The sequence below is a fragment of the Oryza sativa genome, chromosome 6, assembly GCF_034140825.1.
Source record: "Oryza sativa Japonica Group chromosome 6, ASM3414082v1".
NCBI classification, from domain to species: Eukaryota; Viridiplantae; Streptophyta; class Magnoliopsida; order Poales; family Poaceae; genus Oryza; species Oryza sativa.
In genome coordinates, this window is record NC_089040.1 from 23899368 (window position 1) to 24040122 (window position 140755).

A 140755-nucleotide genomic window follows, 5' to 3' on the forward strand; every position below is an offset into this window, starting at 1 on the left:
GCAGAGCTAACGGCACTGGATACTGCTACTGTTGAGGCAGAATGGCTGCGTGATCTATTAATGGATCTGCCTGTTGTTGAAAAACCGGTGCCGGCTATCCTTATGAACTGTGACAATCAAACGGTAATTGTCAAAGTGAATAGTTCTAAGGATAATATGAAATCGTCTAGACATGTGAAAAGACGATTGAAGTCTGTCAGGAAATTAAGAAACTCCGGAGTTATAACGTTGGATTACATCCAAACAGCGAGAAACCTGGCAGATCCCTTCACGAAGGGACTATCACGAAATGTGATAGACAATGCATCGAAGGAGATGGGTTTGAGACCCATGTGAGTTATACTATGGTGGTAACCCAGTCTATGTGATCGAAGATCCCGTGAATTAGATCCTGGGAAGAACAAACCATTAATAAACTAGAGGAGAGTACCAATATATATACCCTCTCCAAGTGAAGATGCATATACTCTCGTGAGCTGCAAGGCAGGTTGGCTATGCCTTAATGAGTTCTGTTGGCTTTAATTAGCGAAGATGTTGTCCTTCAGAGCATTCTTGAAAGAACTCACCTTTGTGAGCTTGACTGTTGGTCGCAGTCTATGAAGATTTTGGGTGAATCTTCTAGGAAGCTTACTAAAGACCTAGGAGTATGACTTATACGCTCCACCCGAGGGGTAGTCTACAGACGGTCTAGTACCAGATAAGACTTTAAGTGAAACTTGCTTGCACAAGACTTGCAATTCAAGGCGTAGTCCATTGTTCAAGTTGTGAGTAAGTGTAGCTTGGAGTTCTAGGTGGATGTTCAACCTTAATTGGTCTCCATCGAACCGCTGGTATATAAACAGTATATTGGAAAAGGCAAATCTCAGTGGGATTTTGAGATTTGGTGGGGGATTGTTGGAATTAATGAATGGGCCTTAGCCCACTCGAAGATTAATTCTTTGGAAAATCACAAAAGCCCACCTCATGGGATGGCATGCATGTGGAGTTTAGTACCACCTTGCTTATTCTAGGAGAGGGGGACCTCCTTAAAAGGGAGGATGTCCTCCTAGCCACTTGAAGCATGTGTGGTGGAGAGAAGAGGGGAAACACACGAGCGCTCGCTCGCCTCGCCTGGCCGGGCTGGGCCGGGCAGGGCAGGCGGCGCGCGTGCACGACGTACGCGTCGAATGGTCCGAAAAATTGGCTCCTCACCCTTGCGCAGATGCAGCCTCCTTTTGCAGTTTTGTTTTGCTGCAAATTCGGATTTGTTTTTGTTTTGGAAACGTTCCGAAAAATCCGGTGCGTGCAAACGGCGTGGAGTCCGGATAAGTTACGCGCGACTTATCCGGTTCGGTTACGCGCAGTAGAGATCGTGCGGGCGCCCTGATCAAGCGACCCTTCTCTATATAAACCGACCTGCCGTCTTCACGCAACGATTGCGAAATCAATCTAGGGTTTGCCTCCTACTCTGTACTGCGCCGTCGCTCGTAGACTACTCCATCCCGCTCGCCGGCGTGCACCGGCGATCGGGAGAGCAGGTCTCCGGAACCTCTGCCTTCGACGTCCTGCACCGGGAGAAGGCGGCAATAAGGTTTTTTGGGAAGCGCTTCGCGCGACTACTCCCTGTTTGTTCGCGACGGCTCGCCTTCCTCTTCGCTCGCGTGTTTCATGTCTTCGTAGACACCTGCGAAAAGTTTCGACCAAGCAACCGGTCTTTCCGTCACCTCGGTACGTGTTCAATATGTTGCGCATATTTGATCTGTTCATGTTATACTGTGTAGTTTACATGTATAGATCTAATGATGCGTTCATGCTAGTTTTCATCTGTAATGTCATGATTTATTTATGGAATAGATTAAATCATTATATATCTATAATCTCAACATTTGGTTTGTCTCAAACACGAAGAGCTGAAAATGCTTCTTTGATTGCGATGACTTCAGCGTAAACATCTTGCATTGCTGGGCGATCTTTTGGTGTCTCCATGGAGCATGAGATACCAAGTTTAGCAAGTTGCATGACGCAGCTCAACATTCCAGTCATGACATGATTTTCAGGGTCACAATTATTCTCGGTATCTTCTTCAATGTTGAATATGTAAACGTCTTCAACTCCTTACAGGAAGGATCAGATGCTTGCTTGACTTTATTCCTCTTCTTCAGTAGAATGAGCGCTAAACATGATGTTAGAGCCAGACAAATAGCTATAGGTCCTACTATCTTAAGTATTTTATTGGTGTGCTTTCCCTTTGATGGCTTTACATTGCAGAGTGGTAACTGTAGCAATGGATATGTACCACATAACTTCTTGTTCCCTTGGATAAAAACCTCACTTGCATTCTGAAATATCCCTTCAGTTGGTACCTGTCCTTCAAAATCATTGAAGGACAAATTGAGAAGCTTCATGGACCCAAAGGATTCCATGAATTCAGGTATTTTACCAGATAGATTGTTCTGAGAAAGATCTAACTCAACAATGCCTCTTAAATTTATGAAAGAATCAGGAATTCGTCCATCAAGAAGGTTCCCTTCCATACGGAGAGAGCTTAAGTGGACACAGTCGCCAAGAGCAGAGGGAATTTGTCCTGACAGTCGGTTATTGGAAATATTTAGAATATCAAGATTGATCGAGCCACCAATCTCTGATGGTATTTCTCCATCGAGTTGGTTGTGAGACAAGTCCAACCATTCAGAAAGAGAGGAAAGAGTAACGAGTTCCTCTGGTATGCTACTATCAAAGCTGTTACAAGACAGGTTTAAAGCTTCTAGATTCTTGCAACTCCCTAAGGAGCTAGGAATCGGTCCACTCAAATTATTTTCCTGTAAGTAGAGCTCACTTAGATGACTTAGATTACCAAATGAAGTTGGAATTTGTCCTGAAATTTTGTTTTGGGATAAGCTTAGGATAAACAAGTTTAGCAGATTTCCAAGTGAATCTGGAAGATTTCCAGTAAGTAGATTTTTTTCCATATAAAGAAGCGTAAGGCTTGTGAGTTTCTCTATCTCTTGAGGTATGGTACCGGATATTTCATTTCCTGTTAGCAGCAACACCTGTAAGCTTGTTGAAAGTTTTGCGATGGAACTTGGTAGGGTTCCTTTGAGGATGTTTTTGTCCAGGCATAATTGAACCAACTGTCTACTAGTTATCAATGAGGATAAGAAAGACCAGTCTCCAGCTTCTAGTCGATTCATCCCGAGATTCAATTCCATCAAGTCAGGCAGGTTCCCAAAAGAAGGAATAATACCATGGAATGCATTGTCACGAAGATTAATCACTTGGAGATTTTTTGCAATGCCTAGTGAAGTGGGGATCTGCCCTTGGAATTGATTTCCTTGCAAGATCAGTGTTTTGATATTTGGAAGGGTATATCCTATGTTATCTGGAATTTCTCCAATGAGTTTATTAGTGCCCATGCCAAGGTATACGAGATTAGACATGTTGTACAGAGAAGCCGGAACTGTCCCTGACAAGTTGTTATATGTCAAGTCCAGTTCTTGCAAGTTTGGTATTCTGCTTAAACTAGATGGAATGGTTCCCTGGAAGTTGTTCTGTGAAAGGTAGAGTATTTCAAGGGAGGAGAGGTTTTCTATAGAGGAAGGTATGCTACCTGAGAGATTGTTTTGGGATAAGCTGAGATACCACAGTGGTGAGGAGATATTTGAGATTGGTGGGATAGACCCAACAAAGTTATTAACTGCAAGGCTTATGAGATTAAGTGACGAGCTATTAAAAAGAGCAAAAGGAATCTCGCCGCCAAGACGATTATTAGTTAAATCAAGCAATATGAGTGATGAACTATTAGCTAGGAGAGGTGGGATGCCTCCAGTGAGGCTGTTATTTGTGAGAATGACCACATTCAGAAAAGAGTTACTTCCAAGTGAGAAAGGAATATTGCCGCTTAGGTTGTTATTTGAAAGATATAAAACTGAAAGGTTGGAGAGTGTACCTAATCCTTCTGGGATTACTCCTTGAAGTTTATTGTCAAACAAGCAGATAGCTTGAAGATTTGAGCATTTGTTCATGCTTGAGGGGATCTCACCATCAATCGAGTTATTTGAGATATCAATGATCTGAAGGTTAGAGCATGAAGACAGAGCCTCTGGTATCGTGCCAGTGAGGCCATTAGAGGTGAGGTTCAGGTAGGTGAGGCGACGCAAATGACCAATTTCAGGTGGAATGTTGCCAGTCAACTGATTAAATGGAAGGTGGATTATTGTCAAGAAAGTAAGATTACCAATGCAAGGTGGTATTTGGCCATGGAGGTTGGATGACTCTAGGTTCAATTCAGTGACTCGAGATGTGTGGCTCTTGCTACAAGTGACACCGGGCCATTGACAGTATTGCGAAGAATCATTTCTCCAGGAAGCCATGACTCCGGCATTGTCATTGAGATGGAGCTTGAGGCAAAGCAGAGCCTGAAAATCGGTAGTATCTGATGCATCATGGAGTGGTGCAGTGGGAACTAGGGAGAATGCAGTGATGAGAAAGAATGAGAAGCATGCCAATAAGATTGTGACCAGAACAGGGATGCTGTGGGAGCCCAAAGGCGCCATCAGTTTTGCTAATGAGAATTACAATGTGAGCAACAGGTGTTTCTTACTTGGGTACGTTGCAAACTGAAGCTGTCTGGTGTAGTGGTTGTTGTGCTAATGTACATGAATTTATAGACCAGCAGCAACACCATAAGCAAGGCAATTGTAATGGCCAAGTGGTGGAGATTGGCCGTACTCCGGCATATACGGCAGGACCTAGACTTAGACGCTCATGGCTTTGGCCCAGCTTAAGATTTGTGCTTGAACTTTGCTTCGGCACTTTGTAGCTCAATTGGGAGCTGAGATTAACAGTTGCCACTTAAAATATGCAACTCATATGTCATGTTGTAGTGATGTTATCAAGTGCATCGATCCATGTATCTGTCTGTTACTGCAGTCTACATTGCTAACTTAGCGTATACTCTGGGGTTTCACTGTTCTCTCGTCGAGACAAGCAAATTAATTGGACAAAGTAACTAAGATAACTGCCTAACTAGAGCATTAGAATTGTCCTGATCTTGCATGAGAAAGCAACTTTTACAAGTGTAAGATGTTTTTACTCTATATTCTAAAGGTTTGGTTGCAGGGAGTTAGCAATAATGTCAGTTTTTTCCCAAACACAACCAGGCTAGCAAGCTAGTTAGAGTGTCTATTCTATTGCTAATCCAAACTGATATTCGGACGAAGTAGTCGTCAGCGTTTCCCTTAATGAAACAAGCACAGTGACAGTAGTGTTCACCGTTCACTGTCTGACTCTGAAAGTCTAATTGTAAACTCAGCTCGTCAATTTTTCAGTCGAATTGCACTGAAAAATATCATCTTCTTCAGTCAGCAGTCAAATGACCCGAACTAATACGGCAATGTATATGCGTAGTACATAGAATAGTTCCTTTAAATCTGTTCACAGATGTCTCATCGAAAAAACTGAAATCTGTTCACATATTCAAAGACTTCAAACTTGACTCTGACTTCAATTACTCTCCATGCTTTGCTTGGTTGCCAGAAATCTACAGTTCGGGTGGATCATCTAAGTGAAATTAAAACGGGATAGAGAACAGGGTTAGAAATTCTGGAACGAAATTTTAGAAATTTCGGTCATTTTGGATACGATATTATTTCGACCGAATTTTTTATTTTTTTTAATTTTTTCATGAATTTTGGTAATATTTGTTCAAATTCAACTAAATGTTGTTTAAAATTTCAGAAATTTCGGACCGAAATTTCCGAATCGGTGAGCACCGATCCAATCGGCTAAACCGATGGGTTTAACCCTGATAGAGAAAGGATTATGGCCTTCCGGTGATCTGTGAGTCGACTAGCTAATTCGTAGTGACAGCATGACAAATTGACAATAGCGTGCCACCGTGGTAGACTCGTCCCATACATGTTTGGATGGGAGCGGCCGGCCGGCGGGCGGCGACGCCGTGCAAGACTCGGCAGTAACAAGTATGCTCTGCTGACGAATGTAGTCCCACCAAATCAGGAGTCCTCCACTGCACGCCATGCACACTAGTGGAGAAACCGTCTTTGGTCGGTCGCCCGAAATCCACAATAGTCTCGGTTCCACTAAAAACCGGGACTAAAGACGGTTGGTGGCTACAGCGGGCATATTTGATCGGTTGGTGTTACCAATCGGGACTAAAAATGATTTTTAGTTCCGGTTCTAAATCTGTCAGGCCTTGTCAGGCCCCCTGAGATCACCAACCGGGACTAAAGATAAGGGATCTTTAATCCCGGTTGATAACATCAACCGGGAATAAAGCGTATGCACCAGCCCACGCAGAAGCGCATGCGTAGCCCCTCTCTCTCTATCTTCCATCCTTATCTCTTTTTCTTCTCCTTCCTTATCTCCATCCTCTCCATCCTTCTCCTTCCATCCTCTCCCCTTGCTCTTCTCTCACCCCCTCTCCTCCTCCCCTCCCCCTCTTCCTCTTACAGAGGCAGCCAACGGCGGCGGGATGGAGGCCGGGCGTGGGCTGGCGGCGGCCGGCCGGCGGCGGCGGGATGAGGGATGGGCACGGGCTGGCGGCGGCCGGCCGGCGGTGGCGGGATGGAGGCGGCAGGGCGCGGGCTGGCGGCGGCCAGGCACGGGCTGGGGCTAGCGGCGGCCCGCCGGCGACGTCAGGATGGCGGCCGGGCGCGGGCCAGCGGGATGGAGGACGGCCGGCGGCGGCCCGGCGTGGGCCGGCGGGATGGAGGCCGGTCGCCGGCGGCCTCGCCCTCCCCTCCTCCAGATCCGGCCAGAGGGGGAGCGGCGGGATGGAGGACGGCCGGCGGCGGCCCGGCGCAGGCCGGCGGGATTGAGGCCGGTCACCGGTGGCCTCGCCCTCCCCTCCCCCAGATCCGGCTGGAGGGGAAGCGGCGAGATGGGTGGCCGGCCGGCGGCGGGATGGGAGGTCGGCCGGTGAGTCGAGTTTTTTTTTTATTTTTTTTAATTTGTGGTTTGGATGTTTTGATCTGTGAATGAATCTATGAATCGATATTGTGAATGAATCTATGATGTTGTGAGTGAGTATGTGACTCGATGTTGTCAATGAACCTGTGAATCAATATTGTGAATATATTTGTGATGTTGTGAATAAATATGTGAATGGATATTGTGAATGAATTTGTGGTGAATCCGTGAATCGTGCTATGGAGTTGTGATGTGGATTTGGGGTTTGATTTGATGATATGCATACCACTCGATTCGGGAGAAAATAAAAAAGAAAAAAGGACCAGCTGATGGACTGCCGCTACCCTCTCTTTAGTCCCGGTTGGTAAGATCCCTATCTTTAGTCCCGGTTGATGTCATCAACCGGGACTAAAGATCGATCTTTAGTCCCGGTTTTTTCACCCGGGACTAAAGATAGCGATCTTTAGTCCCGGATTGGTAGTCCCGGTTTGAAAACCGGGACTACAGGGGGTTACGAACCGGGACTAAAAAGCACTTCTCCACCAGTGATGGTTTCACCAAGCATACATAAATCCATATACTCAGCCAATGCCCTATGATAGAATTGTTAGAGATGCCGATCGAACACATTACATGTCTAACAAACTCAACGTACAGTATAGGATAGTTACTCGGCACACGTCGTAAGTATAGGATGCCGGCGATCACCGGCCGACGGCCGGTGGCTCGATTACGCGCGATAATCCAGCTCGTGCTGTTGGTTCTTGTGATCGGCAGTGGCATCCTCGTCGTGCCGGCGGCTGGGGGCACGGGAAGCAGTGGCCATGGTACTCTCCCTTCGTTATGCAATTTTTAGCATTTAAAATATGTCTAAAAATATAACAATTTTCTAGCCTACATTATTTTCTCAACCAATCATGACTCTCTGCCGTTTAATTTTTTTTACCTATATTGTTTTTTCGATCAATAACAACCCTTCACAACTAATTTAATTTCACAAACTTCTTAATACCCGTTTTTAAGCATAAAACTTTTTATATTTCTTAATATTGTATTCAAGCCTAAAAACTTTACAGAGGTAGCATACCATTTTCTTTGCATGTTAATGTACTCCCTCCGTATCTTAATATATGACGCCGTTAACTTTTTTTTATCAACATTTGACCATTCGCCTTATTCAAATTTTTTGTGTAAATATAAAAATATTTACGTCATACTTAAAAAACATTTGATGATAAATCAAGTCACAATAAAATAAATGATAATTACATAAATTTGTTAAATTAAAACGAATGGTCAAAGTTAGATAAAAAATCAATGGCATCATACATTAAAATACGGAGGTAGTACTTTTTTTTGGTAGCATTTGTTTGGTTTGGGGACCAAGTGGGATGGGTTAGATCTATTCTAATTTTTTGGGATGGTATGGTTCTAGTTGATTTATGGTATGGGATGGTTATAGTTTTTTGTTTGGTAGGAAGGGATCGAAGTGGGATGGGATGGACAACTTTGCACGGACCATTAGTGTCGTCTGGCTCCCAATGGCTGGGGTGCAGCAGCGAACATGGGGACGGTGGAGCTCGTCGGCGCGAGCGGCACACAGGTGAAAGAGTGGCGGCTAGAGGGAGGGGAGTCGACGGCGTTCGTGGAGGTGGTGGCCAGTCACAAAGGCGAGGCGGCGGCGGGTCACGGAGGTGGCGTCCAGTCGCGGAGGCTAGGCGGCATCCGGATCTAAGAGGAGCAGTGACCGCTCATGGAGGAGAGGCGGCGGTGGGTCGCGGACGAATGGCGGCGGTCACGGAGGTGGAGGCAGGCGCGGACGAGCGGCGGTGGTCGCGGAGGTGGGGCGATCGCGGACGAGGCGGCGGCGGGTCACAGACTAGCGGCTGCAGTCACGGATGTGGCAGCGGTAGCACATTATTCACATTACCAATTCACAGCAATAGTTACATTGACAGAACATTTACATAGACAGAGAGTTCTAATTAGTCATATAAATTGTCCACACTCACACTTGGATGCAGAATAAATATTGACATACACATAATTTTTAGTCAATACAAATTAAATCTTCATGGCTTGCATGAGATACAAATTAAATCTCCATGACCAACACACGGTGTCTCCGGCACGAGGAAAGCAGGGCAGCGCGCGGTGAAAGGCGACGGAGAACTGGTGGCCACGGCGGCGCACGCCTAGTGAGCAAGGCTAGGGATCCAATATGGCTGTGGCCGAATCTGGTGCCTCCGCGCCGGATTTGGCCTAGGTCAAGTGGCCGACACGGTAAGATATGGTCAGGAGGGCAGCCGTACGTGGGCTTGGCGCGGCTGACCGGCAACAGGCACAGCAACTCCCATGGCCGGCCAGTGGTGGTAGAAGGGCAGCTGTGGGCATAGCGCGGCGGAGGGTGCAGCACGAGCGGTGATGGAAGGAGGCCTGTCGTGTGCGTGGAGGCCGGCGATGAGAACTGGCCACCCGCACCAACAATATGGGTTGGTACCAATGTTATGTCGAGCATGAGAGCTATTGGGGTCGATTCGTCCAAGCTAGCTAGCTAGCCATACCCCCCTTCTTCTCCATGGACCTCGTCCACTATTATGGTTGATTCCCTTCCGGTCATGGGGAGCTCTTTTGGTGAGACGCCAGCGGTGGCGGTAATGGAAGAAGATGTTCCAGTGACAAAGCTCCGTGGGAGTTGCGACATGGTGGCTGTGGGAGGTGACGATAAGGCCGCGTTGGAGACTGGCGGGTCTGGACTGGCCGACAATGGGGCACTGGTACGGAGGAACCGCATTCTAGCAAAGGTTGTTCAGTTGGTGATGCACTGGTGTGGCGACGATAGGTGTGGGAAGGGTGTTGCAGGAAAAAGCTTAGCCCAGGTTTCCCTGAGCTGACAACGATGATGTCTCCGAGCGCCATGATCACCCCTTGGGTCATCATCGAGCTGCCACCCTGCCACTCCTTAATAGGACTCTCTAGGTGAAAACCTAGTCCAAATGGACGGACAATGATGGCATCTAAGATGTCATGACCTCCCTGGAGGTGTTGCCTAGGAGGTCTTTGTTCCTCGCCTTTGTAGTCTTTTCTCAACTTGTCCTATGTGGCTTATTGGTTGTCGTTATCTGGTTGGTGCGAGGGATGAGTTGGTATTCTTCTCTCTTGCTCTCTCCCTCATCAACCACTCTACTTAGGGATGATCGGGAACTCATCTATTATTTTTTTGGTGGAATCTATGTCGGTGGGGTGTTTGAGACCCCCTTGCAGGTCTAGCCCTGATTCTAGGGGTGGCCGGCTTGGTGCAACTGCCTTATCTTGGATTTTGTAGGGAGCTCTTAGCACGCGGTTGCGATGTGTTTGTTTTGTTTCCTGATTATAATCTTTTAAGATTGTAATTTTGTACTTATTTTTATGCTACATAAATATGAAATTTTGTTCTATCTAGCGTAGATCGTTCCAAAAAAGTTCAAAAAAAAAGAGATTTGAAATCTGGGGGTGGGACAAGCTACTGTAGCATAGCTGAATTTTGTGCAGTAATCCTTGAATGGTGAAGCGTTCATTCAAGAACATCAACTTCTCAATATGTGGCTAAACCTAAATTAAGGAGCTCGGAACTACCTGGACAAGAGTCAAGAAAGACAATGAAATTAAAGATTTATATCTCTTTTATCTGTTTTGAAAAGAAAACAAAAAGAATAACTAGTTAACTACATTAGTTTTAAAATATAATCTGTTTTTGCACGTTTTTCCAAAATAAAAATCTGAAAAATATACGGGAATGTGCGCTTCTAGGCACAGTCGCACAGATTACTGTACGTGTGGCACCCTGCCGGCCGGTATCAGCTGAGTAATTATGGCGTGCTCAGTGACCCTCGAGTCACCCACGCGCACGGCGGCTCAGGGGCGAACCCTAGCCGCCGCCGCCGCCACCCACCCTCCTCCTCTCTTTGCCTCGCCACCGCCGGAGTTTGCCGCCGGTCAACCGGTGTCATATCCAGATTTTTTTGTTTCAGGATTTATAAATTATCTAATAAATTATTAATAGAATTTAAATTAAATGTTCTTTAATTTACAAGTGAAGTTAAATGTGGGAAATAAAATTTCCTAAATATAAAGCATGGATGGATTTAATTTTTATTAAATTCTCCATGTTTAAGTCAACTCTCTGAAATTTTCTCGGATTTTTCAGAGCTCAATTCCTAAATGATACGAAGAACAGTTCAGTAATTATTTGATCAATAATGATCTAATTATAATTGTTAAGAGCTTTTCTTGTTTAAAAATCCTTAAATTATAAATTGTTGTTTAAAAGGAATTATTAGAAATGATTTTAAAAGCTTAAAAGAGAAGATCTAATTTTAATTTGTTAAATCTCAATATAAAATGGGGCCAGATAAAATTTCATTAAATACTTTGCTTAATTCTATAATTCCTAGATTTTTCTGGGATTTATTTGAGCTAAGGAAGTATTTTTAATAAATGGAATTGCATTTCATGAATAATTTAAATTGAAAAAGGTTTTAAAAGTCTGTTTTGGCTTTGGGCCGAAAGCCGGCCCAAAACCTCTCTCTTTCTCTCTCCCTCCCCGGCCCAGTCGGCCCAGTCCGCGCCGCCGCTCTCTTCTCTCTCTCAGTCGCTGACAAGTGGGGCCCGTCTGTCGGGGTCGTCGTCCTCCTCGCGTCGGCCGCCGCCCGAAACCCTAGCCGAGCCGCTCCGCCGCCGCTTTCCAATCCGGTCGCCCCTTTCCTTCTCCGGCCGAATTGATAGAGGGGAAACAATCTTCGGGATCTCCTCTACCTTTCCTCCTTTGGAATCTTCGCCTATTTCGGTTTGGAAACTCGTGGATTCGAGGTCGAATCGGATCGGTCTCTTTCCTCCGAACCCCGATCTTTCCTTCGCCGTCTCAGCCGCCGTGGGCCTTCGCCGTCGCCTCCGAGCCCCTTTAAAAGGATCCCCGGTGTCTCCTCTACCCGCCGCCACCCTCGCCTTTGTCTCTCGCCGTCGGAAGCGCCCTAGCGCCGTGAGACCTTGTGCCGCCGCCGTCGCCGCCGCTCCAGCCGTGCGCCGCCGTCGCTCCAGCCGTCGCCGTCGCTCGGGGAGGTCGTCATCGTGGTCGCCAAGTCGCCGCCGTCCTCGTCCGCCCCTTCGCCGCCGCCGAAGACCGCCGGAGCACCGCCGTCACCGTCGACCCGAAGACCGCCGCCGTTTCTTCCTCGTCGCCGGCGCTGTCCGTTGCTCTTCCGCCGCTTCTTTGGTCACCGGTGAGTTCGCCGCGTCGCCCTCTACCCGTTGGTGCCCTCCGTTCGCGTCGCCGCGCCGTCGTTCGCCGGCGAGCATGCAAGCCCGAGCCGCCGAGCCGCCGCCGCCGGTGGTGACGTCATCGCTGACGTCATCGTCGCCCTCTCCCGTGAGCCGGTCGTGGACCGTTGGATCTCGGCCGTCCGTTTTGGATAGGGTTGATCTCGGCCGTTCGTTCCCGTGAACTGCCTCCGTGCGCCCGGTCCACCGCAAACCCTAGCCGCTGACGCAATAATCCTCCTTTTCCTTTTCAAAAATAATTCATTATTGCGTCATAATTCAATTAAAATTCATATAAGTGTTTTAATCCGATTTAATCTTTAAAAATTCATAACTAATTCATTGTAACTCAGTTTAATGTGGTTCAAGTTGCAAAAGTTGTATAAAATAAAGATCTACATATTAAAATTGTCCATAAATTGAATTAAATTTATTTAATTCTTTTTAAATGGGCTTTAATTATATTTAATCTTGTAAAATTCATAATAAATTCATTTGAAGTCAGAATGAGGCCGTTCAAGTCTCATAATTCATCTAAAATTATGATCTACATGTTTGTTTACTTTTTATGTATTGTTTATTTGGTTTTTATTAGTCTTTTTTCGTTTTGCGTGTTAGCTTGTCGTTTCCGTCGTTGCGAAGGTTCGCGAGTGCGCCGGAAGTATTCAAGAAGATTAATTGAAGACCGATTATTGCAAGGCAAGTCACACAGATCCTAAACACAATCCTTTGAGCATGTTGATCCTATATTTAAATTCTCTATTTATTTCAACTGTGCATTTATTTTCGAATGTCACCGGGTGGTGTGAACTTATTCCTTTGTTATGGCCAATTTGCATTGATTACTTTATTCCTTGATACCCTGGGTTATTATAACTTGACTAGTTGGGCTTTATATATTGGTTCAGCTAGATATTAGATATGATTGCTTAGCCATGCTTAGAAACATTAGCACACTATTGGGATAACTTATGACTCACTATTATTTAATGATGGCTTAATGATAGTTCACGATGGTCAATCGTGATTGGTTAAATAATTACTTGCCAACTAAAATATGGTAAAGGTGGGTTGTGAGCACATGGTTTTGAGAGTCGTGCTCATGACAATTAAGGACCGGTTCGCGAGCTACTATTGTGAAACATTAACCATGCCAACCACAAGCCAGCGTGGGCAACGGCTTTACCTTTTGTATAACATGGTTCATTGCGGGGCACCAGACTGAGAAGTGGCGGAGATAAGCCCACGGGGGTCGCTGGGGAGTCCATGCCTTGTTTATAAGGGGGTGACTATGATCCGGGAATGGTGCGCTGCGGTGGATTGTGTTATGCAAGGGGTAATGTCACAGCCCCTTTCCGAGGTACCATGGTGGTAATGAGGCACATGGTGACATGATGTGGGGCTGTGTCTTGTGGGTACAGTGGTACACCTCTGGCCAGAGTAAAACTATTCGAATAGCCGTGCCTGCGGTTATGGGCGGGTTGAGCAATGTTTTTTGTGATTAGTCTCACACCTCTCACAATAATTATAGATGTTATACCTGGTAATAATTTGCTTAGCTCCTGGTTTGGAGATTAGATCTGTACAGCCGGGTATGGTTGTTCAGGATGGTTGGGCCTGTACAGCATGGGTGTGCTGTTCAGTGTTGATTAAAATTTCTGATTAATTACTCTACTGTTTTAGTACTCTTAACTCCTTGCTAAATGCTGCTTTCGCAAATGAGCCTATATTATGCCATCCTTTGGTATCCTTGTGCACTTGCATATTTGCTGTGTGGCTTGCTGAGTATGTCATATGCTCACCTTGCAATAATCAATCAACCTCAGTTGAAGAAAAAGGATCCAGAAGGCGAAGACGTTTGGCTTATACCCCAGTTGAGCTGCCTGTGGGAGTGGAGCCGGAGCTTCGCTAGATTTTATTTTCCGCTGCAGTTTTCTTCATGGTGAGGACTAAGTGCCTCTTAAGTAAGTATATATCGTTTTAGTTAATTTGATGAATCTGTATATTAAATTGTCAGTTTGTGTACCTCGGCTGATTCCTGGACGAGGATTTTATGCACAAATAAGTTCGGAAATTACTAGTGAATTTCCGGGCGTGACAACCGGGCGGGGAGCCGAGATGGCGGTGGCGGGGCCATACCGCGGCGACGCGCCGTCTCCGGCGCGAGGGAGGCGGGGCAGAGCGCGGCGAGGAAGGTGGGGCAGAGCCGGGCGGAGTGTGGCGCGCCGGTGGGCGAGGGAGGCCGGGGATCCGGCACCGCGGTGGCCGGATCTGGCCGCACGGCGCAGGGCTGCGGCTGCAGTGGCGCGAGGGCTGCGCGGCGGTGGACGGGGCGGTGGCGCGAGGGCCGCGCGGCGGCGGAGGAGGCGGCGTTGCGAGGGCCACGCGGCGGCAGAGGCGGCGGCACGAGGGCCACGCGGCAGCGGAGGCGGCGTCAGCGCGAGGGCCACGCGGCGGCGGCGGCGGCGGTGACAGCGCCGGCTCCAGTGCAAGAACGAGAATGACGCCGATGCCGATGCCTCGCGGGGTTGTGACGACGCCGGTGACGTCCTGCTCGCCGCTCCGGCAGAGGCAGCGCAGGGAACGCCCGCTTGGCGGTGTGTCCTTGCCTCTCTCCGGCCTGTTGTGTGCGGGAAGGAGCCGTGGAATGGTGGACTGGGCTAGCTGGTTGCCGAGGAGATGACAGGGTGGTTCGGCAACGACTGTTGTGTGGGGCGGTGGTGGCAATGGATGAAATCGCTGGCAAAAGCCTTGCTTAGCCCTTGGCTGGCGTGACGACGACGATGTCTTTGGCGTCGTTCCCTTGTTAGAGGCGTCGTTATGGCGTCTTTCTCCGTCGCCATCAATCTCCAGGTGAAAACTGTGTTCCGGTTTCCGAACAGGCGGTGGCGGCGTTTCACGTCGTATCCTTCATGGGGGCATCGTCTTGGAGAACACTACCCTTGCATCGATTGTTGTTGGTGTACTCCTGCGTCAGCTCGAAGCACTAGATACCTTGGTTTGGCGAGGCCTTCTCCTTGGCTCCTTTCTTGTATTGGTGGCATCCAGCTTCTTTGTTTGTCTCTGTCAGGTGGAGTCGGAGCTGCTACGTCGTTGGGGTGCGACGATGCTTGGCAACGATAACATTTGCAGTTTCTCTCTAGGAATGTTGGTGTTGCCAGTACAAGTTTTGGCGTCTCAGGGGCTTTGGCTGATGTCCAAAGTGTGAGCTCGGTGTTGTTTTGCTCGTTTGGTGGTGCCTCCAATGATATTACGATCACCGTGAAGTCGAAGCTGCTTGGTCGTTGGACGGCAAGCTCGGCAACGATGACATGCGCTTTGTGATGTCAAAGTCGTGTGCCACTTCTTCAGCATCTCGATGTCGATGTTCGTCTTTGGATTCCGCCGTGGTAGTTTGGCTAGAAGTTGTGTAGTGCTCCGTGTGCTGTGTGGTTTGTACCGGCCACGGTTGAGGGACTTGGCGAGTTTCTACTCGCCAAGTGGTTGTATTTTTCTTTTTCTGTAACCCTGTCTGGGTTTTTACTCCTGCTTAATTGAAATATAATTGGCAGTTCTCTTGCCGGTTTAGTTTAAAAAAAAAAATTATGGCGTGCTCAACTCTTCACGTACATGTTCTGCCGATTACAGCAGAACAGCAGCCAGCAGGTGTTCTCCTGGTCTGATCTCCAGCAGTAGTAGTAAGAGAGTATAGCAAACTGCAAACACACTGATAATCAATAGGCGATGATCGATCGACTGATCGAGCGCTGGCCGTGCGTGCGATGACAGTAGTGCGGTTCTGCTCCCCGCGTCTCCTTCTGCTGTCGCTACTTGTTGTAACTACTGTCATAAAGACCAACAAATAGACACAGTCCAATTTTGAAATGTTAAATTGAATTAAATATCCAATAATTAATTCGTTAGATCTCACTAGCCGGAAACGTTCAAGTCGCGCGTTTCGCATAATCTCCAGCGCGTTTACACCTTGGTATCTATACTACTTAAGAAAAACAGTGACGGTGACAATGAATCTATCACCCCACATAGCCTCATTGGAAATTTTCAAAATTATCCTTTGACTTCCAAATATTAAGGTGAATGTTCCCTATAGTAAAACGAGGATGGATAATACATCTCATAGAAAACATATTTTTTATTTGTTTCAAACAATATCTATATCTATACTATCTATATTATTTTAAAAGAAGGTAGGTGTTGTAGCAGTCAATCTGCCACCCCACCTACCCACATTGTAAATTTTGCAAATTACTCTTTGAACCTCTTAATATCAAGATGAATGTTTCCTATAGCAAAACAAGGATAAATGTGTACAACATTTCATGAAAATATATTTTTATTAATTTCAGACAATATTATAATTTATTTTTCTTCTATCCGTGGCGGACCCAAGATTGGTTCAAGGCCCGAGCCAGCCCATATGGAGATTTAGGCCTTATTTGTTGTTTACATGGTGAAAAAATTATCATCTTAATGGACCTTCACACCTAGACCTTGGATCACGGCCCAGGTGGCCCAAGGCCTAGGTCCATCCCAGTCTTCTTCCGGTTCCAATAGCAACAAGCTTCACTATATACAAAATACAAGTCACAAGTTGCTGGTTGGCATCTATAAGGATCTCATCGGTGTCTATTCTAAAACCTCATCACTGTTGACTAACTGTTACTGGTTGGAAAATCCGATCTTTATGTGGGTTTTTCAACCATTGCCTATTATACTTTAGTGGCATAAATCATAATCTCCCCCCCCCCCCTAAATATGTACAAACCCTAGCCTATGTCTAGTTTGAAGATATAGTCATACAGACATAATCCATATGTAGGAGTAATTATCTAGAGCCCGTCACCGATAATAACTATTGGTGGCGGGCTTATGTTTAGGTCCGATTGAGATTATCTTTGTAATCTTTGTTGGCCCTTAAACATAAGCATTTAATTTTCAGTGATATGTGGGCCGTCTATCTAAAACTCGTAGTAACTGCATGACAATAGCGTTCCACCGTGGTAGACTCGTCCCGTGCATGTTTGGACGGGAGCGGCCGGCCGGCGGCGACGCCGTGCAAGACTCGGCAGTAACAAGTATGCTCTGCTGACGAATGTAGTCCACCAAATCTTAGTCGTCCACTGCACGCCATGGTTTCACGAGGCATGCATAAATCTATCCACCGATCAGCCAATGGCTGAATACATTACATGTCTAACAAGCTCAACAATCAGTAAGCATTTATAAAGATAGTTTTTCTAGACTGAATTATACTTTATTCCATCTTTTATTACTAAAATTTCACTGTGGATTATCCTTTAGTTAATATTTTTATTTTAGAGTAAGTAAGGTTATCTTTGCACTTTGCACCATATTAAATCACTTCTCTATATCTATGCTCTCATCTAGCAAAGAATAGCCTAAGGAGTAAGATTACGGTGTATAGGTGCCAACGTGTTCAAGATCTTTGATGTGTGTTGTTGCAAGAACTCAACAAGTGTATGTCTAGTGCTCCTGTATCCAATGTGCCCAAACAAGAGCGGTTTTTACATATTTATACGCGAGTATATAAGAGAAAATTCCTTCGGTGCCCCTAGCCCTACAAAGGATCTTGAGTGGCTGGCCAGTGGGCCAGCCCTTGGCCTTTTGGCAACTTCACAGGTGGTAGGAAGGAGACACCCATTAAGGAAGCAGTGCTGATTTCCGAGGGAGCCCGCTATTACCCGGGTAAAGACATGCTCTGGGTAATAGCAGACTCTTCGTCTGGTCATCATCAACAGTGTCAGAGGTAGTTGGGACGCATGGTGCGCATTTATTCCAACCCACTAGCGTCTGATTCCTGACTTGAGCCGCTGGGGGCATATTGAGACTTTATTCGCCCCCGGCAGCGCGGCAAGCTCCAGAAGCCTCCGGACTCCGAAGTCTCTAGCCACCTCCGGAGTACCTTTGCCGGGCTCCAGAAGCCCTCCGGGTTCCAAAGCTCGAGATGCCTTTCGAAGCCCCGTAACCCTTGGATACTACGGCCTCCCGGATCACCCCTGGAACCCTCCTGGCGGTCTCCGAGCCTTGCCAGGCTCCGGAGCTCTTGGCCTCCGCGGGAGCTGTTTCTCCTCTCCGGGACCCCTCCGTAGCCTCCGGAGCCGGGGGCTAAAGTGGCATCGACCCACGGTCATCTCCCCGGGGAGGATGATTCTCCGGAGTGCTGTAGCCCTTCGGAGGCTGACCCCTCAATCCGGAGCCATTCCCCAACAATGTGCTTAAGGAAAGTTTTTCGGATGGTAGTCTAGAGTAAAACAAAGAAAAAACATAATTCAAACTGAAAAGATTAGCTTAAAATGTTTGTTTGAAGCGAAACTCTGATAATAAAATGTGACATTATATTAAAGGCAATTCAATTTTCTAAAAGTAAAAACCGGCTATATTTCTCGAAATAAATGCAGGGTCGTGGAGCCACGAGGACACCCTTCCTCGTCCCCGATAAGACGACGAAGAGACACGATTGTGGTACTCCTACTCGCCTCCGTGAGTTCTATATATATATATGCTGCTCGCCTGAACATCTGGCTTGTTAGTTTGTAAACCATCAGTAATATATATAGCAGCAGATAGTTATACCATCACCAGCTCGGCACACGTCGTACAGGATGCCGGCGATCACCGGCCGACGGCCGGTGGCTCGATTACGCGCGATAATCCAGCTCGTGCTGCTGGTTCTTGTGATCGGCAGTGGCATCCTCGTCGTGCCGGCGGCTGGGAGCACCGGCAAAACCGGCGGCACGGGAAGCAGTGGCAATGGTACGTACAGTACTTGCTACATCTTAAAATATAAAAACATTTAGCATTCAAAACTTATATTAAAATATGACAACTTTTCGATCTATGTTGTTTTCTCAACCGATCAAAACACTCCCTCAATTATTTTCTTTACCTATATCGTTTCCTTAATCACTAACAACCCTTCGTCATTAATTTAAGAGCAAATTTCACTTTGGGCCACCTTTTGTTACCGATATTTCACTTTGGACCACCATTTAAGTAATATTTTCACTTTGGACTAGATAAACCTGCCTTTGTTTCACTTTGGACCACCCGACTCTCTTCTCAAGCATATGAACCATCTCGATTACATCGTCTCTCTACTCGTTAATGAACTACCACAGCTATATGTAAGACTATTTCTTCGACATATTACAAGTTGGATGTAGATTGATAAAAAAGTAAGGGTGGTCCAAAGTGAAATAAAGATAAAAATACCCGGTCTAAAGTGAAAACATTAGTCCTAAGGTGGTCCAAAGCGAAACATCAGTAATAAAAGGTAGCCCAAAGTAAAATTAACTCTTAATTTAATTTCACATATATACTCTTTTTAGGGAGAATTTGAACCATGCTACACAAATTTTGCATGCCACCCTGACCCATATGTCATTGACTCATATGGGTCTTACATATCATTGAGATATGGGTGGCATATCTCAAATTTTGCAAATATAGGGTGGCATGGTTCCAACAAAACCCATATTGAAGCCTAAAACTTCTTATATTTCTTAATACCTAATACCTTATTCAAGCATAAAAACTTCTTATATTTTAGTTTAGAACAGAGGTAGTGTACCATTTTCTTTACCTGTTAGCCATGTATACTTTATTTAATTTGGTTTCTCCTAGTTTATATATGGCTTGCTTACTTTTTTTTTTTTTGTGTGTGCAGGTCGACCAACTGGTACGGGTGGTCCGTCTACCGCATCACCGTACAGGACATATGGCAGACGGGTTAGTGCGGTTAGTGGTTTCAGCGTAGGCTAGCCATGACAGGTCTCGGAGGGCAATGGCCGCAGGCGGCGGTGACGAATGCTCGTGTCTTAATTAGCACAGAAGGGCACACGAGAGCAGCAGGCGCGTATGTCGCATGTCTGGTTCATTCGTTATATGAAAACTATCTGAATTCACCGTCGAAAATTGTGCCGTCATATATACCGATACGTAGCTCAGTTTGTTGACTAGTTTCTGTAATAAGATGAATTTACTATTCACGGTGTGTAGAACTGTAGATTAACTATATATATGTGACTGCAGGCTGAAATTTATTTTGATTTCAGCCGAATTTCTCACCGGACGATGCTACCATGGGTTGGAAATTTCGGACTGAAATTTCCGAAATTTCGGTCATTTCGGACCACTCTGATATGATATTATTTCGGCCAAAATTTTTAATATTTGTTAAAATTTAACAAAATTTTATTCAAAATTTCAAAAATTTCAAGCTGAAATTTTGGTATTTCGGTGATGTCCAATCAAATCGGCTAAACCAATAGGTTTAACCCTGCTACCTTGTGCTCATTCCGAGCAGCCTCCTGTTCGCTACACGCACTTCATCTGTTGTTTTGTCATGTTAATGGGTTGAAAATCCATTAAGCTGTTTTGTCATGTTTAACAAAAGCCCAGAACACTGTTATGTTTTCCTACCACTTGTGTTTTATCAATGAGGACATAAAATTCAGAGGGCAAAATGACGACATAATTTTGCAAATCTGAACTAGAAAGAACCCAAAACTTCTGAATTCACGAGTACAAATTATACTACCAATACAACAGAAACTTGGATAATATGGCTTGACAGGGGTCTGCGTGCTGCTCCAATTGATCCCCGCAACACCGATCAGCCGTATCATCTCCCAACGATCTTCTTCAGCCATCAGTGTCATGTTGTTCAGAGCATAATTAAGTAATGGTGAACTCTTACTCAGCCACTATGCATTCTTGTAGACAATAATTAGCAGCTCAATGCGTGAAAACAATGTTATGAATAATTGTCAAAGATAAGTGTTTGTTAAAAATACGGTTATGTGTTTCTAAACAGTGAACAACGTGGTGGCTAGCATTGTGAGGCCGGTCAGACCGGGTGGCTGCCACCAGTCAGACCGGTGGTGTTGGTGCGATCTGACCGAGTAGCCCGATGGTCAGACCAGTAGATTCCAAGAGGGAGTAGGTTTTCGGTTGTTTTCATGGAATTTCTATAAAGATTTCTTCATGTTTATGACTTCTAGATGGTTTCTATTCGTATGTGATACTATTCTATGCTAATGTGAGTCAATTTGGTATGAACTTGTACTTGGACATGGAATTTCTTTGTTATTCATGTATAGGTGTTGCTTGAGGCTACGGGAGTATAGCCGATGATAGATCGGGACTAGATTTTGGAGAAGTTGAGATCCAGACGGTCAAGGATATCACATGGGATGCTCATGCTAGAGAGCAATGCACACGGAGGTAAATGTTTCCATATATATGTCATACACGTGTGCATTGTGCGCTTATGGAAAGAGGAGTTAAATTTGGAAAGATTGGAGTGTGGATGTTGTTTTCCTGATTTGGTAGGTTTCCTATATGATTGGGAGTCCTAGTTATAGTTGGATTCTTGGCCAGGGGCATCTACATTGTGGATATAAATAGAAGATGGGTTGATGCTAGAAGATATTAACTCTTTGGGAGAAAAAAATTAGGGTTTGCTTCGAGGTTTCAATTCTAGTTCGTGAATTGAGAGATGGGTACTTTAGATGCACCTTGTAAACACATATTGATGCAATAAAGTTGATTTATCTTCAAAAGCATCTTCGGTGTGTTTTTCTCTGGACCCCGACAGTCTAACCGACGGCATAGGAGTGGTCAGACCGGTGGCGGTGATAATATGGGCTGGTAGCAACGTTGTGTCGAGCATGCGTGTTAGTGGGGCCGGTTCATCCAAACTAGCTAGCTAGCCATACCCCACTTCTTCTACAGGGAGCTCTCTACTACTATTGTTGATTCCTTCACGGTCATGGGGAGCTCTTTCGGTGAGACGGTAGTGGTGGGGGTTGGGGAATAAGACGTTCCAATGACAAAGCTATGTGGGAGTTGCGGATGGTGGGCTATGGGAGGTCACGATGATGGCCATGTTGGAGACCGGTGGGTTTGGACTGGACGACAGTGTGGCACCATTGTGGCAGAACCGCAGTCTAGCAAAGGTTGTTCGGTTGGTGGAGAACCGAGGTGGCGAAGATAGGTGCGGGAAGGGTGCTGCAGGAAAAAGCTTAGCTCAGGGTTTCCCTGAGCTGGCAACAATGACATCTTTGAGCGCCATGATCGCCCCTTGGGGCGTTGTTGAGCTACCACCCTCCCACTCCTTGGCAGGACTCTCCAGGTGAAAATCTAGTCCAGATGGATAGTCAACGGTGGTGCCTAAGGTGTCATGACCTCCCCGAAGACGTTGCCTAGGAGGTCTTTCACTACTACAAAAAAGACAACAGGTGAAACTTGGGAACCTCACAAAGGTACCGGTTTTCCCAACAGGTACCTTTGAGATTCCACGAAAAAAAAAGTTGGCTCGATGCATCAGCTCGATTCGAGCCAAGAAGCTCCCTTCACCCCGACCAATGAAAGAACATTCAAGAACACAAAGAACACTAAGTCACTAATCACATACTAATTCCTTCTTGGAATCGAATCAACCACACTTTACCCCCCCAAAATTAACCACAATCATCATCATTGAATCACAAAAGGAATAATAGAATCACAACAACAACAACATCTAAAAACATCACAGAACTTCCAAGAACCTTACTCCCGTCGCCGTTGGATCCACCCTCGGCTGTCGCCACCACCATCGGATCCTCAGACGAGGGAGGGAGGCGAGAGGGGTCAGAGGGAGCCACTACCACCGCCGCCGCCCGATCTGCCCTGGGAGGGAGGCAAGAGGGGGCGGAGAGAGTTGCCGCCCCTGACGCCCCCACCACCACCAGATCCACCCGCGGCCGCCGGAGACATCGCCGGATCCGCTATGGGAGGGAGGCGAGAGGGAGAGGAGGAGGGGGCAGTGAAGAGAGAGAGAGAGAGAGAGTGAGAGCGAGAGAGATGGGGAGGGGTGTCAGTTTTTCTTTAGGATCGACAACTATGGTTCGTGAAAGGTGTTGGTTCTTTGTTTTTTCCACCGCGCAAGGTGAGCAAAAGTCTATAGGTGTCGGTTTTAACTGTTCCGGCACCTATAGTGCCGACCTCTATGTGTCTTTCTGTAGTAGTGTTTGTTCCTCATCTTTTGTCTTCTTCTCTCAACTTGCCTATGTGGCTTCTTGATTGTCATCATCTTGTTGGTGCGAGGGATTAGCGGATATTAATTCATCTTTGAATGGTGAAGCATTCATTTAAGAACATCAACCTCTCATATGAGGCTAAACCTAAATTAAGGAGCTGGGAAATATACCTGGACAAGGGTCAAGAAAGACAATGATACTAAAGATTTATATCTATTTCATCTCTTTTGAAAATAAAAAAAAAGAATAACTACATCTATTTTAAAATATAATCTGTTCTTGCACGTTTTTTCCAAAATAAAAATCTGAAAAATATACGGCAAGTGCGAGTCCAGACAGTCTCACAGATTACAGATTACTGTGTGGCACCCTGCCGGTATCATCTGCAAACGGCGTGCTCAACTCATTACGTACATGTTCTGCCGATCGATTACCGCGTGATGACTGTCAGCTAGCGCCGAGTGCCGCCAACCCGTGCAAGACCCGGCGGATCATGTCGTATCTACAGCTCCCAGAGATGCCAACTGGACCAGTCTATAATTTCTTCTAGACTCGGCACAATCAAACGAGTCAAGCCAGGCCACTAGTTGCATTCAGCAAGAAACCAAGAGATTTTTGCGCCGTCGTACGTTACGGGCGGGCGGAGAGTCCGCGCGCCGGGTGAGATCGACATTCTGCCCATTTTAAGCGACTGCCGTTTTCCTATTGTCGCCGTGCGTCTCGGCTGGTACCTGGCTGCAGCCTGCTCTGCTCCCCCCTGGCCTCATCTCCAGCAGAAGTAAGAGCGTATAGCAAACACACTGAGAATCAATAGGCGACGATCGATCGAGCGCTGGACGTGCGATGACAGTAGTGCGGTTCTGCTCCCCGCATCTCCTTCTGCTGTTGCTACTGGTTGTTACTGCTAGTAGTCCTGAAATTTTTACATTTTGATCCTTTTTGAAAACTTAGTTTACAAATAGACCCCTGAAAAAACTTAAACCGGAAATGGTCCTTTTTGGGACGCCAGAGTGGTTGGCGCCGTACCCCAACATGGCGGCGCCAGCCACACTGGCGCCGTGCCCGTGCCACCGTGGCAATAGGGCTGTCGTGGAGGTGCTGACTAGGCCGAAGGGGGCTCCAGCCAGAGTGGCGCCGCCCCTCATACCACGGCGCCAGCATGGCTGGCGCGCCCCTCCTCTGCGGGCCCCACCAACTTTCTCCCTCCCCTCAAAATTTTCACCCTGTTCTGCCTCCGGGCAACGGCTGGCGCCCCCCCTCCCCTCCTAGACCGCGGCGACCCCGATGCGGACAACCCCGACGACGACGACTGGGCGGCGACGACGAATGGACGCCCGAATCTGGCGGGCAAAGGTAGCGGAGAGCGGCGCAACGATGACGCTGACCCCGCGACAACGACGACGACCCCGACGACGAGTGGGCTCCCGGATCCGGCGGGCGGAGGTGGCCGAGAGCGGTGCGACGACGACCCCAACGACGATCCCGACGACCACGACAACTGGGCGGCGATGGGGCGGCGACGTGGGCCTCGTCCCTCCCGGATCCGACGGCGGCGGGCCTCGTCCCGTCCAGATCCGGCGGTGGCGGGCCTCGTCCCACTCGGATCCGGCGAGAGCGAGGGTGGCCGGCGGTGGGAGAGGGAGCGGGAGCGGGCGGCGGCGGAACCGGGGCGGGCGGCGGTGGGAGCGGGGGCAGGTGGCACGGGAGCGGTCGGCGAGCTCGGGCAGCGGCACCGCCGCCTGCGGGCTAGGGTTTTTTTTTTGGAATTTTATTTTTTTCTGGCGATTTTTTCTCTTTGCATGCGGTCGGCTTAAGCGCCCGGATTTTCGCATGAGGGTGCCCTGGCCGCATGCAAAGTTGGCGATTTTCACAGACGATTTCCCGCATGCGGTTGCACCAACCGCATGCGAAAATCTCTCCCGCCCGTATGCAAAGACCTCTTTTGTAGTAGTGCTTGGCTTCAAGCCAAATTACCTTGGCGACTGGCGAGTTGTCTTTTGTGTTGTGCATGGCCAGCCAATATTGAGGCAAGGAAGAGACCGGGCCACTGAGCGTGCGATATTTGTGGTGGCATCGAACGTAAGATCGATGGGAACAGATGTAGCGTGGACGTGGATGGAGTATTCAGTACTGTCTCGTCATGCAGCGAGTCCTGGGAAGGATCAGCCTACCTGTCAAGCAAATACACGAATGAGCCTTCATTTTACTGATGGGCCTTTGCAGAGATTAGAAGAATGGATTTCCTTGGCAAAATTTATCTATGCAATCCATAGTGAGAAATGGCACACGTACAATTTTTTTTTTCACAAACTCTTACTAACAATGATAACAAGCGTTTGATTTATATCTATATAAAAGTTATAAAAAAATCGAGATATACTTAGAATGACATATCACAGTTAGTAAGATCCACTAAGAAAAATTTAGCACCTATAGACTTTTCCACGGTGAGCTAACCTAAATTTTAACATTGTTAACTATTACAAATGAGTAAATGGCACATTATGATACTGACTTTCAATGGCTAGTTGTTCTGTCAGTGTCCTAAGAAGGCAGTTATGAAGACGGCTATACAAGTCACTTATCGAAGTCTAGGTGATCATGCAATTCATTGTTTCATACTATCTATTCCTCTCCTAAAGTGCCGGTGGACGATGGCTGAAATTGAGTTGATATGACAATTATTGAGGGCAGAAATGAATCAATTAAATGTTAGAAACTTAAAAGGTTATTTTAGAGAAGTTCTCTAATAAATCCAGATGGTTTTTTTCCCCTCAAAATCTTACCATCAATGAACTTGGAAAGCGTGATAATCCGTCGTTGGTTCAAAACAACGGTCCTAGCCTTCCGCTGAATAGTCTTGACAGAGCAGCATATACCACACACAGTTACAGGTAGGCTTCAATAAAACGCAACCTAAAGCCCCGTTAAAAGCGGAGCATGAGGGATCCATCTGGTCAGCCAGCAAGGCCAGTAGAAAAAAAAAAACAGAGAGAAAACTGTGCTTTAAGCAGGAAACTAGGAAGGTTTGTGGATGGGAACCATGGGAGCTACCCGTTCCGGCCTTCTGGCACTAGCCATCCTCTGCGCATCTCTTTGCCTTGCACTGGTGGACAGCTCTGACGCAAGGGAAGCTCCGCACAACAGTCCTGAAATTTTTACATTTTGATCCTTTTTGAAAACTTATTTTACAAATAGACCCCAAAAAAACTTAAACCGGAAATGGTCCTTTTTGGGACGCCAGAGTGGCTGGCGCCGTACCCCAACATGGCGGCGCCAGCCACACTGGCGCCGTGCCAGTGCCACCGTGGCAATAGGGCTGTCGTGGAGGTGCTGACTAGGCCGAAAGGGGCGCTAGCCAGAGTGGCGCCGCCCCTCATACCACGGCGCCAGCATGGCTGGCGCGCCCCTCCTCTGCGGGCCCCACCAACTTTCTCCCCCCTCAAAATTTTCGCCCTGTTCTGCCTCCGGGCAACGGCTGGCGCCCCCCCAGACCGCGGCGCCAGGGTGGCTGGCGCCCCCCTCCTCCCCCCATTGAAGCCCTTCTGCCTCCGGGCCTCGGCTGGCGCCGCCCTCATGGACCACGGCGCCAGGGTAGCTGGCGCCGCCCTCCCCCCAGCTCGAAACCCTTCTGCCTCGCGGCACTGGCTGGCGCCGCCCTCCCCAACCGCGACGCCAGGGTGGTTGGCGCCGCCCTCTGCCTCCCTGCAAATTGAAGATCCATATTACACAAATGTACCAATTCACAGTTCGCAATTCAAATCATAATTCACAGATTCGTACAGACTAAAACAAGTTCCAATTGCACAAATCACAATGCCAAAAGTCCATCACATAGTCCATCACATATTCCACACATCAAACAATGCCAAAAGTCCATCACATATTCCACACATCAAACAATGCCAAAAGTCCATCACATATCCCACACATCAAACAATGCCAAAAGTCCATCCTATATTCCACACATGAAACAATGTCAAAAGTCCATCACATAGTCCTCACATAGTCCATCACATTTTATATCACATAGTGCACCACATATGTCATACTACCAACCAATAGATTAACTTCATACAAATCACTTCTTCCGTTGGCGCCGAATTGCTTGCGAGCCCGGAGTGTACCTACATTTGAAAATCCAATGTTTAAAACATTTTAAAAACAAAATAAGGGAAATCAAATAACATTTGAGAATGGTAAGCTCATTTTACCTCTTTTTCGCTGCCCGAGTGGATCGCAAGTTGTATTGCGTGGGTTGCGTCCCTTGAGGCGCGTCGGGAAGCTGCGACATGTCTATATGCGACATGTCTATCTCCTCGGCGTCTGGTGCGACGTAGTCCTCATCCTCCTCGTCCTCATCGTCATCGTCGTCGCTAGGTGGAGCCGGCGCCTTCCCCTTTCTCCTCCCTTGCTTAATGCGTGACGAGGACGAGCCACCAACTCCTTCACGCTCTTCTATCCTGATGGAGTGTCGAGCGGTACTTGGACGCGCGGATAGAGGTAGTGGTGGTGGTAGTCTCCGCGGTTGGTACACGTCGTCCAATCCAACCGACCTGCAACCTAATCTTGCTGCAAGTTTCTGGCACCTTTGACGAACTTTCTGCATTTCAAAAAAAAACAAGAAGTTTGTTAGGCATAACTCAAGTAATGCAAAGTGCTAAATAAATTTTACCTCTAAAACATTGCGGAGTGTGTTCTCCGTGTCCTCACCACCCCTCGGAGCTTGGAGGGCATGCCCCATTTCATTCACACTCCTGAGGAGCTCTCTCGACTGAAAGCGTGAGAAGATATATGTTAGGGTCTAGGGTGCAAATGGAAATAACTTTGACAAATGCAAGAAAACTTACGCCTCTGTCTCTAAGTGGGGCGTGCTCCATTTGATATCCAACTCTAGTCTGGACATCATAGGGATTCCGCCCCTCATCGGAGTCGCGGTCATCCTCTATGTCGGCTTCCGTTCAAGTAGGGCGGAGGAACAGTCTATATGTCCTATGCAGCCAACGAAGGTACTCTGAGAAAATATGATTTTGGTGTATAGTCTCGATGTACCTGTCATTCCTTCCGGCTGTCCTCCATTCATCAATGTATCTATTATGCTCTAGCCCCCAGTCTTTCACCTTCTTTGTTCTCACCCTGTCATACCTAGACAAGTAGAAGGTGATGAAACAATAGTGAGCATCGACAAGGGTTAAATGGTACAAAATTGAACATTGACAATGAAAGCAAACAAAGATAAGAAATATTTACTTGGGTAATTCAACTCCAGTTGAGATGTCCTCTACCGGCCAATCTTGTTTCTTCCCGAACTGTCGCATGACACGGTGCGGAAGGTGGTACTCAACTGCCCAGAAACAAATCAATGGGCACTGGTACATGAAATAGTCAGAGTTTCGATTGCACATCGAGTTCAGGGTCAGGCTTGAAGCCTCATTTGTGTGGTATGGTAACCACTCAATCTGCAAAAGTTGAAGAGATGTCGTTGGTTAGTATCTCAATTAAAGAAGTAAATGTCTAACTAGAAGTGATATTGGAAGTACTTACATGTTGAGGCTGTAAGCAGTCCATCTCATTGACATAATGCTTATATGCCACATCCCGGTGAGCATGTGCAGTGGCAGTACTCTCAAAAAGGTAGGCCACTGTCTTCTCCATATCTGGCTCATTGTAGGGCCAAGGAGTGAAGCTTTGCCTCCACTTAGGCCTTCCAACCGGTAGTCTTAACCACATCCACAGCTGAATCAATAGCACACAACCACTCATGTTGGATGATGGTGCCTGACGACAACAGGCCTCACAGAGCTCTCTATATGTCCACGCCAACACTGTTGAGCCCCAACGGAAACGGCCTAGATCACCAAGGTTGGCGACCAAAGGAATCCATATCGCCGAAGCAATGTCACCCCCAGCATCAGGAAACAGAACCCCTCCCAACAAGTGCAAGATGTATGCACGGGCATAACACTCAACACGCCATGGCTCAGCGTCGTCGTCAAGATGTGAGAAGTTCTGACTCAGCCAAGACAGGGGTATTCCATTCTGCTTCTTCTTCCCCCCTTGCCCCTGCTCAATGTTCAGTGGAATGCCAAACAGCTGCTCCACTTGTGCACGCCATCCAGGAGTCTCTGTCCTGCCCGTCACGGCATGCCCCCGTAATGGGAGGGCCAAGATCATAGCCACATCCTGTAGAGTGATGGTCATCTCACCACTGGGGAGGTGGAAGCTGTGTGTCTCAGGCCTCCATCTGTCCACAAGTGCTGTCAACGCAGGAGCGTTGAACACTGGCATTCCTCTGCTCACGACCAAGGCCACCCCGAGCAACCCGGCCGCCCTTAGGTACGGGATGTACCTATCGTCGAACACTGGAGGGGCATGAGCTCTGACTCAGAGCGGTTGAAGTACCTGCATTAGCAATTGTAAATCAATTAGTTAATATAATGTCAAATACACGCTACCGATACATATGCACAAGTGAATCAATGCCGATTCATACCCTCCCCGCCTCGATCGCAGCCTCGCGATGACGGGCCTCATAGTACGCCTCCAAGGCTGGGTAAGTCGGCGGTTGTCCCTCCTCGGCCATCCTACATGAAAAAGTAATAAATTCACCGTTAGTTACCAATGTGACATACATTAAAAGAAAATGAATGCGAGAACATGAGTAGGAAAACAAAATATTTACCTCCCTAACACTTATATTTTTTTTGGACTTCTTCTTTTTTGGACGCTTAGGACACTTAGTTTTCTTGTGACCCTCCTGGTGACACAACGAGCATCTATTTTGCACCGGCGCAGCATCAAGTTGAACGCATGAAGGTGGTTTCCTTCCAGAACCACCCAGACCCGAGTCCATTTCATTCTTGAATCGTTTCGATCTCCTCTTCCCTCTTGTTTTAATCTTCAAATTTGGGTCAGCAACAAATTCTTCACCATCGTACGGTGGCCACTGTGTGGGGTCGAGGTATGGCTCAAAGCGACTTGCCCATGTGTTCACAACGTGTAACGCCCCGATTTTCGTTCGGGATTAAAAATCATTAAATAATGCATTTTCTAGAAATTAAATAAAATTTAAATCAATTTAATCAAGTGAAAATATGGAGGAAATTAAATTTTCCTTTAAAAATTATTGGCCGGGAATATTTTGTAATATTCTTTGCGCCCTAACATACTCTCCAGAATTTTCCGTGAGTTTTCGGAGCTCAAGAAGTATTTTTAAAGTCACAAAGATCATTTAACTCAATTTAAATAAAAAAAGAAAACAAATAAAATCCCCTCCCCTCCCTTTTGGGCTTGGCCCAAGCCTTCCCCTCCTCTCCCGTGGGCCGCGCGCCTCCTCCCTCTCTCGGCCGGCCCGCGCCTTGTGAAAGTCTACTTTACGTCCCCTGGTTTCCCTCCTCTCTCTCCATCCGGCCGACAGGTGGGACCGTGGGCCCCACCCGTCAGCTCCTCCTCCTACCTCTCGCCGGCCAACCCCAACTGCCATTGCCGCCCACGTCGCCGCAAAATCCGGCGCCCACCCGCACCAGAGCTCGCATCCAACGACGTGGGCACGATCACCTCCACGTCTTCCACCATTTCCCCCACTCGTCCCACAAAAACCAGTGCTGGCCGAGCCGCCACCACCCCACGTCGGCGCCCCACTTCCCCGCCAACGCCGCCCCACTCCCCCTCGAAATCCGCCGCTCCCCGGCCCTCTCCTCGTCCCCTTGAGCTATAAAATCAATCCCCGTGGCCTCCTCTTCCTTTTTCCCCATTTTCCCGAGTCCCCCCGCCCTCTACCGTGCTCTCCACACCGATCCCCATCGCCGCCGCTCGCCGGCGATCTCCAGCCGCGCGCCACCGCTGCTCCACCCACCGCCGCGCCAATCCGCCACCACCGTCGGCTTCGCGTCGCCGTGCCGCAGCCCGGCCTCTACTCCATTTCCCCTCTCCGCCTCCGGAACACCGCCGCCTCGTGCACCACCTCTCTCCCCCTCCGCCGCCGACTTCAGCCGCCCACCATCGTCGCTCTCGTCGTCGCCGCACCTCGCCATTCGCACCATCGGCATCGCCGTGCCGAGCTCCACCCCGGCATCCACTCCGTTCTCCCTTCCACCCCCGCAGCGCCATTTCCACCGTCGACCCGAGCTTTACCACCGCCTACCGCCTATGGCTGCCTCTAGCCGCCATCCTCAACCACCTCAAGCCGCGCCACTGCCTCTGTTAGATCCACCACCGCGAGGGCAAGCCCGGCCGCCCATCCCTTTTTCCCTTCCACCACCAGAACCACCTCCCCACCACGCCACCCTACCGGCCACCTTTTTCCGCCTCCGGTCGCCATTCGCCATCACCCCGGCTGCCGCCGCGACGCGCCAGCCGCATCGCCTCCCTCGCCGCGTCACGCTCTTCCCCGGCCGCCGCTCGACCGACACCTTCCACCGCCGGGAGCCCCTCCGTGTTGTCGACCCGAGGAGCACCGCCGCCTCCCTCCGCCGGCTGCTCTCGCCGTCGCCGTGCCCCTCGATGAGCTCCGCCACCTCCCTCTCCCTCTCTGCCTCCGCTTCCTCTTGCCGCTTCCCACGCTGCGCGCCGCCGCCCTCTGTGGTCGATCGGGCCAGCCCCGGCTGTGCCCGTGCTCGGCCATCGCTCTCCTCAGCCGCCCGATCGGCTTGGCCGACCTGGGCCATCCAACCCGTGGACCGGCGGTGGACCGTCCTTGTGGTCCCGGTCCACGGTGGACCGCCTCCTCGTCTCGCTGACGTGTGGGGCCCGCCTATCGGCGCCGGCCTCACTTGATGACGTCAGCGGCAGCCTTTTTCCTTTGTAAAAATATTTAATAATTGCGCAATAATTCGTAATAATTCTAGAAATTCATATAAATGGCTCAAAACTTCTAAAATTCATATCTAATTCATTCGAACTCCGAATTGAGCCATTCAACTTGCAAAATTCATCTAAAATTGAGCTCTACATGTTTGTTTACTTTTTATGTACTGTTTCCTTGGTTTTTATTAAAGTTTTTCCTCGTTTTGCGTGCCAGCGTGTAGAATCCGTCGTTTCGGAAGTCCGCGGTCGCGAGGAAAAGAGTCTGGAAGATTGTTTCGAAGAAGCAAGGCAAGTCACACATTCCCCTTGTGCATTTTGATCCTAATTTACAAATGTTTTATCGTTTGCAAATAAAATTGCATGTCTTGCTAATTACATGGGATCCGGGTATTACCTATCTGCTCGCTTGTGCTATGTTTACTTGATATCTGTTCTTTGTCAACCTTGGGTAATAAATCGACTAGCTCATGTTACTTATGTGACCTAGCTAGAACTTTATGCTTAGCCATGCTTAATTACCACTAGCTCAGTTGATGGGATAATTACAGTATTAGACCTTTTTAGTATCAGAATGAGCTGCGTGCTCAAGACATCTGGCCATGTTTCATGGTCGTAATTATCCAACTAAAATGCGACTGAATGGTGGGTTGTGGGTGCATGGTTTTGATGGTCGCGCCCATGGCAGTTAAGGACCGGTTCGCGGGAAACCCTGGAAGAATTCCTCGTACTTTCCACAAGCCAGCGTGGGCAACGGCTGGGCTTGTAGTGTAGCTTTCCTCTAGCTGACGCATCCAGGCAAGGGTGGGCGTGATGTAGCGGGGCGGGCCCTGCGACGGCCTCTGTCGCTTCCGGATTCACCTAGGCACGAGAGGGGACTGCCCGTTGCCCGCTGGGGACAGGGGTGAAACCTGAGGTGTGGTGTGCTTGGCTAGAGGGGGTTATGCGAAGGGTCCTGTCACGGCCTCTTTCCGGTATGTCGTGGTGGCATGTCGGCGCACGGTAACGTGTCGTGAGGCTGTGTCTTGTGGGTACAGTTGTACACCTCTGATCAGAGTAAAACTATTCGAATAGCCGTACCCGCGGTTATGGGCGGTTCACCAGATTCACCGTGATTAGTCCCACCCTAATAAATCGACCCAATGCACTGTAGTTCAGGTGGGTTGGTTGAGCCTGTTCAACGTGGTGTAGCGTTGATCAGTGGATATTTAATGCTACTTTAATTACTCAATAGTTTTACTGCTTTGCTCAATAAAATGTTTTACAACCGCCTTTATGCAAATAGCCACAAACCGTCCTTGTATCCCCTTGCACGTCTGCATCATTGGTGTGGCTTGCTGAGTATGGTGGTTGTACTCAGCCTTGCTATTATTTCCCCTTTTCAGAAGTGTAGTGCTTCTGAGCTGAAGACGAAGTTAGAAGACCAAAACTCAGACCCCAGTTGAGTTTTGCCTGTGGAGTGGAGCTGAAGCCCCGCTAGGATCGTCTTTTTCCGCTGCTGCTGCGTTTGTTTCGGTATAAGGACTAAGTGCCTCTTCTGTAAGTATTTTACGCTTTATTTACGTTTGGAACTATATATTACTTGTCGTTTTGTGTACCCTGGCTGGTCCTGGACAGGGATTTAATACACAAAATAGTCTGGAAATTTGGGCTAAATTTTTGGGCGTGACACAACGGCTCTTGAAGAGAACTGATATGGCATTCGGTTGGGAGATTCCTCATCAATTGTATGAATCAGATAAACGTGTATAAGATGTGAGCAAGGCATATGGTAGAGCAATGGCCTTTGGCAAGAACATGAGTTCCCCTCACCTTCAACTTTGAAGGCTCTTGCGCTGAATCTAACACCACCACGCGTTATACCACCCCTCTCTGTGACCTCGTATGTCTTTTTCTGCTTATCGAAACACCTTGCAGTGTGTTTGTTCGCCTTACTTTTTTGCACCTTCATCTTACTATCAACCTTGGTGGACCAACGCTGCCCTAACTGGACTTGCTTCAAAGCTTCATCATGTTTGTTCACAAAGTAGTCATTGCACTTCATGAACGTAAATGATACTATGGCCATCACTGGAAGCTTATGAACACCAACTAGCACGCTATTGAACTGTTCGGCCATGTTGGTTGTCATGTAACCCCACCGGCGGCCATTTCTATCGTATGCACGAGACCACTTATCTTTATCCAACAACTTATCTTCAAACCATTTACGAGGACCTTCGGGAATACGCTGCCTTAGTGCCTCAACATCCCTCTCAAATATCCACTTCTCGTCAATCTGACATATTCTTAGGAGCTCTTTTGTCTGATGCTTGTCCGCACCGGCCTTGTGGAAATTAGCACTGAAGTCCCTCATGCACCACCGGTGGTGAACCGGTGGCAATCCTGGAACAGGAGTCGTCATGGCATTCATTATACCAGCATGTCGATCTGAGATAATACAAACCTCCCTATGCGGCCCAACCACAACCCGTCGGACAAGATCGATAAACCAGCACCAGTCTCGTGAATTCTCTTTCTCCACCAAGGCAAAAGCTAAAGGTACAAGTTGGTCCTCCGCATCAGCTGATAATGCAGTCATCAAGGCACCACCGTATTTCCCAGTTAGGAAGGTTGCATCTATAGCTAGTATTGGCCTACAATGCTTAAAAACCTCAATGAAGGACCAAAGCACCAGAATGCACGCATAAAAATTTTCTTGGTCACTCCATCAATGTTGACAACCCTATCAGGATGAGTATCGATGTGGTAGACCATACTGGGATTCCTCTGCTTAATGGCTTGCAGCAAAGTGGGCAAACGGACATACGCTTCACCCCATTCACCGTAAATGAGCTTCATAGCCTCCTCTCGTGCCCTCCAAGCCTTGCCATACTTCACCCTATACTGGAAAACCTCAAATATATACAAAGCTAACACAGAAGCAGAGAGTGTAGGTTGCAGTTTTATGGCATTGCATAACCTATTTGCTATGAACTTTGATGTCAGCTGCCGGTGGCTCCCTGAACCTTCGGCAGTAGCACAACTATGTTCCTTACCTACCCGTGATATCCTCCACGTGCCACTAGACCTCTTAGTTGCATGGACCTTCTATTTGCACCGTGGGTTTTCACATTTAACAGTGTACCTCCTATTTGCGGCAGAATTGACAACACGGTATGGACGATGGTGCACGATGGCGTACTCCTGGAGCCATAGCTTCATTGCGACCATGGATGGGAACTCTAAACCCTTTCTGAGACCATCCACCTGAAATGGTTCTGACAACTGATCTAGGTTGATGCCGCCATCTAGTAGTGCACCATGGGCATGTGTTAGGTCCCTAAACTCAGGAATGTCCGGCTTCCTCCCAAACACCTTCTCAAACGCACAACATTCCTCTAATGCTAACTTGGCATTATTAGTAAGTGGAGGAAATGGACGGTCATCATCAGAGTCTTCAGCAAATTCAACATCATATTGCTCAACACTTGCCTCCTCGTCAACATCATCTCTATTGACTTCTACTGAGACAGAATCGTGACCACCACTTAATTCGACATCAAAGTAATCATCTGGATTCACATATTGGCCTGCTACTTCTGTCGGGTATTCAGGGTTGACTCCATACGACGACCAATGAACACTCGCCGACAAATGTTCACTTAGATCAAGCCCCTCTGGTACTAACTCCCTTTTCATCTCCCTCGCTGCATCCACATCATCAGTACCGCAATGTCTCTTTGATGGTCCTGCCTCCCATAAATTATTTCCAAGCAAAGGTCTCTTCTTCTCTCCTTCCCCCTCCAAGTCTTCTCGTACCAACTCAGTCTTACTTGCACCCCCTCCACGACGAGAATAATATGTCACAAAATTCTTCTCAACGTAATGATAAGAAGGAGATTTGTTTAGATCCAAATTTTCTACGGTACGAACTAACTTTGATGCAAACACCTCTAGAGATCTAAACTGAGACTCTTTTACCAAATCAAAGTAAACTTCCCATTCCAACTGACCTATCACATTTAATATATACTTATGCCCTTGACCAATATCGTATCTCCCATAAAAACGAATCTCCACATTATCCTCGGTCCATCCAAGAACTTCTTTCACTCGTGACCTTAGTTCATCTAGAGTTGGGTAGGTGGGAAACAAAATGGTCTTCAATGACATATCCTCAAACTCAACATGTGCACCAACATAAGGTTCCACCACTCTATCACCGTAGTAAACACGAATAAGTCTATCCATCTACACCAAAACATCAAATGTAACTTTGCAACGAAAATTAAATCTTCATTCCTAAACGTAGTCCAAACCGACATATTATAACCAATGCATAACTTAAATTGTCCTAAAGCTACTACTCCAAAAAAATATTTAATCCACCTACAACTATCAACAAGTTTACTAGTGCATTACACATCGAAATATTACAAATACTCCGTCATACAACCCAACCTAGTTCTAGTTAACTATAATCAATTTATATAATGCAACCAAAATTTTCACCTTCATATAATTAATGGTTAAAAGTTTAACCTATAGACTATAGCATCAAGTCCATCAAATTAAAATTACTTTCATGCCTCAACCATAATTTTTCATCCATCCATCCAACCAAACCATCCAAAAATTAACATTACCACATATATGGTTAAAAAAATCGTGACACCAATGAGTACATTGCAAACATGTAGCACTACAACAAGCCAATCCTAAGAACAAATGCTAAAAATCACAAATTTGGGTAAAAAAGGGGTTCTAGGGTTACCCACCGATCTACAAATTCAACCAATAAAAACGAAAAAAAAGAGGGGTGAATGAAGGAGTCTACCTTTCTCTTCGATTTCCAAAAAAAAATCCCGCGAAAAACGAGTTCAAATGGAGTGAATTTGAGGTGGGGAGGTGAGGAGGAGAGAGAGGGGGAGAGCTGCTGCTGCTCAGCTCGGGCTGGTGCTTGGGCGAAAATGGGAGTGGGGAGGAGATAGGTGGTGGGGCCCATGGGGTTTAAGGGGTCGGCCCACATAGGAGGGGCGCGCCAGCCATGCTGGCGCCGTGGTATGAGGGGCGGCGCCAGTGTGGCTGGCGCCCCCATTCTGCTCAGTCAGCACCTCCACGACAGCCCTAGTGCCACGGTGGCACGAGCACGGCGCCAGTGTGGCTGGCACCGCCATGTTGGGGTACGGCGCCAACCACTCTGGCGCCCCAAAAAGGACCATTTCCGATTTAAGTTTTCCCAGGGGTCTATTTGTAAAATAAGTTTTCAAAAAGGACCAAAATGTAAAAATTTCAGGGATTCCATCAGGACGGGACGGGATCCCTTTCACCCCCTTGCCTATCAAAGAGGAGAGAGAGCTAAGCGCCTTAGCCGTGAGGAGGAGGTGGCTGCCGGCGAGGGCCGGGGAAGAGGACCCGCTCGGCGAGATGTGGACACGGCCATCGGCGATGAGCCCTGCGCATTAAGCTCCCGCGGCATCGAGGACCTCGTCTGCGTCGTGTCGAGGCAGCGGCGCATCGCGGCCAAGCCGGCGGCAGGGGAGACATCGACGAAGAGAGGAGGGGCAGCGGTGGCCGGAGCCAGGGGACGGAGGGGCGGCGATAGCGGTGGCCGGACCCCGGGGAGGGAGAGACGGCGATGGCTGGAGCCAGGAAAGGGAGCGATGGTGGTGGCTGGAGCCAAGGGAGGGAGGGCGGTAGTGGTCGTCGGCTTCTAATACCCAGTAGAAATCACCTGATATCTGGTAGGTATCGCCTGATACCTCGCAAGTATCACCTTCTACATGATAAGAATCGCATGATACCTGGCAAGTATCACCTGATACTTCGCAAGTATCACATGATACATGATAGAAATCGTCTGATATCTTGTAGATATCACCTGATACCTCGCAAGTATCGCCTGATACCGGTTAGATATCATCCCGTCCCAACAGGATTCCATTATATAGCAGCCCCCTTGGTTGCTCCGTTTTTACATGCTAGGAGGGTGTCAACGCCAAAAGTTGGTATGCCCCGAAAATTATCATCAGCCTAGAGTCAATATTCGCTTCAGAGTTCTGGAATAGGTCGATGGAAACATCAGTCACCAACAGTTAGATTCTCGATGGATTCGGTTCAGAAAATTAATCAATTAAAAGAAACTTATCTAAAAGAGACTGAGTTCAAGGACGATGCGACATGACAGTTTATCTATTAATTAGGTAGAGTTACTTATTTCCTTTTATTTTCAGGAAAGATTATTTAGAGCCCGATCATGACTTGTATCTTTTATTTTATCTATAGGAATGTTTGTGTCTTGTCCAATAAGGACTAATATCTACCGATGGGTATAAATATGTAGATTCGGGGTCCCTGTAATCTATCTCCACATATCAATATATATACTAGGTGACAACTGTAGCAGCATATAACTGTTGCAGTTTTGTAATAATTTCCCACGCTATTATTACAGCAAACTGAAACATGTCGCTAATGTTGCAGCAAACTGATAGTTTTGTCACTAGAGTTGTAGTTTTCCAAAATTTACTCTTATATTATCATTGGTTGATTGGTTGATTGCTCAAGTTTTTCCATTATATTTATATCGTCATTTATCCAAGTGTCAGAATCAATATCTCAGACCCCTATCGATATCTGCTAGCATCATTACATCAGTTTGTTAGCTGGTCGGCTATTTGATCATCAATTTATATATCTTGTCAGTTACAGGATCAAACTAACTGGCATGCCCGCATCTCATCAAAATTTAGGACCTGCACTAGAGCTAAGCAAATCTCTCAGGCCTTCATGTGTTTCCACATAGTTCACGTAAACGCAGATTTGGCACCATCAGCCGGATGCGAATTTTTCATCAGCAGGGGAAAGGTATCCAATCGTAGCTACCGAACACAACCTTATTTGTCTTAGTCAAAACATTTATATCTTTATCATTTATCATATGCTTCAATAACTTATATAGTTTATCATGTGTTTCTTTAGATTCACCATGAGAAATACTAAATCTATTTTACTCCTTCTGAACTGTTTCATTTTATCACTTAATTAAGCGCTCTAAACTACTATGTTCTCATTTTAACAACACCACCCTCCCCAAAAAAAAAAAAAAAATCCCCACCACACATCACTCTTCTTTATTTCTCTTTACATGAGTCGTATTTTAAGTTGAGCTTTTTTTAAAAGCCATACATGATACCATTATCAAACTTTTAAAATATTTAAAAAAAATTCATGATTTTTTGCTTGAAATTTAAAACCTTGATATTTAAATAAATCTTAAAACCTATGCAAATAGTGATAAAAAATTAAAAATATTTAAGTGTAGGTCTTTTCGAATGAAATTAATGGATAAAGATAAAAAAAAGTTTACTTACGACATTAAATGAGAAGTAACGAATTGGTTGGAGTACTAGAAACCACGCGTTTAGATCGTGAGAACAACATTAGTACGGTCAGTCAAAGTCTTCTTTTCGGGAGAAAAATCAATCAGGTTAAATGTGATTGGCATCTCGTTATCAATGTTTGAAGCCCTGGAGGCCTGGACGATGGCTGCAAAATAATTTGGCGCATGCTCCATCGAGTGGCATTAGCATTGACTAACAGATTTCGCCAAGTCAATCCTAGATTAGTTTGTTATTCAGTAATCCCTCCATCCCAAAATTGGCGGACCCAGAATTTGAATCTAGGGTAGACCTAGAAAAAAAAATCCAAATACAATACAATATGATTCGACATAAAATCTGGTAAACGATACGGTATATAACTTTAAATGGTTCAATACAAATAAAAAATAACAAATAAGTTTAAATCTTACCTAAATGACAATGTAAATTGTGTCTTCATCAATTGGAGCATCAACTACAGCAGGAACAGACGACCCTTCATCCACTGGTGGGATTGGTAGATCACAAGATGCAACTTTTTTTGCTTCATGCTTCTGGAAAAGTAACGCAATGCTTTCTTATCCATATGCCTCAATCTCCTGACAACCATCAAACCATGTAAAAATGTCATATGATTTTTATTGTTGCACACAATTTTGTGGTAATCTATTGATATGGCATACGACTAGAAATCTAAAACTTGATTATTGAAGGGGATAGTACTGGTCGTCTACTACTACTAGAACTCTAGAATGGGGGGAGGGGCTGAGGAAGTGCTCACTGCTCATCGAAGAGGGAGTGACGCCGGGCGCTGGCGGCGCCACGGCGGGCACGCGCGTCGGGCGGAAGGCCGCCAGTTGGACACGGTCATGCGGGACACAGCGCGGCGGCGCGAGTCGCGACGGGAAGGCGCTAAGGTGGGCAGGCCCAGCCGCCAAGGCTAGGGCGCGCCGGCGAGGGGCGGAGAGGGCGCGAGCGCGCGAAGCCAGCGGCGCCATGGCGGGGCGCGCACATCGGGTGGGAGGTCGCCGGCTAGACGCGGCGCCACGGCGCGAGTCACGATGGAAGGCGAGCAGGCCCAGGCCAGGGCGCGCCGGTGAGAGGCGGAGTGCCACTGCACCGTCGTAGCCTCGCGGGACGTGACCACACGGGAGCGCCGGAGCGATGGCGTTGCTGCCGACTGCCGTGCTAGCGCAGTGGTGCCGTCGGGAGTGGACTAGGAGACAGGGAGAGACGGAGAATGAGAGGCCAGGACTGGAGAGTTAGGGGCTGTTTGGCAGGACTCCTCTCCAAGAAAATAGCTCCATCTCCAAGTTTTTTTTGCCAAACACGAGTAGTGGAGTAGCTCTGGCTCTTAAATCGCAGCTCCATCTCTAGGAATATTCTGGAGCTCCTCAAGGGGTACTCCACCAAAACCTGGAGTCATATGTCCTCATGGAGATGGTAAAAAATTACCCACCATTGCCATTGGTTAAAAAAAACGATTCGCTTCTATTCCACAGTACCGCCCCGTTCCCGTTCCTCATTCGTGAAAAAAATGATTCCACCAGAGCGCCGCCGAGTCTGCAGGCAGATCGCCGCCGCCGCCAACCCTAGAGCCGCCGCCACCGAGATGGCTGGATCCGCCTCTGTCCAAGATGGATCCGGCCTAGAGGAGGAAGTCCCGGCCGCCGAGATGACCATGGGCGCCGGACTGGAGCATGGCCACGGGCGCGGCTTCCCTCCTCCCGCAACCGGCCAGGGGCGCGGCTGCCCGCCTCCTGCTGCCGGCCAGTGGCGCGGCCAGGGGCGCGGCTGCCCGCCTCCCGCTGCCGGAGCCGCCCTGCACCCGCCTCCTGCTGCCGGAGCAGCCCTGGGGCGCGGCTGCCCGCCTCCCGCTGTCGGAGCCATCCTGGGGCACGGCAGCCCTGCCGCCGGAGCCGCCGTGGGGCGCGGCTGCTCACCCGCCGGCGTCGCACTGGGGCGCGGGTCCCAGCCGACCGGCGCTGCCCAGCAGCAAGCTCGTCCCCCGCGTACTGGAGCGACGAACCAGGTAATTACTTGTCTGATATTTGGATGACATCCAATGGTATAACCTCATGTGCTTCGTGTATGATATGAAGAAGCTAGCTAATTTGGGTTGTAGTCAAAACCATAAGCATATGGATGAAGTATTACCTTCTGTTATGTGATATATTTTTTATTTCAGAAAGCTAAAATCGTCCATTTATTTGCATCTTGAAAACTATAAAATCTCTAATTTGACTGGACAGGGTGATTCAATGGAATGGATTGATGAGCATACTACCATTGTTTGTCAATTGTTTGCCCAACAAGTGGTGAAAGGAAATAGGCCAAATACCCATTTGAACTCCGTAGGCTATGACGAAGTGATCCAGTTGTTTCGCCAAATAACTGGAATTGAGTTGAGTAAGCGACAGCTCAGGAATAAGTGGGATAAGATGAAGCCTGATTTTGTGGCATGGCAAAAATTAATGAGGCAGCAAACTGGAACAGGATGGGATCACTCAAGAGGTGTGATTGTAATGGATGATGAGTGGTGGAGAAAGGCAAAAAAGGTGAATTAGCTTTATACCTGCCCCTTAATTATTAACTAGAATTAGCTTGCTTCTAACACATTGTTTCATGGTTGAAATTGAATAGGATATTCCTGGATGCGGCAAGTTTAGGAAGAAACCCTTGCAGAATGTAGATGACCTTAACATTATGTTTTCTGACATTATTAATGATGCATCCGATCATTGGAATCCTATGAGTGAGAACCCCATCATACCTGAGCACATGACTGAGGAGGTCCAGGAAGATAATCTTGTAGTTGATGATGAAGAGGTCCAAGAGACCCCCATGGAGGAAATGAATGACGAGGCCCAGGAGTGCCATGAGGTTTCTCCTTCCATTGGTATTGGAAAGAGAAGATCTCGGGCTGTTCTTGACAAAGGCAAGAAATCAAAGATAGGGACAGCACTTGTTATTCAAGAACAAATCACCAAGATTGCTGAGTCAGCCTCCTCTTTCACATCAAAAAAGTCAAATGAAGTAACCGTGCAACAAATCATGGATCTAGTTTTGGATTGTGGGGCAGATTATGGTAGTGATGAGCATTTTATTGCTATAGAGTTATTTGTCAAAAAGGACCAAAGGGACATGTTTATGACCCTACCAAATAAAGAGTTTAGGTTTAATTGGCTTAGGAGAAAGTACAATGCCAAGTATGGAGCATGATCCATACTTGCTGTTATGCAGGCCTTCTTGTTATTTCATAATTTCTCCCATTTGAAATATTTGTAATGGATTTGGTGTAATAATAGTACTGTTAGACTCATGCTTGTTTGTCTGATTGAATGGATTTGGATGAAGGCTGGGAAAAGAAATGGCATCTACAGATTGATGTCACTTGGATGAAGTTTTTTTTTTTCTGTGATTGTGTTAAGTTAATTAGTATAATTTAACAAGTGCTGTGATGGCGTCTACAGATATAATATATGTTAAGTTTATTTTTTATACTATTTGTAACAAGTGCTGTGATCTAACAAGTGTTGTTCTCTTTTTTTTTGGCCTGCAGGTGACTGACAGTGAAAGTGAGAGTGAGTCAGGGGACTCTACTGATGGTGACCTTGTTCTGGAAACTTGTTTTAGGTGGTGCCCAAATAGCTCAAGTTTATGCTGATATGTACCTTCACAAAAATCCACCAAGGACATCAATTCTTAGTGGCATGGGATGGTTGCTAGAGACATTGCGGACTCCTGGTGAATGTCATTCACAGCTTCGTATGAACACAGATCTTTTTTTGGACCTAAATGATTTGTTGGTGCAAAGGTATGGACTCGAACCATCCCTGCATATGAGTACTCATGAGATGCTTGCAATGTTTCTGTTTACATGTGGTGGAAATGAGTCCAATAGGAGAGCTCAAAATAGGTTCAAACATTCTGGTGAAACCATTAGTAGAAAATTTGATGAGGTTTTAAATTCTTTGATGGCCATGGCAAAAGATTACATTCGACCAAAAGATCCCAATTTTCGTTCGGTTCATAAGAGGATAAGAGATGATAGAAGAACTTTTCCCCATTTCAAAGATTGTATTGGTGCTCTTGATGGAACTCATATCCGTGTGTCATTGTCACCTGATGAGCAAGTTAGATATATTGGAAAAACTGGAATTCCCACTCAAAATGTGCTTGCCGTTTGTGACTTTGACATGCGTTTTACTTATGTTGCAACGGGTCAACCGGGAGCTATGCATGACACAAGTGTTTTATACAATGCATTAAGAGTGGATGAAAAATTCTTCCCTCATCCTCCACAAGGTACCACACTTGTATTATGCTCTCTATTTGTGCTAACTGTGCATGTGTTACTAAAATGTATCAATAATCATACTATGCTATCTTTTGTAGGCAAATACTATGTTGTTGACGCAGGATATCCTAATCGTCCCGGTTATCTTGCTCCATACAAAGGTGAGAGATACCATTTACCAGAGTGGCACAGAGGTATGGAACCCAATACTCCAATGGAAAAATTCAATCGTGTGCACTCTTCCATCCGCAATGTTATTGAGCGATCATTTGGATTACTAAAAATGAAGTGGCAAATTCTGTACAAGATGCCGTGCTACCCCATGTACAAGCAAAAAATGATTGTTGTGGCTGCTATGGTCCTTCATAATTACATTCGTGAGCATGGAGGTGAGGATCCTGATTTTGCTAGGTTTGATCGTGACCCTAATTTTATTCCAACAATACCAGAACGGTACAACAAATACGCAGTTCCTCGAACGGCATCTGATGAGTCAACTCCCGAAAGAAGTGCAGGAACTATGGATCTCTTCCGTGATGAACTAGCCACCGCTTTATCAATTTCTTGGCGCTAGATTTGTAAGACATAAGATGATAATGTATCTTTGTTGGACTTCAATTATGAACCTTTGATTAAAATGTGGTACCTTGTGCGGATTTTGCTCCCAACTCGTTTCTCAATTGCGGCAGATTTGCATGTGTTCCATTAAGATGTAAAATAAATATTACGATAAAAAAATTAGCTACTCGGAGGTGCAATTCCCTAGTACAGTAGCAGCATTGCCATGCGTGTTGCTTTGCACTGTGACTGTGCGCTCTCCAGTCTACTGTGTAGCTCGATCGTGGCCGTTTTCGCGTTTTGCTGCAACATTACCTCTCGCAGCAGGATTGAAATAGGTGCTTGCATCGTCTTGAAAAAAGTCTATTTTATAATTTTTTTATTTTTTATTATAAAAAAATTAGCTATTCGAGCTAATTTTGTACCGTTCTTGAAATAGCTACTTGTATCGTCTTGCAACAAGTCTATTTTGTAATATATTTTATTTTTTATTATTGTTATGGCTGTGAGAAATATTAAACATCACTATATATTAGTAATCAACATCCATACAAGATCCATGGGCAAAACAGTCCTTTCACTCCTCCTACCAAATCTGGAGCTGGACCATATGTATTATTACCCAAACAGGTGCTAGCTCCAGGAGCTCCCGGTGGAGAAGATTTCCTGGAGAGGAGCTCATTTTTTTTGTAGAGGAGCTCTCCCAAACAGCCCCTTAGGGTTTTTTTTGTTAGGCCATACTTTTTTGATGGGCCAAGAAAAATGAATATCTAGTCTTTTCTAGGCCAAATTCTAGGGTAGTCCTGGGCCTACATGGACTACCCTTTGGGTTCGCCACTGCCAAAATATAAAGAGTTTTGGTTAGGACATATCCTACTATTACGAATCTGGACAAACTGATGTATCTCATCCAACCAAAACTCTTTCAGCCCCATTGTTTCGTTTATTTGTGGAATAAGCCAAACGGCATATTTGCAGACTAAAAAGTAAATTGTGAATAAACTTTTAATATGTGTTCTTAGCGATCTAAAAGCAAAGGCTGAAAAATAAACTTCGATGAAAACCAAATTTAAGGTTGAAAATTCAAATTTTGGCTGATAAACATAAGCATAAGCGAAAAGATGAGGCCCTTTATATTTTTTAAATGGAGGGAGTACTAACAGTACTTAGTATACTGAGTAGTACTCCTACTCCACTTCAGTAAGGATCATAGGACCAAAAGGAAAAGACTAGTGGCTCAGTTTGAAATAAATTATTGGATAGATTGTTGTCACGGATTATCTATTTAAGTATAGTGATAAAGTAAATATTTTAATAAATAAACTTAACAACTAACTTAAAGTGATCTAGACAAAACAGTAAAAGATATTATTTTTAAAATAATGTACTTTTAAAGTATGGGACAAATAATCTGGTTCAACGATCCAATACGTAATATGAACAATTTGTGCTTCCTTCGTTTCAACTTCGAGTACTGATAGCTCTTAAATAGTTATAATAATATAAAGTAGAGTTTAATGAATATGTTTAGAATTTAATATGCTTTATTAATAATATGGTAATTTTAATTAAGTATTTAGAAAACCTTTAAAGAAAATGAGTTGTCAAAAGTTTGAAGATTAATGGTGTACAATAACAATTATTTGGAAAGATGAGTTACAGTAAATTTCAACTCACACGTATTGGTGTGCCGAATCGTCGATGGATCACGGATGTGGAAGTGATTATCGACCCTTTTTTGTTAACCTTCCAAATAATTTAGCTCAGACTTTGTACCCTCACAGTGACTTGTACAAGCGTTTACTCCAATTACTCCCAAACAATTCAAGCCACTTTTTAGACTTCCTTAAAAAAAGTAACTTTTTTTACTGGGATAATTGAAGCATGTTCAGTTCCAACTTCTACAAAAGCATGCATCATGCCATCCTCCAAGTTCCCACCATTCTCTCAAAAACGAACAGCAATGGCTGCTTTGAGAGTCTTCTCTACAGGCGTCATTTGCCATCTTATATTTCATTTCCTTTTCTTCCAGCCATTAGCCATCAGTGATGAAACTGAGACTGATCGAGACGCTCTCCTTTGCTTCAAGTCGCAGCTCTCAGGTCCAACTGGAGTTCTAGCCTCATGGAACAATGCATCCTTGTTACCCTGCAACTGGCATGGAGTCACATGCAGCAGGAGAGCTCCTCGCCGTGTTATCGCCATTGATCTCCCATCCGAAGGCATCATAGGCTCAATATCACCTTGTATTGCCAACATCACCTCTCTTACAAGGCTGCAACTATCAAACAATAGCTTCCATGGCGGCATACCGTCTGAGCTTGGCTTCCTGAACGAACTCCAGAACCTCGACCTCAGCATGAACTCTCTGGAAGGTAACATACCATCAGAACTCTCTTCATGTTCACAACTTCAGATCCTAGATCTGCAGAACAATTCCCTGCAAGGTGAGATTCCACCTAGTCTAAGTCAATGTGTGCATCTTCAACAAATTCTCCTTGGCAACAACAAGCTCCAAGGGAGCATCCCCTCTGCTTTTGGGGACCTTCCTAAACTGAGTGTACTTTTCCTGGCAAACAACAGACTTTCAGGTGACATACCACCCTCTTTGGGCAGTAGCCTTACACTCACATATGTCAATCTTGGGAAGAATGCTCTTACCGGAGGGATCCCAAAGCCCATGTTGAATAGTTCATCTCTCCAACAACTCATTCTCAATAGCAATAGTCTCAGTGGAGAACTCCCAAAGGCTCTACTCAACACGTTGTCACTTAACGGCATTTACCTCAACCAGAACAATTTTTCCGGTTCTATACCACCTGTTAAAACCGTCTCTCCACAAGTTCAATATCTTGATTTAGGAGAAAACTGTCTCACAGGAACAATACCTTCCTCTCTGGGGAACCTTTCCTCCCTACTTTATCTTCGCCTTTCACAGAATTGTTTAGATGGGAGCATACCAGAGAGCTTAGGACATATTCCAACGCTACAGACATTGATGTTGACTTTGAACAATTTCTCTGGGACAATTCCACCACCCCTCTTCAATATGTCATCCCTGACATTTCTTACTGTGGCAAATAACTCACTCACCGGAAGATTACCTTTAGAGATCGGCTATACACTCCCAAACATTGAAGGCTTGATTCTATTAGCAAACAAGTTTAAGGGCTCAATTCCAACCTCTCTTCTCAATTCAACCCATCTACAAATGCTTTACCTAGCTGAAAACAAGTTAACTGGAATCATGCCATCCTTTGGATCACTGACAAACTTGGAGGACCTTGATGTGGCATACAACATGCTAGAAGCAGGCGACTGGGGCTTTATCTCGTCACTTTCAAATTGCACAAGATTGACTAAGCTGATGTTGGATGGGAACAATCTTCAAGGAAACCTGCCAAGTTCTGTTGGCAATCTATCTAGTAGTCTCCAACGGTTGTGGCTAAGAAATAATAAAATTTCCGGACCTATACCACAAGAGATCGGCAATCTTAAGAGCCTCACTGAGTTGTACATGGATTACAATCAATTGACTGGAAATATATCTCTAACAATCGGAAATTTGCACAAATTAGGCATTCTGTCCTTTGCTCAAAACAGACTCTCTGGTCAAATCCCAGACAACATTGGGAAACTTGTTCAGCTGAATTATCTAAATTTGGATAGGAACAACTTGAGTGGAAGCATACCTCTGAGTATAGGGTATTGTACTCAACTCGAAATACTCAACCTTGCTCACAATTCACTAAATGGAACAATACCAGAGACAATCTTTAAAATTTCTTCACTTTCAATGGTGTTAGACTTGTCATACAATTACTTGTCCGGAAGCATATCAGATGAAGTAGGCAACCTTGTCAATCTGAATAAGCTTATCATTTCATACAACAGATTGTCTGGAGATATCCCATCCACTCTTAGTCAATGCGTGGTTCTAGAGTATCTTGAGATGCAAAGCAACTTCTTTGTAGGAAGCATTCCGCAAACATTTGTGAACATGTTAGGCATCAAGGTGATGGATATATCTCATAACAACTTATCGGGAGAAATTCCACAGTTTCTAACGTTGTTGCGTTCTTTGCAAGTTCTCAACTTATCATTCAATAATTTTCATGGAGTGGTGCCAAGCAGTGGTATTTTTGCCAATGCTAGTGTGGTGTCAATTGAAGGAAATGACCATCTGTGCACAGAAACTCCAACGACAGGTATGCCTCTTTGTTCAAAATTGGTTGACAAGAAAAGGAACCATAGTAGGTCATTGGTTCTAGTCCTAACGATAGTAATACCAATTGTTGCTATCACTTTCACTTTATTATGCCTTGCAAAAATTATTTGTATGAAGAGAATGCAAGCAGAGCCACATGTACAACAGCTGAATGAGCACAGGAACATAACATATGAAGATGTTCTAAAGGCCACAAATAGATTCTCTTCAACTAACTTACTTGGCTCAGGATCATTTGGTACAGTTTATAAGGGCAATCTGCATTTTCCTTTCAAAGAAAAGGGCAATCTGCATCTTCAGGAAGAACATATCGCCATCAAGATTTTTAACCTTGATATCCATGGATCTAATAAGAGCTTTGTTGCCGAGTGTGAAACCCTACAAAATGTCCGCCACCGAAATCTCGTGAAAATTATTACTCTATGTTCTTCTGTGGATTCAACTGGGGCAGACTTCAAGGCTATAGTGTTCCCATATTTTCCAAATGGGAATCTAGATATGTGGTTACATCCAAAATCCCATGAACATAGTAGTCAAACAAAGGTTCTGACTTTAAGACAGAGAATTAATATCGCCTTGGATGTAGCATTTGCTTTGGATTATCTTCATAACCAGTGTGAATTGCCATTAGTACATTGTGATTTGAAGCCAAGCAATATTCTGTTGGATAGTGACATGGTTGCACACGTCAGTGACTTTGGCCTAGCAAGATTTGTATACACAAGATCGAATGCACATAAAGATATATCAACAAGCTTGGCTTGTCTAAAAGGATCTATTGGATATATTCCACCGGGTGAGATAAGCTAATTTGTAAGTTGTTCATTCTATTTATGGTACACATGGTGTCTGGTTTCTAATTTTATGATTTCTATAAATCTGAATGCAGAGTATGGTATGAACGAAGATATCTCAACCAAGGGTGATGTCTACAGCTTTGGAATCCTTCTCTTAGAAATGGTAACAGGTAGCAGTCCTACCGATGAAAATTTTAATGGTGACACAACCCTGCATGATTTTGTTGATAGAGCATTGCCCGATAATACTCACGAGGTTGTTGATCCCACAATGCTACAAGATGATATCAGTGTAGCCGATATGATGGAGAGGTGTTTCGTTCCATTGGTTAAAATAGGACTCTCATGTTCAATGGCATTGCCTAGAGAGCGGCCAGAAATGGGGCAGGTTTCTACCATGATTCTTAGAATCAAACATGCAGCCTCAAACATGGGTGTCAGATGAGGCAAATTAAGATTTGGCAATTTCATGTATAGAAGAATAGTAATGTAACATATTAGTAGCTTTTCTTTTCCCTTTTTTTTTTTGAACCAACATAATTAGTGGCATTAGCATTCGTGCCACATTCCTTTTAACTCTTCAAATTGAATAACTACAAGCGCAGTTCAAGCAACCAGAGCTAAATCGATTAGCACAACTAGCATCAGATTGAAGCCAACTGGATGTTCTAGAGGCTGATTTTGTGTCAGATTGGGACCGAGACATCCGATTCGGGCATGAATCAAGCGCGAAATTCGCCCAATCAGAAGTAGAGCAGAGTGTAGATGGATGCACATTCAGATCGATCTAGCTAGCGCAGCCTAATCCAGCCCAAAATCCCAACCACAAATCAATCAGACAGACGGATGAGTGAATGAGCGTGTACCTCATGGTCGCGGAAGCCCTGGTTGTGGCGCCGCCCGCGTGCTGCCGCTGCTTGGACAGTTGGGCCTCGGCGGCCGCGTTTCGCCGCCACAGCTCGTTCCGCTTCGTCTCGCGCTAGCAGCCCAGCACCTCGGCCGGCACCGCCGCTCGCCGACGAGCCCTGGCAATCGCCGGTGTCGCCGGCCGTGCGGTGGATGGACGGACCACAGCGAGCTTTTTTTTTCTTTTTTTTAAAAAAAATCACAACCGTCAATCAAGCACAAGTAGACACGGAGGTAAAAAAGACGGTGACGGGGCACGGCGAGCTTTTTCTTCTTTTTTTTTTCTTTTTTTCTCTTTGAAAGATCCTTATTACTACTTTCTTTTACCTTTTTTTTTTTGTCATTTTCATTTTTCTAGATGGATGACCTGCGTACTGTTACTAATAACAGAGAATTGGTACATTACACGGCGCGGAGCCAAGAATTTGTTAAGCGATTAACCAGTATGATTTGTTCGATCTTCATGCCCCTCCGTTTTTCAATAAATAAAGCCATTAGCTTTTGAGCACGCGTTTAACCATTCATATTGTTTAATTTTTTAAATACGTAAAATATAAATTATACTTAAAATATTTATAGTGATAAAAATAACTCATAACAAAATGAGATAAAACAACTCATAACAAAATAAATATACTCCATAATTATGTATTTTTTTCTATTTTTTTAATAAGACAAATAGACAAATGTCTAAAAGTCAACAACATCGTTTATATTTTAAAACAGAAGTAGTATTTTATTTTTTTAATGAATTTACAAAGTATTAGCAGACAAGCATATGGATCGAACCCTAATTGCTAACAAAAGACATGCTAAGTTACTAACAACACAAAATGCTTATAAAAAGATAAGCTAATAGCAGCAATCTATTCGGTATCAATTGGCCAGATAAATGTTCATTACCATGTTTAGCAGGAAACTTAAACAGAAAGGCTCACTGCCAATTTTACACATGATTTGACCGATCTACATGGCTGTAAAACCAATACACAATCATAAGCCCTAAGACTGCCAGAGTGACTAGTAGCACTTATTTTCTGTTCAGTCATGCCAGAGATATAATTTGATAAAACGAACAGGAATTTGCAACTGTACAGATTAACATCCAGAGACAGCACTAGAATGTTCATTAACATACAGGATTATATTACAAGGTAGTTATTGGATGGGTGCCACAGGAACATAAATTAACACGTGTATAAACATATCTGAGCAGGGAAAGAACATTCAGAAATGTAGCTGCTTGCACTGAGAAGCAACAGCCTCTGAGGGACAGTATGGGCATTTGAAGGGTCTGGAGCTGCTCTTTGATAGCTTCATTATCGATTGTTTCGACACAACGTGTCCGCAGGGCATCAGCATTGGAGGGTTTTCATCACTCGACTGCTCTCTGAGCACCGGACATACAAAGACAGAGTGGTACTGGAATTCTGGTCCGATATCTATGGGTACTGGCAGTTGTTTCATCGCCTGCCACTCCTGTTTTTTGGCAGCCATCACTGTCGTTAGCTTCAGCAAGGTTGGAAGTCCTTGAAAGCCAGCTGATACTGCCACACCAAGTGGGCTCTCACTAGATTGCCCCAAAAGACTGCAGAATTGATGGGTAAGCTCCTCTGCTAGCTTCTCCCAATGAGTCGATGACATGAATTCGGCATAAGGGGACTGATCAAGCCTATCAGCCCAGAGAAGGCAGGCCATTAGCTTTTGGATCTCTGCCTTGTGCAAGGATGCAAAGGGCACTAAGTGAGTTCTTGCATACTTTAAAGCCTCATCTCTACTTCCTTTTGTTAGTATCTCAACAAACTGAAGCTGATGAAGTTTCAACTCAAGCATTGAACCATTCTGCAAAAGCTGATCATGGTTCTTGGCAGCCCAACTGAGAGCAGGTTGGAGGTTTCTAACTTGCATTGCTTCAAGAATTGAATACATCTCTTGGAATTGTAGTTTCAAGTGTGCCCCATCTGATTCACCACACTCACGGACAAATGAGTCTCCAAGATCAAAAAGGCCCTGGCGGTAGAAATGATTTGCTATTATGCTGTTTATAGTACTGGCCTCAAAATCCACATTTCGATATGCTTTCGATATGTCTGGACTGAAAGACTTCTCGAGCAGCTTGAGATATTTGCTAAGTGCAACATTCAATTCCTTTTGACAACCTTCTAGTTGATTTAGTGGCGCCAATTCATTCAACTTGGCTTTCAATTCTGCCAGGATGGATGAATGGTCAGCAGTACCCATGGAATCTGTATTCATCATCTGCATCTTCGTGATTGCCTGCTCAACTTCACTCACTATCTGATCAATAACTTCCTGAGCTTTAGCAGAAGAGGAAGCACGTTTTTCAATAACTCGATCAAACGCCTCTCTTAGACTGTCAAGCTCCATTGTTGTAGACTTGTAGTGCACACTGCACCCAACTAAGCAGCAGAGTATCACTGCCCTGTACCAAGTCAAAAAACCACAGATATGTAAGTAGTTCATTGAGAAAACTTCCAGAAAGAAATTTTTTTTGAAAGATGTATGATAGAGTCTAACTGCTATTAAATCAGTCTGCGTTGAATTGCAGCAAGCATAACACAGGTTCAGAAACTGTAAATGTAAATATTTAGTGATCAAGAAGCTACAGAAAGAGTACAATGGTAAACCATACAACGGTAGGTATTTAACTTTTCTCCTTGTTTCTGAGATAAAAACATCAAAAGATTAGAACATTGTCTAGATGCTACAGGTAAGTGAAATATGTTTGGGACAAGAAAATGCTGAACGACAAGTTGCAGAGTTCTATTCTGCATAATAACAACATTAGAACACGCCAAAATGACCTAACATAGTCATATCCTCCTGACACTGAAATCAAAAGAATGGGAGGAAACGAAATGATCATGTAAGCCTGATCCCAGAATCCAAGATCACTCACAGTGCATGTGTTCCCACTACAGAGCAGAACATAAAAGGTCCATTTCAAGCTTTATATATGCATTGCTTGAACTAACTCGGTTGTTCTAAACAATCGGTAAAGAATCTCCATGTGTACGAACTGTATGCCTCAAGAACATTGCAAACATTAACCATTAAAACCACATATATGCGTGAAGGTTTCCTTCTCTCTTGATACATAACATAGCAACTACCACGCTTAATCTGTTAAAGAAACAATCGCGATAGCTTATAGAAGATGCATCACTGTAGGAAACACATAGCTCAGTGAAGAAACAATCCATTTCACTAGTATAATAATGCAACACGATTCATGACTCTCATATTCTAAATCCAATCTAGCAACCAGCACACAGAGCCAAACGTCCAATGGAAGGCTCAATCCATCCCCCGTTGGATAATCCATACACGAAGAGAACCTATCAGTGTGTTCTATACACAAAGAGAACCTATCCTCGAGGTTCCATACGCCGGTTGAACCTATCAGTGGGGTAGTCAGGCTCGTCCTGGACGGGATGCTAGTAATCTTTTACCCCGGGGCAGCTGCTTGCGGGATTAATGTCGTATTTGTAACCTAAACTCTCTTCTAAATCTCAACAAACTTCGCAAAAAAAAAAGAGAGAACCTATCAGTGTGTTCATGCTTACTACGGATTGGCGCGCCGCAAAAAGTCACACATGAACCCTAGGGCCTATCCACTCTCGACAAGCCACCAGCAGCGGGGCGACCCAAAGCTAACCCCGGCCGCATTCACCGACCGGATCGACCGCTCCCCCGCGCACGGAGATCGAAACAGGGGGGGTCAGTCGCCGGGATTCCAGACTGGGGGGAAGGGAAAAGTGAGAGCGAAGGAAGGAACCAATCGAAGGGGACGGGCCTCACCTCGGGCGTACTGGGGAGCGGACGGATCGAGCGCGGCGCGCGGGGAGGAGTCCTCCCGCCTCGACGACCGGCACCGGCGGCGGCGGCGGAGGTGGCGGCGACGGCGAGGGAGCGGCGCTTTGGTGATGGAGGAAGTGGTGGTTGGGGGTGGGGGAGGAGAGAGAGAGAGAGACGCCGCGGTGGAGAGAGAGATCGGAGATGATGGGGTTGGGGGTAATCTGGTAATTTTTGTGCGTGATTGAGTTCCTCGAGAGAGGAGAGATGGGGGAGGAGGGACGGGGCGTGACGCGTGCGCCCTAGGATGCTATTCCGCCTACGCTAACGCTAGTGGGATGATGAATGGGTTCGGGGGCTCACGGGCCGGGCTTGAGCCAACAGATAAATTGATTTAGGGTTTTACTGTTAAAGAATACATTGGGTCTTTTTGGAACTTAGGGCCTGTTTGTCACAGCTCCAGCTCCAACTCCACCCCTCCTGGAGCTGGAGCTCAGCCAATCAATTTCAGCTCTACCAAAACTGGAAGTGGAGTTAGGTGAAGCTCTCTCACAAAATATATTAGAGTTGTGGAGCTGGGTTTAGGCAGCTCCACAACTCCACTCCAGACTCAACTCCTGGAGTTATATTTAGGAGTTGGAGCTGTACTAAACAGGCCATTAAGATTATGAGAAACAGCTTGTGAAAATCTAGAAAAAAACTCAGCTTATATCCTATAGTTCATTTTCTCCATTATACAACTATGGATTCTCAGAATTTAGATAAAAATCTGGACTGTTTGGGGCTGCTAGAAACTCCCCCAAACAGGCCCATTATCTGGTTTTGATTTTAGGGAGAAAATCGGGTTATAGTTGAGACGGTAATATAGGAGTTTTCCTAGAATTAACTAGACCAACTACGCTAGCAACAAGTCACACGCCTCCTTTTCGCATCACATACATAAGTGATTTTGCTTCACACTACGCCTCCTTTGCACATCAAGTCAAACTCTGATCTTTGAAGCTTCCATTTGTGTTGCAAACTTTCACCTCAAATCAAAAAAAGAAATTCTAAAATATGAAACTTTCATCTCAAATCATAAACTTCCAATCCCGAACTTCCATATCAAAATCACAAAACTTCCAATTGAAGATGTGAAACTTTCCACACAACATACAAAAAGATTTAAAACTAAAACTTCCATATAAAAAGATTCACCTAAAAAATCCAAAACTTCCATCTAAATAAAAAAAATCCCACGGCTCCTACAGCCACAACCATCGTTGCCTTCCTGGGCGCTATCACAAAGGTCGCCTCCTATTTCGGAGAGGCCGACACGAGCATGATGCAGCCCTGGCTGTGACAGAGAGAACGAAGAGATAGAGTCCTTGTAGCAGGGAGCAGTGGTTGATGGTTGACATCACAACCCCTAGCGGTGCTAGGGTCAAAGGACCTAGGGGTGCCCACTTGATGGCCCGAGAAAAACAGATAGGGAAGAATAGAGGGTGGTCGGAGACAACGGATAGGGAATGTTGGATGTCAGTAAGATGGGGAAGGATGGAAGCAACCGGAGATGGGGATTATTGGGAGCTGGTGGAGCAGATCAACAGGTCACAACAAGCCACTTTGACAGTGTCGAATGAGAATGGAAGGAAAGAGAAATAGGAGGGGGTGGACGAGAAAAGAGGAATCGGTAGTCTCTTCGCTTCCCAAGCCTTATGGGCCAAGAGCATGTGCTGCAGGCACATATGCGTGAAATAGCATTAATGGAGTAACATAAGGTATTTTTGAAGTTTCAAGAGCGAACGCTTAAAATTGCGAGCAATGCTACACATACTTATAAAATTCTTATCAACAACATACTTATATATATATTTTTGAATGACTCGCATTAGACAGTGCGAAGTTCATATTGATAGAGCATGAAAAAATTACAAGATTATAACCCCGGAAGGTCGTAACCAGGAAAAAGAAAAAAGAATACCACCACCCACACACCGACAACACCAACGCACAGACCCAGAAGAAGGCTAGCACTGCGTCGGCTAGCACTAAGCGTGATCGGCCGCCGCTAAGCCAACAAAGGAACTATAGCCAAGATCACCCAAAAACCAAACCCTTGCAACCGACAGGAACCCCCGCTCTATCTACATCATTGGGATTGAGGAAGAGAGGGTGAGAGAGAAAAATGGAACCGCTCTCCCCCATAGGCCCTCCGACGTGGCCAACTTGCATAAACTAGTGCGTCGACACAAGAGGACATGAATCTAGAATGAGCTTGCACGAGTTGTTTGGGAGGCTTCGGCAAGGGGGTTGCCTAGACAATGTCTCTAGGGAGAGAAGTGACGAAAGACCGCCGCCACCGTCCGTCAAGGTCTCAAAAATAGTCGCGACTAGGTTTTCACCCGGCAGCCCCACTAGAGGCCGAGACGACACGACAACGCCCTCAGGAGAGGGAGTGACGCTTGAGCGCCATTATTGCCGGCCCAGCCAAGGCCAGGCTAGGTTTTCACCCACCACCTGCCTATCCATAGCTGCACCGCTCCAACGGCGCCCCACCTTCCCCCCACCGGCCCCACCGGTCGCGTCGGGCCTCCGCCTCCACCGGCCTCACCTCCCTCTACACTGGCCACTGCCGCAGCTGGCCTCCACCGCCGTCGATCGTGCCTCCACGCGCGCGCCTACTAGCCTTCGCCGCCAATGTCGTCAAGGAACACAGCGATACGCCAGCGCCACCAGGTGTCGGAGCTGCACGTCCTCGCAGCGAGGACCATTGGCCACAGCTGTCGCGCTGCCGCAAGCCTCCACCGGACCGTGCCTCCCGAATCGCGCCACCACGCCACCGCGAGCTTGCCCTCTCCTAATTTGGCCGTAGGGGGAGCATTTCTGCCCGATGCCCACTCCGGCTGCCGCCTCCTGTCAGAAACGCGCCGCTCCACCTCCCACGCTGAGGAGAAGCTCCGCCGCCACCTTCCCGGCCGACCGCTTGCTTCCAGCGGTTAGAAGGGAGGGGGGAGGGAGGTGTCGGGGTGGGTGGCTAGGGTTTTTCCCCCGGGCCGCCCGCATGAGAGCGACGCGAGGGAGTGTTTTACGATTCACGTAAACAAGTCTTATGTGCACCTTCACTTTAACAACATACTTATAAAATTCTTACCAACAAATTATCAATTGTTTGATTTGACTAGATGGGGATTATAGAAAATCTAAATTTAATCCTAATGTGCTACGCGTGTGCGTTTGCTAGAAAAAGAATGTTGAACACATCTATAGGAAACAACGCTTTAGGTCTCAAAATGATTAGAACAAATATACACCAGTAACTTCAGGTGCTGCAGGCCCAACGAAAAAGCATCGCTACAGCCTACTGAAGTACAAATGAAAGCAACGGTGCAACAACCAGGAGAGCGATGTCACCAAGACGACGGAAAAATAATTGCCCATTATATTACACAAAGAATATGATCAATTCAAAGGCTTCTGGTCAAAGGTTTATGATTCTTTGCAGAGACATATACGTGCAGCAACAAGTTGACAAACATATATAAAATACAATCACCAATATACGCCTACACACACCATCTTTTTTTCTATAACATACACAATAACACAAACCTTATCTACAAAAGACCAAAAGAAGATTGAACAAAAACAACATGCCATAGGATCCTTATGTACAGAAAAATAAGCAAACTAATGCCTGACAAAAGATTTATCCTACTTTCTGTACAAAGTACATCAGAACAGCACAAACAAAACATCATTTTTGCACCAGATCATCATGAGAGTTCTTCGCTCGACTGCGCCCCTTTGGCGACCTTGACGAACACGTCTTCCATGGTGGTGTCCGCGAGCCCCCACGCCTGGACCTCCGTCCTCCTCTTGAAATTCTCCACGGCCATGAACACATCCGCGATCCTCACCTGCTGCTTCGGCAGCTCGTACTTCTGTGTCCCAGACAGATGGTATACTTTCCTCGCGTTCGGTGAGAGCTTTCGCGCCAGATTCTCGACCTCTTGCTCAAACTCCGGGGATGTTGTCATTGTCAGCACGTAGTACCCTCCGTATCGCGCTATGAGCTGTCATTGAAAATTTTTGTGTTAAATCTTTAGATGAAGCAAGGAACAAAGATAGTTTTACCATCCTTGAGAAGTTCCCTTTTTAATGTATAACGCTGTTGATTTTTTGAGATACGTTTGACCATTCATCTTATTCAAAAGAATTATGTAATTATTATTTATTTTATTATGACTTAATCTATCATCAAATGTTCTTTCAGGATGATTTAAATATTTTTATATTTGCTCAGAAATTTTAAATAAGATGAATGGTCAGACGTTAATTAAAAAGTCAACGGCGTCATACATTAAAAAAAGAAGGGAGTACCACTTTTTCTATCGTAAAACTTGGTACTTTTAGATACTTGTATCTTGAGGTACCAAAATTTTTAGTGTAAAATTTTGATACCTAGATATACTTTCTTAAATACTATAAAATTTCTCGAGGAACAATGCTTCCAATAGTTATTTTTATTGGATTATGAAGTAGGTTTGTGAGATGATTAAACCTCTTTGGGTGTCCCAATGCACTGGAGGCTGCCATCTACCATGATGCACAACCTGTCACAGAGAACTTCAGCTTCTTCCATGGAATGGGCTGCAAAAGATGTGTCACAGGAACAAAAGGAAGCGTGTTAATTCAATCATGGAAGAGAAATTATGTCCAAACACAAGGTAGGTAGTGTATCATATTCAAAATTGGTATGTAGTTTGAACATTACTAGTAAGAACGATCGCTCTGTCTCGCTTCGCTTGCTTCACAGCGTCCCATAGACTCTTCCTCGAAGCCGGGTCTAATCCTGTACTGGGCTCATCCATGTAGACAACCTGAGGCCATTTTATGAATGTGCATAAGCAGGGAATTATCGATGAGTCACAACGCAAGAAGATGTTGGTAAGCGCTGTAGCTAGAAAGGTGTACTTTAGCATCTCCAATCAGCGAGATGGCTACACTGAGACGCCTCTTCATGCCACCACTGTACTTCCTGACTTGCTTATCAGGAGCACCACCATGAAGTAAATTTACACTTCTTAAAGATTCGTTAACAGCCTGCAAATCATTTTCATTTCAGTAAATAACTCTGAAAGGCTTCTAAATAGAAATAGTAGGAAAGCGTCCTATTCAGTATATTATACTAGTAAATTTAGAAGTACTGTGTCAAAAAACACATACTGAAAATATTTCAAGACAAATGAAAATGAAAAAAGGATGATGGAGAAAATCAGGGAAGACTATCTAGATTATATCCATTTTTTCAGTTCAGAGAAGTATTTTGCTCCATGAAAACCCATGCACTTGACACTTTATGCTTCAAACACTCTTCCATTCTTAATACATGGTTCAGTGCTTTCGAGCATCCACTCATTTGTTCTTAATTCAAATCCTATAAGGTTTCTTTGGAGTATAAAAATCCATATAATAAAGCACATCTACGGGCATAAGTATTGAAAGACAGTACATTGATATTAAGATATGCTAGCTTCACCTTAAAAATTATGCTATCAGAAGAAGAAATAAGGGACCTGGTATACTTGATATAACTTACAGTGTCCAAATCAGAGCCATTGAGGCTCTTCAGCCGCCCATAAAACTGGAGATGTTCTCTGCCGGTCAGCATTTCCCAGAGCATACTGCATTCAACATAGCAAAAACAAAAGGTGATAATTCGAAGGTGTTTTTACATGAACAAGTGCTAATGCACACAACAGATCTGCAATAGTAGGTTGCATATCCTACTCATTCTGTGGACAAACCCCCATGCTGTTATATATCTTTTCCATGTCAGTCTGTATGCTGAACTCCCGTACGAATGCATTTCCGGATGTTGGCCTTGTAAGCCCAATCATCTGTAAGGCAACAGTTGGAAGGAAACAGAGATTATTACAGAACACCGAATAGGATTTAGAAAACTAAAGCGCAAAAGCTATAAATTTCGGGATTTTAAAAAGGACATTCAGTGGTTCTAGAAATATGGTCAATAAAGCATAATTAATTCTACAGAAATATATAAAACATTAACAGATAAAAGAGAATACTATAAAGAAAAAATAATCGTCATGGACAAGAAATCCTACAATTATAATTTATGTGTTTAAGCAGAAGAAAGAGAAAATGACTAGGCAATTGTTTGGATCAAGTATGTCGTGTGAGGGATCAAATTACAAACCATGCTAATGAAAGAGCTCTTGCCAGCTCCATTAGGACCAAGAATGCCCAGGCACTCTCCATAAGGCAAAGCAAGTGATAGACCCCGAACAGCAAACTTATCAGGATTACCATCCTTTCCATGATATACTTTCTTGAGATCATCACAGACAACTGCATAGCCGCTACTCTGTTGTTGTAGTACTTGATCAACAGTTTCCCTCTGTAATCCAATCATAAAAAATTAGCAACCACTAGATATCAAGTAGTAGGTAACATCTGATATGCAGATTTATGTGATTCCCAAGAAATGAATATAGTAAATTAGTACTGGATGATATACATAATTATGTAGAGTAGTTTGTTGAAAAATATTGCAGCCTTATAGGTAATCCTGAAATTGCAATGTAAAAAATTGCAATGCATTTACAGACCTTATTGAACTTTGCTGTGTGTTTCTTTTCCTTTTCCTCTTTTCTGTTTCATGTAAATATGGACTTTTTTATTTATAAAATTTATAACTACTGGGTAAGTCTAGTAGTGTTTCCCCTCAAAAAAAAATGCATTGAGGTGGGAGATTGAACTGTCTGAAAGACTGATGAGTGCAATATAAGAACTATAAGAAACTTACTTCTTTAATAATATCTTGCTTCACCATTTCTACATGAACAGCGTCGTTAACTACTTCGTTAATAGATACCCTTCTCCAAGTTGGGTTCTTCTTCAGCAGATTTTTTATTAGGGAAAGGAAACTAGATTTGTGTCCAACTGAAGCAGAATGGTCCAAATAGTACGCAACAGGAAGCAAAACCAACCATTCTAGAATAATAATAATCAGCGCATCTCTCATTCCATTTGCATGGTCATTTAGATCACTCCATCTCATGCCATGACTTCCAGCTTCAGAAGCCCTAATAGCATATTGGCCAAGCTCATATAGTCCTCGATACAAAGAAAATGCAGGTATTATCTCGAGAACTGTAATCCAGTGCTCTGCAGTAACACAACAGGAAAATTTTGTGCAATTATTTCAGCCCCATTTATCAAAATAAATTGCTAGCAGCAGGAAAGGCATCCCATATGGCTAGTTTACTTATGTTTAAAAACTGTTGCTGCCTTGCTATGGCATAGTGAAAACTGTGATATAATATTCAAATGAAGGTAATGTGATTGTTAAAAACATCCATTTGGTAATATTTGCTAAACTTACTTGGGAACTTGCCACCTTCAATAAAATTGCGAATAAGAGATCCTGCAATCAACCCCGATCCAAATATGTACAGGTATGCAATTGCTGGTGGAAAGAACATAAGAAACAAGAAACATCATATATTTTGCAGTACAGAATAGGTCACGGATATGGAGATAAATGGTATAGGTTTGTTGTACCTTGAGCAGTGTTGACTTTAGAAAAGAAGGTTGCAGTTAGGAAGGCTAGTACAATCTGCAGGTTCATGAAACTAAAAAAGAAAACAAATTGGATACTGTAGTCATTTATCTTGAAAAAGTTTAGACCTGCAAATTACAACTGAGTTAGATAAAATGGGTCAAATCAAGTAATGATTGTTGAAAATAACCGTTGGGAATAGCTTCCTACCTATAACGGATCCAAAAACGACAAATAGAACCAAATACACCATGGACAAAATAAGGAAATATGCATAGTAGATAATCCAGTAAGGGCCATCCCCAAGTCCATGCATTTTCATCATTGTTCGGAGCTTATGTTGCTTCTCATATACAAGGTATGTCAACATAACCTGCATTAAATCTCAAATTTTCATCATGAATTATAAAACTGATCATGATTTGTTCTAACAGTTCTCTACTTTTCTCCACTTCAATATATCTAATATGAGGATCAATATTTTACTTACTATTAACTATTAAGAAACCCTGAGAGGGACTAGTTAACAAGTCAAATTCATAGCTACTATATCAAAAGGGAAGACCACTATCAATTTGTTGCCACTTACCGGGAAAAGCAAGGCAACAACCCATTCAAAAAAGAGAGGGCCGATAACAGAAGAAAAATCAAATCTCAAACGAGTCTCTTGCTTAGGCATTTCTTTTGTGAATGCAAGCAACATTTTTACACCTGATCCTCGAAGAAACTGGAGATATGCATTTGAGACCTACACAGATGCCCAGAAACATATGTTATTGGTAGAACTGAGTTGTATAGCTTCCTGACTGCTTTGCATAATAGTATTGCCAAGTTAGAGATATTTTTCAGAAGTATGATATGACTATAATGATAATGGGATCAGTTTTGATCCTTCAATATTCTAAACAGAGTAGAAAATTTCAAAACTATAGTGTAAAAAGGACAAGAAAGGTATTGTCCCTAATAAATTCATAATGTGCTACTATACTTACTAGAGAACAAGCCGAAAACACATGATTATGCGTGCTCATAAGTTTTAAACCCTCCTGGATTATTACAGCCTACAGTTTTCTAGTATTATGAATATTCTGGTTCACATCAGATGTCATGTTTCCTTGGATCTTCTTGTCAATTTGTTATGAACCATAAATGATTGCAGAATGAAATATAAAAATGTTTCAAACTTTTTAGTGGGTTGGCAGACAAGAAAAATAAGAATGAGAGATCCACTTTACAAATTAAACAGATATATTTGATTTCAAGAAGAGTGGTAACTTGAACCCATTATCTCAACTATGATCTACCACTAGTCTATGGTTGTCCCTAATAAAAGGTCAATTTTATGAAGTGAGACCCACCGCGTTCAAGGAGCGCGAGATATGCAGAAGTCCAAATGGCATTGGAACATAAGACACATTCTGATAAGTTGAGTTATATAAAGCTAACACGCTGAAATGCTTCTCGTTTGAGTCTTGGAAATCATAGGCTGTAATAACAGAAGTAATTAGAGTTATTTGCACCTTTAATGCCAGCATATGATGCAATAATAAACTAATGGCATAGGTAAGAAATGCCTGCATACCCATTGGAATCTCATTTATCCCTTCCTGACTTTTCCCTTTCCTGTAGCCGTTGAAGGTTTCCTCATTTATTATTGCTGAACTATTCCTCCACAAGGGTAAACCTTGAATACATAACATCTCTGCTAAAACAGAATTTGAAGTTCAGATATTAAGTCATTTTCAACCAAAAACATTCAACAAAACAAGAGGCACATAAACGGTAATATGCAGAATGTCATTGAAGGAGTGCACAGAGGTTGATGGTTCTTATGGCAAACAATGACAATCACAAGTCTGTCATGGTATCAGGTTAATAATCTGACAACCTCATCAGTTTGCCAACATTGTTATTTCAGATTAATCTACTCAGAAACAGTAGAAGCGATACATAATAAGAATTTTACCTTTCCGAATATTAATATCACCAAACGTAATGGGGACTGTAACTGAATCACTGGCTTTGCATTGAGGTCTAAGAACATATATGGGTCGATCTGAGACAAAAGCGGGTTCAATGAAGCCTGTATAAGTACCCGGTACATCTGTCCCCTGGAAGTTACATGATAATAGAGTAAGTTCTTTGATGTTCACCCTTAAAAAAAAGTAGCCATACAAGTAATAATATGGTTATTTCAACTTACAAGGAGAAGACTGGATATGCTCGCATTATCAGAAAGATTTGAAAGCGGTGAGCTTGTGAACAAATTTTGCATGACAACTGCCAAACAAATGGGCAAAAATTAGTGGATTATGGAATATGGTGAACACACTACAGCTTAACAGATTTTCCTTCTCTCAGATAAGTCATATAATCATTATTTCATCATTACTGAAAACAAAAAAATAATAAGAGAATCATGCCTCACTTCTTCATCCAACAAGCCCTAAGCATTTTTCTAAAGGGGTCCTAAGTGGATTTTGAGGCAGGTTTAAAGAAGTAGATGGTACAGAACTACAGATTACTTACTGTTAGATAGGGTCTCATTTGCTCCTGTGAAGGGTATAGTAGCTGCGCAAGATTGTGATTTTCTGCATGATACATCTGGGAAACCTGCATACAAGGAGGATTCCTGCATGGCGCGATACTCAGGGCGCGGTAACTGCAAGAGAGCAGGCCATTCCGGGGGGTTCGGTATGGGGCAACTGCCAGCCTGATCCAGTGTAGAGTACTGAATTCCACACACATTTTGGCAAGAGCCTGTGCCGTTGACATCAACACACTTGCAACCACATCTGAACTTGGGCTTGTCAAGAACGCTGTTGATGACTCTCTGAAGAATGGTGAGCAAGAGGCAGAGGTATATCGGAACTATGATTAGCCGAATGGTTCCTTTCCTGTTTCGTTTCTGCAAGAAACGATCAAACATGGATGCCACTTCTTAATTAGCTTGACTCAACGACCAGTTTGTGCAATTAATAAAAAACGAATTGCAATCGTGTGAAATGTAAAAGACGCTTGACAGTTGACACTAATAATCTACAGAAACAGCCATCGAAGTGAAATATGAAGCACAAAAACAAAAGGGATTTCAGTGCGCCTCTTCGCGTTCCAAACATCTATAATTCAAACGATCAAGGAAATTCACCTATGCTGATGGATGCGTATTGGTCCCAAATTCTTTCCATTTTGACATCAATATAAATCAAGGGACGACGGCCATGCCAAAAAGTCAACAACGACGACAAGAGAATATTCTGAATAAACATAACTCAAGCCCACGACTTCACCAGAACAAGTTGACGCCTACACTTCAAGAACAACGAAAACTAGCAAATTATGCCGAAATTTTGCTGTTCCTTTTTTTTGAAAAAAAAACAACAAGTGAAATTTTGTACTGACCATCTTGCAGTTTCCTCTTTTCCCTAAGGCATATCATCAGAACAACAAAGAAGACTCATCCGAGTACCAAACAGATCATAGCAGTTAAGGCGAAGAGGAAAGAAATGGCTGGATGGAAAAAGGGGGATCCGAACCTGGAAGATGAGATTCTTGCGGAGGAGGGCATTCGTCTGCGCGGTGAAGCTCGGTGGCCTCGACGCGACGGCCGCCGAGGGCTCCATCGCGTCACGCGGCGGCGGTTCGCGTGATTTCGGTTTTCTTTCTCTCGCTTCTGGTGGTTGACTGGTTGGGAGTTGGAGGAAGGGAAGAAAGAGAGAGTTTATTAGCCGTTAAGACCTGGGGGTGGGGGGATTTTATAGGAGCAAACGGGAGGGGTACATTAGATATGTTTCCCGCCATTATATGTTTTCTTTATTTTCTTTTACATATATACCATTATATACGAGGGTTATTACGGAGCACTATACCATTCCAACAAAATATTAGTTTATTTGTGCTTATATCAGCACAATATATTAGGTACCAAATCCAGTACCTATGATACCGTATTAGTAGATAGGTATTGTCTCAGACTCTGGTATCTATGTATCATGATGGTGTCAGCATGGTACCGTAAGTATTAGATTTGGTACCAAGGGTATCATACATGATATCTCGTAGAAACTATCATATGATATCTTATAGAAAATATATCTTAGTATTTAAGCGTCAGTTATTCTGTTGAAACGGTATATTGTTTTCTAGTATTTTTATTAGTTTTTCAGCTCTCCTATTTTTTTTATCCTCGCTAAAGTGAAGCGTAGCATAGCGCTTTATTAGATTCGACTTCATATTGAGAAGCACAGGGTTGTTGTGTTGGTCCAAACTCCAAACATTAGAGTAAAAATCTCGGTACCTACGTTCTGGTGCAGTGATTTATCTGTCCTCCCTATGTGTATACACATATTTTAAAAGCGTAAACTCACAATTATATTGTATGTGGTGTATTGACCGTGTGTTAAAAGTAGGGATGAAAACGGATCGGAAACGGACGGAAACTAGCTTTATCATATTTTTTTTTTCATATTTTTTTTCGGAATCGGAATCGGAATCGAAAACTCGGATACGGAAATGAAATCGAATATTATCGAATACAGATACGGAGCGAATACGAGACGGATCGAATACGGTAGCGAATATTTACCGGTATATAAAAAGCCCCTCAAATTGAGTTTCTTAATCAAGGAAGAGATATCACTTATTATTTTAGTTCAACATCTCCAACATTTATATCGTCAATTTTGTAGATGGTCTCACAACCGTATGTGAAAATCAATTTTCATGGTTGTTTCTCTAAGAGATCCATATGCAAATATGATTATCATTTTCTATTCTCAAGACCTTTTATTAGATGTATAACTTACTTGCCATTGTATAAATTGGAGATGTTATTTATTTTACTTCACATTTTCGAAACTTGCAATATTTGTTTTATGCTTTAAATGCTTTCAAATATAAATGTTATAAACTAAAAAGTGGTAGATCCTGTTGAGCTCTACAACTTTGATATAGAACACATCTCCATCAGATGTCGTTTGAATTGTAGATCTGAGATTTTGTAAAAATTAATATGGTATATTATAATAAATATTTAGACCCTTAAATGATCTCAAATAATAAAATAGTCAATAAAAAAGTTGTAGATCTCATCAAGCTCTACAATGTTGATATAAAGTTTGTCTTCATCTGATTCCGTATGAAAAAGTTATGTATATATACGTATTTTTTCTAAAATTTTATCAATGTCTGTGGATATCCGAAAAAAAATCCGGATAGTTTCCGACCGTTTTCCGATTCCGACGGATAGTACCCTTACTGTATTCGTTTTCGTTTCCGAGAAAAAAAAATCCGAATTCGTTTCCGAATCCAAGAATTTCTGGATAGTTCCGACCGAAACTATCCGAATCCGAAAAATGGTCCGGACGGACGGAAACTATCCGAACCAGTTTCATCCCTAGTTAAAAGGGCATACTCGCGAGCATGCGAGTGCGGTGTATGCATACATCTTCCAAGGATTTGAAAAAAGAATTCTAATTCAAAGTCATTATGTTCAAGCAGTTAAAAGAATAAACAAAAACATAGAGTTTAAAGAGTATGGAAGTATATATTAGTTCTTTCTTTTTTTCCCTGCTTTTTTATAATGTACATGAATTTGAAATTTTGTAAATAGTTGGAGGAAGATTTTAGGTACATGTAGAATTTTATTTTCTTAAAAATAATAAGTATTTGTTAGTTGCTGTGCACCGTCACCGTGGTTTTGTATCTACTGGCAGCACAATGATGTTTTTGCAAGAAGAAGGTAGATCAATCTGTAATAAGCAAACGGGAAAAAAGAAAAAGGCTCAGCGGTGTGCACGTATATTCTCTGCTGTCTGAAAAATCAATTAACCGCGTTAATAGATGTGTAGGAAATTTCCAAATGAATCCTCGGCAAATAACTTCAACACAAAAGGTACAAAACAATTCATGCAAGCCGCGAAGTCAAACATTCAAAAATCGCACATCATGTCTCTAACGTTTACTCTGAATACACATGGATCAAATCAAAGTTCATGATTTTTTCTTAAAAAAAAAATGGTAGGACGAATGCACCGGGAATTAATATCTTATTCGTGTGGTATCCGAACCATATATACTTACCTGGCAAATACTCGTGCTGACTGACAATGACCCACATGAAACTGCATTCGAGTATTTGACTGCATATTATTTAATTTACACACTTCCTGGATAATTATAAGGTGTCTCTGTTTTCAAGGTTCAAAAAAATTTGTTACTTGGAAATTGATCGACGCTTGGGTCTGATTTAGTTCCCAACTTTTTCAACAAACTTTTAACTTTTCTATCACATCAAAACTTTTCTACACACAAACTTTTAACTTTTCCGTCACATCGTTCTAATTCCAATCAAACTTTCAATTTTGACGTGAACTAAACACACCCACTTTGCTGTGAAGCTGTAAAGCTGCATATTTGCTGCCCACAGTCACTTTCGATTTTGCCATGTTCTTTTTAGCTTATTCAAACGAATTATATGCTCTAATTTTCAGAAGATATGTTTTCTCAATATACGTTTATCTACTGCATATTGTTTGGCTGTGTTATTTTAAGCTATCTTCTTTAATTTTTTTCTTAACATATTTAATTTATCTCTATAATTAAATAGATGATCCGCGAAAATAATCTTAATAATCAAATGTCCATTATTCCCTCTTGCGACAATTGGTCTACTTATTTAGATTACTTGTTTTAGGATTTTGATATGGTTTGTCCAAGCTAAATACTTAAAATAAGTGTTGATATTTTCTTTGTTACTTAAATAATTAAGTCTACTTTTATACGTGAATACGGATATATTCATATATAAAAATAGACTTATTTAGGGAGGGGAGTATCCTTTTGGCTCCGTGGATGTTCAAAATATGACATGACCGAGTGTGGTTTCTTCAAGCAATGCATGAGTATTCCTTCGTACGAGAATTCTCCGCTAGATGAGCTGGTAATTCCTAACAAATGCTGGCCTATAATACCTTCAATCCCTAGTTCTGTAATTATCTGCGTTTACATCTTAACACAAGTTCCTACAGGTATGAGTATGACGTCCATGTGGCACAGAGTGTTAACATATTGTTTCCAGGAAGTATCATCGTTCTTCCATTCTCCAATTACAGACATTAATTAATAATTAATAGTGTTGGATCTGATCGAAGATGCCAAATTGTCAAAACGCTGCGCACTAAGTATTATTATTATTACTACGTGCTCCAGATTAGCTGCGATCATGCTGCCATTAAATTAGGGCAGGGATATGATTTTGCTTTGTGATGAAGCAAGAAGCAACCGAGTAGCCCATCAGTAGGCTTCAATACAACTAATCAGTTCCTTTTGACTTCACCGGTAGACAGTCGTCTCCTTGACCCGTCTGAGTCTGGTCCAGGTGAGATCTGCACAGGGTTCTTTTACCCGTGGAATGCAGTGGGTTTCCCGTGTTGAAGTCAAAAAAATTGGTGGTAAATTAACTCCTTGCACTTGTCACCATGCAGTAGGTTTATTTTCCCTACTGAAACAACAGCACAACTGTGAAGAACTTGTTTATTACTCCCTTTGTTTTTTAATATACGATATTGTTGACTTTCGTTATAACTTTTGTGCAAATCTTAAAAATTTCAAATAATGCTTAATGTTACTATAGTAATAAATCAATCCACAACAAAAGAAAAAATAAGTAAATATTTTTAATAAAATGAACGTTCAGATATAATGTAAAAAGTCAACGACGTATATTAAAAAACAAAGGAAATACTAACATTTTCAGTGCAGCAGGTAAGATATGGTTTGCGCTTCAACCACATGCTAGTCTAAAGCTATATCAACTTCGGATTACATGTTTTTCATAGGAATTTTAGGAAAATACTGTTCACAGAGATTTTTTTTTTCTTTCCTATCATTCGGATCACGCAAACCACTCGTACGAAATTTGAAGAAAAGATTCCTTTGCTGCTGATTTCATGGGAAAACACACAGGAAAAATTCAATTTACTCCAACCTCATTTACGTTTTCCTTGGGATAACATCGAGGCAATCAAGCAGATGCTATCGAGAAAGAACCTTTTCACGAACACAAGCAGAGCAAGAACTATGGAGGACATGAGTAAGAAGCAATCCAATTCAAACAAGCAAGAAGCAGAAGCAACCAAGGTTGCCAGCCGCTCGAGCTTGCGACGGCCTGCCGCCGGCTGTTCGGGCTCCGCCGTCCCGATTCGCCATCATCTATGGCGGCAACTCGCTCTTGGCGTGTGCCAGCGTATGAGCTCGTCACAGGGGCGGAGCTAGCGTCCAAACAGAGGTGGTGCACTACCATTGAAAGCCTAAAAAAAAAATCAATGCATCACTGCACATTTTAGTGTTCTTGCATAAGAATTTTGGAGGGGAGGGGGGTGGTGTTCCTGTGCACCACCTGAGTTGAACGTGGCTCCGCCACTGACTCGTCAGGCAATCGCCGCCTCACTTGCTCTGTCTGGTACGCGCTCCGTCGATGGGCGCGCCAATTTTGCTCCGCTAGTCACCGAGCTCGCCATCTCCGTTGCTTGAGTATTAATATAAGTCATCGCCATATCCATCATTGTAAACCAGACAATTTTTCATTTATACAAGATTCCTCCTATAGAGAATGAGCCCAAACTCCATTTTTTAATTATACGAGTGATCTTGTATAGTTCAAAAGTTGTATAGTTTGCAATGATGGATATGGAGCCAATGACTCCATCCTAAAAATCAGTAACAAAATTAAAAGGAAATGCTAAATGAGGGAATACCGTTCACAGTGCCCACGACGGAATCGTCTTGCTCCTCGTCCCATAGCACTTAAGCGTGGCAGCAGAGCAGCGCAACGGCGGCATGTGGCAACGAAGAAAGAAGGGGGCTTGCTGGCGGAGGAAGGAGAGAGAGAGAGAGAGGAGCACATCGCCTCTCTATTTCGCCTCACCTCGCCATCAGGGAGCACATCGCCGGAGAAGGGGAAGGGGCTCTCTCTGGCGTGGGGCGTGGATGACGGAGGACGCAGCCGGCATCGACGAGCTCCGACGTGGCGGCCGCCAACGACGAGCTCCGATGTAGCGTGGACGGTGGGACCACCGGTGATGATGCTTTGGTGCCCGGCTCCTAATACCTCGCAAGTATCATCTAATACGTGATATGAATCGCCTAATACCTAACAGGTATCACCTGATATGTGATAGAAATCATTTGATACCTTGCAAGTATCGCCTGATATCTCAAAAATATCATGATCTCATACCTAACGGTTTTCGTTCTGTCCCAGCAGAATTCCGTTGTATACCACATACACAACTGTAACTTCCATTACTAGGTAGAGCACATGGGCCCCGGGTAACAGCTAACCAAACAGGCCCACGGCCCCTTAACAACGCCATTTACGCCCCCACGCACCCCACGCCTCCCCCCCTCGTTCGAAAATTTCCCGATTCCGCCGAGCGCACGCCTCCTTCCCGCCCGCCACGCGATTCAAACGCCCTTCCCGTGGGCCCCTCCCCCCGCTCCGGCGCTCCCCTCAAACCCCACGCCACGCGACCCTCCCCTACCCCATCTCACTGACACGTGGGCCCACGGACCAACGGCACCACCCCCGGGCCCGCACGTCGGCGAGACACATCTCCTCCTCGCGTGTAGGGTTTCCCAGCCCCGCGTGGGAGTTTTATTTATATACAACGTGTAGCACTAGCCATTCCAAAACGCAGAACTCGTTTCCCGTCTCGTCCGCATCGATCGGCGCCGGCAGTTTTCGAATTTGGGGTTTGAGAAGGTTGAGGAGGAGTTGGGAGGTTGAGAAGGCGGCGGCTGATTCGTTGGGTTCGATCGGGCTCATGGCGACGGCTTCCGGCGATCAGTCGGCGGGTATTGGATTTTTTTTTTTCTGTTTGTTTGATTGATTGGGGTTTAGGCGGGAGATGCGTGTGGTTTGGTCGGTGGGTGTGATGTGCCGGTTTTGGTCGTGCAGGTTCCGCGGCGAGGGCGTCGAAGCTGAGGTACCCGCTCCGGTCGGCGAGCCGGGGGAAGGGCGCCGCCGATGCTCCTCCGACGAGCGGCTCCGTGGCGAGGAGGTCTGTCTCTCCTATTCGAAGCTGCAATTTCTATATGCGAGTGAAATCTGGCATGTTGGTTTGTGGAATATACTTTTGTCGGTTGGAATTTTCAGTGATTTGCCTTCGCTTATTTAGTTACAAGGACATGTTAGATGCCGGCGTTTATCACGAGAAGTTCTCATCTAATTTAAACCACATCTGCTGCGAAACTGAATTTTGCTGCTCCGGATTAGCGTTGAAATCTTTGTTTCCTACATCAACGTGTTGTGCAAATGATTTATTTGTTTCCAGAATATGTAGCACAGACGTGTACAGCTAGCAATTAGATGGGTATTTACGTTGTCAAGTGGCTGATTGATCTGAAAATAGTTTGGTAAACGAAACATATTTATTGCAAGAACAACAAAGTATCGAATGGAGTGTACTGTGTACATGAATCTTATAGGACTTTATGTCATACTGTTCATGCTGCAGACCTGCAAATCAGTTGCCATGTGAAAAAAAAAGAAGTTGGTGCCATCTACAGAGGTTGTGCACCAACCAGCTCACTCCGGTTCTTTACTTTTAGTAATATCAAGCAAGGACTTTACTACTAATATCAATATTGGATACTACATAAATCTGATTTGTGAGTTGCACTCACTGTCAAAGAAGTAAAACATGCAAAACAAGAACAAATGTCACAAAAACTTTCTAAGGACTTGTCAACCCACTTGCCATAGTGTAATGCAAGTTTTGTTTGTTAAGAGGCTGGTAGACCGATGCTCTATATTGAAAGTGCATGTAAACAAGCTGATTTAGAAAGGTTAACCAATAGAGTTTCTGTATTACTTCTTGTTGAACCATCTATGGAGTATGATTAGTCCAAATAATGAAATACTCCTAAGTACATCAAAACTCAGCGTATTCATAAGGACATGGGCATAATATTTTTGAATTCAAAACAAAGTAAACAAAAACCATCTTGACTTGAATGCAGGGTCTGCTCTTCATTTCTTAAGTTCTATAATACTGGTCGTTAGGTCATATCATCTTTGTGTTTACATCTCAGATAAGATTTGGTAGTCCTAACTAGTTTGTTCCAGAGGTTAAGAGGTTTAGCTATCACAAGGCTGCATTATCTCAATATTTCTGCAAGCTTATGGGAAAACAATAGGCCAGCATACACATGTGTATTACTTAGAAACTAAGCATCTCATGGTTTGGTGCTATGTCAAGCAAAATAGACTAGCAACTTAATGCCTCTTACTTAGATGCCAACTATAAAATTTGCTGGATACTAGCTCTGTCTTTGATACCATTTGTAGTTTTATTCCTTGCAGACCAAAACCATCTTTGGATGTCAGCAAGAGCGTTTGTGGTCTTGATCTTTCATCGGTGAAGGATAATTCAGCCAAACCTCCACGGAGGCACTCAATACAGACCAAGCCAGGTGTTAGCCCCAGGCCAACTCCTACAGGAACTATCACTCCTGTGTCATTGGTTCGTTCAAGGAGGTCCGATAGTCAAGGGAAGTTTGATACCCCGATATCAGAAGTTTCCATGTCCACAGCAAGGCGCAAGTTCAGCACTCTGTCCTCAACCTCATATTGGATGACACAAATCAGGCTTGCAGAGGCTGCTTCCAAGCACTCTATATCGTTGGGCTTCTTTAAGCTTGCACTTGAATCAGAATGCGAGGTGAGCATCAAGTGATCATTTATGAGCAGTTCAGTTTCTTTCATTGATCATCATATTATAATAAGTGTGCTTTTCCACAGCCTCTGGATCGTATGAGAGATGAGCTAAAGGCTTATGTTGTCCGGCATGGCCTTGCAACAGAGTTGGAGGAACCAGTGAAGGATATTCTTCAGGTTTACAATATCGTGGAGGATCTTGAGAAGCTAAAGATCACTGTGAACTCTTCAGAACAGCCGAAAAAGTCTGACAAGGCTGCTCATAGTGCCACCAATGTGTCACCAAAGGGTAATCTGAAGCCAAGATCGCTGAATTCTGATGCAGCTCAAAGTAAGGAAGCAGCTAAAAAAGACAACATTCAGAAGAAGCCTGATGCAAAGGTTAGAGGCTCCTACAACCGGAATCCTGCAAAAGAAGCCATCACCAAGAATACTGGTAAGAAAGCCAAGAAGCAGGTCAAGGGGCAGAAGGAAGATTGCAATGGAGGCAGCGAGGCTTTGCCAGTTGGTACAGAGCAAGAACCTGGTAAGTGCCATCATGTATTTCAGATATTGTAATTATCAGTATATCACACCTGTTATAACTCCACAATTACTGAATTGTTGTCAATCGTTGGTGTGGTGAATTTATATTTCAGTTGATGTGGTGAAGGAGGTGACAAATGAAGATAAGGAGAATATGGTAAGGGTGGCAATGATGTAACAGCAATTGAGATAAACAATACATTTTCTGGAAAATCTCATTATATTTCTTGTCTTGCTAATCAGTTCATTTGTACTTGTAGGGGGACAGTGAAATGCCAATGGATCTTGGCATAGCCCAAGAAATCTAGAACAACCAAACCGACTTCAGATTCAAATCTTTTTATCGCTGGATATGAAGTAGAGTGTGTGGTGCTTGTTTTTTCCCCTCATTTGTTCATATATCGCTGGAGCTTGCCTTATTATCAAAACCATAAAGAGGTCTTTAAGTGTGTAGTATGGTTTGCAGGGTGGATGTTTGCTTTATTATCCCTTTGTTAAGTTTGCAATTCTGAATTGTCCAGTCATGCATCTGAATATAATTGAATTCTTTATTTGTGTGATATACTCCTACTTCTGGGCAGAAATTCCCTGCTGGTGTCTGAAGTTTTCTCGTATTATACTGACCGTGTGTCAGAGCATGGTATAATCTTCCATTGCGTGTGTTATCGAGTTGATTGCATATATGTAAATTGCAATCAGGGAATGAATTCTATCCATGTGTGCGCACGTTCCATGCGCACATGGGTCTGCTTGTATTATTGGATCTGTCATAGAATCCAGAGCACATGCACAGTTTTGGTTAAACTGTAGGTTATAAGCAACATTTATTTTTGCCTGGGATCTTGGTTTGCAACTTTGCAAGCTTGACTCGATTTGTTCCTTTATCTGCCGCATCCAGTTTTTATCTGTAATTGTTGGCATTTTCATTTACCATTCTGAAGTGATTAATGCGTTCCAACAACAAAAGATGCTGGCTAGACGCCCATCTACATCGCAATTAGTAGTAGTTGCAACATCACTGCACCTACTACAGAATAGACCTGCGACTTGTGAGATCATTCCAATCACAGAAATAGGACCGGCTATATCTAGAAATAGTACAAGAAACAGCTTATCCTTGTTTCTTGTCATAACAACGTGCCAAGGACCCTTTTGATTTGCAGGAAAACATACGAATTTTAGAAGATTTTAATATTGTAGAAAAATTCCTATGAAGATACTTGAAAAATGATTGAATCATATCCTATCCTTTGAAAAATCCTATGGAATGGATAATCTTGTAGAGATTTTGGAGGAAACTTAACAATAACTTTAACCTCTTTGAAAAAATTTCCTTTTGAGTCGATCTTTCTAATATGATTTATGATTTTTGTGTTTTTTCCACGGTTTAGTCAAACAGTTATTCCTGTGCTTTCCATGCATTTTGCAATCTTCTGTTTTACTTATGAATTCTTACCAAAATTCTATTTTTTTCCTATTCCTTTGTTTTTCCATTCCTACGATTAAAAGGGCCCTAAAACTATACTATCTTCTCTCTCTTTTTTTTTCTTCTTGAACTGTCGTGGGAACGAAGTGCCTACACGAAAATTTAGTACTACTTCAAAGGTGTTTACACAGAATGAGCTTCGTTTGCAAAAGGGCGTGCCGGTTTCTAAATAGGAAAAAACGTTGTTTGCTGTCATCTTTTTCCTTTCTCAATACCCGCTCCTTTTAGATTATTCACCTGATTATTTGCTCTATGCATCGGAATATATATTCTCTAAAAAAAAGAGTGAATTGCATATTAGGCCATATAAATTTACCAGAGTTTCAGCTTAGACCACCCCTAATACAAAGATTTCACTTTAGACCATATGACTTTACCATTTTTTTCACTTTGGACCACCCCAGTCCACCATCTCCAACTCCAGCAGCCTGCTGCCACTGTTGGTGTGTGCGCCACCACTGTGAGGATGCCAAGGTGCCGTGAGGGCTTCCGCACGATTGTTGCTGGCCTCTGTCCACTCATCCCCTTCCTTTCAGTTTGTATAATCGAGCTACCATCGAGCATGGGTGGCTTCCTCAAAATTGATCAACAGAAGATTAGAGTTGGTCGGCACATGAGCTCCAGCCGTTCTTCGCCTGCTCTGGCCGAGTAACTCGAGCTCAGCTGAAGGCTGAAGCTATCTCTACGCGAACTGGCCCGATGCACGTGCTCGCAGCCTCGCACTCGACCGTACCTCCTTCCTAGCTCTCTCTCTCTCGGATGCATTGCCGGAGTTGGTGAATGCCCGAAGAAGCAACGGCTTGCCGCTTGCGTAGTGCAGTAGTGGTGGCAGTCGGCTAGCAGATGGAAACAGATAGACTGACAGAATGGTGGCCCAATGTGCAACTAGATGGTAACAAACCCTTGCCTAAAGTGAAAATATTGCATATGGCCTGGTCCAAGATAGAAATTAGACAATAATACTTGGTCCATGATGCAATTCACTTCAAAAAAAAATTCTTCTACCGCATTGTTTAGACCGCTTGTTTTAAGTTATTTATTGAGTTTATTTTTTTTATAGAGAAGGATATTTTTTACCCGGCCTCTATATCCAACCGGATATATACGGCCATTGAAATAGGAAACTTAGCCCCACAAACAACCCAATCTGAAATTGGCTCCATAGGAGATTTGAACTCAGGACCTTGGGTACTACTCAGGTCACTGTAACCACTAGGCTACATGCCCTTTCGTTAATTCTGTCAAGCAGATAATTTACGGTAATAATTCACTCAATAATCTAAATAAAGCGTGGAGCTGGCACTAGTGACGTGTTTTAAGCGTACCGCTATAGAAGCTACTAATACAGGTTGTATAAGATTCTGACAATTGCGCAAGACAGGCAAAGACAGGGGAGTATGTACCTTCGCTGCTGCACAAAATGACATTGCTCATAATTGGTGGTCGCGCAAAAAACAGATGCAACAACGCAACGTTGAGCAAGAAAACAAACAAGTTAGGTGCAGGAGCAAGAACATCACTTCAGACAGTGGCAAAAAGCCATTAAGGGAAAGGAACGGGTTAGGTTCCTGCACCCTTTTCTCTGGAATTCTGGTGTTCTTCACTGCTTCTTTTTGTTCTTTCCCCCTCTATTTATTTGTTCATTATTATCTTTCCTTGAAGAGTGTTTGTTCATTTATTTCTGAAACGAGATTAGTAGTATGTTCATTTGTGATTTGTTCATTCATCCGTTGGTTTGTTCATAGTTTGTCTTTGTCCCTGCTTCTGCACAGCTGCACTAGTGCAGAACAGCATAGCTGCAGATTGTGCATCCGTCAGTGCTTGGAGCCCACCATGCTGATGTTGCAGGCGCAGTGCATGAAGGCAGACGTATTAGTACTGCACTGCATGATGGGGGAACCAATTGATGGCACTGGCCTGGGAGCTTTTGCCGATCGCTTCAAGCCTGGAAAATGACATGCCACATTGCCCGGTTATCCTCAAGTCTGTCCTTTAACTATTCTTCACCTGGATCCTGAGAATCACTAGCATGCACATTGCCATGGTAATTTGGCCTTGTTTAGTTGGGGAATATTTTTAGGTTTAGTTGTCACATCAAATATACGGACATACATTTGAAGTTAATGTATTAAACGGAGTCTAATAACAAAACCGTCTGGAAACTGCGAGACGAATTTATTAAGCCTAATTAATCTGTCATTAGAAAATATTTATTGTAGCACCACATTGTCAAATCATGGTATAGTTAGGCTTAAAAGATTCGTCTCGTAATTTACATGCAATCTGTGTAATTGATTTTTTTCTACATTTAATATTCCATGCATGTGTCCGAATATTCGATAGGACAATGTGATTTTTTTTTTTTTGGAATTAAACAGGGCCTTTGCTCAGTTGCAGATGACCGACCAATCTGAGTCAGGTAAACCTAAGAACCACGTGCTCCCTCCATCTCAATATAAATACATCTAGCACATGATGTGATATATTTTAGACTATGAATTCACATTCTGTATTAGGTGTACTTATATATTCGGATAAAGGGAGTACTCCGTTACCTCTCTAGCATAGCCTAGTACCACTCGTAATGTACAGATATCAGTCCAAATTACCCATGGGTAAACCACAGCTCAGTGTACAGATAGGCATCATAGAGACAAAAAAAAAAAAAACCAGCATTATCATAGTAGCAAGCAAATGTGATAGGATGACTCACATGCCACATCAACATCACCATTACTTGAAGCCTTGAACCCATGAGACGAGAAGAAAGTGTACACATCCACATGAATACATGATCCCCCCGAATTTCCAGTCGCCCTACCAGCTAAAGCCATGACCACGACGATTGATGATGCTCATCTCGATCGATCTACAGATGCATGCGCGTGTCACTGGAACGAGGATCCCCTGACTTTATGCATTTTGCAGTTGTGCCACTGATATGTGGGCCATACCAAAGTGGGGCCCACATGTCAAGTGGCATAACTGTAAACTTCACAAAGTCAGGGATGTTTCCGTGTCACTGTGGATGCGGGCCCCACGGCACGAGTATCCGAAGAAGGGAACGGTCCACGTCAGCACCGACACACGCACCAAAAGATGCTCCAGCTTTTGGGCCTTGATGATTGAGCCGGACCACGATTCCATGAGTGATGGTCGATCTCCCCGATCTCGGAGTCAAAGATAAAATTTAAATTTTAAAATTGATTTTCATGTTTGTTCAACATAGTATTTTTTTTCAGTTTTGACTTTTAAAATCGCTAAGTCAATTGATTTTTTTTTCAGTTTTGGTTTTTAAGTCGCTAAGGACATATGTAAAAGTTTTACCCATGGATTATTTTTTTAATCGCTAGTAAACCGTTACGTTACGAGTTATAATAAATCATAAGCAACCCATAAGAACCTCAGGCACTCTCGAGTGGAGAATTGGGTATGGACCGATAGAGGTGTAGGAGTATGACACGTGGGTCCATTAGTATGAATGGATTTTAATGATGGATGGTGCGGATGAATACTGAAAAACAATGCGTTGACTTTGTGTTTTTTTTTTGTTGTTATTAGATATGACACTGTTTGTTGAACAGAAAATTAACCCTTGATTTTATTAACGGAACATACATATGCACGTTTATGAAAACTAAAACAAATTTAGTACACGCTAGTAACACAACTATGCTAAATAGTAATTTCGATCATACATACAAGGATGGAGCTAAACGAAATAGAGGAGGGTGGCCATTTGCTTAATTTACTCTACTTTAGATCAAGTTTAAGCTAATGCAGGTGCCTAATTTTGTATTGAGATGGGCGTGCACACATGATGAAAAGATGTGAGGTTTAGCTTAAAAAACTTTATTGATCGGGTTCCTGGACACCCCCGTCCCATACTCTACCTCCGCCCCTGCATACACAGCCTATGTTAAAGGCCATAAGAATTCTAAGGCTATTTGTGATCGCACGGGTCACACATCCCTAGAGAGACGACTATGGGGAAATCAATAGTTTTACTAAATTTGAGAGCCTATTTGTATTTGTGTAATAGTTATAGACATCGGTTTTAAACCCTAACGGATAAAAGTTTTACATGCATGACCAGTTAGCCACACCTTTTGATACTTAACTTGCCTGAAAATAGTGTTATTAGCGGCTGATATGTTGCTAGCGCTGTACACGAACGAAACAACCCATCATCATTCATGGTCGTGTAGTCAATCAGCTCCTTCATGGCAAATTGGCAATGGCAACCAAACAGACTCGATCATATTACTACACACCAACAGTCCAAAACACCATACCACAAAGTTCCTGTAGCGCATTTATCAAGCTGATTAGCAGTAATGGTTGAGGCAGAGTCAGCTGTTCTTTATGCTTGGGTTCAGAAGTTTTTTAAGGCAGAGATTCACGGGTCCAAACACCGTGCAGGCGTACAGTATTAAACAATCAGGAGTACTAGTGTTAGTTCAAAAAATAAATAATGATGGTATTAAATAGGGATTGGTTGTTTCTGATACTCTTTGATTCTTCAACGCACAGCGATCGAGCATTTTAAAATTGCAACCAGTACGGCCTGAAACTGCAGGGGCATGTTCATTGGTATGTTTGCAGCCGCTCAATCTTAATTTCAATAGTTCTTTTAGTAATTAGTCAAAGTACATTTGGTAACGACTACTTTCACATGTAATTTCAACTGTAGTCACAAAGTACCATAATGAATTTGATTCCATTCCCTTAAAAGAAGCTCCAACAATGAAATTGTGAAGTACACTTCAGAAAGAGCATTTTTACGCTTGCCCGCTAATTTAATGCAGAACAAATTCAATACAAATTGGTTAACAAGCAAGGCTGGAATTGTACAACTTTGTCCTGGTAAAATAAAACTGTGCATCTTCATTTCCAAGGAAAAAAAAATCAGTGGGTGATGCATATGAATAGTTCATGTTAGGAAACCGCCGGCCCACGAAGGCCCAGCCCGGTTACCCACTAATTGGGCCCAACATTAAACATGGAAGGTGGAAGAGGGAATGTCTATAAATAGAGGAGTAGGGAGGAGGATTGTACACTAGAGAATGCAATGGATGAATGAGAAATGATGCCACACCCTCATATCTTGTGTCTCCACTTTTGTAAAATTACGGGATTTTTTTGGACTATTTCGTGTAGCGAGAGGGTTGCGTAATAGTTCAAACCAGAGGCCGTAATATTCACACCAAATTATGTACACAAATTAATACCATTGGTCACTTGGCAGTATATACCACTAGCTAGCATTCCACAAGAGATACAGCCAAACGGATCAAGCCTAATCCGTCCGTTTCTCTAATGATTTTCCTCCATATATCCCCCGATCGATGCGTAACCGACACATGCTTGGGATGGCATCTCACCAAATCCACTCAACTTTCAATTCACTTGTCTTTCACTCTTTACAGCCAAACGGAATGTGTCATGTTGCTGCTTAATTAACCTGATTGATCCGGTTTAGCAAGTGCTACATCTGACCTCAAAAGAGTGTGCTTAGATTAAGTAGCATGTCCATACTGTAACTAACCAGATCCACAAATTTAAGAATGTGCTACAAGGTGATTGGAGATGAGACTTTACGCATAAATATAATATTACAAAAAATATATACAATCTTTTCTTAAAAAAATATGATATTTTTAAGTTAGCGTGCACGGTGTGTACATGAGAATGCTGGTATGCATAGGATACGTTTCGGAGATAAAACATTTGATCCGGTAGTTACTCATGTGGATAGTACGGACGGAAGAGAATGGAAGGAGGATGACTCGCTTTCAAGACAATGAGACCTCCATCTCATAAGGGCACCCACAATGGTTATCTATAGGCTCTCTATAAGAGATCCATGTCAGTATATTTTCCTACATGGAAGATATTAAATGAAGAGAGAGAGCAAAGCTATCACTAACTTAGGGATAGTCTATAGAGAAAAACGAGGCAATGCATGAGAGAGTTATAGATACCCATGTAAACATACTATTGAGGTGGTTTACTATTAATCTAGCCTATTGCTGAGATGTACATGTTTTATAAAGAACACCTTACTTTACTATTGCGGGTGCTCTAATGAGTTTATCTTTGCCTTTCCTATTTATCCCAAAATAAATTTACTTTTAGTAATCATTGCATTAGAATTTGTGAAAATAGGGGATGGATATATTGGAAGTAGATAAAGTGAAAAATAATTACATTGAGATTTTATAAAGTAGATATTTTTTTTTGTTTTGTGTTGTATTGGTATATTTTCGGCCCTATTGTTTGGCTTATTTGTGGAATAAGAAAAATGGCATATTTGCAAACGAGAAGTAATTTGTGAATAAAACTTTTATATGCATGTTCTTAGCGACTTAAAAAGCAAATGTTGAAAAAAAATTCGATAAAAAAACTCAAAATCAGCTTTAAATTTAAGGTTGAAAATTTAAATTTTAACTAATAAGTATAAGCATAAGCGAAAAGATGGGACTGTTTATGTATGAGGTATGTGAAAATTGAAGTTATTTCGAGAGAAAGAAAGTAAAAATGAACGTGGACAGTAACAAGCCCAAGGCCTGAAAAAATGACGGAAGCGGCGCAACTGGTTTGACGACCCCAGCATTGCGCATGCGGCGTGCAACGACGGGCGCACTCGCCTAACTTTTTTCGTGGGAAACGTAGTACATGATGGTGTTCAAAGTTGAAAGCCCAAAGCCACTCGATTGACTCGTAGCATCCAAGTTAGGTACACTCCAAGCCGATGACTTATTACTAGCGTCCTTCTCCATCATGCCACGATCGGGGAACCTGGCCCATTTTTTCAGTTTCGTCCAATTGACTACTGTTAGAAAAAATAAAAAACATCCCATTCGACGTGTGGAAAAAATTCACGCGGATTGAACCAGATTAGATACGGGACAAGTGACAAACAAAATATTACTATCACCGTAGTAAAATATGAGAGATTATAATACTTGCGATGGACGTCGTTAGAACGACATGTATTTGTCTGACTCGACTTGATATTTTGTTTTATTTGACTCATCCTCATAAACGCACACACTCGATTTGATATTTTTTTTACTCACCCCTATAATCACACGTACTTGAATTGATATCTTATTTTACTCACCCCTATGGACGCACACACGCACACCCTATAGTTGTCTAACTCGACTTTGATATTTTTTTTACTAACCCCTATAAACGTACACGCGCACACTCTATCCCTATAAACATCTTTGCAAGAATAGGCCGACATATCGCTATCGACGTGTGGGCTAGCTCCACCAGAAGAAACCTAACCAGCTAAGCTACGCTCAATTCGCGACTCGACTTGATATCTGTGTATATTGGGTATTTGTTACGGAGGTAGGATTTTGTTTGTTGGCTAAGAAAAGCGAAAGAGAAGAAAATATTAATCTAAGGAAGGTGGAGAGGGCATTAGTAGACGTGATCTTCCGCAACAATTTTCTTTTATTTTTTAAAACCTTTTTATTTTTTATTTAAAACAAACCATTCTAAAAACTTATTTTCTAAATTTAAATCTTCTGAGCACGCCAATCCATTTAGCACAGTAAACATCACCTGTATTTAATGTGATGAAAATCGCTATACATACGACCGGTACGTACAACTCATGTCCGACCAACACTTAACTGCTAATTGCACTAGCCCACATAGAGATATGTTGGTCTGCGTGGAGCGGACCGATTGGCAGTTAAGGTTGGGTCAGATGGGGGTCGGACGAGGGAGTCGGACGTATAGCAACACTCTTAATGTGATATCCTTGTCCTGCCACGTCAAGCATGGTGACGTGTCAGCTGAACCGATGCGGTAGATTAGTGTGGGCTAGCGTGGTTAAAAAGTTCAGATCTTGTAAATAACTCTTACAAAGAAGAGGAAAACATTCAGATCTTGTAAATAACCCTTACAAAGAAGAGGAAAACAAACTGAACAAATGGAATTAAATATTTGTGTGCTGACTGCTAAGCGAATTATTTAGTATTGTGAAGCGAAAGAAATCAATTTTTCTTGCTAACATTGGCCAAATTGGCGTAGGTTTATTTTTAAAATTAAAAATTTAAAAATAGAAAAAAAAAAGGGTTCCGCGATGCACCTGGGCCCTGGCGCGCACCGCTTAACCGCATACGTCGCCGTCGCACCACGACGCTCACGCACGCCTCGCACATGCCATGCACCAGTGCAGAGTGCACCACCTCTCCGACCCCAACCACCCCCTACTGCGCTCCAGGGCAGTTAACTCCGGCCTGCGCGCCCTGCCCTGGCCCCACACCCACCCAGTTTTCAGTCACACCTGGCGTGCAGAACCCGGACACGTCGGACCTCCGGCCCCACCCGTCAGCGAAACCAGCCTCCATTGACCAGTACGGGGACACTGACATGGCCGGCCCACCTGGGGTGGGGCCTACGTGTCATGGCAATATCTGGTCCAGATCGCGGGAGGGGACAGTGACGCACAGTGTGTGCTACGCTAGCAGAGTCGGCAGTGGAGTAGTAGTAGTAGTACTAGTTTGGCTGGCAAGCACTCGCTCGCGCGTCGTCCATGGCCATGGCCACCACTTGCCTCTCGCCTTTCTTCCTCCTCCCACCAATGGCCAACTAAGCGCACGCTCTCCCTTGATTCGCCATTGCTGAACGGAGCTGCAAGCTTTCGATTGCTGAGTTAATCGCCGACGTCGCGGCGGAAATGGCTTCCCGTTCGTCGCGCGGCGAGCGCGTCGGTGTGGTGTTCGTCCTCGTCGTCGTCGTCCTCTGCGTCGACGTCTCCACGCTGGTGGCCGCGCAGCCGCTGGTGTCGTCGCAGGCGAAGACGCTGCTCTGGGTGCGCCGCCTGCTGGGTTTCCCCCCGGCGCTCGACGCGCTGGCGGGGGCACCCGACGCGTGCGCGCTGCCGCCAACGCCGTCGCTCACCGTGGCGTGCGCGGGCGGGCAGGTCACCGAGCTCTCCGTGCTCGGCGGCCGCGCGCCCGGCGCCGCGCTGCCGGCCAACTTCTCCGCCGACGCGCTCTTCACCACGCTCACCCGGCTCCCGGCGCTGTCGCGCCTCACGCTCGCGTCGCTCGGCGTCTGGGGCGAGCTCCCGGGCGCCAAGCTCCACCGCCTCCAGGCGCTGCGGGTGCTCAACCTCACCGGCAACTGCCTCTACGGCGCCGTCCCCGAGCACTTCTCGCGGATGTACTCGCTGCAGAGCCTCGTGCTGTCGCGGAACAGGCTCAATGGCGCCGTGCCCAACCTCTCCGGGCTCGCGTTCCTCGACGAGCTCGACCTCGGACACAACAGGCTCGGCCCGGCGTTCCCGGAGGTGGGGAACGCGGTGGTGCGGCTGGTCCTCGCCGACAACAACTTCACCGGCAGGATTCCGGCGGCGATGAGCTCGCTGGGCCAGCTCCAGTTCTTGGACGTGTCCGGCAACCGCCTGCAGGGGTGGATCCCTTCCTCCATCTTCGCGCTCCCGGCGCTGCGGCACATCGACCTGTCGCGCAACCAGCTCGCCGGGCAGCTGCCGGCGAGCACGGCGTGCGCCGACGCGCTGGCGTTCGTCGACGTCTCGGACAACCTGCTCGCCGGGGCGCGCCCGGCGTGCATGCGCGGCAACTCGTCGGCGCGCACGGTGCTCGACGCGGGCAACTGCTTCCGCGACGCCAGGTCGCAGCGGCCGAGCACGTACTGCAACCCCGGCGCGCTGGCCGCCGTGCTGCCGCCGGCGCAGGGGACCGGCGGCGAGCAGGGGTCGGGCGGGAAGGGCGGCCAGGTGGGGATGGCCCTTGGCATCGTCGGCGGCGTCGTGGCCGGCGCGGCGCTGATCGCGCTGGTGATGATGGCCGTGCTGAGGAGGGCGAGGAGGCAGAATCCGGAGGTGAGCGTCTTGCCCAAGTCGCCGCTGGCGTCGACGCCGGCGGCGAAGAAGAAGGCGGCGGCGGACGGCGGCAAGGCGCCGGCCAAGGTGACACAGAGGATTGTTACTCCTGCTGAAAAGAGTAAGAGGAGAAATGCATTTGCTTTGCTTAATTTGTTTTTATTTTGTTTTTCTGCACTTCAATTTGGTACAATGCACTTAGTCTTAGTTGAATTAATTATGAAAAGGGGACACAAGATTATGCATGGGCTTCATTGAAAGGTATATATGATTAGTGATAGAGAAAGGGGCAACACAAAGAAGTGAAGTGCTAGTACTAATTAGAAGCAATTACGATTAGTTTTGTATTGCATTGTTTCTGGTGTGAATAAAGGCTACTCACTTTAGTGAAATGTGAAGTATAATTAGGAAGCTTTGCGTGAGCTAGCTAGTGTGGATCTTGCTTAGACTATGAGTTCTGAAGCATGGGCTGGATCTTTATTCCTTGCTTCAAAGAAGACTTTGAGAAAGTAAAAGCAGCAAAGTCAATCATCAAACTAGAAAAAGGGGGGAAAAAACAACTAGGATCAATGGCTTTAGTGACCACTAAACAATTTGCAGGATGATCATTTTTATTCTTTTTTGGTTGGGTAACATGATGTCCATTGTCATAGGGCATGCATCACAAGCTGCAAGGGTGAATACACTAGAAGTACCAGCCTACCGTGTGTATACACTTGAGGAGCTCCAAGAAGCAACCAACAACTTTGGTTCATCCAACTTGATCAAGAGTTCTCCTGTTGTTAAGGTATGCAGAAGTGAAGTCATTTTGAGCTTCAAGCGAAAAATCAAAGCAATAAATGCACATACAAATGATACTCCACTCATATTAACCATTTGAAGAATAATATGCATTTCAATTTTCAAAAGAAGATTGCTATGTGCCATGCACATTTTTCTTCCTTTATTTTCGTGTGGAGTATATTTTGAGCATGTGTACCTGCTAGCAAACTCAAATGTAAATTTTAGAAATCCATCTCCATCTTTCCAAATAATCCATTGCAGACCTCTGCATCTCAAGTCATAATGGACTAGAGTACACTTTGGACTACAATATCTTTTGTATTTTTTTCTGTCACACTTTATAAATTTGATGAATAAAAGGCTCTGGGTGAATATAAAAGAATACTCTCGTAAAAATATATATAAAAGAATACATTTTTATTGGACTTAACCTGCAACTAAGAACCTTGATGCCCTTGATTACTTTTAACGTCCTAATTAAGATAAGTATTTGAAAGTATGTTAATTTGAGGCATTGTACTTAGGATCAATAATATTATTTTCTTCACCAATATTTACAAAAAAAAATATATAAGTGCACTTGCATCAAGTATCATTTTGCTTCTAGTATATGTTGAAGGTATTGGCTTATTGTACGTTATACATGCGCTATTTTTGCAAAAGAAAGAAAGAGGAAAAAACACATGGACCGGCTCACATTACCTTCAAGCTTCCTTTTCAACTGGTTTACACAACTTTAGCTATTTATGCCTGTTCTGTTTATTTGTTCTTAAGTGCTTTGCCACTCCAATTTTTGTCATCTATTGACCTTTGGCCATATTTTCAGTACAAGTTTTCTGCTAGAAAATTTTATTTTTCATGTGTGGCTTATTGTCCTTTTTTGCTGATAGCATTACAACGGTCAGCTTCAAGATGGTTCTAGAGTGTCACTGAGATGCCTGAAGCTGAAACCCAAGTATTCCCCTCAGAGCCTGACCCAATACATGGAAATTATTTCTAAACTTCGACACCGCCATTTGGTTAGCATCATCGGTCACTGCATTGTTGAAGATCAAGAGAATCCTAATATTGCTAGTTCATTATGCCTCCTTTCTGAATGCGTAACAAATGGATCCCTAAGAAGTCATCTAACCGGTAATTATATTTTATGACATCATGCATATATACCGCACTATAACTAGATATCTTCAAGTATGTGAATTTATCCTTTTACTGGCTGGTGCAGAGTGGAGGAAGCGTGAGATGCTAAAATGGCCCCAACGTGTTTCTGCTGCCATTGGTGTCGCCAGAGGGATCCAGTTTTTGCATGATGTGACTGCTCCGGGCATTGTACACAATGATCTAAGCATCGAAAATATTCTTCTGGACAAGACACTCACTTCCAAAATCAGCAACTTTAACCTCCCGTTGATATCAACTAGCAAGAATGGCAAGGTAAGTTCGAATTTTAAATTATTGGGGAAGCTCCTAACTTGCTAACCTGATAGCTAAGTTGTAACCATGTTTATCTTTCAGATATTCTCAGAATCCCCCTTTGCCACATCTGAAGACAATGATCTCGGCAGGTACGGTGTCCTTTTAGATGGAAAATAACACTCCCACTTGCTAAACTATAACAGTTGACAGTTTTTCTGAACCTAAATGATTGGTTGTTGAAACTCAGAGATGCCACCTGACCTACCTTTCAGAATGAATGACAATCTGATTAATTTTCTCAACTTGTGAACTAAAATGATTATGATTGTTTCTTCTCGTAGCGTGCCAAGCACAGAACAAGGGGACAAGGATGACATTTACCAGTTCGGCCTAATTCTTCTGGAAGTAATCACAGGCAAGCCAACAGAGTCCCCAAAAGACCTGGACTCCCTGAAAACTCAGGTAAATTGAGAATGGTTTCACATCAGAGTGAAAAACACCTCACACCAGCAAATACCTAACCTTTTTACTACTCCTCAAAACCAGATAAGTGAAGCTATAGCTGAAGACCCAGATTTATTGAAAGACATGGCGGACCCGACGATCCGCGGAACGTTCGCCGTCGAGTCGCTGAGCACGGTGGCCGAGATAGCACTCAATTGCATTGCCAGTGACACAAGCAGCCGGCCCTCCATTGAGGACGTCCTCTGGAACCTGCAGTACTCCATGCAGGTGCAGGACGGTTGGGCAAGCAGCGAGAGCCTGAGCCTGAGCACCAGATCACAGGGATGAGTAAGCACAAAAAAGAGGGGCAATTTCACTTCTCCGGGTCAAGCAAAAAGATGCAATTTCACTTTCAGATTGGTTGCGATTTTGCTGTAAAAGGGTGAGTTTGTTGTGCTGTTTCGTTCCTTTTCCTGCGATTTTGCTGTGGGAGAGGTGTGTGTGTGTTCGTCCTTTTCCTTGTGTATAGAAGTTCTCTTGTTTTTTTCCTCTTGTTGCTCAAAGTTGTAACATTCCAGCTAGAGCAATTAAGACCAAAATTATTGGACCAATATTACTTATGGTGATCTGGGGACAGCATTTACATCTCCACCAAACGAAAGAGGAGACATGAATTCCACAGGAACCCACATAAGTTTCAGGGTTTTGCATACAAAACAGTACTAGTACCTAATTACCTATGTTTCATCACAAATTACCATATTTGAGAAATAACAACTAGCAAAACATTTAAAAGAACCGAACTTTTGAGTCTGAAATAAGGATCCATTTCAACAAAAAATCCTAATTAACCATCCACACACAGTGTACCATCACATGAAAAAGAAAAAAAATAAACATAAAGAGTACACAACCATAACCAATACTCCAAATAATCTGCAAACGCAAGCTGCTAAAGTCATAAACTGAACAGTCATCTAAACAGTTCCCAAGTCCAAAACACACGACTTCAAAAGTTCATCTTATTATGATAATTCATCCGGCCACCAACACCGCTCAGGCGGCGCTGGAGGAGGACGGCGCGGCGGCGTCGCCGTCGCCGGAGCCTGAAGCGGCGGCGGCGGCGGCGGCGGTGGCGGTAGCCTCCAACTCCAGCACCTTCATGGCCTCAGCAACCTTGTCCCGGAGAGTATCTGGAGACTCTACGAGGTTCAGAACTTCAGTCTTGTCCAGCTCAAGCAGCATCCCAGTCACCTTATAAGCTTTCTCGTTCACCAGCTGTTCGACGAGCGGGAACAACATGTCGCCAAGAATCTGTACATCAGAAATGGGAAAAATTAAACATTGGTGAAGTTGTAGTCTAACTGTCAATAAGAGAACAAAAATGCTATGTCCAACCATCTCAACTCAGAAGGATTTTACAGAGAGCAAGAATTTCATGACTATAATAGAAATCAGAGCAAGGTAATAACAATTCAAAATAGTGATTTGTCGTGTACCAAAACTTTTGTTAACCTCATAACAAGTCATGGTTTATACTAATTGAATGCTCTCTTTAAACCACCACGTTAGTTCTGGGATGTAAAAGGAATCATTGTAGTCTAGAAATTGCCACATTATCAATAATTGTATAGCCTACATTGGCAAGAATCAAGCTTGGTCTGTACATAGTCGAGAAGTGAAATTTAGTATAATTTTAAGGTGAGAAAAAAATCCTCATAGCAAGGATTTCTAACTGTATACATCAATAAAAGACTAAACTGAAAAACGGATTCGCTACATATGCTTTTGTAACAATAATTGCGTAAGAGAACATGCATCAAAACGTAAAACAAAACGTGCTCCAGATCTATTCAATGTTTCACAACATGGCTGATTTGACTTAGATAAGTTTTTCAAAAATTGAAGTTTGACCATAAGAATTATTTCGCAATGCTGTTCCACATGTTGATGACCAGTATATAGTTTATAATCTGTGAAATTGTTCAAGCATGTACGGAAAGCAGAGCATAAACATCCATACCTCTCGTTGTTGTTCCGGGTTCGCAGAAGCCAAGGAAGTCTGAAGGTTATTGCTTGGAGCTTGCAATTCCCCCACGGGCACCACATGCTTGACAGCTTGTTGCATTGGCTGCATTGGGCTAGAGAAGCGATGGTGCTGATGCAACATTGCTGGGTTGGCCACACCATTCCTACGATTTGGCATGTGTCTGAAGCCCTGGTTGGCATTTTGGTGAAACATCTACAAAGTAACAAGCAACGATGTTAAGTGAAGTGAATCCTAGTTAATTATTAATTGCTCCCTCCATTTTAAATTAGTACTTCTCTTTCTAGACTTATTCTAAGTCAAACATTTTAGTTTTTGACAATCATTTTTTCTAAACTCATGTAGTTTGACATCATGATATTCATGGATTTAGATTCAATACCTTCATAATATATAATTTACTTGTCAAAGTACACTGTTTTTTAAAAATTAATGGTAAAAAATAAACATGTTTGACTAAGAGACACCTAGAATGATAAGTAATTTTAAACGGGGGAGTAGCTGAAGTTGCGAGTAATTGACAACATTAGCAAAAATAAGTAGATATGATAATTGGATACAATTAGATGCTGGATCTATTGTGTTAAAAAAGAAAAAAAATATGACAATGATTTAGCCAACAGGAATACCTGGTGAGGATTATGCAGATGTCTAGGCATTCCTCCATGCGGAGGACCACTCCTCTGGCCAGGCTGCCTTTGCATGTTATATGGCATCATCATGTTTGGAACAAAATTTGGTTGGAACCCAAAGCCTGCAGGTGGTGGTGGTGGGAACAAGGCAGGCACACCATGGCCAAAATTGAACTGATGGGGAGCAATGTTTGGCCCTAATGTAGGTGCCATTGTTGCTAGGGCTCTAACACGAGCAAAATGTGCCTGGCAAACAAAGAAGATATGAATATCAAGCTTAACAAACGACCTTTGTAACATGGAAAAGTTCAATGTTAGCATAGCACACTTAGTATCAAGTGTCAATGTTAAGAAACAAAATGTACTTTCAGTTTTTTTTTTCATGAATTACAAAACTCACAAGAAAAGATAACAAGATGTACAAAACCTACCCTAAAAATCAAATTCAAATGTAATAGAGTTAGTACATACCGCTAAAAATGCCTTTCTCTCCTCCTTCCGTTGAGCTACGGCAACATATAATGGCTTTTTCCCAACCATTTTCCCGTTCATTTTTAAAATCTATAATATTTTTAAAAATATTAATTGCATAATACTGAAAAATATTTAGAACTATGGAATTGGGAGTATGAGGATAGCACAAAAGAATCATTTTTTAACATACAGCATTGTTAGCGTCTTCAACAGTTGCAAAAGATACAAATCCACAACCCTTGCTCCTTCCATGCGAATCAAGCATGACCTACAACAATTGTAACTTGGCATTATATATGGAAGCGTAAAACAAATGACAACTCACTAACAGTAAGCATAACATCAAACAAAGTAAAACAAATAGAGAACATACCTTGCATGATGCTACCTCACCAAAACATTCAAACAACTTCCTAAGATGCTCATCATTGATGTCATCATCCAAATTCTTCAAGTATAGATTGACTGTTTGAAGCTTCTCAAATTTCTGATTTTTGTCATGCTCAAATTTCGCTTTTAACTCAGCTTGTCTTTCTGATTTTTTCTGAGCCCTTGCAACATATAACACCATATCACCAATGGACTTCCCATTGAGATTTTTAACTGCATTTCTAGCACATTCTGATTTCTCAAAGTTTACAAACCCAAAGCATCTCGACAATCCATTTGCATCTCTCATGACAATAGCACTAGTAATTGCACCAAATGATGAAAACTCATTTAGCAAATCGTTATCACTAAAATGTTTTGGTAAATTTTTCACATATACATTAGTAAAGTTGTTAGCGTCTCCAGTGTGTTCTCTCTCCTGCCGGCGGATGAACAATCCAACAAATATTTTTTGTCCATTAGCCAACATGCCATTTAGGCCATTGATAGCATCCTTAGCAGACGACTCGCTCTCAAATTGTATAAATCCATAACCCTTAGACTTTCCATTGAAATCTGTGGCAACCTTACTGGAGAGGATTGTGCCAAAAGACGAAAACATTTCATACAAACTCTTGTTGTCAATATTCGGTTCAAGATTTTTTATAAACACATTGGCAAGTCCACTTTTTCGCAGAGTTGGATCCCTATTCGAAAACATGACTCTGATTGGCTTCCCATTGACAACGGTGAAGTTTAGATTTTCCATGGCACGGGTAGCTGCAATCAATCAAACTAAATTAAAGAGTTGATAATAAATTAATAAGTTGATATTAGCGGGTGTCAAACTCTCGAAATACAAAATACAACGAAAACAAACAAAGATGCATAGTATAAAACTAAACAAAATAGAATTTCCCTTCTATTCAAATTAAGGTATCACAACACATAGTTTCATAAAAAAAAAATCCAATGCTCACAATTAACATGGAACCATTGTACTCCACTATATAATACATCGTTGCCAACAGCCCTACACTCAAAAGTGATCACCCCATTAAAAAATTAAAATAAATATAACAGATTAATTAAACTTACAATATTATCATAACAACAGTAATAAGTATATGCTACTCCAAACGAACTAATTTAAACAAACAAAATTTACAGCATCTCGCACACAGATAATTAATAGGTACAATATATAGCAGATCGACTACACACAAACTAGTAATAATAACCAAAGAGATAGGCCTCCGTAAGCTAAACAAAGCGATAAACCTCCATAATGAACAGTTGATCGACCCGTGCCCATACGAAGTGATCACGTAAATTAACCGAAAGCTTTTATCATCAGGAAAAATAAATCTTCAAGTTAAGGCCGATCACTACACCCAGACCATCAGAATTCTGAACCCACGATCGAATCGAAGCCGATCACCCGACAAAATGAGAAGTAAAAGGAAGAGGAGGAAAAAACTAACCGTCTTCACGCGACATGAAGTTGACGTAGCCGTATCCCAAGGACTTTCTGCCGCCGGCGATGTCGCGGCACACATAGGCGGACGCGACGGGCGCCACCTGGGAGAAGAGCGCCACGAGCTGGTCCTCCCCGACGCTCGCCTCCAGGTCTCCCACGTACAGCGACGCGCCGGTGGCGGCGGCGGCCGCCGGGGCCGTCTGATCACCCCCCGCCCCCTCCGCCGCCGCCGCCGCCTCGGGAGCCGGATCGCCGGCTAGCGGCTGAGACGCCGCCGCGGCGGCGGAAGCAGGCGCGGGAGGGGACGGCTGATCTACGACCGATGGCGAAGGCGTGGGGATCGCCATTGCGAAGGAACCGCGGATCGGCGGTGGCGGCGGGTCTAGGGTTTGGGCCGACGCGTCGCCGACTTCTTCCGTTACGACGCTCTTCTCTCCGTTTTTTTTTTCCTTTATTTTTTTTTTCACCCCGGGTGGGGATTTTTCTGGGGATTGCAGAGCCCTCGCCGCCGGTTTATATATATCGGCGGCGGAGTGGTAGGTGGGCCCACGGCTCAGTGTCAGAGTCGGTAGTCCGGTACGACCGCGTACGGAGGCAGGTGGGGCCCAGGTATCAGTGAGACACTAGGACTCCGGTTGTTTCTTTTCTTTTTTTTTTTTTTCCGGCTAACCGGGCGCATGCATTGCATGGTTCGGGGGACGGGTTCGGGTGCGGTGCGGTGCGGAGGCGGGGTGCAGTTATTTCGTGTTCCGCTCTCGTTTGTTTGCCGGAGTCGTTTTAGAGATTTCAAGATGAGACGACTCAGACGAGTAGGGGGTGAAAATGGGTCGGGTTCGGTCAGATCTCACTCCTCCTATATCCTAATCCATATTTTATAATCGGAATCGGGTCGGAAACGGATAGTGTCGAATACGGATTCAAACTCAGATAATGTCCGACAAAAATACGGAACGAATAAGTACCAAAACGGATACGTACACTATCGGTTACGGATATTTATTCGGATATCAAGTCGAACCAACAATCTTATATATCACGTACTATCTCCGTCCTAAAATATAACAACTTTCGTCTATAAATCTGGACATATGGTTATCCAGATTCATTGATAAAATTGCTTATATTTTGGGATGGAAGGAGTAGACAATAACCATTTAACAATTCCATATATCCGTAATACGATTATATTAGGCCATTAGGACCTTAGGAAATAAACATGGTATAATACATCATAGTAGAACCAATACATAGTACAAAAAGGTGCTTCACAAAAACATAATATGGGTAATATCCGGGAAATACCAGAATTTTTTACCGAATAATCCGTATTCGTCAGATACTATGTTACCGAACCCGATCTCGTATCCATAAAAAAGGACCCGTATTTGGACCCGATATCCGTGAAAAGTCCCGTACCCGAATTTGTCACGAAATAATGTGGCCGGACGTGTGGGCGGGAAATACCTACCCTGTTTTCACCCCTACAGACGAGCGTATAATTTACAAACCATGTGTTGTTTTCTCTCCGAAACACGCTGTTCTGCTTTATAGATTGGTGTTATTTTGAACTAGGAAAAGGCTATAAGGACTAACTTTTTCTTACTAGATTCTTGTATGCTAATAACACTGATGTTTATGCTATGAGTGTATCTAGATTTGTTTTTTTAACTTCTATCTACCTAAATCAAACAATTTGACGATTGTTAGTAAAGTAAGAAAAATTTAGTACGTGCAGCAGTGCTCTATGAATTATACCATTTTTTAAACGGGTCTTGATTTTTACAAGCGGTGGTTTCTCTCCTCTATCGATCTCTAGTCTGTGTATCAATCATATTACGCAAAAACTAATTGGCGAAACCTCTCGTTATTGTCTTATCGCGTGACACTGCTTAGATTCATTCGATCGCGCACGTTGTGTCATAGCTGTTCGATCGTGCGAGCAGTGGAGAAGTATACTACGCACACATGCATGTCTTTTTCCCCTTATAAAGTTTTCTCTCGAATTACTTATCCGATCTACAATCCGATTACACCATCGTGTTCATTGCAATTAAAATCTTTACAACAAGATCTTACATGATTATATTACGATGAAAAAAATATTTATATTTGTAAATTGTTTTTATTATATACGTAAGTTACTTTTATCATATATATAAATTGCTTTTAGATTTAACTAAATTACTTTTTATACATTCATAATGCTCTGTGTTGATTATTTTTATTATTGTTTTTAGTCAATTCTATAATTTATGGACTTTAAATTTAATTTTTAGATAGACCATATTTTTCTCCCTACAACGAATTTAATTCTAATGTTGTAATAATTTACTTCTATTTTATGCTAAGTTACTTTTATGATTTATGTAATTACTTTTAGGCTTTATTGAATTTAATTTCATAAATATATTTACTTGAAAATCTTCTCTACACTTTGCTTGTGAATTTACTCAACATAATTTCTTATTTCAACTCAGTTATAACGTAATTACTTTTCATGCTATAGAGAGTTACTTCCATTACATAGCTAAGTTGCTTATAAATTACTTTTAAATTAATAAAATATTTTATATATATTCAACATTGATCTCGTTTTTAAATAACATATTATTTTTAAGAATAATATGCTATTTAAAAGATATAAGTCATTAGAGAGGTTAAAAACGAAATGCATCATTGTAGTTTTTAAGGCGGATGAAAAACAATCGAGATTTGAGGAAAGTGTTAAAAATTGAAATGGGCTAAACTTTAGGTGCTATTAAAGTGAACCAGTACCTTTAAGTGCTATAAAAACCAAAAACGTTAACATTCGATACTATATAACCAATCTATAAATTATGTATGAAAATATATTATAAAGCCATCTACAAACATGATAAAAAGATTGGTTAATCATTCTTTTACGAGCTCACATGTAATACTGTATATTTTTTCTGTTGATGTATTTTTTTAATACTTTAATCACCTTATTATATTTATTATATATGAATTAGAGATAGATATCTGTTCCTGAACTCGTCTGGGTAATTAAGTTTTCTTTTGGATGGGGAAGTATGTGTGTGTGCGTGGAAAAAAATAGTTGCTCCACTAGTCAACTGTTGCTTGAATGCAAATTTGTTGCCGCCTTACTTCCCAGCCCGTGGCCGCTCTCAATATCGACAGGGGCCGTCAGCGGTGCTGTAAATGGAATAAATTCATCTAAGGTATCTTAACTTGTCAACAAATCCGATTTTCATCCTTTAACCGCAAAACCAGATACAACGGGTCCCTCAACTGTCAAAACTAGTGCAGATCAGGTCCCTCGGCGGTTCGGACAACGGTTTTGGCTGACGTGGCGTCTACGTGGCTAATTTGACTTGGTCTTGTGGACACCTGACATGTGGGGCCCACGTGGGTCCCACGCTGACTCAGCCGCCACGTAGATCAAAACCGGGGTCAAAACCACCGAGGGACGTTGGGTGACCGGTTTTGTATAGTTGGGGGGACCGCCGGTGTCTGGTATTGCGTTTCAAGGACGTTTTTTAATCTCGGTGACAAGTTCAGGGACCTCCGGTATACTTTTCCCATTCAAGTCCCTTGGTACAGCCCATAACACAGTTGGCCTTAGGCCCATACGGCCCATTAGTCAACAACCTACCAAGTAACCAACCCACGCAACTCCAGCTTACCGTGGCCGCCGCCACCCGCAGATCAGATGCAACACGCGCCTCTTCGGCCGCTACAGCGCCTAGCAATTCGGCGAGTGACTGGTCGAATGACAGCAGTATGGCCATGCCAAGCCACCAACCGCGCTCGACGAGAGGGGCCCAGCCCAGCCAACGGCGAGTGTTTGACGCGTCTCCGCTTCCGGCTCGATCCGTAGATGCCGGCGTCGAGGGAGCACCGGGTCATGCATGGGCGATGGGCCTTGTCTGTACTCTCTCTACTTTCCACCTCTATCCGCCTTCCAGCTACTGTTGCAACTGTTCTTCTCACAGTCACAGGCTCACAGCAATCTGTATTGTACTCTGTAGGCAACTGTTCAGCTGAAGCGATCAGATTCTGATGTTAATTCTTCGCATCATATTCATCATACCCAAGATAGATTTGAGATTTTGTGATGTATTGCAGGAGCAAACAAAATAACCGCGGAATTTTTCCCCATTCAAAGTTCACCAAAATGAGCTGCAACGCAACGCCATTTGGAGCTGTACAAGAAATTTTTTTTCCACCCCCCTAACCCAAGCTAAGCTAGGCTGCATCTTATCAAAATCCTACTCCTTGAACCCCTTGCTGAGCCACTGAATCAACTGCTACACCAGCAGCAATGTTCATGTTCCATGTTCTTGATGTTCATGTCAACCTTGCTGGCTCCCGGGCTTGATGAGCGGCTGCTGGGAGATCTTCCCCCACTCCTCGGGAGAGCACTTCACCTCCTTGAGGAAGGCCACCACCTCCTTCATGGTGGGCCGCTCCGCGGGCGCCGGGTTCACGCAGAAGATGGCGATCCCCAGCGTCTGCAGCATCTCCTGGACCAGCTGGTCCGGCATGCCGCGCAGCTTCGGGTCCAGGATGTTCACCGCTGGCTCGTAGCTCCCCATCTTCTTCTTCGCCCACTCCACGATGTGGAGGGAGTCGCCCACCACCGCCTCCACCGCGCTCCGCCCGCTCAGGATCTCCAGGAGCACCACCCCGTAGCTGTACACGTCGCTCTTCTCGGTGATCTTCGTGGTGTAGCCATACTCTGAAAATGAGGAAATGTATGTCAGGATAAATTTCTTGGATGTTTTAAGCATATCAACATAATCTTGGGCCAGGCATTTCAACAAACAGTATATAAGTCAACAAGCTTCAATGGACATTGATGCTTGTGATTTCAGAAACTTGTGCAATGGCAGTTAATAGATAGCCAGACTGATCGGTTTCACCTGCTTAAGCTACAAGCAATCAACTAGTCATGGTCATGGTCATGGTCATGGAATCAGAGCAAGGTTAAGATTACTAGAAGCAACTGCAGGTCAAAGATTCTTTCTTAGATAACAGCATTACCCAAAGAGTCATTAACCTATGGCATTAACTGTTGCTGGTCTTGTACACTACATTCTACTACTACTATATTTCTAGATTTTGAAGAAAAAATAGCATGCAGATAAATACTTGAAGTAGGAATCACTTGCCTGGAGCAATGTATCCATAAGAACCGGCGATGCGTGACATAGCATGATGATAGTTGGGGGAGTTCATCAGCTTGGCCAGCCCAAAGTCAGCCAAGTATGCCTCATACTTCGTATCAAGCAGTATATTATTGCACTTGACATCGCGGTGGAGTATCGCCGGGACGCAATCATGGTGCAGATAGGCCAGCCCTTGTGCTGCGCCGACGGCGATCTTGTACCGGGTATCCCAGTCCAGGCTCCTGTTATCCTTCAGGAGCTGTTGCAGATTGCCATTGGGGATGTAGTTGTAGAGCAAGAGCTTAACATACTTGTTTGAGCAGTAACCAAGCAGCTTGACGATGTTCCGGTGCCTGATGTGCCCCAATATCTGAATCTCAGCAGCGAACGCGTCGATTGGCTCCTCCTTCGATGTCTTCCACAGCTTCTTCACGGCGATGATCTCCCCATTCGGCATCTCAGCTCTGTACACAACACCTGAGCAACCTTTGCCGATCACATTCTCATCTCTCAGGCACTCCAAGATGTTATCGACGCAGAAGTTCAGCTTCTGGAACGGCGTGAACGTCCACGGGTGCGAGAAGTCATCGCCACCCGCAACCGACATGCTCATCGCCTTCTTGCCCGCGAGTGTTCTGCTTCTGTTGATCAGGATCCAGACCACAACAAGCAACAGAGTGATTGAGCCCAGAACAGCACAGACAAGGATCACGGTCTTGACGGTCTTCAGTGCCGTCCTGCGAACCATGTCTGATGCACAAGTGTGCCCGTCGTAGGACTCGCAGAGGTTGGGATTGTTGATGTAGGAGCTCGATGACAATGTCTTGAAGAACGGTGTCACCGGGATCGCGCCGGAGAAATTGTTGTACGAAATGTTGAGAGATGTCAAGCTGGTGAGCCCACTCAACACTGAGATGCTGCCATACAAGCCATTGCTGGAGAGGTCGAGCGACTGCAGCTGCGTCAAGCTGGACATCTCATCCGGCAGCTCGCCGGTGAACCTGTTCGAGCTGAGGTCAAGGCTAATGCTCAGGCTCGAGAGCGCGCCAATCTCCGGCGGTATCGGACCGGAGAAGCTGTTGTTGCTCAGCTCCAGCATGGTCAGCTTCTGCAGGTTGCGAATCGACTTGGGCAATGTCCCGGAGAGCATGTTGCCGCTGAGGATGAGCTTGTTGAGGTAGCTGAAGTTGCCGAAGCTCGCCGGTATCTCGCCGGTGAGCTTGTTCATGCTCAGGTCAAGCTGCTCCAGGTTCATGAGCTCGCCGAACTGCGGCGGGATGGCACCCGTGAAGCTGTTGTTGTGGACGTCGAGCAGCTCGAGCACCGTGATGTTGGCGAGCTCGCCGGGGAGCGCGCCGGTGAACTTGTTGGAGTAGAGGTCCAGGAACACCAGGTTCGGCAGCTTGCCGATCTCCCTGGGTATCTCGCCGGCGAGCTGGTTCTCGCCGAGCCGGAGGCGCACCAGCGACGAGCAGTCGGCGACGCTCGGCGGGAGCCTCCCGGAGAGCGCGTTCCCGAGGAGGAGCAGCTTGCTGAGCTTCTGCAGCGCGAACACCTCGTCGGGGATGCCGCCGGCGAGGCGGTTCCTGGACAGGTCGAGCGCGTACAGCTCGGTGCAGTTGCCGAGCGACGGCGGTATCGCGCCGGAGAGCGCGTTGCCCCAGAGGAACAGCACCTGCAGCGCCCTGAGCTCGCCGAGCTGCGGCGGGATGGCGCCGGTCAGGCCGTTCTTGTCGAGCTGGAGCGCCGTGAGGCTGCTGCAGTTGCTCAGCTCCGCCGGGATGCGCCCCGCGAGCTGGTTGTCCGACAGGTGCAGCTGCTCGAGCGCGGCGAGGCGGCCGAGCGCCCCGGGCACCTCGCCGGCGAGCCGGTTGCCGGAGAGGTCGAGCACGACGAGCGCCGAGCAGTTGGAGAGCTCCGGCGGGATCCTCCCGGACAGGGCGTTGCCCCAGAGCAGCAGGCTGGTGAGCTTTTGCAGCCGCCCGAGCTCCGGAGGTATCGGGCCGGTGAGCTTGTTCATGTGGAGGTACAGGTTGCGCAGCTCGGCGCAGCCGCCGAGCGCGGCGGGGATCGGGCCGGACACGCCGGTGTCGTACAATGCCAGCGTCTGGAGGTTGGCGAGGTTGCCGAGCTCCTCCGGGATGGCGCCGGACAGCGCGGTGGCGGCGGCGCCGAAGACGGTGAGGTTGGAGAGCGCGCCAAGGGAGGCCGGGATGGGGCCCGACAGCCCCGGGTTGCCGCCGACGCGGAACTGCTGGAGCGCGGTGAGCGCGCCGAGCGACGCTGGGATGGTGCCGTTGAGGAGGTTGTCCTGGACGCAGAGCACCTGGAGCGCGGCGAGGCTGGCGAGGGAGCGCGGGATGGCGCCGGTGAGGCGGTTGGAGTTGAGGAGCAGGTACTGGAGCCCCGACAGCGCGCCGAGCGACGCCGGGATGTCGCCGTAGAGCGCGTTCGACGAGAGGTCCAGCACGCGGAGCGCGGCGAGCGACGCGTACGCCGGCGGGATGGCGCCGGAGATGTTGCAGGTGGAGAGGTTGAGCAGCTGGAGCGACGACAGCGACGCGAGCTGCGGCGGCAGCGACGACAGGTTGAGGAAGGTGTTCGGCAGCGACAGCGACACCACCCGGCTCTGCGGCGAGCACGTCACCCCCTGCCACGAGCACGGCGTCGCGGCGGTGGGGTCCCACGACGGCAGCACCGGCGACGGCGCCGCCGCCGGCAGCAGCGACAGCAGCGCCTTCCCGTCCGCGGACAGCGCCGCCGCCGGCCGCACCACCACCCCCAACACCACCACCACCACCACCACCACCAAGAACCGGTCGCCCCGGTGCGCCATTACCCCCCAAAACGATCAAGAAACCACAAAAAAAACCAGACCAAAAAAGAAGAACAAATCTCCCCCCTAATCTACACCTCACGACATGAGAGAGAGCTTGCTTGCTAGTGAGAAGATTACTTTGAGCTGGAGTTGCTTAAGCCGCACCCCAGCTCGCATATGGAGCTAGACGAGGAGATGGATCGATCGATCGATCGAGCGAGCGGAGGCGTTGCTGCTGCTACTGTCGCCGCTGCTACACACTCGCTCACTCTCCGGTAGTAGTGGTATTAATGTGTTTTTGGCTAAAACCCCGGTTGATTAGGGTTAAAACCTCGGTCGATTTGGTCTTATCTGCGCGTCTCGGGGGTTGGAGGAGGAGTATATTTAATGGAGCCTATGAACTTATGATATGAGAGGTCGTCTCAAGCTAGGTCGGGGGGCTATTGCTAATTTGCTACTGCTGCTGATGGGATGAGTGTGTTTAGTGTTCACTTGTTGTTTAATAGTTGGGGTCTTGGTCACTTGCTGCTTGGACTTTTACTGCCACTGTGTGAGTTTTCTTTTCTTTTCTTGCGAGAACAAGTAAGCCAAGCCACCCTCGTGAGTGTGGTTTGGATGGATTTATAAAGGCGTCAGCAAAATGAGGATGAAAAACTTCAGATGAAGGTTGTGGTTTTTTTTTTACTGCCAGTGTTTTTCCTTAGCAGTTGCGATTTTTTTTAAAATTTGAATAAAAAGAGTTTAAAGGTAATAAAAATTCAGGAAAAAGGATATGCATGCAGTTGAGAGGGTTTTTTTCATGTTCATAACGAAGAGTGGATTTTATCATTTAGAAGTCACATGCTCGCTAGAATAAAATGTGGTGATCACGGAGTTTCCCTCGAGCAATATGACCACGGTTGGTATTTTTGGGAGAATGCGGTATTCATGTTATGAGAAAATATAGCACAAGATACATCTTGGAATGAGGATTACACAAAATTTCAGGTTTTCGTAATGCTTAAAGTATCCTTAGGTTTTGTGAAGACAAAAGTTTTAGGTCATCGAATATGTTTTGTAAAGACAAAAGTCCATAAAGGTGCAAGTTATTGACTACGGATAAAAAGACGTAGCTCGATACACAATGGGTAGCCTATGTATATAAGCAGTTTAGACCTAGTAGGAGTACGACTGATGTTGGTGTATGTAGGGAGAATATACCATCGAGAAGATTTATGAGATGGATTATGGAGACTTCTTGTTTAAAAATTCTCCCAAAATTTTCTTATATTTTTTCTTCATAACAATGCATCGTAACAATAACGATAAACCATCATAACGAAGCATGATTTCAGAGCATCTAGCTAGTAATGATGTGACGAGCCGTGCCAATCTACGACAGGATGATCACTGCGGGGATGCAAACGGACTGACTTACAAATCTAGCTTCTTATATGTCAAATAAGTGGTAACCCATGGGTTTTCGCGTCGTGGCCCTATTTACCGCACCTAGAGATGCAAGCGGGTCGACCCATAAACTCATTTACAGGTTGAATTAGTAGGTAACCCGTGAGTCAATCTACGGGTTACCCCGCGGGTTGGCCCGCTTGCATCCGCGGTGCCTATTGAGAGCCTTGTTAACATATGGCAAGGTCGATAGGTGCTTATGACGGAACTTCTTGTCTTACAGAAACTCAATAGGTCTCATGGATGGCCCTATTAACCTAGACAAGCCGATAGACCTACGTATCGTTTCCCGCATGTTTGAAATGTTCATCTTGTTTCAATATAAACACTTAGGCTTGAAGAGGTATCAAAGATACCTCTAGTTCATTCTCATTTTTTTTCCTTTCTTCTTACTAAACCTTTCCTAAAACTAGCAATAATGAATTACATATATCGGAGAGAATTATCCCGTAAATATGATATAGACCTTGTAATTGTAGTTTACACGAAAGAATAGTGAGATCATCACGACAACTCGACAAGCATGTGAAAACCGCACCACTGACAAAAGGCATTGGGGGATTGTATCCGGGATAAAATCTTACTCGAGCAAACCTAGGAGAGCCGTCAGCCGTGCCATGTGACTGGGGGTTAGCCGCACTCCCTTGTCCATTCTCCAACAGTAGGGCCCACAAGTCAGCGTCTCTACGATAATCTCCCTAATCGAAAAAAAAAATGTCTTTCCTGTTCTGTTTAGGCATTGAGGAAAGTTTCAGTTTCGCATAATAAAAAGAAGAGAAAAGCTTCTTGTTTGGTCATACTAGACTCCTCCCCATTCTATTCATGGCCGGCCAATCACTAGCGAGCATAGGTCAAACTGGGGTACGTTGCTTAGATATCACGAGTGAATGAGTGATTATTGGCGATTGTTTGATGAAAGAAAAGTAGAAAACATGGGGTCCTACTAATACTGTCTTCTAAACTCTATTCATCTTAAAAAAACGTTCACCTTTTACGGGTAGTATTGTAGCCGAGAAAGCCCCGGAAAATAGGGGTTGCATCTGCTAATTAAGCAGCACGCTTTCTCTAGATTGCTTTTAATAATTATCATTACAAACTGCATTTGTTTGTAGGCTAAAAAGATATTCGGTTAGCCAAATTTTGTAAGGTGTGATCATATATAAAAAGATCAAAGTTTGCAAAATTCGATCAACTAGCAAAATTGTAAATGCACCCAAGGCAGTAGTATGGAGTATTCTCTCCGTCCAAAAAAAAAACCTAATCCTAAAGAATACTCCCTCCGTCCCAAAAAAATCAAATCTAGAACTGGATGTGACATATCATATTACAATGAATCTGGACACCAATATGTCTAAATCCGTAGTAATAGGATATGTCACATCCAGTACAAGGTTGGTTTTTGATGGGACGGAGGGAGTAGTCCAAATTTTTCTTTAAAATTAGATTCTTAATGGAACAGAGAGAGTACGGAGTTGCATAGTGGTATCCTACGAAATTGTAAATTAGGACGGTTGATATATCCTCCAAAGTAATAAATGTGTCCTCCAATGGCTATAAACGACATACCACTAGTACGAACCTAGGCACACTAGCTAGACAATATATTCCCTCCGTCCAAAAAAAACTCAACTTAGGGTGTGTTTAGTTCACGACAAAATTGAAAGTTTGGTTGAAATTTGAACGATGTGATGGAAAAGTTGAAAGTTTGTGTGTGTAGGAAAGTTTTGATGTGATGGAAAAGTTGGAAGTTTGAAGAAAAAGTTTGGAACTAAACTCGGCCTTAGAAGAGAATGTGTTTAGATTCATTGTACTAGAAGGGGACACATTGGTCACATCCACTCTTAGGGTAAGCTTTTTTGGGACGGAGAGAGTATAAGTATATTTGGAAGGATGGTTTACTCTTTGTTAGTTGTCCAGGCATATTCGACGAAGATTTGCAAGAGAAATTAGCTACTCCATTTAATAAGAGCAAGTATAATAGTGGACTACAAGCCGACTATAAAAACATATGGAGAAGATAAGAAAGGAGAGAGAAGAGAAGCACGCTATATATTTGTAGTCAGTTACAACACTGATTCTAAGATGTTTTGTATATCTTAGAGGTATACCAAATATTAATGGTGTAATATATATTTATAAATAACTATTATATGAATTAGATATTGGATTGACTATATATGATTTGGAGCTGGTAGTTGGCTATACTATTAAACTTCTTGTAATAAGTTTATTTTTCGCTCACTTAATTTATTCCAAAACAAATTTATTTTTAAGTAATTATTACATCGAAGTTTATGAAAGTATGAAAGAAGTATATAAAGTGAGGAATAATTGTATTGTGATTTGATAAATTAGGGGTATGTTAGTTTTCTTTATTGATATGTGTGGAATAGGGAAAACTGGAAAACGAACTAATTTTGTAACGGATGGAGTATGTTCTACGTATCGCGTCCTAAAATAAGTTAATTTCTTATTTCCAATCTTGACGCACTTGTTTAGATTTGTATCTAGAAAATAACTTATTTTAGATAGTGGGAGTAATTTTGAAGACCACATTGCATTAAAATACCCCCCATAGAATTAAATGTAGGAAGTAAGGATTACAGCTCTCGAGTTTAAAAGACAATTATGTTATTATTTAATATAACATGGAGAAATGATCTTAAAAGATGCCGTTATTGTCAGCAAGAAACAATGATCATTCTCACGCAATGCACATGATTGAACAATATACTTAAACACCAATTGAATTTCTTTATAATCTATCTATTATATATTATAACGATAGCTCGAAAAGGAGGGACCAACTTCACATATATGTATGGGATATAAATTCTTGGATTATAAGAAAAAGAGAAATATTTTGATCGTTACACATGGTAACTACATGTTTTAATGATATAGATTAATCGATGTAGTTGTATATAATATAATTGTATATTTAAAACAGAAGGCAAGAATTGTACTCTGACCATTTGAAATTACTTATCGTTTTATTAGTTCCTATGTCAAACACATCTATCTTTGATAATTAATTTTTAAAACTCCGTATAGTTTAACAACAATTATATATTATAAAATTATTTATTATAATAAATCTAAAATATAAATTGTATTATGTTAAACTATATGAGTTTATACAAATCGATGGTCAAAGACTAAAATATTTGATTTAGGATAAACCTAAAACGACGTGCAATTTAAAACAGAGGTATCAAATCTAACACCACTTCAAAATTCTATTATATATAAAACACAGTTGTAGGTATGGAACATAAGCTAAGAGAAATATATCAAATCTAATCATACTTTTAAAATCTATTGGATAGAAAATACAATCATATTTATGAAAAAGAAAAATATGTCGATTGTATATAAAATCTAATTCTGAACGTGGAAAAACCCGCCAGTTTCTTTTTAAAGGATGAAAGAGAAAAAACGAAGTGGCATTGGGCTTTTGGGTTAATGGACCCAAGGACCAAGCAAAAGCCCATGGATACCCGTTGGGATTGACAGCAAACAGCCCATACCCCCCCAACCAATAACCTAAAACCGCTTATTGCTAATCCCAACCTTGCAAATCCCTAAATACCCACTAGTTACCATATTTACCCTCCAAACCCTAGGTCATGTTCACAACCTCTCCACCCAAGCCCTGGGGCATTGTAGCCAATCCAGAGCATCTTGGGTAAGATTCCTTGGGAAGGGCAAAAATTTGATGATATTGGGAGCTAGGCAAGCAAGCAGGCTGCTGGCTGCTGGCTGCTGCCTGCTCATCTCATGGGGGAGTGTGTTTAAAGTAAAAGAGGTTAATGAGAGAGAGATGGGAGGCAAGCAAAGCGCCCATTTCTAAGTTTTGGGATTCTTAAACGGTGATTAAAATTTTCCTAATACACCCCTCCCTCTCTCATGGGTTATCAGGCACAGCACCACTGGTTTAATTTGGTCTAAAGTCACACATGGGGCTGTGGTGGATGCCTTTGTTTTTATTTACTGTGCTTTCCTTTTTTTTACTCTGTTCTTTCTCTTTTCTTTTTTTTTTACCGTGGTGTGTGTGAAGAGGGGTGAAAGGAGAAGAGGAGTGATAATTGTGCACAGGAGACTATGGGGGTAAAAAAAAACTGGGTGAGCTTTCCAAGAGGGTGGAGGTGGGTGGGTTTGGGGAATTGGGTTAAAGAAAAGAAAAAAATGCAGCAATTTGTACTTGCATCATGTTGCCTCTTGTGTGATGCTTTGTGTGTGAAGTTGGTGCTAATTTATGAAAAAAAATGATCTGCAAAATACTTATCTGATTAATTGACTAAACTAATAATTCAACTTAATTTACGAATATTTAGTCACCAAAACATAAAACTGCAAAATGTGAAAAACTTGGATGAATATCAAGAGTGTTATTGACTAGTGGAACAATATTTAACATGGTAAGAACCACATAATGAATTATTTTGTTACAAACTACTCCCTCCGTCCAAAAAAAGACAAACCCTGATTTCTGTGTCCAACGTTTGACCGTTCGTCTTATTTGCAAAAATTATGAAAAAAATTTAAAAAGACAAGTCACGCATAAAATATTAATCATGTTTTATCATCTAACAACAATGAAAATACGAATTATAAAAAAATTTCATATAAGACGGACAGTCAAAGTTGGACACGAAAACCCAGAGTTTGCCTTTTTTTGCAATTTTATTACCAAACTTCGTGTCAAACATATGGTATCATCTTTTCGTTTATGCTTATACTTATTAGCTAAAATTTAAATTTTCAACTTTAAATTTAGAGTTGATTTTAGGGTTTTTCATCGAAGTTTATTTTTCAGTTTTTGTTTTCAGATCGCTAATAACACGTATATAAAAGTTTTAATCATAAACTATTTTTCATTTGCAAATATAGCGTTTCGCTTATTCCCCGAATAAACGAATCGATGGGCCGATAAGTATATATTGAATATGACATGTGGGCCTTAATCAAATCAAATGGTGGTACTACTGATAGCGGTAGTTTCAGCAAACACAATAATGTCCATAAGATGGAGGACATGTACTCCCAGAAAAGAACATGATGGGGGAAAAATAGGGAAGGGTAAAATAATTTAGATCGAATGGACGTTGAAAGAAACTAATTTCTGGACAGGACCTAGCTCGTAGCCCGGCGTGTCTGGCATCTGAGAGAAATATTTTATTTGGAAGTGACATTTTTTAAGGTTGTTTTTATACTTTTTCTGACTGTACCCGCACGGGACAAAATCCCGGGGCACGGGATGAGTTCCGGTCCATCCGATTACTGGGCTGAATTGTTGTTTCTAATGGAACAAGACCCGACCCGTTAATGCTTTTTTTTTTTACTCCCCTCATTCTCTCCGTCTTGTAAAAGACGAATATAAAACTAGATCTTATAAAAGACGAACATAAAACTAGATGTTACAAATTCCAGTACAATTGATCGTCCAGATTCATTATAGTAAAATGTGTCACATTCCGTTCTAGATTCGTTTTTTGGTGGAGTGAGTACGCCCCATAATATAACAAACTATAATAGAATAAGACGTATTATATTACTACAAATCTAGATAGGTCTATATCCAGATTCATCATATTAGGATACGTTTCATCCAATCATAGGTTGCTATATCCTGGGACGGATGAAGTACTCCTTCCGTCCATATTGATTACTACATCCGTCCCAAAATATAACAACTTTTAGCTATGAATCTGGACACACGGTTATCCAGATTCATAGCAAACGTTTTTTCTGTACGAGAACCCTTTTAGGTTCCATGCGGACCATCTGGACGCTTATATATCACTACTATTTGCGCATGAAGAATCGCTCCACCAAGAAATAGTTCAGGGGCCGCATGCGAGATAATGCATTTTCGCATGTAACCCCTTAAGAGATTCATCTAGTTATTTTCACAAACGAACCTCTTAAGCGGCCGTACGTGAAAATATATTTTCGCAAGCGGGCCTCTTAAAGGCCCGCTTAGATGTCTAAATTCCCTCCTCTTAAAGCTTGTCCGCATCCCCTTTTCCTCCTCTTCCCTCTTTCTCTCGGTAACTTTCCTTCTCCTCCTCCTCCACTTTCCCCGGCCACCTCCTCCTTCCTCCACTTTCCTTCTCCTTCTCCTACATTTTTCCCGGTCTCGTCCTCCTTCCTCCATTTCCCGGCCTACACATGGCGGGGACGGTGGCTCGGGAGTGGGTGGCGCAGATGCGCGGAGATGACCGTCTCGACTCGGGGGGCGCATGGAGACGGCGTCCTTGGGGGCAGGCAATGCTAGCGCGTGGATACGGCCGCTGGCTCGGGGGGCGCGTGGATCCAACGACCTCGGGGCGGATCCGCCGCCAGCTTGGGGCGGATACGACATCCCCGTCCTTGGGTGCGGCGGCGGTAGCCTCGGACTGGGTAGATCAACCACTGAAGTTGACAAAAGCGACAGATTTGCTCTTAGGAGCGGTGGCGGTGGCCTTGGGACAGCGGCGACACCCATGGAAGCGACAGATTTGCGGTGGCGACGACGACGATGATGGTGGCGATGGCCATTGCGAGGATGACGACTGTAGTGATGGCTGCGACGACGATGGCTTCGGGAGCTAGGTTTTAGGGATGAATTGAGGGCTAGAGCTTTGATTTTCGGAATTTTTATATTTTTTTGGCGATTTTTCATTTTTGCATGCGGGCAGCTTAAGCGCCCGCCCGCGAAAATCGGATTTTCGCGTGCGATTGCTCTACCCGCATGCAAAAATCCTATTTTTACATACCCTGGGTACATGCGGGCCACTCATCCGCATGCAAAAATCGATTAATAAACGATATGTAGTAGTGTCTGAAACGGAAGGACCAGTGTACACAACAGAAGTAGGAAGCTGTGTTATTCCATAATTGGTAGCATTTAATCTTAATCACGAAAACATGTATATAATTGTTCTGCGCAGTAGTATAATACAATTAGAGAAAAACACTAATGTTACTTCAACAATTATAGACACAATATAGAGCAAAAAAAAGCACAATCCCGTTTTATAAGTATCTAACCTCTTCACTTATTATATTTAGCTATTCCATTCGTCCCAAAATTTAAAAACCTAGAATTGGTCCATCCGTCCCAAAATATATAAGAACCTAGAATTGGATGAAATATTTCCTAGTACTACGAATCTGAATAGACACTAAGAAATGTCTCATCCAGTTCTTGGTTCTTATATTTTGGAACAGGGGGAGTAGCTTTCTATTGTCGGTGTGATTGAGTAGAGTAGCCCTTAATTTGTACTCAAAATTTCTCCTTCGTATTTGGCAAAACCCTTCCTCTTTTGTTCGACAAAAATCATATTTAAGTTTACTGATTATGAGTGTGTTTGGAGTAGCTTCTAGCAGCTACAAATTCTTCTAGGATCAAAATCTTCCCAAACAGTAAGGTTTTTTAAAAGATTACAAGAAGCTGCTGTTATAAAATCCAGAAAATGAATTAGAGACCAATTTCTACATATTCTCACTAGTTGAATTCCTACAAGCTGCTTCTCAGAATCATGTCCATGCCCTCCGCCGGCCCTCCCCTCCTTCCTCCCTCCCTCCCTCTCGCCGTCAGTGGAGCCGACCACCAAAAATCGTGCGGCAGTAAGGATGGGGACTATAGTGATTCCCTCCTTTTCGTGGATCCAAGAAGCACGACGGATCTGCTGGAGGTTGCTGATTGGGCCAAGGCATGGATGCATCCTAAGGGCAACCAGGGACGTGGAGGTGACAGCTCGATGTGGCAAGAAAGGTTGGATCCAGGCAAGATCCGATCTTTTAGGTTGGATCTAGGCAAGATCCGATCTTTTAGGCCCTAGATATCGTTGCCCCTCCCTTGCTTCGTCCAACCCGTTGACACCGAAGTGAGCTAGTGATCCACGATGGCAACAGCGAGGAGTTTTAGGTGTGGGAGACCCAGGAGGTGTGTGAGCAATGGTGGTGGTTTGTGGCTTGCGGCTTGTCAGGCAAACATTGAAGACAATAATTTCCTGGTAGCGACGAGTGGATCTGGCCACCCTCCTGGAGTGGTTGGAATCTAGGGGGTTGGCGGTTGTTGGTGACAGTAGCTTGGGGTGAGGTTGTGGTGTCGTCTGGAGCAGCTTGGGGATAGTAACAAGCAGCGCTGTCTTTGATGGCTGGTAGTTGTGTGTGCTAGTGCAAGAAGTAGAGTTGGAGCTGTCTCTAATGGTGCACAAGTCAGAGTTTGAGTTGAAAAGCTGTCACTCAAGTCGTCTGGCACTGTTGCTAGGCGGTGTTGGTGTAGGGAGACTGCAGGAGTTGGTGTGGGGGATGGCTGCACGGGGTGGCCTAAAACTATAGATGCTGCTCACCGCAAGGCTGTTGGGTGGCTTGGTGGTGAGATCACGGTTGGCGTGGGAATATATGCTGGTGGTGGCTTGAAGGATAGCAAGTAGAACCCCTAGGGTAGCTGGGTGATTCCCCTCACCTTGGATCTCATCCCCCTCTTCCGGATGGTCTGCTTCCAGACTTCGGCCGTGGGGAGCCCCATGGCACGAAGGAAGGTGGTGGTTTGGTCAAGTTGGTGCCTGCTTGGTGGAGGATAAGTGACCTTCAGCATCGACAATGCTCTCTTGAAGTTTGCAGCACAAAGGGCTTGTGCTAGGTTCCGTGCAGGGAGGTGGCGGTGTTTGGAAGTATCCACCACGCTAGCAAGCATTTGTGAGCTATGGTAGAGTCGAAGTTGCTTGGCCAGGTGGCAAGCTCAGCAATGATAACCTTTATCTTCTTACTTTCAGGTACCGTGGTTTGGAGTGGATGGAGTAGTGTTGTTTGCCTATGGAGTGGTGGAGACGCGCGCCACCATTTCCTTCAAGTTTTCTTCCGTGACATCGGAAGGAGCCCATTGACTCTCAAAGCTTTCTCTCTCCTCCGCCATGGATGCAAAATGGATGATGAAATCTAGCGTGAGGGTGGTGGTGATTGGAAAGGGAACTGATGCGGTGGTTGTGCGGGAGATCTTTGCAAAAGCACGAAGCCTTGAGAAGGTGGATTGGTGCAGATTGGCAAACCCTAGTTTTCGCCAGTGCAGTCTTGTACTGTAGCAGAGAATAGGGAAAGTGGCGGAGGTCTCGGCGGGGAAGACGAAGCGGCGCTTGGTTAGCGTTTTTTGTTAGGGTATCGGGAGGTACTAATGGGCCTAGGCCTGCACAGTGCTTTCAGCCCAACTTCACTATTGGTGTGGCTGGTTGTGTTCCTTAGGGATTTAAGCATATATTTTTGCCTTGATAAAAATTGCTCACAACATAATAGCCCAATGTCGTTAAAATCCTTTTTGATGCAGTTAGATAATTCTTTGGAATTGCTACAATGCGAAATAAAAAGGTGCCCGGCAGAAAAGTGTAATACTAATTTTGTTGACCTTTTTAGGTTGCAAAGCTGCTTGGGTTTTGTTGAGTTGGCTAATTTCAGATGGCTATCCTCTCAGCATGTTATATGCTTATTTTGATATTGACATAAGTCACAACTTAGGCTATTTTGACTTGTCATTTGTCATTCTTTATACAACAGTTGATGAATTCTTTAAGGGTTTTTTACTCAGATTCTTGTCATATATGTTGGTTTATAGATCTTTAGAGTGCTTTTCACTCGGGTCTCTTTATGCCTTTTTTGGGCGTATTATGGCTAAAGCAGTCAGCTGGGTATTTTATCAACTGCTGCTTGAGCTTAAATATATAATTCCCAAAGTGATTCGGTTGTAATGTACCTTGAACCACTCGGATAGATGTTTAATGTGCCTTGACTATATGTTTAGTTTTTATTCAACTAATCACATAGTCAGGGGCTACACCTAATTAGGTGCATCTAGTCGATGCACCTGATTTTTTTATTTTCAGCCCTTCACAGTCTTTGATTTCAGTACTCGGGAGACCAATGCAGAAGAAGTTAAAGTACTCGGATTATCCTTTTGAATTACAAGAAAAGACTATTTCGTCGACTGTAAAGGTCTCAGGGGCTACTGTGAAGATTATGGATACCCTATACCCACACGGCATGTATATCCGACTGGGTATGGGGGTACCATGTATAGATAGAATATCTTTAAAGGGTTTCGGGTTAAATTCCTAAACTTGTATATCAAGGAAGCACCCAGGATTTTAGTCAGTTACGATTGTATCTTATCTATAACTACCTATTCCGTTAGGGATATGGGCTGTACTTTGTAATACGGACCCCTTCCCCTATATAAGGAGGGGTCCGGGTGCCTCTTGGGGCACAACTTTTTCTCCCAGATCATACGATCAATAATACACTCAGCGGATTAATCCCCGGACATGAGTAGGTTATTACTTCTTATTAAGAAGGCCTGAACCTGTATAAAATTCATTGTCTCTAAACCCATCCACTTTTTCAGCTTGATAGCCACCCCCTTTTATTATTGCCAAAATCTTGTTTCGACAGAGTTGCTGCCGGGTGACGAGTTGAGAGCTGGGGTGGTGCCCTATGGAGCTTGGCAATGATAACTCACAACATGTTTCGTCCTATTCACAAAGATGATCGGCGATTGAGAGTGTCCAAGGCGAAAGCCGTATCCAATCTCTGACTGGCCTTGGTGACGTCGACGCTTGTGGGCAATGTCTTCCCTCTTGGGAGCATTGTTAAAGTAGCTCTCTCTTTCTTCATATGAAAAACATGTCCGGTGTTTCGGACATGCGTTGGCAGCATTATGGATGTTGTTTCCTTCTTGAAGGCTTCGCCCAGAAAGTCTTGCTCTTTGGTGGGATTGCACTAGGTGGTCTTGAGAGTTGTTCAAACTGGAAGCCGAACCTTGGAGTTGCTTGCCTGTGATGAGCTTAGTAACGATGACTTTTGCCGTGCCTCAGTTCTTATGTTGCCACATGATTTTTCTTTTTCGCTCTCCGGGTGGTTTGCTAGGTATTTCGTATTCTAACCATGCAATAAGGTTTTTCGACCCAATCTCCCTTATAAATCGGACTAACTCTTCTTAATATTTTCATTCAGTAGAGCTCCTATCATTAGGTTTTTTTTTACTTCTTACGTTTCACAATGTAAGACTTTCTAGCATTGCTCACATTCATTTAGATGTTAATGAATCTAGACATATATATGTGTTTAGATTCATTAACATCTATATATATGTGGAAAATGCTAGAAAGTCTTACATTATGAAACGGAGGGAGTAACAATTAGAAAAAAAAACCAGATAATGATAAATACTCCCTCCGTTTCACAATGTAAGTCATTCTAGCATTTCCCACATTCATATTGATGTTAATGAATCTAGACATATATATCTATCTAGATTCATTAACAACAAAATAAATTTCCCACATTCATATTGATGTTAATGAATCTAGATATATATCTATCTAGATTCATTAACAACAATATGAATGTGGGAAATGCTAGAATAAAATAGAGAAAGTAGCACAAAACTTTTTTTTTTCCAAGAGCAGCAACCTTTTCAATTTTCTCAACCACGTTGATAAAACTCAGGCAATCAAAACCCCCATCAGACTTCAAAGTCCACGGAAAGCTTTGCATTGGCAACAACTCCACGAACCCCAGAGAAATTTTCATTTGGGCAATACTTGGACGAGGCAGAGACGCTGTCGGTGACCCCAGCCGATGGAAGCCCAAATCTATCCCCGGCCGGCCATGCATCCTGACGACGAGCTTTAAACATTTGGCCATGGTCGTACGGCGAAAGCCTTGGGAAATCCGGAGGCGCACGTGAGGCCCGCGTGTGCTCCTGCTCGTCGGCAGCTGCTAGTTACTGTTACTTACTGCGCTCTTGCCCAGCGAAAGAGGAACAGCTGCGCCTCGCCCCCATCCTCCCAGCACGAGATTTCACGCAGTTTTTACCGTGACCTCCGTGGTTAATTAACCTTCCCGTACTTGTACTTAATTACCCTCTAATGCTACTTCTGGTACGGTTCGGTCAAGCTGCTGTCACAGTAATTAATCAATTACTCACTCCATTCTAAATTGATCTACATATTTTATAGGTACATATTTTATTAGTCGTTTTGGCTCGGTTAGCTGTGGATAAGAAAATTTGTTATTGGAGCATTTTTGCCACGCATGAGACGAGATTGCCCTTGTGCATTCATGGTGTTATTGCTCTCAGATTATCTCCTTGTTACTCCTTTTAACGCTTCTTTTCCATCTCATTTAATTTTCGCATGCCCTCGAGCGCTATCTGTACTGAAGCTGCATGGGCTGCATGCATGCATGGTGCGATGCAAAATCGCCAAGACAGAAAAAAAAGGTATGTATCTAGACCAGGAATCGAACTCAGGTCCCAAGACAACAACATGAAAGCTCTAAACCAACTGATCAACTGAGAGAGCAGTTGTTGCTTGCTTGCATGCTACATCTAACCATATTTAATAGGGATATGACTTCTTGGTTTTTAAAATCGTGTCCGAAACGACTAATAAACCCAGCCCGAAGGGAGTATTATATTTACCTAGCAACAAACTCAATGCATGTAACATCCCTACTATTTTTTAGCCAATAGCAAATCAAAATATTGCATGTGGGTTATAAATAGTTGTGTGCATGGATGCATGTATCAATGTCCATTTACTCTAATATAAAAATAACGAATAGACTTAATGAATGAATATAAATATGTAAATCATTTAGAAATAACCTTAAAAAATATTATATATAGATTAATTTAGAATGGAGGGAGTAGCATCAAGAGATGATGCTGAACTGTGGATTTGAGATAGTCATCCATGAAGAAGTATGAACATAAGAGGCTGTTTCAATTTGTACCAGTACCATGTCATGGCGTGTTAACACGGCGATATGAGTGGCACCTATGAACAGGACACGGAGCATGGATGCCGCAGCTGGCTAGCCTGTTACCCTGCACAAATCTCGGCACGGCTAATTAATCAAGCTTAAGTCGTTCGTCGATCGATGCAAATGCAACTGCATTTGCCTCGATCCCTTGTGTTTGTGTGCCGGACAATGCAATATTGCAATATATATATATATATATATATATATATATATATATATATATATATATATATGTTCACCGTGCAGTTAGTCCACGACGCAGCCAGGTGTAAGCCAATGCAACACATCGCTTCTCTTCTACGGTAGGAATCAATCCAAGTCCACACCTACAAAACGCACAAGTTGGTAGCTTCGCGGGTCTTTTTGACACAGCTTAAGTTTCAGCCCCGGTTTTATTTTTCCTTAGAGTTTAACCAAATGATGATCTTAGCTTCACTAAAAATAAGAGTGAAACTGGTTGAGTGCTTTTATAAAATAAACTAGAAATGTGAAACTGGGTTTAGACGACTCTATAACTTAACTCCTAAAGTTTAAATTAGGAGTTGGAGTCCTACCAAACCTAAATCACTCCTAATTAATTACCGCTGGATTAGGATTAATTAGAGCAAGTTTAATAGTATAGCTCACTACTAGCTCTAGTTTATCTATAGCCAATCTAATAGTTAATTTATACAATAGTTGCTTACTATACTATTAACATATGGTACCACCTATCATATATAAATTTTGTCTTAGAGTCCGTGCTGCAGCTAGCTACAGATCTGTAACCCTCCGTTCTCTCTTATTTTTTATCTTATTATAATATGTTTATAGCTGGTTAATAGTATGCTCTTAGTGCGTAAATACAAGGGGTTAACACCAACGAGCGGCGCTAACAGTAATTATCCGGCGAGTTTAGCAAGCAGGCACAATAATTAACTCCACTTTCTCCTCGTCTCCCGATACCGGCGCAGTGCTGTGCCGACGTGGCAGCGCCTGTTTTTTCTATACAGATTGGGAGGAAACCAACGATGGCCAATTAATTAATTGTTTGATTGATTTTTTGCTTATCTAAAGCAGCAGCATAAAAAAATGATTAGTGGGAGTACTTGAGGCATCAGCGAGAGCAAACCAAGAATCCAACCCTATTAATATACAGGACAGTAGCATTAGTAAATTGGTGGTAATAGTTAAGCTAGGTTAATTATGCTAAGCAGATATAGTGAGCTGCTTAATTGGGCCCTCTAAGCTAAGCTAGCAAAGTATCAGTTACCAGTATCCACTTGGCTTCATGTGTAGCTAGTTTGCTAGCTAATTAAGCTAAGCTTTGGTTGTGTGGATTAAGAAATGGCCAAGAATATAGATAGCTAGTGCTCCATCATTGGTTACACATCTAGCCATGGACACAGCATGGAGCCCCAAACCCAAATGTACGTTCTTGCCTGTAATTATGCAGCCAGTTTGAAACGGAGCAGCATCATATCCCCCGGCAAGATTTTGGTTGCTTTTCCTGAAGTTTATGCATCGATTTCACAAACAATCACGCTGGCCGGAGCAGCAACCGGGTACACGCACTAATTAATGGAGAAATATTGATCACAAATATTGATCTTTCACACTAATAAATGGAGAAGTATTGATCACAAATATTGATCTTTCACAAAAAAGATATACTCCACTTCAGTGGATTGTATAGTCTAAAAATCATCAGATTAACTGATTAAGGACAAGAATTTAGGCAATTTGGTGTATTAGTTGGTCGATCGATGCAACGAGGGTATCAGGGTAATTAGGCCCATATATGTGCTGGGCCCATATAGGTTCCTAATTCGGCCCGGTTTTGTACCTTCTGCCAAGACGAAATATGGGCCAGTAGAGTTGGTGACTAAATTTGCTCTAGCTAACAATGGCAGATTTCGGCATTAAAAAAGTTTGGTTATGTTGGCTGTTGATGTTAGACAACATAATGGTGTAGAACAAAATTTTAGGTTTCGAACCAAAGGAACGCCAAAACTCATAGAAAGTACGCCTTTTGGGCACCTGTCTTTCAAGCAAAAATGATTGTAATAGAAGATTTACTTTTTAAATGGAATATATAGAAAGAACTGATGAGTTAATTTTAATGAGTACATAGCTTGAAATATTTTGTTGACAAAGCTAAGTCATCACATTAAAGTTAAGCCTTTCATTTCTTTTTGAAAGAAGCTTTGGTTTTTCTACTAAAACTGTACAATATTGTTAGGAGTAGGACATCCAAGTCGCATGAGTGGAAGAAATAATATGAGAGCAATTCCACTACACAGTAAGTAAAAAAACTACAGGGCAATCAGATTCATTTACCAGAAGATGTGATATACCAATCAACTGGCATATCGTGTGATATACCAATCAACTGAACAAGTTCTGGATGAGGTGCAGACCTTCAGTACAGAAGACATCCTTATAATTCTCTCCTGATTCCTCTCAACCCTAGCATAAATTTGTTCGCTAAGCAAAACCGATGCATGAGAATACATTGTCGCTGTAGAAAGGTGTTGAAAATAAGTTTCGATGATTTATTGTCGCTGTAGAAAGGTGTTGAAAAACAAGTGTTGTGATGGTTTGTGTGTTACGAGCACCGGCGAGGGAACGGATTGGATATGAATGGGACACTAGAGGACGAGGCTTCGGCAGCCTCTTTACCCTGCCCGTGACGGCGAGTGGGAGGAACAGAGGAAGGGAACAGAGAAAATGGGATGAGAAGTGTAGATTGAATCTTGCTTAGATTAACCATAAATTCGTGGCTCTAAATAGCCTTACATTGAACTAATCTTGCTAAAAGAAAGGGATAACAAAACAGTAAAACAAACTGAAACTAATCGCTAGCAATTCGCGTGGTACTGTTTCTCATCTGACACGCTGCTCGTCCGTCTTCACCGCGCGCCGTCTGCGCTCATACGTGATGCCGACCATGACATCTCTCCCCTCCTTCGTAAATAGCTCGTCCTCGAGCTGGAACGCAGGATACATGTGCCTGAATTCTGTCTCGTCTTCCCATGTCGCGTCTGCAGCCGGCTTGCCTTCCCGCTGGATGAGAACCTGGCGCACACCGCGTGCCAAACGAGCACGAATAGCTTTCGCCAGCATTGGCAAAACACGGCCATTGGACAATGCAGGCAGAGCAGGCGGTTGGTCCGGCGGTGTACCCTTGAATTCCTTGAGCAGGCCAACGTGGAAGACGTCGTGGATCCGTGCGCCGGCCGGTAGCTTGAGACGATAAGCCACATCGCCTATGCGGTCGCTAACCTGGTACGACCCGTAATATTTTGGTGCCAGCTTGCCACGACGGAACCTGGGCAGGGACGCAGCCTGACGGTGAAGAAGGCGCACCCACGCCCAGTCGCCAACCTGGAACGCGAGTTCCCGATGCTTGTCGTCGTAGTACAGCTTGGAGTAGTCTTGTGCTTGGAGTAGACGCTCCCTGATTTCCCCCAAAAAGTCATCCCGCTCGATGAGGGCTTGGTCGACTGCGCAGACGCGTGCCGAGCCTCGGTCATATTCCCGCAGCGCTGGAGGCGGCCTGCCATAGACAACCTGGAACGGCGTCGAACGCAGGGAACTCTGGAATGCCGTGTTGAAGCAATATTCCGCCCAGGGCAGCCAACGTAGCCAATGCCGGGGACGATCACCAGTCAAGCACCATAGATACATGCCGATGACGTGGTTGGCTGCCTCCGACTGGCCGTCGCTCTGGGGGTGGAAGGCTGAGCTCAAGTTGAGCTTGACATTCGCCAGGTGGAAGAGCTCCGTCCAGAATGAGCTGGTGAAGCCCGGGTCGCGATCGCTGACGATTGAGCTTGGGATGCCGTGGAGACGGACCACCTCGTCGATGAAGGCACGCGCCACAGTCGTCGCTATGTAGGGGTGCCCGAGCGGAATGAAATGGGCGTACTTGGAGAGGCGGTCGACGACGGTGAAGATCACTGTCTTGCCGTGGACGCGAGGAAGACCTTCGATAAAATCCATGGCGATGTCTTCCCAGACCTGCGTCAGCACCGGAAGCGACTGGAGTAGGCCCACCGGGTGCAGGTGTTCGGTCTTGTTCCGCTGGTAAGTGGCGCATGTGCGTACGAACTCCTGGACAGCTTGCTTGGCATGGGGTGTGAAGAAGTCCGCCCGGAATCGGTGGAGTGTGTGTTTGACTCCTTCGTGGCCAGTGTGGGCATGAGCGAGCAATGCCGGCAGTGTCGGGGAAGACGCCGAGACGTAGACGCGGTTGTCCCGGAGGATGAGGCCATCACGGAGTGCCCAAGGCGCGCTCAGCTTGCCGCTGGTGATGTCGGCGGCGATCTTGATGAGGTCGCCGTCGGTAGCCACCTCATTCCGAAGGTCGTCGAATGCCGAGAATGTTGGGCCGGAGAGCGCCAGGGCGGCGATTTCGGCGTCTTCTGTGCGACGCGACAGGGCGTTGGCCACAACATTCGTGCACCCTGGGCGATATTCCACAGTGAAATCAAAGCCAATCAACTTGCTTACCCATCGATGTTGTGGAATTGTCGAGAGGCGCTGATCCAGGAGAAATTTCAAGCTGTAGTGGTCGGTGCGGACGAGGAACGCCCTCCCCCACAGGTACGCGCGTCAATGGCGGATCGCTTGGACGAGGCCGATCAGTTCCCGCTCGTAGGCGGCGAGTCCGGCGTGGCGTGGCGCAAGTGCCCGGCTGAAGAAAGTGAGTGGACCCGCCCCCTGGTGCAGAACGGCGCCGATGCCAGACCCCGACGCGTCGCATTCGACGATGAACGGCAGGGCGAAGTCCGGCAGTTGCAGTACGGGCGCCGTCGATAGGGCCTGCTTGAGCTCGGTGAAGGCGCGGGCTGCATCCGGCGTCCACTGGAATGCGTCGCGCTTGAGGAGGGCTGTCAGAGGAGCCGCGATCGTGCCGTAGTTGCGGATGAATTTGCGGTAGTACCCGGCGAGGCCGAGAAACCCGCGTACGGCGCGAACAGAACGCGGACGCGGCCAGTCGGCCACCGTGCAAACCTTCTGCGCGTCCATGGCCACTCCGTCGGCAGAGACGACGTGACCCAAGTAGCTGATCTGGCGTTCACCGAAGTGGCACTTCGAGCGCTTGAGGACGAGGTTGTTGGCGCGGACGACAGTGAGCACTGCTTGGATGTGCTGAAGGTGTTCGGCCCATGTCCTTCTGTAAATTAGAATGTCGTCGAAAAACACAAGGACGAACCTTCGTAAGAACGGCGCGAGGACAGTGTTCATCAGTGCCTGGAACGTCGCGGGTGCGTTCATCAGGCCGAATGGCATGACCAAGAACTCGAAGTGGCCCCGGTGAGTGCGGAACGCCGTCTTGTGGACGTCATCGGCGTGCATGCGGACTTGATGGTACCCCGAACGAAGGTCCAACTTGGAGAAGAAGTGCGCGCCGTGGAGCTCGTCAAGTAACTCGTCGACGACTGGAATGGGAAATTTGTCCTTGGCGGTGACCGTGTTGAGCACGCGGTAGTCCATGCAGAAGCGCCAAGAACCGTCATGCTTGCGGAGGAGTAGGACTAGCGACGAGAACGGGGATGTGCTGGGACGAATGATGCCCTGGGCCAGCATCTCAGCACATTGCTTCTCCAGCTCGTCCTTCTGTAGCTGGGGATAGCGGTACGGCCGAACCGCGACAGGGGACACACCAGTCTTGAGGTGAATACGGTGGTCGACGGCCCGGGCCGGCGGCAAACCGGTTGGAAGCGCGAAGAGGTCGTCGAATTCCGCCAATAGGGACAGAAGGAGATCGTCAGCGTGGATCGCAGCGCATGTGGACGCGAGGCGTTCGTCGAGGACGCCGTATAGCATGACCTCCCGGCAGCCGCGCCAAATTGCCATCCGCATGTTGACGAAGTCCCACAGTATCGGTCCAAGAGTGCGTAGCCACTGTGTCCCCAGGATGATGTTGACGCATCCAAGGTGGAGCGCGTAGCAGTCGACGTCGAATACCTCGTCGGCAACACGCAGGTTCAGGCCACGCGCAATGCCGGGGCTGGTGAGGCGATCTCCGTTTGCCACTACCACACGGACACCATCGCGGACCAGCGACAGCGGAATGCCGAGGCGGAACGCAAGGTCAGCGTGGATGAAGTTGTGGGTGGAGCCGGAGTCGACGAGGGCCACCACCTGTTCGTTCGCGAGGCGGGTTGCCAAGCGCATTGTGTTGGCGCCATCAACACCCAAGATTGCGTTCAGCGATATGTGTGGCTCAGTGTCCTCATCTTTGTCGGCCGAGTCGTCGTCGAGATCATCCGCCGTGTCGTCGTACTCGATGTAGAAGAGCCGTGCGCACCGGTGGCCGCGGACGAATTTCTCGTCGCAGTTGTAGCAGAGCCCTTGTTTGCGGCGCTCCGCGAGTTCCGCCGGTGTCAGACGACGAAACTAGCGAGAGTTCACGTTGGGCACGGCGGCCACTGCCGTCGGAGCCGGGGAGGCGCTAGCGGCCGGAGTCGACGCAGCCGTGCGCACGAACTGCTTGCTGACGGTGCGCGATGGGCTGAAGTTGGCTTTGCGTTCATACGCACGTGCCAACCCCATGGCTTCCTGAAGATCTTCAGGCTGATGGAGCTCCACGTCGATGCAGATGTCATCGCGGAGGCCCACCGTGAACAGTTGGACTTGCTGCCGTTCGGTGAGGAGATCCGTCACACGGCTGGACAAGGCGAGGAAGCGCTGCTGGTAGGTGGCCACCGTGGTCGACTGTGAGAGGCGCTTGAGTTCACCCAACGGGTTGTTGCGGATTGGTGGACCATATTGGGCATAGCATAGCTCCTTGAACGTGTCCCAATCAGGCGGCCCTTTGTGTTGCTCGTAGTGGAAATACCACTCCTGAGCGGCACCAGTGAGATGGTATGTGGCCAACCAAACGCGATCCCCATCCGGCGAACGCTGTGCACGAAAGAACTGTTCACAGTGATTAAGCCAATTGAGAGGATCGTCGGAGCCATCGAACTTGGGAAATTCGAGCTTGTAAAAGCGAGGAACTGCGTTGCCGGAGTTGGCATCGTGATGTGCGCCGTGTCTGGCATGTGGCGGCGGAGGTGGTGGTGGGGGTGGTGGGGGAGGTGGTGGGGGTGGTGGTGGTGGTGATTTAAGGAGGCCACCGCCGGTCAGACGTGGACCAGAGGAAGTGGAGGAAGACTGCTCCAAGGCGGTGATGCTGGAGGTCGCGACAGCGACAGAACGGCTGAGATCGGCGAGGTCACTTTTGGAGGCCAAAAGCGAAATGCCGCTCAACACCGTCGCCATGGATTCCTGAAGCTTTGCCAGTGCGTCGGCATCAGTGGATGGCTGCGTGGAGGAGGAGGATTGATCTGGTGCCATGGTCTCTGATACCAAGTTGTTACGAGCACCGGCGAGGGAACGGATTGGATATGAATGGGTCACTGGAGGGCGAGGCTTCGGCAGCCTCTTTACCCTGCCCATGACGGCGAGTGGGAGGAACAGAGGAAGGGAACAGAGAAAATGGGATGAGAAGTGTAGATTGAATCTTGCTTAGATTAACCATAAATTCGTGGCTCTAAATAGCCTTACATTGAACTAATCTTGCTAAAAGAAAGGGATAACAAAACAGCAAAACAAACTGAAACTAATCGCTAGCAATTCGCGCGGTACTGTTTCTCATCCGACACGCTGCTCGTCCGTCTTCGCCGCGCGCCGTCTGCGCTCATACGTGATGCCGACCATGACATTGTGAGTGTGGAATCATCTCACATGTTGGGTATATATGGATATGGTTGTTCTTCTTAGTGGCTGATACTAGGCCTTTCTCATGTGAGTTGTGATATTTCAATTGGCACCCACTTTTGATTTCCTACCTTATTACTCTAGTACTATACTGGTACATTTTCAAATCTCAGTTATTGCTTCATGTTGTGTTTCATTCTGGTACAGAGTTAAGGGCTTGGCAGGATAGAGAAAACTGATGCTGCTTATGTGCCTGGTGAATGAGTAACTGACATAGGAAAATCATATTATGTATTGTCGCAAAATGCCATTGGGTAGTGAATCACAGATACTTCATGGAATGTATAAACAACGATTTGTCAAGTTGCTTAAAATTTCCATCTAATATAACATGACACACTCGATGAAATGTACTAAAAGAGCTCTAACTCAACTTGATAAATGCTTTACCGTCTGTTCTGAATGCATTATTTTAGCAGATAACGGGGCCAGGCACATCAATTTAAATCCCATACAATTGTAACATCTAAGAAACCAAGTACGTTTGGACTAAAAATGCTAATAACACATTATCACTCTTGAGCATTTTGACTTGTGTAGTACAAGCAATTGGGTCAGGTACAGGTGCAAAATTTACTGACCCTGAACTTTCTTCTGTTGTGGGTAGCATGTTTGAGCATAATGATCATGGAAAAAAGAACCCAAGGTACAAGTTGCTAATTCAAAATAATTTGGTTTGTTTCCCCACTTGTTCCTCAGGTGCTTTACACTGACTGAGCTCTCTCACACACGCATGGTTCGTTATGTCCTTGCAAAGATGAACCATGAAGTTGGCTTTGTATCTCCAATTCCTGAAGAAACATGTCCCTGAGCTGTCTGCATGGTCAAACATCACAGTGGAAGCTTCCATCCTGATGCCTCCCAATCCTATGAACCATGCAATGTTTTACATCGGGATCACTGCTCAAGCATCGCCACAGAAATGTGTTGAAAATATGTGAGGTATGTCGCATGGTGGAAATTAATGAAAAACTAGGATAATATATATATTGAATTTGATGTGCTCTTCTGGTTTGCATGTGTGATGGACTGACGGCAGAGTGTCGATTGCTAACTAGATTTAAATGGGTAGAATCAGGAAATTATCGATGTACGTGCATGGTTTTTTTCAGATTGTATAAGGATTCTAAGTACAATGGTGGGTAGATGCATAAAACACGACGAACGTGGGATCGAAAAATAAAGGTGTAATTGAATCTTCAACGCTAGGGATAGACATGAGTGGATATATAAGTAACGATTGATAAGTTCTGGTTCAACAAAATTAACAAAGTACATAATAAACTTGAAAAAAAGAGTATATTTTAGCTGATTTACTACTTGATTGCAGACTCACATTCTGAACCTTCTTGGAGTTGAATATCTGATCCATTGGTAGCCTAATCCAAATGAAATAGGCATAACTAAACTCGGGCACTAAACTTCCCGAGAGCTCCATCATTGGTACACATCTAGCCATGGACAGCATGGAGCCCCAAACCCAAATGTACATTCTTGCCTGTAATTTTGCGGCCAGTTTGAAATGGAGCAGTTAATGTTATAAAACCAGCCTCAGAATCAGCATCACTAGCTAAATGCGAAAAAACGCTATAGCAGATCCAACATTAATAACGACACTGAGGCACGATATTTGGTAACGGAGATTCAAAAGAATTACTTACTCGCTCGTAGATGGTAAATTTGATTAATGATATTTTTTAGGCAAATTTTGCTACAGGACATCGCAATTGTGTGTATTTAGCTCACGGACACCGTGAAAGTGAACATTTGGGGGAAGACATCCCATAATCGTGGATATTTGCCCACGGACACCGCGCCGTCTCCTCTCCACTTGACATGCTGACATGGCAGACGGGAGGCTGTTTTTTGGCCCGGTCAGACGCAAATACCCCTCGGCCTTATCTCCTCATATCCACTCGCGTATACCGCCGCCGTCGCGCGGCGCCACCCCCTCACCCATGGCGAGCTCGCTAGAGACAACCGTACCACCGGAAAGCACACACATGGGTTCACCTCCGCCATCCCATTCCCCTTCTCCTCCTCCTCCTCTCCAAGGAGACCACTCCCTACCAACCGGCGCTCCACCTGAGCCATCCCCGCAGCCCCACCACGCCACCCCCATCTTGCCACCGTCTCCAGGTCAGGCCACCAAGGAGCGACCCAGGGTGGAAGAACCGCAACCTCCGATCGATGGGACTCCCTGTGCGGCAGGCCCACCGACGCAGCCTTCGTTCTTCCCCTCGCTTCTAGAGCTGGGTAGCTCGGCGGCACCATCTGCACCCGCAGCGACGAGGCAGCCCGACTCCCCTTCGCCCCATCCTCCCGCCGAGCCATCGGTCGAGTTCTACCCCAGGTCGGCGGCGTCATCCCCTTCTTCCTCGTACGAAACCGCGGAGGATGACTGGCCGGCGCCGCCACCGCCCACTCCCCCACCACTGGTCTTATGCGCCTCGCTAGATTCATCCTACACCGAGTCTTCCCCTGTGCGCGATCGCTTCGGCGAGGAGGAGGGTTCGCACGCTGCACCCGAGCCGCCGCCGCTGCCGCCATCGGAGATAAGGCCGAGGGGTATTTGCGTCCGACCGGGCCAAAAAACAACCTCCCGTCTGCCAGGTCAGTCAAGTGGAGAGGAGACGGCGCGGTGTCCGTGGGCAAATATCCACGATTATGGGATGTCTTCCCCAAATGTTCAGTTTCACGGTGTCCGTGAGCTAAATACACACAATTGCGATGCGATGTCCTGTAGCAAAATTTGCCTATTTTTTACTGTTCATGTTTTGTTTTTATAGACTTTAGAGATGGTATATTTGATGAGAACTCTAATGATTATTTCAGACTTTAGATCGAGGAATTTTATGGTGGAATTTGAATTGAGCATAAATATTCTTGATTTCTTTTATATAGCTTTGATTAAAATACTCTTAGAATTTATTTCACATGGATTTTTAATAATATTTTAGTGGCTAATATTTCTTACTTTTATAAAATTTACTTTTCTATGGATTATTTTCCTAGCCATACTCCTATTTAGGAAGGGCTCTTTTACATATTTATTGATTTGGATATTGTATTGAAATCACACTACACCGGACCTAGTCATCTGTGACGGGCTCTAACCCTCACCTTTGACGGATTTAGTCTAGGTTACATTAGTGGTCACTGATGACTACACCTCATCTCAAACGGGTGAAAGCCCGTCAATGATGATTGACACCTCTGACGGACCGAACAAAATAACCCGTCACAGGTGAGTCTCACCTGTGATGAGTGGATCTTTTCAGCCCGTCAAAGGTGATAAACACCTCTGATAGGTTTCAACTTACCACCCGTCACAAGTGTGGAAAATCAACCAAAAAAAAATTAAAAGCCCTCAGCCTTTAGCTCTCAGCTCTCAGGCCTCAGCCGCCCACAAGCCATATCTCATGACATGAAGAACATCTCAAGATCCCTCATGACACAATAACTTTGCATTTTATTGACAGATATGTTGACACATGAAGCACATCCACACAAGTAATATACATCACAAATCCACACAACTTTGAGTAATAAACTACAAATCCACACAAGCAACCGAGAGTATAACCCAATCTGAAATTTGGCAATTAAAATTTGCACAACCTACAAGAGTTGGAGATGGCGGCGGCGCTAGCGGGTGGAGGAGATGGTGGACGACGCCGCCGGTCGGGGGTAGAGGCCGCCGGATCTGACGGTTGGTGATGCGGTGGAGGCGGCTGCCGTCGGATCTGGCAGGCGGCGGTAGGGTGGCGGAGGAAGAGGCGACCGGCGGTGGAGAGGCGCCGGATCCGACGGTTGGCGGTGCGGTGGAGGCGGCAGCCGCCGGATTTGGCATGCGGCGGTGGGGTGGCGGAGGAGGAGGCGACCGGCGGTGGAGAGACGCCTGATCCGACGGTTGGCGGTGCGGTGGAGGCGGCAGCCGCCGGATCTGGCAGGCGGCGGTGAGGTGGCGGAGGAGGAGGGGACCGGCGGTGGAGAGGCGCCGGATCCGCGGTGGGGAGAGGCCGCAGTGGAGGCGGCTGCTGCCGGATCTGGCAGGCGACGGTGGGGGGGCGGAGGAGGAGGCGACCGGCGGGGGAGAGGCGCTGGATCCGCGGTGGGGTGGCGGAGGAGGAGGCGACCGGTGGTGGAGAGACGCCGGATCCGACAGTTTGCGGTGCGGTGGAGGCGGCAGCCGCCGGATCTGGCAGGCGACGGTGGGGTGGCGGAGGAGGAGGGGACCGACGGTGGAGAGGAGCCGGATCCACGGTGGGGAGAGGCCGTACTGGAGGTGGCTGCCGCCGGATCTGGCAGGCGGCGGTGGGGTGGCGGAGGAGGAGGCGACCGGCGGGGGAGAGGCGCCGGATCCGCGGTGGGGAGAGGCCGCAGTTGAGGCGGCTACCGCCGGATCTGGCAGGCGGCGGTGGGGTGGCGGAGGAGGAGTCGACCGACGGTCGGAAGGTGGCTGGGGGAGGCGGCGCCGGCCGGCGGAGGAAGAAGCGGATGCTGCCGCCGGACCCGGTGCTCGGCGCGTGTATCGAGAGAAGTCTGTGGAGAGAGAGAGGGAGAGAGAGTGGAGAAGTGGAGAAGAATCGAGAGAAGTGGAGAAGCCAGCCTTATCTCTTGGGAGAAGAAATATCTCGGGTATATATATATATATATAGTGACACAACTCACTCAAACGGGTTAGGGCTTCTACCCGTTTGAGGTGAGTAAACCTCACCTCTGACGAGCCATCCGGTTGCGACCCATCACAGGTAGCTAGTCACCTGTGACGGGTTGAAAATGGAACCTGTCAGAGGTGAGGTAAGCCTCACCTTTGACGGTTTTCACTTCCGGCCCGTCACCTGTGACGGGTCGAAGCTGGATGGCTCACTAAAGACGGCATCTGGTAGGACTCGTCAAAGGTGACTTTCATCACTGACCAACACTTATGCCCGTCACAAATATGCCGTCAAAGGTGTGAGGATCTGGCGTAGTGTCAAAATTTGGATTTTGTTTTATCTTTTGTTCCTAATTTGAATTGATCTCTTTAACTGTACTTTACTTGGCATCTTCTCGACCTGGATATTATTTATTACTAATGCGAATTTCAAATATATCTAAATTGTATTGTATTTTTAGATGGACTATTTTCTCAACATTAGTTATTTTAAATCCGAATTTCAAATATTAATATGTTATATTTCTACATGAACTATTTTAATTTGAATTTCGTATATTTTCTATATTATATTTTTACATGGACTCTACTTTCAATATTATTTATTTGTAGTCTTAATTTTTTATATTTAAAATTTTATTTCTACATAGACCCAAATTAATGGTCTAGATTTTATTTTGTTTCTCTTACTAGTGTAAAAATTCTTATACCTTACGAACGAATATGGCTGACTCCTTTTTCTATGAAAAATACCATTATAAATTTTACGGTAGACAAAAAAAAGTTGCATGAGGGAAAAAAATATAACACGTTACTGGGTGATCATGGTGATTATTAGGACCAACAAGTTGCATGAGGAAAAAAAATATAACATGAGAGCTCGTAGCTGCAGCATGACACTGCGTAATTTGACACACTAATTTCAGTAGGCAATGTCTTAAGTGCAATAGCTACTGGGCGGTCAAAGTTAATTGGCCAGTAACCAGTAACTTTTATGCTAGCCAGTACTGGTGCAATTTGGAGAGTTGAACCATGCAATCGGACCAGGAGTTAAAGTCCACAAGGAAGATCCTCATCCCACTATTGGGAAGGGAGCTTCTCTCCTGGTGCCTCTCAACCCTAGCATAAACTGGTTTGCTAAGCCGCTAATGCAAGAGCATACATGATCGCTATAGAAAAGATGTTGAAAAAAATAAGTTAAGACGACGTGTGAGTGGAACCCTCTCACACTTGTTGACACGGAGAAAGTATTGATATACATAATCTTCATGTTTGGCTGTGCACATTCGGTTGAATTTAGAGGCCGGGTTTATCTTATTTTCTAAAAAGAAAAAGATATTCTTTCATGTCACTCATAACTAGCCATTTCTCGTGTGAGTTGTCACAGCTTGAATTGGCACCCACTTTTAATATCCTACCTTATTGCGATAGTACTATACGGGCCGGTAAGCTTCAGTTCGATTGTTGCCTTTTACAGTATGTTACATTTCATTCACTAGTACAGAGTTAAGTTCGGAGGATGCAGAAAGCTAGTGTGCTAGTGAGTGAGTTGCTGACAAGTGAAAAATCATGTTATGTGTCATAAAATGCCATTGGATGGTGAATCACAAACAGACCATGGGATTTATACAGTGATTTGTCAAGTTGCTTAAAATTTGCATATAAATCTAGTGCAAGAGCTTGAACACAATGGGGAAATGAGGACCCCTCTTTGAAGATTCGGCTAAGGGACAAGTCAAGCATAAGTCACCCTCAGGGAACAGATGGACGCAAAGGAGAATACAAGTTCGGGCCACACAGATGAATAATACCCACTCCTCTGTGTATGTGGACTATCAATGTGGAAAGTTACAATTAGATCCGTGACTTGTGTGAGCTCTAATTGCTAAAGAATCGAACCCTCTATCTGTTGGCATGGATCCTCCTTTTATACGCAAACAAGAGTCCACAATGCCAATGCATGAATACAGGAGAGGACCCCGCTCCAAAGAGTTGGGTATGCTTAGTCTTTTCGATGTCCCCATGGCAATCAGCGCCCAGATGTAACAGCTTCGCTCTCCGGTTGACAAGTGGCGCTGGCGACGAGGTGATCTCCACCCCGGTCACCGTGGGGCCCACCAGTCAACCCTTGAGAAGTGACAAGGTAGAATTCCGCTGGAGTGATGCGGGCGTGACACATCGCGCCCCTCCTATTCCTTCGGTAGACGTGGGGGTGTAGGAGGCTACATGTGGCGCCACATCTCTAAAATATACCTGGATGAGTTCTCCAAATGGCTCCCTCCTGCAACATAAATCATGATGTTAGTTTGGAATTAAACCTCCGGACCCACCTAGAGAGGCGGAGAAAAACCCCAAAATGAGCTAGGGGCAGTGGGGGTGCGCTTGGGCCTCCACCTGGGCCCCCTAGTCACTTGTACTGTGCTCTAGGGCAGCCTCTGCTCCTCGGGGCAGCCGCAAACCTAGGGCTTCTTGCTTGCCCGGGGCACCGAGGATCTCTCCCTACTTTATAGGTTTTCTTGTTATTTTGGATGAGCTTCTCGAAGATGTTACTGATGAAGGAGTTCATAGTGATCACCTTCGACGGAGTAGCACCAAGCAGCTGTCTGCCTCCTTAGCATATTGGAGACATAAATCTTGTAGGTATGTACCCTCTCCTTGGCACCTTGGGGATGTAGACACTGCGCATTTCTTGAAGATGTAGATCTTGTACGTCTCTTATCGTAACATACAACCTCGGATGCCCCAAAGACCCCGGAGGACCAGGGACTCATGTTCCCGTTCCTAACACTATGGGAGTGTTATGCGCACGTGCTATGGAGAAGAAAGTAGATGTCCAATAATTTTTACATTTGATCAAATGTTCAAAGCATAGCTATTCCTGTTAAAAATTGTTATATTTTGGGACAGAGAAAGTAAATAGTGACCGTGGTAAATTCCGGTATAGGTTTTGCAACAGCCAAGGGCTTGGCACCATGATGTGAATTTATGCCCTTTCTACTATAGCAATTTGTTCTAAACATGTTAACTTCTTATGACCGTATGCGATTATGCCAAATCACCACAAACATAATATATATGTATTTTTATAATCCTTTTTTCTTTTTTTTTGGTAGGCTGGTGATAGATTGACAGTCAAGATTTTATTAAGAGAAGGAAAATAATTAAAATGGGCTTAGTTCATTGGCTACAGTGTTTAGGGCCGGTACAATTTGCAAAGTTGAACCAACATGAACTCAACTTTATGTGAATCTCATCGTGCTCTGCTTAAGAAAAGTGGCAGACCTTTACAAGAGAGATTCCCATCCCATAATTGGGATGGGATCATCTCTTCTGATGCCTCTCAACCTTACCATAAGCTGGTTTGCTAAGGTGTGTATGCAAGAGCATACATGATCACCACAGAAAGGTGTTGAAAATAAGTTGAGATGTCTTGTAAGTGGAATCCTCACACGTTGGTGTTGAGAATATATGGACATGGATATATGTTCTCCATGTGGCTGATACTAGCCACCTCTTGTGAGTTGTGACTCTTCAATTGACACACCCACTTTTGACTTCCTACCTTATTTCTCTAGTACTTATACTATACTTGCACCCTTCAATTCAACTGTCGCTTCATGTTGTATTTCATTCACTATTAATTAGTACCCTCTCCGTCCCATAATATAAAGGGTTTTGGAGGGATGTGACACATCCCAATACTACGAATCTGGATAAAGAGTCTATCCAGATTCATAGTATTATGATGTGTCACATCTCTTCAATCCCTTATATTATGGGACAGGGGGTGTACAGACTACAGAGTAAGGGTTTAGCAGTATACAGAAAGCTAACATGACTATTGAATGAGTTACCGACAACGGAAAATCATGTTATCAATTGTCACAAAAATATCATTCGATGGCGAATCACAAACATTCAATGGAATGTGTACAATGATATACTCCCTCCGTAAAAAAAAAAAACCATTCCTATCATTCCAAGGTAAAATTAGTAAAGAATGAAAATGACAAATGCCTCATTATTGAAAAAAGTAGTAATGGTGATAGGTAGATAAAGGGTATTGAAAGGATAAAACTTCTCGATTTATGTACTGAGAGTAGGTACGATGGTAAAAGTTGGCTTTTAGTGGGACAAAATTCAAACAGCAGAAGTTGAGTTTTTTAGGGACGGAGGGAGTATATATTACGTTACCTCAAATTTCATCTAACTCAACACGCGACACTCGAGAAGAAAAATATAGTCAAGAGCTCCAACTCAAACTTGATTAAGGCTTACCATATGGTCCGAATGCATGATTTCTAGTAGATAGTAGGTAAATACCCATCAATTGGAAGTCTACTATATATGAGATGCAACATTTTTAAGAAATATAATCATATATGCCCCACCTTCTTCTAAATGATTTATGCTTATAAACTAATTAAGTTTGGACTGAAAGTGCTACTAACACTGTACCGGTCACAATTTGCATGAGAACTCTTCCAAGAAGCATATGCTTTGCATTGGCTTGTGTAATCGGCAGGGTCAGGCCGTATAGTGATGCAAATGTACTGACACTGGAGTTGTTTATGTTGTTGTGGCCTTGTGGGTACTAATATGGAGTGGTGAATCCAAGGAAACAAGAAACCTGGTCTCAAGTTGCAGAATGAGAGCAGCTTGGTTGATTTCCAACTTGTTCACTAGGTGCGTTGCGCCGACCATCTCTTTCACACAACTCTGGTTGGGATTGCCCTTGCAAAGGTGAAATATGATGTTGGCTTTGTATCTCCAATTCCTGCCCAAGGAAGCCCCGGAGTTGTCCGGTTAAATATTAGAATGAAAGCTTCAATCCTGATGTCTCCCAACCCTATATAGGAGCAGCATATGCAATTTTTTGTAGGATCATTGCTCAAGCATATATGAATAATTAATAGCCATAGGAAAAGGTGTTGAAAATATCCTGTACAGTAGCAATGCATACTAGGAGTATGCAGTGAGTTTTATGTGCTTTTCTGGTGAAGTGGTGAGCGAAGAAGTAAATTTGCACCGGTTCTAAGAATGGAGGATGTGTTATAGGGTTATACCCGGTTTTACGGTCGAGGGAGAGAGGACTCTATCAACAGTAAAAATGAGGATGAGGGAGATAAACTAGACATATTCCCATCCACTTTGCCCTATCCTAAAAGTTTGCGGAAAAGCTAACTGGAGCGTACACGCTGGCAACGCGCACTTAGTACGGTGGATTTCCTTTTTTTCGTAACTTTTTTTTCCCAAGACGAGTGCATCTAACGTAACTAATACATTAGTTTTAGATAATGACGATAATTAAGATAAGATTTTTCTTTTTAGGGATATTTTTTTAAATAACAGATTAAAAATAAATCTATATATGAAGTCAAATTTTGAAAACTTTCAACTCGAAATATGAATTTTTTGCAGTCACTTTCAACTTTTCATCTCAATTTTGAAAAACTTTCAACTCGAGATTTGAAAATTTTTAACTCAGATTTGAAAACTTTTAACTCTAGATTTTAAACTTTCTTCAAATTAAAAAACTTTCAAGTTAAGATTTAAAAACTTTCTACTCAAATATTTTTAAAAAAGTGTATGCTAACTATTAAAAATAAGGAAAAAACACGAAACAAAAATAAAAACCGCGAGGGGAGGGAAAGCGGAAAAAAGAAAAACGAAAAAGATGGCAAAAAGAAAACGCGAAAAAAAAAGAAGAGAGAAAGTGCCGCGTGGGGGCGCCAGCTGTTACTGGGGCGCGCGCCAATTAGCTGCCCCAAAAGTTTGGCCCAAGCCCAAGCAAAATCCTGGAAAAAGCTCGACAGACTGTCACGGCCCGGTCCAGTTCGGCCCAACGGGGGCGCCTTGCGCCACCGTGTCGGAGACGGGAGGCGGCGTGGCCATCTCCGCTTGGCTCGACGGCTCGCGGCGCAGAATCGGCCAGCGAGGCCGTCGCTTGACTGCCTGACTTCCGAGCTCCTCTTTGCGCTTTTCTCCTTTGAACCTTCCAGAACGCGCAAGGAAGATCAAGCAGCGCGCGACGACGCGACAAATTCCCCCCCCCCCTCCCCCCTGCCGGCTGCGGACGAACGAACGAACGAGCGAGCGAGCGAAGCGAGGAATTAAGATGTTCATCCAGAAGGTGAGGAGATGTCTCCAGCTCTAGTCTCTCGCACCATTAATCTGATGTCCTCCTGTATGCGTGGTTAATTTTGGTGGATTTGGTTGTGTGGGCGTGTGTGTGTGTGTGTGAGGGCGCGCAGGCATGGAGGACGGCGGCGTTTGGGGTCTACGGCTTCACGCAGTTCACCAAATCCGGCTTCGTGTAAGCGTGATCTCACCGAGTCACCTGGCTGATTTCCCCCTTGTTTTCTATAGCTTTGCCAATTTATTGATATTGTGTTCTAGCTGTGAAACGATAGTCTGTATCCCCTGTAGGAATCCTGATTTTTTTTTTGAAGGGAAAATCCCGAATTTTAGGATACAACTGCTCTGGCCCGTTTTGGAGATGTGATGTAATAACTGTGATTATAGCTGCATTGTGCGAATTATGTGTAGTTCGATGCCATTATGCCAAGTAGTGCAAAGATAGGGAACCCCTGTCCATCAATAAGTACCGGAATTATTTAGTTATCACTGGAGCAAATAGTATCGAAGGATTTTCTGAGGAATCTATTTGCGTGTAGCAGGTTAACAACTTTCACACAATTTGGTACTGAATGAAAAGCTGTCAAAGGATGCAATTGTTGACACCATGGCTGCATTATTTTTGTGTTCCATGCTAACGAGGATTCTTTTATTCAGGGAACATGCCAAGAAATTCAGAGAGGAGGATATGCAGATCCGGCTGGATGGGAAAAATTGCCTAGTAACTGGGGCTAATTCCGGCATAGGTTTTGCTACAGCCGAGGGCTTGGCATCACGGTATGGATCTATACCTTTCCTACTATGATGATTTGTTCTGAACATGTAAAATTCTTGTGATCACATGTTTTGTATTCTTCCAGTGGTGCCACTGTTTATATGCTTTGCCGTAACAAGGAAAGAGGAGAGACTGCTCTCAGTCAAATACGATCTAAAACTGGCAACATGAATGTTCATCTGGAGGTACATGATGCTTCAGAACCGAATTTTACTGCATGCTAATTTGCAATAAACCTTGGTGATGTTGTACAGTAACTATACCTGAACTAAGTCTCTAACACAACAATAGTATTGTGTTGCAGATTTGTGACCTTTCATCTATCAGTGAAGTCAAATCATTTGCAACAAAATTCTCTTCAACAGATAAACCACTTCATGTCCTGGTGAGCTTTGCCTCTTCAAAATTATGTCGTATATGTGTTTCTTGTCTCTGGTTGTTGCTTCTTTTATGTTATAACCATATAATTCAGTAAAGTTTTTTTGTAAATTACATTAATCATGGTTTTGAATAACCAGCTATAACATATGGGTTGTTGTTCTAGGTTAACAATGCTGGTTTACTAGAGCACAAGCGTGTGACTACGCCAGAAGGGTGCGTGATACTCTGTTGTTTATTGTGCTCAATATATTCTCCCCTAGTTACTTTCGTACTCACTAAACCAGATATCTTGTTTGCTTTCATAACTTATCCTTTTATTTTAAAAATAAAAAAGGTTGGAGCTCAATTTCGCTGTGAATGTAGCAGCAACATACACTTTAACAGAGCTAGTAATGCCACTGTTGGAGAAAGCAGCACCTGATGCTCGTGTCATTACAGTTTCTTCAGGAGGTATGTACACCGAGCCATTGAACAAGGATTTGCAGGTAAATTTGTTTCCTCTATGCTCTTATTCCACAGTTGAACACAATGTGTAAATTGTGAAAATAAAACTTAATCATTACGATTTTTTCGTTTGTCATGCTCATGCCTCTCTTTCTCAAAACCTTTTTCGTTTCTAAGTTTGCAAGAGTGTTGTTAGGAGAAAGATATTTATACAGTAGAACTTGCTAAGAGGGCCCACTAGGAAGTTAGCAAAACAGAACAAAATAATATAGTTGGTGGAGCACTTGATTTTTTGTTTTCATACAGTTCACTTTGTGGTGCAAAATTCAAGCACCCTATTTATCTAGTTCCTCAACTGATTGTCACTGAAAACGAATTAGCTTTGGTGAATTTCAGAGAGTTTGTACAATTGCATTTCTCCCCTTTTCATCTTTTGTCTTATAATGGTATTATGGTCTTTCTATGCATATCTAAAGTGTTTTACGAAATATGCATGTCTAAAGTTATGGAAACCATAGAATCATGATGTTTTGTTTTGTCATAAAAATGAAGTAGCATGTGAAAGTAGTCAGATACTGCAATAACAGTCCTTTTTCACTATTGTTTATACTTCAGTTCGGTGAAAACAACTTCGATGGAACACAGCAATATGCCCGTAACAAAAGAGTTCAGGTTTGTAAACCTCGAAGTGGTTTCTTTATTTGGAATGCTAGTCTTTATGAGATTGAGAGAATATAACAATCTATGAACTTCATTCAGGTTGCACTCACCGAACGGTGGTCTGAAAAATGCAGCAACAAGGGGGTAGGTTTCTATTCGATGCATCCAGGATGGGCTGACACACCTGGAGTCTCCAAGAGCCTGCCTGGGCTTTCAGAGAAGTAGGGCTTTCTGCTGTCCTAAGTCCTAACTACTGCCTATCTTGATCCATCTGCTTTTCACTTAACATCAAACCCATAAACTTGTATTACAATTATTATGCTAGGTTATCAGGAAACCTGAGATCAAACGATGAAGGTGCTGATACAGTGATCTGGTTAGCTTTGCAACCCAAAGAGAAGCTAACCTCAGGGTCTTTCTACTTTGACCGAGCTGAAGCACCGAAACATCTGAAGTTTGCTGGGACTGCAGCTTCGCACGGGCAGATAGGCTCGATTGTTGATAGCCTTCGCTCCATTTGTGGCATTTAGGGAAAAAATATTTGCTGGGACTGCAGCTTCCCACGTTCAGATAGGCTCGATTCTAGTTTCTGGATAGCCTTGGCTCCATTTAAATTTGACAAAAAAAATGAATTTGCACCAGCCGGGAATCGAACCCGGGTCTGTACCGTGGCAGGGTACTATTCTACCACTAGACCACTGGTGCGTTGTTTAGAGGTGGTGACTCTTATTTGTAATCGTTGTTTGGTTTTACAACTATCATAGCTTTAAGTAAGGAACGTGGATATTTGTATTTTGTAATGGAATTTTTTTCCTATATGACATGAAAAAAGGGAGCAGATTTTTTTTTATAGAAATTTGACTTAGAAGAAATGACTTTGTGTTTGATAACACTTTGATAAAATCCCAGGTACAAATGATTCTCAAAATGATTGGCTTGATACAGAAATGGAAGATGCTCCACAAAGAAGAAGGAAGTGCTTGGAAGAACGGGCTACTGAACTAATCATGAAGGCAAGAAGTCTGTGAACCAGTGATGTTCATGTTCTACCGTTAGATACATAGTAAGTTTGTTTCTTATGAAAGTGGCAGTGAATGATATCCCTGGCTTGCATGCCGTAGCACAGATGGATTTGGCTATTGAACATGGATTAACAGTTTTGTGAATCAGCTTGAATTCTGTGTGTGAATGAGTGAATCGGCCTGACTAACCCGAGACAAAGACAAGAACCGCCTGACGCCGTACAAATGATTGGAGAGGAGATGGGCAAGAAAGTGGCGAGACCAAGAAGCGAATGCATGGCGCGTTGCCACAAATAGGCAGGGAGAGGCCCTACACTTCATGTCGAATTACTAGTTTCATGGACGGACTCCATATATCCTTTCTTGGTAGCTCACCCATTGCCATTCTTTCAAGCTCCCCGTCCAACCGATCGTACGTCTCCTCAGCTCATCCGCTTGCCTCGTCGCTGCTGCTGCTGCTGATCCACAAGCGTTCGTCGGAGATGAACGACCTGTTCTCGTCGAGCTCGTTCAAGAAGTATGCGGACGCGAGCCCGGCGAGCGGCGTCGGCGGCAGCGACATGGAGGCCGGCGGCGAGGGCGTGGTGAACCTGGACAGGTTCTTCGAGGACGTGGAGGGGGTGAAGGAGGACATGAAGGGGCTGGAGGCGCTGTACAAGCGGCTGCAGTCGACGAACGAGGAGACGAAGACGGCGCACGACGCCCGCGCCGTGAAGGCCCTCCGCTCCCGCATGGACGGCGACGTCGAGCAGGTGCTCCGCCGCGCCAAGGCCGTCAAGGGCAAGCTCGAGGCCCTCGACAGAGACAACGCCACCTCCCGCAAGGTCCCCGGCTGCGGCCCCGGCTCCTCCACCGACCGCACCCGCACCTCCGTCGTCGCCGGCCTCGGCAAGAAGCTCAAGGACATCATGGACGACTTCCAGGTATAAGTCAACCTACCCTAACTGAGTGACATGCAAACAACGAGAGGATGTCATGTCCTTGTGGAGGACGGCGATGAACATGGAATGCACGCAGGGGCTGAGGACGAGGATGGCGGCGGAGTACAAGGAGACGGTGGCGAGGAGGTACTACACGGTGACGGGGGAGAAGGCGGAGGACAGCACGATCGATTCGCTCATCGAGTCGGGGGAGAGCGAGTCGTTCCTGCAGAAGGCGATCCAGGAGCAAGGGCGGGGGCAGGTGATGGACACCATCTCGGAGATCCAGGAGCGGCACGACGCCGTCAAGGACATCGAGCGCAGCCTGCTCGACCTGCACCAGGTGTTCCTCGACATGGCGGCGCTCGTCGAGGCCCAGGGACACCAGCTCAACGACATCGAGAGCCACGTCGCGCACGCCAGCTCCTTCGTCCGCAGGGGCACCGTCGAGCTCGAGGTGGCGCGGGAGCACCAGAAGAGCAGCCGCAAGTGGGCGTGTGTCGCCGTCCTCGCCGGCATCATCCTCATCGCCGTCCTCATCCTCCCGGTGCTCATCAACCTCCGCATCTTGACGCTCAGATGATTCATTCATCATTTCCTCCCTAGCTAACCTGCTAACTCAGATGTGTCAAATTAATTTATCTACTATTTTTTTTCTCCATCATGTATGTTAATTTCGTTTTCGTTTAAAAAGGAAAAAAAATCTCTGTTTTTTGGTTAGAAGTTGTAGGCTTCAAAATTTGTACCTTCCTCATTGAATGAGAAGCAGGGGAGATGTATATTACAGTGATGTAACATTTCTTGATCATGATTATTCCATACTGGCAGCAAATTCAATCTTTTAGCTAGGATTCTCTATGTTTGAGATGGGAAAAAAATCAACATTCTTTGAAAGGAACTGAATAATATTAGCCTCCATCAAATTACATCATGATAATGCCATGCTAATGTAAATTTAATCAGTTATGGCCATGTTTGTTTAATCTCTCCCATAAGGGTTTTGAGGGATATTTGGAAGGGATTTATTCAACAGCTATTGTGGTGTGAAATTATTTCTCCTCGATCCCCTTCATTCCTCCTCTCTTATGGATATTATACGAAAAAGGTCTAATAGGGTATTATCTGCATTCCATTTCAAAAGAAAAGGACACATCCGGCGAGCAGAATTTGCAAAAAAAAATCACAACAGATTTGAACGCTGCAAAATGGACAATTCAATTCATGCATAGATAGGATATGTTGAACGAAAAGAAACGAAAATGAAAAACCTATTGATTATCCTATCTATGTAGACTACTATGAAAATTTCCCTTTTTTTACCAGGTAAACATTTTTCAGTTTGATATATACTCCCTCCATTTAAAAATATATGACGTGATTGACTTTTTTTTATAACGTTAACCATTCATCTAATTAAAAAAATATTATTTATTTTGTTATGACTTATTTTATCATAAAAATATAATCTTAACTTATACTTCTACCTATTCATTACTAAATCTTTGAATAAAACAAATAGTCAAATATTATGTGAAAAGTGAACAACGTCATATATCTTAGAACAGAGGTGGTATTATATACACGGACAACGTAATTTTACAAGAGAAAATTAAGGATGCATCCGGCGTGAAGAATTTGCAAATGTCACAACACATTTGAACGCTGCGAAAAATGGACAATTCAATTCACGCATAGACCCACTCTCACTACATGTACGCCACGCACGCACCCACCCACCCGTCTCACACGGTATGCTCACACCAGCACCATCAACAATGCCAGCAACGCCGCCGCGGATAAGCCGACGCCGGCGACGGCCGGCGCGGCGGCGCTGATGATCTGGATCGGGAACGCGCAGCCGCGCGCGGAGGCGTTCTTGGTGGTGATCTTGGCGAGGCCGTCGAAGTCGCAGGCGCGCACGTCCTGGTCCTGCATCTGGAAGTACATGTTGAAGGCGTAGGAGATGTTGCTCTTCTCGTCGAGGCCGTTGCAGGAGCACCCGTAGCCGAGCGCCGTGCAGTCGCCGCTGGCGCACGCGTACTGGATGTTCCCGGGGAGCTTGGACTTGTCCTCGGCCCCGTCGTCGAACACGCACCACTGCTTCGGGAGGTACTCGACGCCGGGCACGCCGGCGAGCGGCTTGTCGTTGCCGTGGCCGGAGAGGTCCATCGGGAACTTGGGCTTGCCGTCGTAGGTGAAGATGCCCCAATGGCGCTCGAAGTTGCCCGGGAGAATGCTCTTCATGTCCTCGTCGAAGAGGCCGAACATGTAGACGTCCATCTTGCCAGGCCGGAGCGGCGTGCCTTCCTTCTTGGAGAGCTTCTTCAGGAGGCCGTCGTAGTAGCGCCGCGCGAGCTTGAGGTTGGCGTTCTTGTCGCCGTCGGTCGGCCAGCCGACCTCGCCGACGACGACCTTTAGGCTTGGGACGCCGGCCTTCTTCAGCGCGGTGACCAGCGTGTCGTAGTTGGCGTCGAACACGTTGGAGTAGCTGATGCCGCCCTTGTCCTGGATGGTCTTGCCGCCGTCGACGAAGGCGAACTCGAACGGGAAGTCGTCGCTCTGGTACAGGCTGAGGAAGGGGTAGATGTTGACGACGAAGGGCGAGCCGTGCTCGTGCAGGAACTTCACCATGTCCGTCATCAGGCCCTGGATGTCCGGCCGGAACGCGCCGGAGGACGGCTTGTTGTCCGGCGAGACGTACACGTCGGCGTTCAGCGGGACGGTCGCCTTCACCTTGTCGCCGACGCCGGCCTCGTTCAGCGCCTTCTGGATGTTCTTCAGCGCCGGGAAGGTCGTCTTCATGAACGATCCGTTGTACGCCTTGAGAAACGGCTCGTTCCCCACGGCGACATACCTGCTCGATCGATCAGACTCACGATTAGGATCATCGCGGGGATTGCGGCCATGGACGAACACCTTGGCGAGCGGCCGGCATATGCCCCTACT

The 140755-nt window shown here is 44.7% G+C and overlaps 12 protein-coding genes, 1 long non-coding RNA gene and 1 other non-coding gene across 17 annotated transcripts in view; 6 read left to right on the plus strand and 8 right to left on the minus strand.

Annotated features, from left to right (window-relative positions):
* Positions 1 to 1721: 1721 nt before the first annotated feature.
* Positions 1722 to 4646, minus strand: LOC136356820 (probable LRR receptor-like serine/threonine-protein kinase At3g47570). Its single transcript, XM_066311282.1, has one exon. The coding sequence runs from the start codon at positions 4530 to 4532 to the stop codon at positions 2019 to 2021; it is 2514 nt and encodes an 837-aa protein (XP_066167379.1). The 5' UTR covers positions 4533 to 4646; the 3' UTR covers positions 1722 to 2018.
* Positions 4647 to 18761: 14115 nt separating this feature from the next.
* Positions 18762 to 20288, plus strand: LOC107277900 (uncharacterized). The gene is made up of 2 exons (XR_001546630.3): positions 18762 to 18975; positions 19889 to 20288. It is a non-coding gene; the product is annotated as an uncharacterized lncRNA (long non-coding RNA).
* Positions 20289 to 27130: 6842 nt separating this feature from the next.
* On the minus strand, positions 27131 to 50411 carry LOC107277593 (uncharacterized). 3 transcript variants are annotated; one of them, XM_066311849.1, is made up of 11 exons: positions 50162 to 50411; positions 45948 to 49158; positions 39844 to 40011; positions 29929 to 39722; positions 29740 to 29830; positions 28791 to 29648; positions 28497 to 28705; positions 28097 to 28391; positions 27922 to 28020; positions 27461 to 27849; positions 27131 to 27373 (listed from the first exon to the last, which is right to left on the minus strand). In XM_066311849.1, exons 8-11 carry the CDS (start codon positions 28124 to 28126, stop codon positions 27328 to 27330), a joined length of 564 nt encoding a protein of 187 aa, XP_066167946.1. In that variant the 5' UTR covers positions 28127 to 28391; positions 28497 to 28705; positions 28791 to 29648; positions 29740 to 29830; positions 29929 to 39722; positions 39844 to 40011; positions 45948 to 49158; positions 50162 to 50411; the 3' UTR covers positions 27131 to 27327. The 3 variants fall into 2 exon arrangements, 1 of the variants encoding a protein (XP_066167946.1); XR_010742167.1 differs by having other exon boundaries at positions 45948 to 48876.
* Positions 46189 to 49882, plus strand: LOC107276401 (receptor kinase-like protein Xa21). Its single transcript, XM_015786889.3, has 2 exons — positions 46189 to 49294; positions 49388 to 49882. Exons 1-2 carry the CDS (start codon positions 46189 to 46191, stop codon positions 49738 to 49740), a joined length of 3459 nt encoding a protein of 1152 aa, XP_015642375.2. The 3' UTR covers positions 49741 to 49882.
* Positions 50412 to 51057: 646 nt separating the features above from the next.
* On the minus strand, positions 51058 to 54196 carry LOC4341403 (protein RMD5 homolog). The gene is made up of 2 exons (XM_015788982.3): positions 54024 to 54196; positions 51058 to 52644 (listed from the first exon to the last, which is right to left on the minus strand). Exon 2 carries the CDS (start codon positions 52587 to 52589, stop codon positions 51429 to 51431), a length of 1161 nt encoding a protein of 386 aa, XP_015644468.1. The 5' UTR covers positions 52590 to 52644; positions 54024 to 54196; the 3' UTR covers positions 51058 to 51428.
* Positions 54197 to 57420: 3224 nt separating this feature from the next.
* Positions 57421 to 65310, minus strand: LOC4341405 (ABC transporter A family member 8). Its single transcript, XM_015785802.3, has 18 exons — positions 65121 to 65310; positions 64114 to 64492; positions 63788 to 63864; positions 63551 to 63695; positions 63167 to 63286; positions 62943 to 63070; positions 62174 to 62332; positions 61795 to 61957; positions 61587 to 61712; positions 61408 to 61491; positions 60829 to 61190; positions 60220 to 60420; positions 59790 to 59899; positions 59599 to 59683; positions 58974 to 59102; positions 58774 to 58879; positions 58561 to 58649; positions 57421 to 58072 (listed from the first exon to the last, which is right to left on the minus strand). Exons 1-18 carry the CDS (start codon positions 65205 to 65207, stop codon positions 57773 to 57775), a joined length of 2850 nt encoding a protein of 949 aa, XP_015641288.1. The 5' UTR covers positions 65208 to 65310; the 3' UTR covers positions 57421 to 57772.
* Positions 65311 to 71278: 5968 nt separating this feature from the next.
* LOC4341406 (uncharacterized) lies at positions 71279 to 74390 on the plus strand. Of its 2 annotated transcripts, none has more exons than XM_015785986.3 (6): positions 71279 to 71439; positions 71543 to 71645; positions 72935 to 73307; positions 73388 to 73829; positions 73942 to 73985; positions 74089 to 74390. In XM_015785986.3, exons 1-6 carry the CDS (start codon positions 71409 to 71411, stop codon positions 74134 to 74136), a joined length of 1041 nt encoding a protein of 346 aa, XP_015641472.1. In that variant the 5' UTR covers positions 71279 to 71408; the 3' UTR covers positions 74137 to 74390. The 2 variants fall into 2 exon arrangements, with proteins under 2 accessions (XP_015641472.1, XP_015641473.1); XM_015785987.3 differs by having other exon boundaries at positions 72950 to 73307.
* Positions 74391 to 83870: 9480 nt separating this feature from the next.
* On the plus strand, positions 83871 to 88442 carry LOC4341407 (probable LRR receptor-like serine/threonine-protein kinase At1g14390). The gene is made up of 7 exons (XM_015787941.3): positions 83871 to 85309; positions 85842 to 85975; positions 86862 to 87105; positions 87197 to 87405; positions 87487 to 87536; positions 87729 to 87849; positions 87934 to 88442. Exons 1-7 carry the CDS (start codon positions 84019 to 84021, stop codon positions 88177 to 88179), a joined length of 2295 nt encoding a protein of 764 aa, XP_015643427.1. The 5' UTR covers positions 83871 to 84018; the 3' UTR covers positions 88180 to 88442.
* A 193-nt stretch (positions 88443 to 88635) lies between these two features.
* LOC4341408 (polyadenylate-binding protein 5) lies at positions 88636 to 93319 on the minus strand. The gene is made up of 7 exons (XM_015787942.3): positions 92838 to 93319; positions 91358 to 92133; positions 91175 to 91252; positions 90982 to 91071; positions 90508 to 90756; positions 89855 to 90073; positions 88636 to 89145 (listed from the first exon to the last, which is right to left on the minus strand). The coding sequence occupies exons 1-7, from the start codon at positions 93178 to 93180 to the stop codon at positions 88888 to 88890; spliced, it is 2013 nt and encodes a 670-aa protein (XP_015643428.1). The 5' UTR covers positions 93181 to 93319; the 3' UTR covers positions 88636 to 88887.
* A 3616-nt stretch (positions 93320 to 96935) lies between these two features.
* On the minus strand, positions 96936 to 101067 carry LOC4341409 (LRR receptor-like serine/threonine-protein kinase RGI5). Its single transcript, XM_015787940.3, has 2 exons — positions 97990 to 101067; positions 96936 to 97556 (listed from the first exon to the last, which is right to left on the minus strand). Exons 1-2 carry the CDS (start codon positions 100820 to 100822, stop codon positions 97171 to 97173), a joined length of 3219 nt encoding a protein of 1072 aa, XP_015643426.1. The 5' UTR covers positions 100823 to 101067; the 3' UTR covers positions 96936 to 97170.
* A 32323-nt stretch (positions 101068 to 133390) lies between these two features.
* LOC9267040 (uncharacterized) lies at positions 133391 to 136723 on the plus strand. Its single transcript, XM_015785673.2, has 10 exons — positions 133391 to 133602; positions 133724 to 133785; positions 134265 to 134384; positions 134468 to 134567; positions 134687 to 134767; positions 134927 to 134976; positions 135098 to 135248; positions 135823 to 135879; positions 135967 to 136088; positions 136193 to 136723. The coding sequence occupies exons 1-10, from the start codon at positions 133588 to 133590 to the stop codon at positions 136395 to 136397; spliced, it is 963 nt and encodes a 320-aa protein (XP_015641159.1). The 5' UTR covers positions 133391 to 133587; the 3' UTR covers positions 136398 to 136723.
* Positions 136502 to 136572, minus strand: TRNAG-GCC (transfer RNA glycine (anticodon GCC)). Its single transcript has one exon. It is a non-coding gene; the product is annotated as a tRNA-Gly (tRNA).
* Positions 136724 to 137043: 320 nt separating the features above from the next.
* On the plus strand, positions 137044 to 138641 carry LOC4341413 (syntaxin-125). The gene is made up of 2 exons (XM_015785671.3): positions 137044 to 137812; positions 137907 to 138641. Exons 1-2 carry the CDS (start codon positions 137162 to 137164, stop codon positions 138390 to 138392), a joined length of 1137 nt encoding a protein of 378 aa, XP_015641157.1. The 5' UTR covers positions 137044 to 137161; the 3' UTR covers positions 138393 to 138641.
* Positions 138642 to 139443: 802 nt separating this feature from the next.
* LOC4341414 (glucan endo-1,3-beta-glucosidase 8) overlaps positions 139444 to 140755 on the minus strand; it is a 1826-nt gene continuing 514 nt past the window's right edge. The window contains exons 1-2 of the mRNA XM_015787002.3: position 140755; positions 139444 to 140663 (exon numbers count right to left, since the gene is read on the minus strand). The exon at position 140755 is cut by the window's right edge and continues 514 nt beyond it. Of these exons, the coding sequence (XP_015642488.1) occupies positions 139565 to 140663; position 140755 (1100 nt within the window). The 3' untranslated portion in view covers positions 139444 to 139564. The remainder of the gene's footprint in view (positions 140664 to 140754) is intronic.

Coding starts and splice junctions, on each gene's coding strand:
- LOC4341409 (XM_015787940.3), bottom strand. CDS start 100,822: ATGGCGCACCGGGGCGACCGGTTCTTGGTGGTGGTGGTGGTGGTGGTG. Junction 97,557..97,989: donor TTATGGATACATTGCTCCAG/GCAAGTGATTCC, acceptor CCTCATTTTCAG/AGTATGGCTACACCACGAAG.
- LOC9267040 (XM_015785673.2), top strand. Junction 134,977..135,097: donor CGTGTGACTACGCCAGAAGG/GTGCGTGATACT, acceptor AAAATAAAAAAG/GTTGGAGCTCAATTTCGCTG. Junction 136,089..136,192: donor CTGCCTGGGCTTTCAGAGAA/GTAGGGCTTTCT, acceptor TTATTATGCTAG/GTTATCAGGAAACCTGAGAT.
- LOC4341406 (XM_015785986.3), top strand. CDS start 71,409: ATGGCGACGGCTTCCGGCGATCAGTCGGCGG. Junction 71,440..71,542: donor TTCCGGCGATCAGTCGGCGG/GTATTGGATTTT, acceptor TTGGTCGTGCAG/GTTCCGCGGCGAGGGCGTCG. Junction 73,308..73,387: donor CACTTGAATCAGAATGCGAG/GTGAGCATCAAG, acceptor GCTTTTCCACAG/CCTCTGGATCGTATGAGAGA.
- LOC4341403 (XM_015788982.3), bottom strand. CDS start 52,589: ATGGAGCTTGACAGTCTAAGAGAGGCGTTTGATCGAGTTATTGAAAAA.
- LOC4341407 (XM_015787941.3), top strand. CDS start 84,019: ATGGCTTCCCGTTCGTCGCGCGGCGAGCGCGTCGGTGTGGTGTTCGTC. Junction 87,106..87,196: donor CCTAAGAAGTCATCTAACCG/GTAATTATATTT, acceptor TGGCTGGTGCAG/AGTGGAGGAAGCGTGAGATG. Junction 87,850..87,933: donor TGGACTCCCTGAAAACTCAG/GTAAATTGAGAA, acceptor CCTCAAAACCAG/ATAAGTGAAGCTATAGCTGA.
- LOC4341408 (XM_015787942.3), bottom strand. CDS start 93,180: ATGGCGATCCCCACGCCTTCGCCATCGGTCGTAGATCAGCCGTCCCCT. Junction 91,072..91,174: donor TTGAAGACGCTAACAATGCT/GTATGTTAAAAA, acceptor AAAATATTATAG/ATTTTAAAAATGAACGGGAA. Junction 90,074..90,507: donor ATCTGCATAATCCTCACCAG/GTATTCCTGTTG, acceptor GTTACTTTGTAG/ATGTTTCACCAAAATGCCAA.
- LOC136356820 (XM_066311282.1), bottom strand. CDS start 4,532: ATGGCGCCTTTGGGCTCCCACAGCATCCCTGTTCTGGTCACAATCTTA.
- LOC4341413 (XM_015785671.3), top strand. CDS start 137,162: ATGCATGGCGCGTTGCCACAAATAGGCAGGGAGAGGCCCTACACTTCA. Junction 137,813..137,906: donor ACATCATGGACGACTTCCAG/GTATAAGTCAAC, acceptor GAATGCACGCAG/GGGCTGAGGACGAGGATGGC.
- LOC4341405 (XM_015785802.3), bottom strand. CDS start 65,207: ATGGAGCCCTCGGCGGCCGTCGCGTCGAGGCCACCGAGCTTCACCGCG. Junction 63,071..63,166: donor GATAAATGAGATTCCAATGG/GTATGCAGGCAT, acceptor CTGTTATTACAG/CCTATGATTTCCAAGACTCA. Junction 58,650..58,773: donor CAGAGCGATCGTTCTTACTA/GTAATGTTCAAA, acceptor CATCTTTTGCAG/CCCATTCCATGGAAGAAGCT.
- LOC107277593 (XM_066311849.1), bottom strand. CDS start 28,126: ATGGAGCACGCCCCACTTAGAGACAGAGGC. Junction 28,021..28,096: donor CCCCACTTAGAGACAGAGGC/GTAAGTTTTCTT, acceptor TCACGCTTTCAG/TCGAGAGAGCTCCTCAGGAG. Junction 27,850..27,921: donor CACTCCGCAATGTTTTAGAG/GTAAAATTTATT, acceptor TTTGAAATGCAG/AAAGTTCGTCAAAGGTGCCA.
- LOC107276401 (XM_015786889.3), top strand. CDS start 46,189: ATGCCATCCTCCAAGTTCCCACCATTCTCTCAAAAACGAACAGCAATG. Junction 49,295..49,387: donor TATTGGATATATTCCACCGG/GTGAGATAAGCT, acceptor ATCTGAATGCAG/AGTATGGTATGAACGAAGAT.